The sequence below is a fragment of the Hemitrygon akajei genome, chromosome 32 (genome assembly GCF_048418815.1).
Source record: "Hemitrygon akajei chromosome 32, sHemAka1.3, whole genome shotgun sequence".
Classification (NCBI taxonomy): Eukaryota; Metazoa; Chordata; class Chondrichthyes; order Myliobatiformes; family Dasyatidae; genus Hemitrygon; species Hemitrygon akajei.
In genome coordinates this window covers 2779179-2884182 of record NC_133155.1, presented here as the reverse complement: position 1 = coordinate 2884182, position 105004 = coordinate 2779179, and the positions used below count along the sequence as shown (strand labels likewise).

Here is a 105004-nt window from a genome sequence, read left to right as displayed (position 1 = left end):
TTGAGTGGGTATAGCCACAAGGCAGCGGAAGTTTGAGATCAGGGGTTCCCTTCTCCTAGATGACCTGCCAACCATGGCTAACAAGCTCCATCTGCCAAAAGAGACTGGTTTTAAGGTGCCAGTAACCCATCTTTGCCCCTTCTCCAGGCAGTAGGAACGGTTCTGCCGGGCTTAGTAGCTACGCCACATGCGAAGGCCAGGAGCTGGACTTGGGTATCAGAGGCTATTTGAGGCACATGCCATTGGGAGCATTTAACAGATAGTGGAAGCTTGTCACCACTACCCACCACCAGCTATAACAACCTTAAGGAACCACATGTACATAGAAACACACCATAAAATGCATTGTTTCCGTTAAAAGCAAACACAGCCTTGGATGTGCTCAGGCCAATCTTCAATTCTCGCGATACATACTGGCACCAACATAGCATGTCCATAATGTCCTGTGATAGAAGGTCAAACATTACCCCCACCCCATAGGTGAAGAAGATTCTTCTGAACTCCTTGTTGCTATTTTCAGTGTTTATTGTATGTTTATGCACTCTGGGATTTGAGTTTCCCACAAACAGGAATCTCTTCTCCAAATCCACCATATCAAATCCTAAAGTTGAAACTCCAATGGCCAAAGTCGTGTTTATTGGCATATGCACAGGTAAGTGAATGAAAAACCTACTTTTAGCAGCATGGACATCCCTTTAGAACTGAGGTGAGGAAGAATTTCTTTTGCCAGAGGGTAGTGAACCTACGGAATTTATAACCACAGACAGCTGTTGAGGCCAAGTCACTGAGTATATTTACAGCAGAGGTTGATATGCTCTTGATTAGTAAGGGCATCAAAGATTATGGGGAGAAGGCAGGAGAATGGGGTTGAGAGGGATAATAAATCAGCCACGATGGAATGGTGGAACAGACTCAATGGGCTGAATGGCCTAATTCTGCTCCTATGTGTAATGCTCTTATGATATTATAGCATCATAATCCCACTGCTGCCCATAAGGAGTTTGTCCATTCTCCCCATTCTCGCGTGGGTTTCCTCCAAGTGCTCCAGTTTCCTCTCATAGTCCAAAGTCATACCAGTTGGTAAGTTAATTGTTCTTTGTAAATTGTCCTGTGATTAGGCTAGGGTTAAATTTGCAGTTTGCTGGGCAGCACGGCTTGAAGGGCTGAAAGTGCTTGTTTCGTGTTGTATCACAATAAATAACCAAATAAATAAATAAATAGAGTCCTGATGAAGGGTCTCGACCCAAAAAGTTGACTATACTCTTTTCGATTGATGCTGCCTGGCCTGCTGAGTTCCTCCAGCATGTAGTGTGTGTTGCTTGGATTTCCAGCATCTGCAGATTTTCTCTTGTTTGTAAATGAGGCTTTCACAGAAAAATTATTAAACCATAAATTATACATAATTTTTACAAGAAAGAACACAATTAGAACGATAGAATGTCCATTTCAGTGCAAAGTAATCCTTTCACAATTTTAATTACCTCTATCCAGTAACTATATATTTCTTTTCAAGAAATAAACTCTCCAGGCTGCGCAGTCTATCCTAATCTGGGTTTTCAATCCTGGTGTCATCTGAACACTCAATCCTAACTCTCAACCCTGGTGTCATCTGAACACAACCGCAATTCTTAATGCTGATGTCATCTGAACTTTTAATCTTAACTCTCAATAATGGTGTCATCTGAACACTCAATCGCAACTCTCAATGCTGGTGTCATCCTTACACCTGTTTTGGACTTTGATTCCTTTATATCTTTTTTTTGGAATATGGTGACAAGAAGTGTGGACAGCACTGGAAGAGTGTTTACACCAGGTTTCGTACAAGTTAAAATAAATTCCATGCAATTTAATTTTAACTTTTCAGAAATATACTGTGGTTCTTGATCTTGTTAATTTGCATTAGTGCCTTTAGCAATGTGGTACCTGTTTCAATCCATCCCCTTTGAACAATTCAAGATCAGGAGGACTTCTAATTTCTCCTTCTGAAGACCACAAATCCACACTTGCCAATATTTAAATGAACATACTGTGTGTTAATCTGATGGTCCCACCAGAAGCTGAAGGTAGATAGGTTAAATTAAAGGAGGTTTTGCAAAAGTCTACGACTTCAGGAGACAGCACCACATACAAACTGCACTACTTCACACACAGTCCTTTGACTTGAGCTCTCTCTATTTTGGTAAGAGTACAGTCTACCTTTCTGGTTGCTATGTTATTAAGACGGAAGTGATTGTTTCTCCAATCTTGTTATTTAACCAAAAAAAGATTTTGTAATGTCATTGGGCAAGATGACTCATTTCCTTTGACAGTCATTTCTTAGCATAAAAAGCAATCATATTAATGTGGCATTTTTTGTGTTAGGAGAGGAATAAAAAGAAAGAATTGGACGGACTATTCACAAAGTCAGCTAGAAGAATCCTTGGAAACTTTCCAGTTAATAGAGTTGGCTGTTTTTGGTCAAACAATTAATTCCTCTGCCTCCAAAGATTGTCTGTTTGAACATTATTGCTAAAGTCCTATTTGAAAAGGAATGTTCAAATTCATCGCTCTTTCATTCTGTTTTTCCTTTCTCTCACTCTGTCTTAGAATAGAAGGAATTGGGACAGACAGGGGAAGATCATTTGACCAATTGAGTCCATACTGGCTCTCTCTCTCTCTCTCTCTCTCTCTCTCGATCTATCTATCTCTCTATTTCACTTTCACTCTCTCTCTCTCTCTCTCTCTCTCTCTCTCTCTCTCTCTCTCTCTCTCTCTCTCTCTCTTCTCCATAGTCAACATTTTATTCCAATGTGTAAAGGTGCTTTTCCTTCCTCAATAAACCAACAGTTTGCACACCATAAATCTTCAGTTTATTCCTTGTCAACGACCCTCATTTGCTTGAATGTAGGAAGTCCATGGTTCAGTCTCCCTGTGTTGCTGCCAATGTTGTCACGATGTTCACTGGCAATATCAGAACACAAGTGCAGAGGAATGACAGACTCTGATGTAGCAACGCCAAGGAGAGTTTATTCATAATAATTCCAAAAGAAAGTACGGTAGGTGGCTCAGCTAAGTGACACTTTGAGAAGTAACATTTCAAAACTAGACCCTGCGATTAGCTCTAATCAGGCATCTGCTTAAATATTTCAAATAACACAGAATCCCTATCAAAATAAACTCAACAGTTTAAACAGAAGTCATCAGGAGACAAAGAGCTTGGGAAAACACAAGCAACTCTAGATGATCAGTAACTGTCATTAAACTACAGTTAACCAATTCAGGTGCTTTAAAAATCCAGCGCCCCACACTGGTCCAAAGAGTTAATTACAACTATCAGTTCAAGTGATTTTCGGAATGCCAAACTCTCTCAGTTTTTCTGTCTTAAAGTGAAGAAAAATCATTTTGGAATAGTCCATTGATCACATCTATGTACTAAGGTTAGATTAGAAGGAATGGTGTGTAGCAGGGATTTCCTTATTGACAACAGCATGCATTAATATTAAAGCAGCATTTCTATTTATATAGCAGCTTTAACAACCTCAGGACCTCTCTTTCCCACAAAGCCTTTTACAGAGCATGAGGTAGATTTGAAAAAATCCATAGTGGCAGAGAGGACCACTGCAGCCAATATGCACACAGCAATAAACTGCTGAGCGATCATGGCTGCATAAAACATCCGAATAATGCAGGCTAGGGGATCATTATTGGCCAGGGCATCAGGAAGAAACGACCCTCTGTTCTTTGAAATGGAGCAATGGGCTCTTACATCCATTTGAGAGTACAAACACAACCTCACATTCAAAAGACAGGCACTCATGTGGTGCAGCATTCCATCAGAAGTGGACTAAGAGCAGTTTTATATAACCAGTTTCACTGGAACTGAAATTAAATCAACACCCAGAGACAAGAATGCTGTTTATTGAACTACTGCTGGCACGTGAAACCATGTTAGCAATTCTCTGCTTGCAGGTTGCTATATTTCTCTTCCACAAGCATCATAGAACTGTCATGTTGCAATACAGTACGTTGACTCTACAATAACAACATTCTTGAGCTGGAAAGGGGAAGGACAATTCCTATACCTCTGTACTCCTATGACTCCCAGTGGAACATGAGTCTACAGCTTCTGATGAAGCCAGGTTCAAAGTGACCTACAATACCCTTGACTGAACGTCAACACTCATACAGTGTCTGAGGTAAGCATTTGTCTGATTCAACAATCTTCTTACTTAGCTATCTGTCCACAGACTGAACTCTCATTCACTAATTAGTCACTTCCACATATCATTTTAAATTCCACACATTCTTCCACTGGACTCTGCCAGCTGTTTCACTTTGAGGCTGTGTTCCCACAGCAAAATATTTAAATTGAATATCTTGATATAAATGGTCTTGTGCCAGTGGAACAACTTTGGCTACTGGCTGATTTAATTTGATGTATTGTTGTTTGAATTGATTTGTGTGGCCTCGAACCCCTGTCCTTGTTGGCCCATCAGCAATACTTAAGGAATCAGAATCAGGTTTATTATCACTGATATTTATCTTGAAACTTGTTGCCTTGCAGCAGTGGTACAGTGCAAAGAAATACAAATCAGGATAAATTACAATAGATAGATAGTACAGAGAGGAGTGGTGAGGTAGTGCTTGTGGGTTCATGGACTGTCTGTGGGAAGCTAGTGCAGAAAATGAAGGCAGAAATATTTAAACATCCTTAGCCAATTGAGGTGCCGGAGAAATGGAGGATAGCTAATGCTGTTCCATTGTTCAGGAAAGGCTCTAAGACTAGTGCTGGAAATTATAGGCAGCAAGCCTGACATCAGTAGTGGATAAGTTATTGGAAGATATCCTAAAGCACCAGATACATGAGTACTTGGACTGGCAGGGGATAAAGTGCTGGAGAAGAAGAAATTCAATAGAAGAGGAGAGTGGACCGCAGGAGGAAAGAAAACAGGAGGGACTCCATCGGGAGATAATAAGCAGGTGAGAAGAGCTAAGAGGTCAGAATGGGGAATAGAAGAAGAAGGGAGGGGGGAGGGATTTTTTTTAACTGGAAGGAGAAATCAATATTCATGTTATCAGGTTGGAGACTATCCAGATGGAATATAAGGTTTTGCTCCTCCACTCTGAGGTTGGCCTCATCGTATTACTAGAAGAAGTCAAGGACCTACATGTTGGAACAGGAATGAGAATCAGACTTAAGATGTTGGCCACCAGGAAGTTCTGTTTTTGACAGATGGAGTGGAGGTGCTTGACAAGGCAGTCCCTCAATTTATGATGGGTCTCACCAATGTAGAGGAGGCAACATCAGGAGCACTGGACACAATAGACCACCCCAGCAGATTCACAGGTGAAGTGCTGCCTCACCAGGAAAGACTGGGGGGTGAGGGAGGAGGTGACTGGGCAGATAGACAATAGACAATAGACAATAGGTGCAGAAGTAGACTATTCGGCCCTTCGAGCCTGCACTGCCATTTTGAGATCATGACTGATCATCTACTATCAATACCCGGTTCCTGCCTTGTCCCCATATCCCTTGATTCCCCTATCCATAAGATACCTATCTAGCTCCTTCTTGAAAGCATCCAGAGAATTGGCCTCCACTGCCTTCCGAGGCAGTGCATTCCAGACCCCCACAACTCTCTGGGAGAAGAAGTTTTTCCTTAACTCTGTCCTAAATGACCTTCCCCTTATTCTCAAACCATGCCCTCTGGTACTGGACTCTCCCAGCATCTGGAACATACTTCCTGCCTCTATCTTGTCCAATCCCTTAATAGTCTTATATGTTGCAATCAGATCCGCTCTCAATCTCCTTAATTCCAGCGTGTACAAGCCCAGTCTCTTTAACCTCTCTGCGTAAGACAGTCCTGACTTCCCAGGAATTAACCTTGTGAATCTACGCTGCACTTCCTCTACAGCCAGGATGTCCTTCCTTAACTCTGGAGACTAAAACTGTACATAATACTCCAGGTGTGGTCTCACCAGGGCCCTGTACAAATGCAAGAGGATTTCCTTGCTCTTGTACTCAATTCCCTTTGTAATAAAGGCCAACATTCCATTAGCCTTCTTCACTGCCTGCTGCACTTGCTCATTCACCTTCAGTGAATGATGAACAAGGACTCCGAGATCTCTTTGTATTTCTCCCTTACCTAACTTTACACCGTTCAGATAATAATCTGCCTTCCTGTTCTTACTCCCAAAGTGGATAACCTCACACTTATTCACATTAAACATCATCTGCTAAGCATCTGCCCTTTCACCCAGCCTATCCAAGTCACCCTGAATTCTCCTAACATCCTCATCACATGTCACACTGCCACCCAGCTTAGTATCATCAGCAAACTTGCTGATGTTATTCTCAATGCCTTCATCTAAATCATTGACGTAAATCGTAAACAGCTGTGGTCCCAATACCAAGCCCTGTGGCACCCCGCTAGTCACCACCTGCCATTCCGAGAAACACCCATTCACCATTACCCTTTGCTTTCTAGCTGCCAACCAGTTTTCTATCCATGTCAATGTCTTCCCCCCAATGCCATGAGCTCTGATTTTACCCACCAATCTCCTATGTGGGACCTTATCAAATGCCTTCTGAAAATTGAGGTACACTACATCCACTGGATCTCCCTTGTCTAACTTCCTGGTTACATCCTCGAAAAACTCCAATAGATTAGTCAAGCATGATTTACCCTTGGTAAATCCATGCTGGCTCGGCCCAATCCTATCACTGCTATCTAGATATGCCACTATTTCATCTTTAGTAATAGACTCTAGCATCTTCCCCACTACTAATGTTAGGCTGACAGGTCGATAGTTCTCTGTTTTCTCCCTCCCTCCTTTCTTAAAAAGTGGGATAACATTAGCCATTCTCCAATCCTCAGGAACTGATCCTGAATCTAAGGAACATTGGAAAATGATTACCAATGCATCCACGATTTCCAGGGCCACCTCCTTTAGTACTCTAGGATGCAGACCATCTGGACCTGGGGATTTGTCAGCCTTCAGTCCCATCAGTCTACTCATCACCGTTTCCTTCCTAATGTCAATCTGTTTCATTTCCTCTGTTACCCTATGTCCTTGGCTCATTCATACATCTGGGAGATTGCTTGTGTCTTCCTTAGTGAAGACAGATCTAAAGTACTTATTAAATTCTTCTGCCATTTCTCTGTTTCCCATAACAATTTCACCCAATTCATTCTTCAAGGGCCCAACATTGGTCTTAACTATCTTCTTTCTCTTCACATGCCTATAAAAGATTTTGCTATCCTCCTTTATATTCCTGGCTAGCTTGCATTCGTACCTCATTTTTTTCTCCCTGTATTGCCTTTTTAGTTAAGTTCTGTTGTTCCTTAAAAATTTCCCAATCATCTGTCCTCCTACTCACCTTAGCTCTGTCATACTTACTTTTTTTTAATGCTATGCAATCTCTGACTTCCTTTGTCAACCACTGTGGCCCCTTTCCCCCCTTTGAATCCTTCCTTCTCTGGGGGATGAACTGATTTTGCCCCTTGTGCATTATACCCAAGAATACCTGCCATTGCTGTTCCACTGTCTTTTCTGCTAGGATATCTATCCAGTTAACTTTGGCCAGCTCCTCCCTCATGGCTCCATAGTCTCCTTTGTTCAACTGCAACACTGACACCTCTGAGCTGCCCTTATCCTTCTCAAATTGCAGATAAAAACTTATCATATTATGATCACTACTCCTAATGGCTCCTTTACTGCAAGATCGCTTATCAAATCCTGTTCATTACGTAACACTAAATCCAGAATAGTCTTGTCCCTGGTCAGCTCTCATACATGCTGTTCCAAGAATGCATCCCGTAGGCACTCTACAAACTCCCTATCCTGGGGTCCAGCACCAACCTGATTCTCCCAGTTCACCTGCATGTTGAAATCCCCCATAACTACTGCAACATTTCCTTTGCCACATGCCAATGTTAACTCCCTATTCAACTTGCACCCAATATCCATGCTACTGTTTGGTGGCCTGTAGACAACACCCATTAGGGTCCTTTTGCCCTTACTGTTCCTCAATTCTATCCACACAGACTCCACTTCTCCTGATCCTATGTCCCCCCCTTGCAAAGGGCTGAATCTCATTCCTCACCAACAGGGCCACCCCACCCCCTCTGCCCACATTTCTGTCCCTACGATAGCACGTATACCCTTGTACATTCATTTCCCAGGTCTGATCTCCCTGCACCCATGTCTCCGTTATCCCAACAACATCATAGTTACCCATTCGCACCTGAGCTTCAAGCTCATCCGCCTTATTTCTGACACTTCGTGCATTCAGATATAGAATTTTTAGCCCATTTCTCCTCTCTCTGTTTGAATCTCTGCCTATTGTGCTTAACCCAGCTCCCTGAATTCCCATCGGGCTATACGCCCCTAGAATTTTGTTGTCTTCCCTAAATTTACTTATTCTTTCTGCACATTTAACTCCATGTTCCGTCAGACCATCCCTCTGTACATGTGTCCTCCTTAACACTTGTTCCCCCTCACCTTCCTCTACTACACACTTAATATTCTGGAACTGTGTAGTCCCCACCTGTCCTTTGTTCTTCATCTCGCTATCCTCTCTCACATTCTGGATCCCCGCCCCCTGCAAATTTAGTTTAACCCCCCCCCCCACCCCGAGCAGCACTAGCAAACTTCCCTGCAAGAACGTTAGTACCACTCCAGTTCAGGTGTAAACCGTCCCTTCGGAACAGATCCCACCTTCCCTGGAACAAAGCCCAATTATCTAAAAACCTGAAGCCCTCCCTCCTGCACCATCCTCTCAGCCACGTATTAATCTGTATAATCTTTCTGTTCCTTGCCTCACTCGCACGTGGCACAGGTAGCAATCCTGAGATTGTTACCCTAGAAGTCCTGCTCTTCAGCTTTGCACCTAACTCCCTGAACTCCCTACGCAGGACCCCCTCATCGTACCCACGTCATTGGTCCCTACATGGACCACAACATCTGGATTCTTGCCCTCCCTCTCGAGAATAACCTGCACCCGATCTGAGGTGTCTCGGACCCCGGCACCAGGGAAGCAACATACCATCCGAGACTCCCGATCTTCCCCACAAAATCTCCTATCCGCCCCCCTGACTATAGAATCCCCTATCACTACCGCTCTCTTCTCTTCCCTCCTCCCCTTCCTCGTCGAGGGTCCAACCTCAGTGCACTTGAGTACTCAGATGTAGCACTTCAGCTGCTTGCAGGGATAAGTGCTGAGAGGGAGATAAATGGGAAGGGTCAAATAGACAAAGGAATCATGGAAGGAGTAATCCCTGTGAAAATTGGGAAAGAGCGGGAGGTAAAGATACTTCAGGTGATAGGATTCTCTTTAGAGATGATGGAAGTTACAGAGCATGATGTGTTGGTTGCGGAGGCTGATGGGTTGATATGTAAGGACAAGAGGAACTCTATCACTGTTAAGACAGTGGGAAGATGGCATGAGCACGGATGTTTGGAAAATGAAGGAGATGCGTGAGGGCAGAGTCAATGGTGGAGGAAGGGAAACCCCTCTATTTGAAGAAGGAGGACATCTCTGATATCCTGGGAACAGATGTAGTGGAGATGAAGGAACCAAGAAAAGGGAACAGCATTTTAACAAGAGAGAAGGTGGGAAGAGGTATAGTCAAGATAACCGTGGGAGTTGGTACGTTTATTAAAGATGTCAGTTGACAGTTTGTCTCCAGAGATGGAGACAGAGAGATCCAGAAAGGGAGGGAGGTGTCAGAAATGGACCAAATGAATTTAAGAGTGGGGTAGAAATTAAAGGCAAAGTTAATGAAATTGACGAGCTTAGCATGGGTACATGAAGCAGCACCAATAGAGTTGTCAATGTAGCAGAGGAAGAGTTGGGCAACATTAACAGGGAAGGCTTGGAACATGGACTGTTCTATGTAGCCAGTGAAAAGGCAGAGAGATGGGGCTGATGAGGGGGCCCATTGCCACCCTTCAAGTCTGGAGAATGTTGGAGGAGCTGAAGGAAGAATTGTTTAGGGTGAGGACTAGTTCTGCCAGATGGAGGAAGTTGATGGCGGAGGGGAACAGGTTTAATTTTATTGAGAAAGAAGCAGAGAGCTTTACTGGTTTCTTGATGAGGGATGGAAGTGTATAAGGCTTGGACATCAATGGAGAAAATGAGGCAGTCCCGGCTGGGGGAGCCAGCATGCAGCAGTACTTGACAAGTATCTACATATACATGGACTCTGGTAAGGCCTTTGACAAGGCTCTGCATGGGTGATTGGTCAAGAAGATTCAGTCGCTTAGCATTCAGGATGAATTAGTAAACTGGATTTGACATTGGCTTTGTGGGATAAGACAGAGAGTGGTAGTAGACGGTTGCCTCTCTGACTGGTGGCCTGCGATTAGTGCTGTGTCACAGCGATTGATGCTGGGTCCATTGTTGTTTGTCATCTATATTCACAATTTGGATCAGCAAGTTTGAGGATGACACCAAGATTGGGAGTGTAGTGGAAAGTTGGGAAGTCTATCAAAACTTGCAGTGTGAACAGGAACAACTGGAAAGGTGCAAATGGAATTTAATGCAGACACGTGTCAGGAGGCATTTTGGGAGGACAGACCAGGGTAGGACTTACATAGTGAATGGTAGGGCACTGAGGTGTTTGGTAGAACAAATTGATCTGGGAATACAGGTACATAATTCCTTGAAAGTGGTGTTACTGGTAGATCCAGCTATGAAGAGAGCTTAGGCACATTGGCCTTCATAAACCAAAGTATTGAGAAGAGGAGTTGGGATGCTATTTTGAAGTTGCATAAGATTTTGGTGAGGCCAAATTTGTGTGAAGTTCTGGTCACCTACCTACAGGAAAGTTATCAGTAAGACTGAAAGAGTACAGAGAAAATATACAAGGATATTGCTGAGACTTGAGTTATAGGGTAAAGTTGAAAAGGTTAGGACTTTATTCCCCGGAGCGTAGGAAAATGAGAGGCGATATCATAAAGATACATAATGTTATCACGTTATGAGGTGATAGATAGGGTTAATGCAAGTAACTTTTCCTCTGAGTTTGGGTACCAGAGGGTAAAAAGTGAGATATTTAATCAGAATATTACAGGAAACCTCTTCACTCAGAGGGTAGTGCGAGTGTGGAACAAGCTGCTAGTGGGATTTGAAACTTCTCTTTCCACTGTTGAAAAATTCTTTGGTCTTGCTGACATTGATGGTGAGGTTGTTGTGACACCATTCAACCAGACAAATTAGTCTCACTCCTATATGCCTCTACATCTCCATCTGAGATCTTACCAATAACAGTTGTGTTATCATATGTAAACATCAAAAATAATTGTCAGTCTTGACACCCACAGCCTTAACAGTTCATCATCAACCAGTACATTTAGTGGGAGGTGCAATTACAACAGGCACCAATCTCCTATAAGCAAATGAATGGTCACTTCTTCAAGCACCTCTGTTCCCTCCTCCAAAATGGACCTTCCCCGTGGCTGAACATTTAAATTTTTATCCCCATTTCCATTCTGACAGATCTGTCTACGGCCTTCTCTTGTGTCAAGATGAAGCCACTTTCAGGGTGGAGGAGCAACACGTTATATTCTCCCTGCGTAGCCTCCAACCTGATGCATGAATATTGATTTCTTCTTCTGGTATAAAATATTCCACCCCCTCCCCACTTCCTCTATTCCCCGCTCTGGTCTCTCACCTTTTCTCATCTGCCTATCACCTCCTCCTTCCCTTTCTCCTATGGTCCACTCTCCTCTCCTATCAGATTCTCTCTTCTCCAGCCCTTAACCTTTCCCACCCATCTGTCTTTACCTATTGCCTTCCATTTAGCCTCCTTCCCCTCACCCCCACCTTTTTATTCTGGCATCTTCCCCCTTCCTTTCCCATCCTGAAGAAGAATCTCGGCCGCAAACATCGACAGTTTGTTCAGTTTCTTAGACGGGGCTTGGCCTGCTGAGTTCCTCCAGCATTTTGTGGTGGTGTAAATTAATGTGGAAGTTGTGATGATAAAAAATGAATTAAGTACATGTAGAATAAATCTAATTTGATACTATTAAATAACTTCAATTCTATCAAAAAACAGAAAACTTTTAATTGTTCGAGAAAACGCTCCGGATTTCTGTAATGAAAATAAGTTTTCAAACACTGTTCTGAGCCTGTGGCTTTAAGAAGCCGGCTTCAGCGCTGCGATTGGTTGCTGTCGCATGTAGATTACACGTAACTCTGAGAATATCCCACCAATCAGCGCCCGGCATTTCCAGCAGATGGCGGGAAATATGAATTTCGCGGCACAAGCTTTGGCGCCAGAGGCTGACTCTCAGAGTCTGTGAATCAGGCTGTATTCAGGAGCTGCTATAGTTTCTGCAGCCATTTTTCCCCTCTGATGCAGAGGGGATCTCTTCACAATCCATTGCATCCTGCAGCAACTAAAGCAATACCAGGTGCGGGATATCCGGCAGTTTATTCCCGAGATTCTGCTGATCATTTATATGTTTTTATTTGTTGTCTTTGCATTTTATTTCGCAGACAAATCCCCGTTTGAAATCAATAATTTTTTTGCCCCTTTCCTCTCCCTCTCTCTCGCTGCAAACAAAAGGGGGGAGTGGGGGGAAAGATTGCTGCCTTGCAAAACATGCCAAAGGGAGTTTCCCCAGCCCCGGGCAGGGGTATCATTGGGGTGGTCTCCAGCTCCCAGAAAAAAGTTTTTAATATGGAAAATGGAGGCACGGGATTATGTAGTCCCCAAATCCCCAATATTACCACCAGCTATTTAACCCAGAATGCAGGAGCATTATACTCTGATCACAGTGGGGATTGTTTGTACACGACCCCTCACGGACCTGAACTTAGAACAATAAGGAGTATCACAGGACGGTTGCCGGTAAGTGCAATTTATAATTTATTAATTAACTTCAAATAAGCGTGCATTTGTGGTTATGTATCTTGGTCAGACCCTGCAAAGCCCTGGTCATTGTACATTATCGTTTAGGAAATTAACTCCCTTTTATAACAGAATGCAATATTTGGAGGTGAATTTTGTGTTTGTGTTGAGCTGGTGTCGGTGAAACCAGGTTTCGCTTTTGGAGGCTGTTCGCTGCAAATGCATTAACGTGTAAAATCTAGCTTATGAATAATGAAAATTTTTTAATTGAAACATATTATAATTTTCTTATAGATCATCAGACTGTCACAGTGTTAAATTTGATGGGGTTGTCCTGGGTATTAATCTTGGTCCAGAGGACTTTGTAAATATTTGTATCTTAACCGTGCGGGTCAAAGTTTAATCGGGGGACTTTGCATCGGGCTTTCTGTTTAAATCGCTGAAATTAAGGTTTGTGAATGTGAAACTGGCCCCTGTCACTTTGGCACTTTTGTAGCACAAAAACCTTCGGCCTCATCAAGTAATTTTAACGGGGGGGGGGGGGGGAGGGAGGAGGATTTCTTTTTCTAAAAAAAAGTCATCAACTTCCTATAATAGACTGAAGGAAGTATCCAGTGCAGATGTGGAAGGCAAAACTTGATGTGACATATTTCAATAGACAAAGGATGAAGCTGGCTTTTCTTTCACAGTTTGGTTTTAATTGTTAAAAGCACCTGCCGTGATGGAAATGAACTAAAGTTGTTTAATATTTAAAACCCTTTATTGAGGATGCTGTGGACCCCTAGACCAACCTATCCCCATCCATTTTACGCCACTGATGTATTCACTCTATCTTCCTAAACCCATTATCCCTACTGAGTTATAGGTCACCAGAATCACCTGTCCTGGGCCAGTCTTTCATGTTGTCCTTGGAGTGGCCCATCTTTTTCTTCTGGAGTTGAGGTCTTTGGAACTTCCGTTGCCATTTCTGTTGCTCAGGGCTTTTATGGGATGGGCTTGCAAGTCCCATGCCTAACCCTTCTTTCACAGCCGGGCTAGGGACCATCCGTGGTGGAGCTGTCGCCCCTCTGCTGTTTTTAAAATCAATCCATTTGCAGCCAGAAAGTACTTTAATATTGAGCTTTGGGACGGAGAGGGAGATTGTTTGGGAACGTGACCTGGCGAGCTGTATGCGGACAGTGTCGGAGCAGGTTCGAGGGTGGGTACTCTTTGGTGACGACTTGCCACCTGACACTCCAAAACTTTCCACCGTCTGATGCACAAGTTGATGGTGTGATGGTGGACCCTGGCTTAGATAAGTGTAGTTTCATAACCCAACTACCTCAAACTTCAAAAGTTCAATCTAAATTTATTATCAAAGTAGATATTTGTCACCATATACAACCCTGAAATTTGTTTTCTAGCAGCCATTCATTGTAAATACAGGGGCACAATAGAATCAATGAAAGGCCGCGCACAATAAAATGGACAAACAACCAATGTGCAAAAGACAACAAACTGCAAATACAAAATGAGAAAAATGAAACAAAATAATAACAAATAATTATTGAGAACATGAGATGAAAAATCCATAGGTTATGGGAACAGCTCAGTGTTGGGGTGTGAGTGAAGTTTCCCCCTCTGGTTCAAGAGCCTATTGGTTGAGCAGTAATATCTGTTCCTGAACCTGGTGGTGAGAGACCTGACGTTCCAGTAACTTCTTCCTCATGGCAGTAGCAACAAAAGAGTATGTCCTGGGTAAATGGGGGGGGGGGAGAGAAGGGGGCTCAGTGTAAATTTGATCAATGGAGGGGAGGGCTTTACCCGTGATTGACTGGGCTGTATCTACTACTTTTTATCAGCTTTCCCATTCAAATACCTTGCTATCTATTGGGGTAAATGGTTGGCTGAAGTATTCAGTCCACCTACCGCTGCTGAACTTTGCTGTGGTGTGTGCCATCTGAGGATATTTCTTTGACTCAATCTCCTAAACTTGTCTGCCAAAGAGAGTGTCATGAGCCGATTGAAGTCCCATGTCAACCTGACCTGGAAGACATGTCATTCCAGATCATAATCCTGCAACTAGTTCAAAGTCGATGTTATTATCAAAGTCCATATATGTCACCATGTACAACCCTGAGATTCATTTTCCAGTGGGCAGACTCCGCGAATCTATAGAATTGTGACAGGGCAACCAGAGTGCAGAAGACAACAAACTGCAAACATAAATAAATAGTAAAACATAACAAGAACATTAGATAAAAAGTCCTTAAAATGAGATCATTGGTGGTGGAAACATCTCCATGGATGGGCAAGTGAGTGTAGTTATCCCTTTTTATTCAAGAGCCTGAGGTTGAGGGGTTGAAAATGTTCTGAACCCGGTGGTATGAGTCCTGAGGCTCTTGCACCTTTTACCTGATGGCAGCAGCAAAGAGAGAGCACGGCCAGGATGGTGAGATCTCTGATCATGGATGCTACTTTCCTACGACAGTGTTTCATGTAGATGTGCTCAGTGGTTGTGAGGGCTTTACCTGTGATGCACTGGGCCAAATCAACTACCTTTTGAAGGACTTTCTGTTCAAAAGCATTGGTGTTTCCGTACGAGGCTGTGGTGCAGCCAGTTAATACACTTTCGATAGAAGTTTGTCAAAGTTTTAGATATGCCAGATCTCTGCAGACTCCTAAGGAAGTAGAGGTGCTGCCATTCTTTCTTTGCAATTATATTTCTGCAATGTGTTTAGGACAGATCCTCTGAAGTAGTAACTCCCAGAAACTTAGTTGCTGACCCTTTCCAGCTCTGATCATCCGATGAGGACTGGCTCATGGACCTCTGGTTTCCCTCTCCTGAAGTCTACAATCAGTTCTTTGGTCTTGCTGACATTGAGTGAAAGGTTGTTATGACGCCACTCAGCCAAATTTTCAATTGCAATCCTGTACGCCGATTCATCACCACCTTTGATTCGACCCACAGCAGTGGTGTCATCAGGAAACTTGACAATGGTATTGGAGCTCTGTTAGCCACATGGGTGTAAAGCGAGTAGAGCAAGGGGCTAAGCAAACAATCCTGTGGTGCACCTATACTGATGGAAATTGTAAAAGAGATGATGTTGTTGCCAATCCAAACTGACTGGGATGAAGAAAGTCAAAAACCAATTACACCAGGAAATGTTGAGACCTGGTCTTGGAGTTTACTGATTAGTTTTGAGGGGATAGTGGTGTTATTTAGTTAATGCTACTAAAAAATGTTCCTTCAATGTATGGCAGCAAGGATGAAGAAGGCTGGTCAAAGCAAACTTCTTGAGAGCATTGAGAGCCACTTTTACTTTGAGAGGACATTCAGTCATCAAGTTTTGTTTCAGACCTCTAGATTCATGACATTCAGATTGATCTATTTGGAAAACATGCTTTGAAAATCAAAATTTCAGGAGGGAATGAAATACCTGGTCAAAAGGGTCAGGTATTTTATCTTAGAGAATTACGACTATAGCTCAGTTTTTAATACCATCATTCCCACAATCCTCATTGAGAAGTTATAGAACTTGGGCCTCTGTACTTCCTTCTGCAATTGGATCCTTAACTTCCTAACCAATCTGTGGATTGGTGATAACATTTCCTCCTTGATGACGATCAACACTGGTGCACCTCAGAGGTGTGTGCTTAGGCCACTGCTCTACTCTCTATATACACATGACTGTGTGGCTAGGCATAGCTCAAATACTATCTGTACATTTGCTAATGACACAACCATTGTTGGTAGAATCTCAGATGGTAATGAGAAGACGTACAGGAGTGAGACATGCCAACCAGTGGAGTGGTGTTGCGGCAACAACCTGGCACTCAACGTCAGTAAGACGAAAGAGCTGATTGTGAACTTCAGGAAGGGTAAGATGAAGGAAGACATAGCAATCCTCATAGAGGGATCAGAAGTGGAGAGAGTGAGCAGTTTCAAGTTCCTGGGCGTCAAGATCTGAGGATCAAACCTGGTCCCAACATATTGATGCATTTATAAGGAAGGCAAGACAGCGCTATACTTCATTAGTAATTTGAAGAGATTTGGTATGTCAACAAATACACTCAAAAACTTCTATAGATGTACTGTGGAGAGCATTCTGGCAGGCTGCATCACTGTCTGGTATGGGGAGGGGCAGGGCAACTGTACAGGACTGAAAGAAGCTGAAGAAGGTTGTAAATTTAGTTGGCTCCATCTTGGGTACTAGCCTACAAAGTACCCAGGACATCTTCAAGGAACGGTGTCTCAGAAAGGCAGTGTCCATTATTAAGGAGCTCCAGCACCCAGGAAATGCCCTTTTACTGTTACCATTAGATAGGAGGTACAGAAGACTGAAGGCACACACTCAGCTTCAGGAACAGCTTCTTTCCTTCTGCTATCCAATTCCTAAATGGACATTGAATCCTTGGACACAACCTCACTTTTTAAATATATATTAGTTCTGTTTTTTGCACGATTTTTAATCTATTCAATATATGCATATTGTAATTGACTTATTTTTTTATATTATGTATTGCATTGAACTGCTGCTGCTAAGTTAACAAATTTCATGACACATGCTGGTGATAATAAACCTGATTCTGATTCTATGCTAGGTTGTGTCACACAAGGGAGACTTCTGTGCTGTTTCTTTTTTAAGTGTTCCAGTGGTGTTTCAGTAATGAAATGCAACAACCAATAGCAGAGAGGAGAATTGGAGGTGAGCTGGTGGGCTTGCCTATTAGAAAAGAGACGTCAGTTTTGGGACTGAGTATCTCTTGATGTTTTCCTCTTTATTTTTCCATCATTTCACAGAATATCATCTAGTTTTATATGGAATCCTATATTCCACCAATTCGGCCATGGAAACGATTAGAGTGCTGTTCATTTGTCAAACAGCTGATCTCGGGTCTCCATTTATTTGTGATTTATAACAATCTCCTAAATGTTACTTTCAGCTAACGGCATATTTCCACAGCCTGGTTTGGAAAGGAATCCATTTTAACTGAATCACAGTAAACACTGAGCGATTGTTCACTTGTTTCGAGATGCAACTTAAAATGCTTACTTCTTTGGATGGAAAAATAGCCCAGTCTTTGCTTTTCTTGCCATTCCCCAATCCACTTCCCAGCTGTATGTGTAGATGTGTATTGTTATCTCTTAAAATGTTGAGATCGCTTGCTTGTAGTCTCCTGAATCCATTGGGAGAGCAAACAGCACGAGTGAACAACAAGGTGTGGGGCACTCCATATTGAAATCATAGCTGGAAGATGTTTGCAATTGAGAGCGCAGTGGTTAGTGCAACACTATTACGGCTCAGGGCGTCAGAGTTCATTCCTGGGATCCTCTAGCAATTCTCTGTAGGTCCTCCCAATGTAATGCATGGCTGTTCTCCAGGTGCTCTGGTTTCCTCCCACAGTCCAAAGACCTACCAGTTAGTAGGTGAATTGGTATTTGTAAATTTGTCCTGTGATTGGGTTAGGGTTAAATTGGGGTTGTCGGGGGTTGCTGGGCAGCAAGGTCTGGAATAGCCTATTCCATACTGTATCTGTAAAATAAGAGTAAAAGGGGGCCCAGTACTGGGGCAGGGAGTGGAAATGCAGAGTCTGTCTCCGTGCACTAGTCCCATGAAGCTCCAATAGCTAAACCCTTAGTGCTGCTGTTGCTGGTTGAATGACAATTTTGTTTTTTTTATATAAAAGGCTTTTTAAGCTGACCTCTCCTTTGTGTTGATTCTCCTGTTCCCATGGTATGACATAGTTTTCTGCTTTGATAATTTGATGTTGAGACCAATATGAACTCTAACTCTCCAACGTGACAGTGCTATTATGGCAATGCAAAACCGCAGCTTTCAGCAGAATAAATCCTCACGGACAAGTGTTGCCATTGAGAAGTCACGAATTTCTATAGGTCCCCATAACATTTCTCCAATCTATCTGAAGTGCCGTGATGCCAATGTGCAAGCCGTTTCAGGGACAATGATTATAGAAAACTTTTGTAGCTTTGTGAACCTTCACAGAAAAGAAAGTTTTTCTTTCTTCTAATTTGGAATTTAAGAACTATCTAAATAAGGGATTATTAGAGAAGTGAATGATAAGCAAAGTAGGTAGGCAGGTGTTAAAGTGATGGTGAGGTATTAGTGCAAATTCCATGTGGGATGTGGACTCTGAAGCTACAGCAATTAGAGATTTAAAAAAAAGTGTTTTCTAAAATCATTAGGGAAGATGGGGGGGGGGCGATTATTTTGAGGTGATAATAGGATACAGTAAGGTAGATGGAGTGAGATTCTTTTCCCTGTGGTTCTTGTCCAGAAGGTTCTACTGTAGTGCATTTACATAGGTGGATCTAGAATCCTGGCCTAGACGCACGTTGAGGTATGTTGGGATATTTCTGCATCAAGCCAGAAGGCAAGCTGGTGGAATGTGCAGGCTATAGCTTTCTGGCATTTGGTGCGGTCTTCCTCGATGGTGGAGATCACAAGTTGAAGAGTTTTATCAAGAAAGCTTTACTGCAGGGGTTCCAACCTTCTTTGTGCTATGGAGCCTTACCATTAACCGAGAGGTATGTGGAGCCCTGTCTTGTTGCCTTGTTTTTTTGTGCACTACAAATGCTGGCCATGGTGTGTTTGTGATATGGGGGTAAATCGATCAATGTGATAGAAACATTTCCAATCAAGTAGCTAGTTTTTCTTTCTAGATGATTTTAAGTCTTGGGTGTTGGATCTGCACCCAGCCAAACATGTGGAGAGTATTTCTACACAGCCTCGTTTGTGATGAAAAGGCTTTATTGAGCCTCTTGCTACCATCTCCCCACAGCCCCTGACCTACTTTTGCAGTCACACTAACAATTTTGACCTGATGTTCAGGTCAAATGTCCCTTAAGATGATACAAGGCAGGCAATGAGGTTTGATGACGCTAGTGAGATTGAATGGTTTAGTGAGTGGGCTGGTAGAAATGCAGTGTAAACTCGTTCATCAGCCCAAACCATTGAATTTGCACAAGTTGCTTCATTCTCTCAGCAGTTGCATCAACAATAATTTCTGCTCTGACTTTATGAAGGTTATTGCTGAGGTAAGGGAACGAGTTAGGACCTTGCTCTTCATTGACAAGCAAACATAGTGATGTTTTGGAGTTGAAATGATTGAACTATGGCCACTACTACCTTCCCTGTGCAATGTACAATGCTGTCCGTGGAGAGTTGCTGTCTTTGACTGTGGAGATTCTCTGGAAAGGGGCAAAGCCCATGTGGTCCTCCTTGAGACTGGCTAGCATATTGGCCTCTGGTCAGCATTAATATTGGGTGCTTGTGGTTTCTGCTTTTGTCATCTATCACAGATCTTGATTGGACATTGAGTTTCGAGTTTTGATCCGATCAGTTATGATGTTTTGCTCTGTGGTGTTTAGGATGCATGGAGATCTGTGTGTGAGAGGTCTGCCATGTTGCAGTAATTCTGTAATACGTTGCTGAGGAATATGAAGAAGATTCAAAAGTGTGTATATATATTATATATATAATATATTACTATAATTAATAATATATAATAATTATATATTATTATATTATATATAATATAAGTATGTATTTATTATACCCCAGATAAATACTTTGTGGAGATTTTGTGATATATATGATATATATGTACAATGTCTGAAATACATCTTATGGAAATGTTTGTTTGATGAACTTCAATAAAAAAATAAATTACAAAAAAAAGTATATTTATTATCAAAGTGTGTATGCAGTATACAATCCTGAGATTTGTTTTCCGGCAAACAGCCACGAAACAGAGAAACACGATGGAATCTGTTCAAAGAAAACATCAAACACCCAAAAAAGAAACAAATTGTGCAAAATGGCAAAAGAAGCAAGGCAATAATACACAATGTTAAACATCAAACTGCAGAGTCCTTCAAACAGTCTCAGAATGATCAGTACAGCTTAGCATTGTGTTGTTCGTTGACTGCAGGCTGTGGAGTCAGTCTGCCCCGATCAGAATCGCTCAAGATGGCGATTAAGATGGGAGTACCCAGAATGGTGAACTGCAAAATCCTCTGAAAACGAGTCCAATCCATAAACTGCGCCGATCACACCTTGCCCAGTACCCAAGATTCCTACACCTTCCTCTGGCAGCAGCGAGCGAGACGGTGAGGGAGAATGGTCACATGCAGGCAGACGGCGCTGAACACCCGTTCATCCTGCTCTTGTCTTTGATCGGAGCAAATCATGGGTTTGTGCTCCGCCATTAGTCTGCACATTCAGTTCTCAACCACGCCAAATTGGAGACAGATCACTCAGTCGGACCAAAAACACACAAAATGTAAATTACAGGCTGCAGTCATACACAGACAAGGAAGGGGTAGAAGTATATTTAAAAGAAGAAGAAAATTTCATGAACTGTTTGCAGGACGTTGCCATTAGTCGTGTTGGTCACTGGTGCAACAGACTGTTATAGCGAGGGTGGGGTCCATGATGTGGACAGATTGAGAGATCAAGAGTTCTTTGTCATTCAAATCAGCAGTTTTTCCATGTGTTTGATATTTACCTGATACAGAGCCAATCTTTGTCATTCAGAACTTGACCAGCTTGCTTTGCTATGAGACTGCCAAGCTATGCTTGGTGATGCCCATTGACGTCTCACATCCAGAGTGCGTTGTGCTTCTTTGCTTTTTGCTTGTTTTTGTCTAGGTCTTGGTTGCTACTAATTCACCAACTGAGGAAAAGGAGGACACAAGCACATTACCCTTGCTTAATGGTATTGGTCCAGTTCATAGAGAATGTTGGGAACCACTGTGTCAGATGAATGGGAGAATTCATTGCACCTGTTTGATGTAAGATCACAAGAGTTTGAGGGCTGGGTTCTGTTCTGATGTCCTGCATCAATGTACTGCAATCATGCAGATTTTGTTGACAACTGAGCTGATTGTGCTTTTGACTTGTTATTAGGTCATCAGATTGATTTCTATTTGGGCATTGAGTTTTAATACAACCGTCAGAGATGTGCATATGAGTGACTTTTCACTCTCCAAAGGACATCAGTAAACCAGATGGATTCTAGCAACGTTCTTGATTGCTTCATGATCATATTCTGACTCTGGATTCTTAGTTTGGACTTATTTACTTAACTGGATTTAAATTCCTGGGGTAGAATTTCATTTCATGCCTCTAAAATATTAGATTAGGCTTCTGGATCACTTCCATGGAAATATAACCATGTTCCAGATATAGGTCTTCCACAGCTAACCATCTAATGAGGTAACAATTAAATGTACACTATGGCGCAAGTTTGTCTGTGAAACTGATTCTGAGTCAGCATTTAGGCTGAGCTTAAAGAACAAAAATGTGTTTTTCAAATGTGTTAATTATCTACAGACTGCTTGGTGATTGGGCGTGTAGCACTGTGAAACCACAACAGATGTGGCCTGACTAGTTGACACTTCACTTCCCCGATGTCAGTGTAACGGCTGTAGCCTTGTAAAGAGTATGAGGGTAGTATCGAGGGGTACGGCACTGAGGCTTGGTTGAGTGGGACTGAGGATAAATGTGGGTGGATGAGAGCTGTCAAGTCTAGGGGCTGTCCTGACTGAAGTGGTGAGTCACATGATATCAAGAGGATGCACTAGCTAGTTATTTGCTGGGGGTTACATATTACATAGAATTCTGTCTAATACTATCGCACAGAAACAGATTGCTTGGCTCAGCTGCTTCCGGCCAGTTTTTTTTTGTTCCGCATGAACCTCCCCGCACCCCGCTTCATCAGTATGCAGTTTTGTCAGGCTTTTCCACTTGCATTAGAAAAAGGTAACAGAGGGTTGAGAGGTGTTGAGTCATTGTCAATAGATCTAAGGAACTGCAAGAGTAAAAAGACCCTGATGAGAGTTGAATACAGACCACCCTCCCCAAACAGTAGTAAGGGTGTGGCCTACAAATTACAACGGAAGATGGACAATGCATGCCAGAAGGGCAATGTTACATTAGTCATGGGGGACCTCACTATGCAAGTAGATTGGGAAAATCAGGTTGTTGCTCGACAACAGGAGGGGAATTATTAGAATGCAATGAGATGGCATTTTGGAGCAGCTTGTAATGGAGCCCACTAGAGAATCATCTATTCTGGACTGGGTGTTGTGCAATGAACCTGAATTGATGAGAGGGCTTAAAGTAAAAGAGACCTTGGGGGCGTGATCATAATATGATCAAATTCACAAGAATCCAAAGAGCAAATGGAGCAAAACATAGTGGGAGGTCAGCTGATTGGGAAGCTTTTAAAATCCAACAAAGTCATAAAAAGTCAATCAGAAGGCTGGCCAATTAATAAGAGAATACCAGAAGTTTCTTCATAGTGTAAAGAGAGGCAGAGTGGATATTGGACCACTGGAAAATGATGCTGGAGAGGCAGTAATAGGGGACAATGAAATGGTGGATGAACTGCACCAATCTTCATGGTGGAAGATACCAGCAGTCTGGTGGAAATTCTAGGTGTCGGGGGCATGAAGTGTGTGAAGTTACCACAACTAGAGAGAAGGTTCTTGAGGAGCTGGAAGGTTTGAAGGCAGTCAAGTCACCTGGACCAGATGGTGTACACCCCAGAGTTCTGAAGGAGGTGGCTGAAGAGATCATGGAGGCATTAGTAATAATCTTTAAAGAATCACTAGATTCTGGAATGGTTCCAGAAGACTGGAAAATTGCAAATGTCACTGAACTCTTCAAGAAGGGAAAGAGACAGAAGGAAGTAAACTCTGGGCCAGTTAGGCTGATCTCAGTGGTTGGGAAGTTGTTGAAGTCAATTATTAAGGATGAGGTCTCAGGGTACTTGGAAGCCTATGATAAAATAGGCCATAGATAGTCAGCGTGGCTTCCTCAAGGGAAAATCTTGCCTGACAAATCTGTTTGAATTCTTTGAAGAAATAACAAGTAGGATAGACCTAAAGGACAATCGGTTGATGTTGTATACTTGGATTTTCAGGATGCCTTTGAACAAGGTCAGATTGTTCTCCATGACAGATCTGTAGAAATGTGGTAGAATCTTACCACAAATGTGGTGATGTACACAATCTGCTCAAGCTCCCAGTGAAATGTAGCCAACGGTGTGCCCTCTTAGTTGCACCACTATGTTGGTCCCAGAATAGATTTTCAGAAATGTTGAGACCCAGGAACTCTCGGGTTGTAAACAAGGGATCACCTCCTCCATCTTCCTGTAATCTGACAACCACATCTTAATTGGAGGGTGGAATGCAAGGGAGTGTGAATGGATAGGGAGTTGCCTTGAATGTGACCAATACATCACCCTTCTCTCTGTGTTGATTCAATGGTTGTAAGTATTTTTGAAACAATGCTTGTACTAGAGATCATTGAGTAATTTGAATTCGCCTTTATCTTATCAGGTATGAAGTTAAGCTCTTAAGTTCAAAGCTCGAAGAGATCCCAGTGTAGACAATCCTATCAGCTATTTTCACTATGTTGAGTTTGTAGTAGGGTAGAGAATCAGGTTTAATATCACCAGCATATGTTGTGAAATTTGAATTTGCAGAGGCAGCATGTTTTCACACATAATAGAGAAAAATAAACTGTATATTATAATCATTAATAATTTAAGATTATTATTATTTTCTGAGCTTAAGCTGGCAAAACCTGAGGTTCAGGCATAGCCAAGCGTATGCATTTGTCAATTGCCAGGAACTTTCAGACTATTCTAGAGCTGTTCAGTATTGTGGCTTTCTGGAGATTTACCTAGATATTACTGTGTAGGTTTAATTGTTAATGCTACTGTGTAGTGACTTTGGGATGATACCAGCTGTAGATACTCTTATCGGGACAATGTGTACTATGTTCATGTTCTATAGTCTTTCAACTTCCTCTTTTAATTCAGCACATTTCTGGTTAGATCAGAGAAGGGGAGATTTAATATTCCATGTGATCTGTCAGGACTAAATCTTCAATGTAATTTGAGGGCTTAGTTTAATCTTTCACGTGTACAAATGTTTGTACATTAAAACACAGATCAAATCAGTGAGGAGCAGCCCGTAAGTGTTGAACAGCTTCCAGTGCCAATGTGGCATTCCCACAACTTGCTACCCCTAAGCCTAACCATGACTATGGGAGGAAACCAGAGCATCAGGAGGATGTAGTCACGAGGAGAACATACAAGCTCCTTACAGACTGCGAAGGGAACAGAATCCTGAGTGATGGTTGCTGGCACTGTGAAGCAATTACATTAACTGCTTCTCTTGTTTCTCCTACTTGAGCAGGAAAAGTACATGACTTTGAGGATAAAATTCTCATAGGCTACAATTGTTTTCTTTTGGCAGAGAAATTGGTCATTAGAAACTAATGATTTATGTCACTTGGTAGCAGGATTATAGGAATGTTGAGAAAACAATTTCATGCAACTCGTGCTGGACTCACTGCCTGAAGTAATGATGAAACACCGCAACCAGATTTCTGAATTGTTGAAGTGGTTCCCAATATTGTTTCAACACTGGGAGTTGCCGAGCAATGTGGGAAATTGTCAAGATTATATTCCACTTCCTCTCTTTCTCTTTTCCTATTCCCCATTCTGGTCTCTATCGCTTGTCTCCCTATCACCTCCTGCTGGTGCCCCCTCTCCCTCCTTCCCTTTCTCCTATGGTCCATTCTCCTCTCCTATCAGATTCCTTCTCTTTTCCCACCCACCTGTCTTCACCTATTACCCAGCTAGCCTCCTTCCCCTCCCCCACCATTTTATTCTGGCATCTTCCCCTTTTCTTCTAGCCCTGAAGAAGAGTCTCAGCCTGAAATGTTGACATTTGATTCACTTTCGTAGATGCTGTTTGACCAGCTGAGTTCCTCCAGCGTGTGTGTGTTGAGCAGATGATACTTCCCCACTGAAGGCTAGTTTGGGTTTTGGGTCAAGACAAGTTGCTTCCGGATCCTGTCACAGTTTTGAGCCAAGTATGAATCAAGGAATTTATTCCAGAGATGATTGTCAGGACAGCATTTGACATTGGTATGGCATCAGGGAGACCTTGTAAACTGAAGTCAGGTAGTTGGAACTGTACTTAACACAAAGGGCGATGGTTGTGATTGCTGGTGGGTACTGTCCTCGGCCCAGGCATCTTCAGCTGCTTCATTGGTGGCCTTGCTTTCATTATCTGGTCCAGAGTGGGGATGTTCGCTGATGACTGTACCATGCTCCATTCCATTTGCAACTCCAAGATTGACAATGAATAGCACACATGACTTGTGGCGAGGGCTGCATACCGTCGCTGACTTCAAAGCCAAACGTTGTGGTGCCGCCAACATCGCGGCCTCTCTTCCAGATGAGCTCAATCGCTTTTACTCTCGGTTCGATGTCACTGACTCTGAGCCTCCGAGGAAAGCCACTGCTACAGCCTGCAACCCGGTCATCTCTGAGGCTGAGGTACGCAGATGTTTCCAACGAGTGGACAGTCGCAAGGCTGTGGGACCGGACGGTGTCCCAGGGCGAGTACTCAGGATGTGTGCAGCACAACTGGTGGGTGTGTTTACAGACATTTTTAATCCCTCCCCCTCCCAGTGTAGAGTGCCCTCCTGCTTCAAATTATCCATTGTCCCTGCACCAAAAAAGACCAAGGTAACATGCCTGAACAACTGGCATCCTGTTGCACTCACCTCAATAATAAGCAAATGCTTTGAGAGGTTGGTCGAGGACTTAATTCTGCAACATGCTACCACGCAAACTGGAATCCCTATGATTCGCCTACCAACATAAGCAATCAACAGACAACGCAATAGCCACTGTTCTACAACTGTCCTTACACATCTGGAGAAGAAGGATGCTTATCTTGGACTACGGTTCAGCATTCAACACCATAATTCCATCCAGGCTCGACAGGAAGCTCAGAGACCTCGGCCTTGACCCTGCCTTGTACAGCTGGATCCTGGACCTCCTGTCACGATTGCCAGCAGGTGGTAAGAGTGGGCTCCAACCCTCTGACTCTCAACATAGGAGCACCATCCAGGGCACAGAGCTCTCCGGATTAGAACCCCCCCCCCCCTTCACAGATGCCCGATAGGTGCAGTGTGTACCACCTACAAAATACTCTGCATTTGCTTGGATTTGGATTTAAAACTAGTGACCCAGGACTTCCATGTGAGATCAGTCAAATTCAATTGGACCTCTCTTATGATGTGTCTTGGTACCACATTAGATGGTCCACATTTTGGTAAAGGTGAGATATTAAAGTGGCAGTATCCATCAAGGGAACGTCTTCTATTTTGTAGATACCCAGAGGTGCTGAAAACTGTCTACTCACCACAACTTCCAGAGCAAGACAGAATAGGAATCTGGTTTACTATCACTTGTATATGTTGTGAAATGTTTTTCTCCATTTCATATCTTGCCCATTCATTTTGTGGGATCACTAAAAGATCCTGTGATACCATTTTCATTAAAAGCAGGGCATCTTTCTGGGAGCCAATTGTAATTCCGCAACCAAAATCTTAAAGAATCGCTCTGGTCATTACAAAGCTGCTTCCTGGGATCTTGTTGTTCACTGATTTTGGCGTAGCATTTCTTCTATTGTAAATAACTTTGAAAGTGTGTGGCTCGAGTGGTTAGATTAGGTTCTCTGATGTTGGCAATCCTCTTGCAAACGTTTCATCACCATACGAGGAGACACAATTACAAGTGAACAATTAAATCGAATTGTAATTTTGTCACTATTGCTAATTATCTTCTTCCAACAAAGGTGTTTGAACCTTCTGAGGTGTCTGATCAATTACAATGTGCTTCCAATGTAAATTCTTTATCTCAAAGGAACCATTTGTCAACCCAAAGTGTTGAAGTTAGCAATGTCATTGTAACTATTGAAATTGTATTGAATCACCTACTGTTAACATGAAGTATAAAACCCTTTTGGGTTTATGAACCTCTACCAAGAGCGTCACCAGAATGATGCCTGCTTGTCTACCACCACCCCAGTGGCCCTTCCTCCTTCCCGTTCTCACACAGTCCACTCTCCTCTCCTATCAGAAACCTCCTTCTCCTGCCCTTTACCTTTTCTACCCACCAGGCTTCACCTACCACCTTCTAGCTTGTCCTTCTTTCTCTCTTCTCCCACCCCCCATTTTTATTCAGACTTCTTCCCCCTTCCCAGTCCTGATGAAGGTCTCGGCCTAAAATGTCAACCGTTCATTCATTCGGACAACATTCGGAAGATGTTGTCCGACTTGCTGAGTTCCTCTAGCATTTTGTGAATGTTTGGATTCAGTAAGTTCTCTCAAATGTCAGTGTGATAATTGGTTTATTATTGTTACATGTACCCAGATACAGAGAAAAACTTCGTTTTGCATGCCATCTATTCAGAAAATTTCAAACACAAATATATTGAGGGCAAAGCAATTACGGAATACAGAATATAGTGTGGGGACAGAAAGTACTGTGCATGTAGGTGAAAATCTGTCCTGGTGACATTCAGCTGGGAATAATGTTGGTCAGGAATCTTGGGGGGGTGGGGGTGGGTGGATGCTCTCCTCTTTGAAATATTCTGAAGGTTTCGGTTTTGTGCACTTTTGGAGTCTCATTTGGTGCCACCAACAGAATAGCATTTCTGTTCTGAAAGGTCTGGAGTGTCAACTTGGACTCCAGTCCTCTTCGCCATGGTTGTTGAACCCAGAGCCGCCTTCCTTGGGTGTGATAACTACCATCTGAGGCTCCACTGATGCTGTTAATTTATATTGGATCTATTTTTCACCATAATATGTTTTAACGGTTGTTGGGCTAAGCTGCTAACTGGCTCTCCAGGGGCCCTGGCATCTTTTGAGTTAATTAGGAAACTGCAAGCTATTGGTTGTTTCAAGGAAAGAGCAAACGTGTGGATGGTGGGGAAGGGGGTGTGGTGGTGTTGGTGATATAGAGTGCGGTGTTGGTGGTGGGGAAGTTGAACAGCAGGTTTGGCTACTTGAAAGAGGCTGCTTTGGTTACATAAAGCAAACTTCAGATCTGAGGAAGATCTGTACAACTAGAACTAAACATCATGGGTGACAGGTGAAATGTTTAAGGCGAACTTGAGGGTGAGCTTCTTCACTCAGAAGGTGATGAGAATGTGGAGCGAGCTGCCGACAGAAGTAGTGGATTTGAGTTCTATTTCATCACGAGAAATTTGGATAGGTACATGGATGGGAGATGCATAGAGGGCTATGGTCCAGGTGGAGGTCAATGGGACTAGGCAGATTAATAGCTCAGCACAAACTAGATGGGCTGAAGGGCTTGCTTCTGTGCTGTAGTGTTCTATACCTTGCACATTCTCGTATTTCTGTCGCATCAGAGAAGGAGGCAGTGGCAGGGTTAACGTGTCAATGCGGTGTACATGATTCTGTAGTGTTGACTTTGTCAGTGTCACTTCAGAATGGGGGAATGATGCATTTCTTTTGAGTTGAATTGCAAAATGTCTTCTGGACAGGAAGGGGTAGACATTGCTCAGTTGCTGTCTGCAGTAAATTTGTTCCTTTTGTGACGAAGCCATTGTCACTGCAAACTGTGTGTTGGGTGCCAGAATGGACATCTTGCACTGTTATGGTTCATTCAGCTGGGCTTTTTCAATGTGATTGAACGTGGAGATTAGTGTCCTTTGGACAGTTGATGGGTGTTATTTGCCACATGTCCAATGAAATGTGGTGTTTGTGATGTGCTGGGGGCAGACTGTAAGTGTCGCTGTGCTTCTGGCACTAACACAGCATGGCCACAACTCACTTCCCCTAACGCATACAGAATGCTGGTGGAGTTTGGCAGGTCAGGAAGCATCTGTGGAAAGGAATAAACAGTTGATGCTTCAGGCCAAGACCTTTCATTAGTTCTCATTGGAGCACCTGGAGGAAACCCACGTGGTCATGGGGAGAACGTACAAACTCCTTTCAGGAAGTGGTGAGAATCGAACCCTAAACTGATGATCTGACACTGTAAACCAATTGCACTACCGTGCTCCCCCATGTTTGTAGTTGCTTGTTTCCCTCAGGATAATTGTTTTTATTTTATACTGGTCGTTAGAATGAAGGAAACCCCATGCTCCAGTTCTGCCAATGGCTCATGTTGGTTTGCCCATTTTCTTGACTGATGCCTGTAACAACTTGATTTCCCTTTGATGCAAATCTGTCCCACCATTCTTTTAAGGACAGAATTCCAAAAATTTGCAGCCTCCTGAGATGAATTCCTGGTCATTCCCTCTTACTTTGTGATCACTGATAGAGCCAGGGAGCACCGGTTTAGAATCAGTTCCTGTCATCAGGCAGGAGGTACCATAGCATTGGGACAAGAACTGTCAGGATAGGAAACAGCTCCTTTGCCGAGACCATAAAACTACTGAACTTCCTACCTCCATGTGTGAACCTCATCATTACTGTCTCATGTCTGAAGAGCTACTAATGTTATACTGTTTACTTTTAACTTGTATGTCACCTTGTTATTTGTTAATCTATTTGTAGTAATGTTATTTTGTGTGTGAGGTGTATGTAGTATGTTGTTCGCGTGGTCTGGAGGAATGTTGTTTGGTATACGTGTGTATAGGTGAATGACAATAAACTGAACATGAATATTTATTCCATGTTTGAGAAACCTTTTCTCATCATCCATCCTACCAAGCCTCATTAGAATCTTTCCATGTGAGTCCACCTGCCAGATTTTACCAATGCCAGTGAATCTTAATCTAATCTGCTCAGTCCAAAAATCCATTCTAAACTTTTACCAAACTGGCTGCAATGAAAGTTTACAACTTTTTGATAAGGGTGTAAAATATTCCAGGTGTGGCCTTGCTAACAACCTGCATGGTTGTTGTGAAATTTCCCTACTTTTTGCAGACCACCACTCCTTTAGTGATTGCCAACATTTGGTTTGTCAGGCTAATTGGTGTACCTGCACGGTGTCTCTTTGCATCTTGTGTATGATGGTGCCTAGCATAGCAGCACTCTGAAATCTCTATGAATGTGGGCTTCACAAACCCCTCGGATAATAGTAGGAGTCCACGGCATAAAACATGTTGAGAACCCACAATCGTGCCTTTTCAGTATTTCCCAATCACTTCACATCTCTCCATCTTATTCTTAATGTTATTCATTTATTTATTTGCCCTATTGCTTAGCCCATCCCTATCCCCTTTGTATCTCTTCTCAACTAACTTTTCCGTATCTGTGAATCACTGACAGATTTAGTTGCAAGCTCTTCATCCCCTTCACTCAGCACCCGCTGGGTACTACCTGCCAATCAGAATGGGGCTGCATTATCCTGATTCTGTTTACTTTACCGATCATCTGTCCATCCTGATTATTATCTTTTGGAACTGGATAAATCTGCGGTTTATTTATCTGTCAATTCCAAAGGCCATTATGTTTCCCTTCATTGTAGACTGATATCAATGAATGGTTGAAGGTGCTGTCCACTCAACTGTCAATCATAAAAGCTTGAGACATAGGTGCAGATTAGGCCATTCGGCCCATCAAATCTACCCACTGTTATATCACGGCTGATCTGTTTTCCTTCTCAACCCCATTCTTTTGCATTGTAACCCATGACACCCTTACTAATCAAGATTATTGACCTCTGCATTAAATATTTATTTATCTATTTAACAATACAGCATGGTGTAGCCCCTTTAGGTCCTTCAGCAACCCCTGACAACCCCAATTTAACCCTAACCTAATCATGGGGCAATGTACATTGTCCAATGTGGAAGGAAACCAGAGAAACCCCATTCAGTGATGGGGAGGATGGGACAGAGACACCTTACAGAATGGCACTAGAATTAAGCTCCAAACTCCAGGACACCTCAAGCAATAGTGTAACATTGCACTAACCACTACACTACCATGGTGCCCAATACAGCATTCCACAGCAGTCTGTGGCAAAGAACTAGATTTACCACCCTCTGACTACAGACATTCCTCCTCATCTCTGTTCTAAAGGGGTGTCCTTGTATTCTGAGGCTGTGCCCGCTGGTCCTAGACTCACCCACTATAGGAAATGTCCAGTTCTTTCAATATTCGACACGTTTCAGTGATATCACCCCTCCTTCCAAACTCCAGGGAGTACAGGCCCAGAGCCATCAAATGCTCCTCATACATTAACCCTTTCATTCTTGGCATCATTCTCCTGACCTCCACTGGACCCTCTCCAATGCAGGCAACCCTTTCTTATATAAGGGGTTCAAAACTGCTCATAATACTCCATATGCGGTCTGGCCAACGTGGCCTTGTGAAGCACACAGTAGGCTGTCTCAAGCCAGCCCTGATGGTGCAAAGCTTTTGAATCCAATAATTGACTTACTGGTTTCACCAAGCCCTGCCACACATGCAACTAATTACACAAATACTATTCTTAAATACCTAGATATTTAATCAGGAATATTTGTAGGGCTATGATGAAAGAGCAATGTTATTGAGCGTCGTTGGAGATGTGTCTCAAAGAACCAGCGTAAACCTGACTAAATTCACAAGTTCACCCTCATACCAGTTTTATGGACTTGCGTGGATTTAGACAACCCTTGCCCCACTTCTGCTTAAATATGTTTCGTCTGCAGACAAGTCTGAAAATGAATTGCAGAAACATACAAGGTCTAGCTGGCTGAAAGCATGGAGGTGTGTGTCGATTTTTCTTTTTATTTTACTTAAGAATTAAGTGTGGAGTAGGCCGTTCCAACCTATTTGAGCCACACCCTTGGCCTAATCACAGGACAATTTACAACAAGCAATTAACCAGTATGTCTTTGGACTGCGGGAAACTGGAGCGCCCAGTAGAAACCCATTTATTCCACGGGGAAGGCGTGCAAACTCTCTACGGAGATTGAACTCTAAACTCTGAAGTCCCAAACTGTAATAATGTCATGCTAACTGCTACACGGACACCCAAAGTATGGAACACTGCATGCGTATCATCCTCGCACGGGGGCATTATGAATCTTCTCTGTATCATTACTGTTTTAGTGTATGTGTTGCTGGGGCCTGCTCAGTGAACAACTGAACAAGAGCCTTCTGTCTCGTCATCTTATCCCTTGGCCACAGCTCCATGGAATGCTGTGGAATTTCTGACTCCTGGTAATAAGGGAGTGAGGTTGGCGTCTACCGGCTGAAATCTTCCAGTTTTGGACCCTGTTTGAGTTGACTGAAGGGCAGCGGGAAAACTAGCTTGCTTTCCTTAGACTGAGTGGTGCAGTCTCTTGACTAATTTGGCCACTGAAGCACCTTCTGAAATGCCAGTGGAGGAGCTGGCTTGGGCACAGCAGAATCCCACAGTTAGCAGCGCAGGTGTTAATTAAAGGGTAAATATGTTGTACGGAGGATCATTTTGTTCTCCTAGATGAATGCCGCCGAGCCTCCTATATTCAGCTGAAGAGCAGCACCCCTGGTAGGGCAATGTTGGGATGTTAGTGTAGAATAGGTGTTCCCAACCCGGGGTCCATGGACCCTCGGTTAATGATAGGGATCTATGACATAGAAAAGGCTGGGAACCTCGGGCCTAGAGCGAGTGCGCGGCTCTCTGGTGCGAGGTACCAAACTCAGAAGCCTGCGGACCCGGGAGAGCACGCAGCCCTCTGTGCCACCTCCAGTTCCAAGCTCCTGTTTCCCCTTCTCTGCCCGCCTCTGGTCATCCAGTTTGAGTGAGTGTCAGCAGTTGACCTGGTCCGATTTGACTTCAGCAGCTGGTGTTGCTCAGATGACATTCTCCTCACCCCACTGTATCTGCAAGGAATGAAAACCCCTCCTTCACAGTGTGAGCAGCCTGCATTTGCTGGAATAAGCGGCAGCTGTTTCCAAACACTGAGGTCTGTAGTGAGGGCCTGGTGCACTGCTAGCCTTGTGATTTTTGAAGCCTGCAGTGAGAGGCCTGTTTTTGGGATTGCTGGAACTCAGCCAGGCTAACAAATAGACTCCGTGTCTTGCTCTCTTTGAGCTAATCAGTTCATTACCTGCTTTGTTAAAATGTTTTCCCGTTGTTTTTTTTTCTCTATTCTCTTTCTGAAGGATTCACTCCCCACTAAATGCCTGCCTCAAAATCTAGGCCTGCACTTGGAAAATGAAGTAGCATCACACTGCCTTTCGGAAGATACTTTCACTCAAGACCAGGACTATTTTTATGGGTAGGCACTGACAAAGCAGCAGACATGAGGAATTCTATACCACTGAGAGCTGTAGAGGGAAAGGTGACTGAATATGTTTAAAGAAACGTATTCTTAGATACAAAAGACATGAAGTGTTATGGGGAAAATGCCAAGTCACAAGATCAGCCCTGAACTTGTTGACTGGAGGACAGGAAGGGCTGGTTTGAGAGGTGATCGCGTAATGCTGCAACAGCACCAATAAATCAGGTTCAACTCCCCCTCCGTCTATAAGGAGCCTGGATGTTCTCCTTCTGATCTGGATTTCTTCTAGGTGCTCCAGAGGGTTAAATGACCTACCTTTAATGTGCCTTTTCTGTTGCTTAGTGCATGTTTAGAGTAGGCAAGTTCTGCCAGTGATTATACTTGATGAGATTATTGAAGTTATTTATCTTTTATATTGAGATACAGTACAATAACAGTCCCCTCTAGCCCAATGAACCCATGCCATCCCTTTACACCCATTGACCAATGAACCTACTAGCCTGTAGGGCTTTGGGATGTAGGAGGGATCTGGAGCACTCAGGAGGTCACAGGGAGAACCAGATGAGGCAGAGTTTAACCCACTCATTGACGCTGAAATAGCGTTACGCTGACAACCTCTCAAACCAGCTATTCCTGTCTGCCATCTCAGGTCAGTAATCAAAGTTCTGCTGAAGGGTCTCAGCCCAGAACATGGACTGTACTCTTTTCCAAAGATTCTGCCTGGCCTGCTGAGTTCCTTCAGCATTTTATGTGTGTGCCTATGTTTCCAGCATCTGCAGACTTTCTCTGGTTTAATCAAAGTTCAAAGTACATTTAGTATCACAGTATGTATACTATATACAACCTTGAGAGTCGTCTCCTTACAGGCAGCCACAAAAGAAAAGAAACTTCTAAAGAACGTGTTCAGCACAGCGTTGTGAGCTGAAGGGCCTGTATTGTGCTGTAGGTTTTCTATCTTTCTAGAACTGTTTTTTTTAAAAAAAGATCATCAAACATTCAATGCGCAGAGAGGGGGGGAAAAACAAACCATGTGAACGATAAAAGTAAGCGAATAGTTTCAGAACTGCAGTGTTCAACCCCTCTGCCGTTGCTTCTGCCCATGTGTGTTTAGATGGTTGTTAGTCACTCTGTATCTGAGCAGTGGGATCTCTAGGATACGCAAGAATGGGGGTGTCCCTGTCTGCCATCCTTGTCCACACTGCACCAATCGCTGCCACTGGGCTACAAACGTGCAGGAGCAGTGTGTGGTTAAGTGCCTTGCTCAAGGACACACACGCTGCCTCGGCTGAGGCTCGAACTAACGACCTCCAGATTGCCAGCCCAAAGCCTTAACCACTTGGCCACTAATCAGTTGTGAACTGATTTATGAGAGGGAGAGAAAGGAGAGAACTATTTAGGATATTGATATTTCAGATGCTACCTCAATGTACTGGCAAGTTATCCTTTATATAGGGGTCGCATTTTCCCCATAGCCGTCTCTTCCTCCCCCACCCCCCCCAATATCAATCGTCCTCATGCTGGAAATGTCCAGTCACCTTGCTCAACTTGGTCTTCAGCATTAAAAAGCATGTCAAGTTTGAATCAAAATGGATTTATTATCATTGTATGTATATGTCATCATGTTCAACCCTGCGATTCATTTCCCTGCGGGGATTCACAGTAAATACAAGACACAATATAACCAATGAAAGACTGCGCCCAGCAGGATGGACAAACAACCAATGAGCAAAAGGCAACAACTACAAATCCAAAAGAGAAAAAAATAACAAAAAATAAATATTGAGAACATAAGCAGAGAGACAACATCTGCCGGAAGTAAATTCCTTGTATGTGCATAGGTACTTGGCGATTAAATTCTGATAAGAAGAGGCCTTGAAAATGAGTCCATAGGTTGTGGGAACAGTTCATTGTCGGGGTGAATGAAGTTATCCCCTCTGGTTCAATAGGGGTAAAAACTGTTCCTGAACCTGTCCTGAGGCTCCTGAACCTCCTTGATGGCTGCAGCAAAGCGCGTGTGGCCTGGATGGTGAGTGTTGGGTAAGTCTGTGACTGTCTGACTGATGCCAGGTTTCGCTTTCCATCAGCATGGATTGAAAATCCATCTGAGTCTGGTGTTCTGCCTCTGAACCCAACTCCGGCATTGGGCCTGACTCGCCTCAAGTAGTCTTGGCTTCGAGACTCTCCTGATCTGCGTGGCTAAGCACGATGTCATCCTCATGCCCCCGCAGCCCTTCTCTAATTCGCTGAGAGATTTATTTTTCCCCTTCCTTGTTCAAAACCACCTTTGGCTTGATCTGTGTAGTGATATCCCAGCAGAGTTTCAATGAGGTATTAAACAAGACTGCTTGCCTACCCTCTTGTATCTTTAACCCCCCCCCCCACCCTAACTTCAAAGAATAAGGATGATTATTGTTCATTTATCCCTTCAATATCATTAAAACCGGGTATCTGGTTGCCATCTCAGAGAGGATACTGGCAAGTTCTGTCTGCAAACTGCCTGGCAGGCAAAATGGCCGCCATGATTCCGATGAAAGAATTTGATTAGTTTTTGCATTCTTTCGATTTCTTGTAAGGGATCTGGAATGTGCTGCAGAAAAGTAAGAATGTTGTAATGCAATTTAGAACATGTGTAGCTCGGGTGGTTGATGGTTGAGTTTTTCTCCGATCTTGACAACTTACTTGCAAACATTTCGACACCAATTCTCTAGTACTGCTTTAGGAAGTTGCTCCATAGCTAGATATATTTTCGGGTCAGCTGATATTAACCTGTCCCACCACAACTGTAGCGCAACGAAGAAGAGTGACTGACGGGTTTTTGAATGCTCAGCAACACTTGCCCTGTCCAGCTCGGCATCAGTTCCAGACACATTCCAGGCAGCAGGGTACACTGCAGCCACCGTAAGGGCTCGGTGGGCAAGGACAGCGGTATAGGGTTTTGGGGGGGGGGGGGGGGGGGAAGGGGAGAGAACTACCCTTCAGTTATTGTAGTAATCTATCACCCCAGAGGGTCACAGTGCTATTGATGTGTTGGAATGTCACAGAACAGTGCTGACAACTTGTAAAGAATGAAATGCTATTGTGTGGTTTATTCTTGTAAATACTGAGGATTCCGTTTAATTGGGACACATCGGGACCCGTGCGTTTTGGCTCAACTAAGCAGCTGTCCCAATTAGCAGAAGTTTCATGGAAACAGTTTAAAAAGGCATATAAAAGAAATCTAAACTGCTGTTTAACTGAGTACAAATTATGTACTTAAGTGAAATACAGAACAAATCAGAACACTGCCAATACTACTAAAGTACCATAAAACTGTGTATTCATTCCAAATAGTTATCAGCAGAGCAATTCACCCAGTGTATGCAATGAACAGTATCAGTTCAGGGAACGGACCGCCTTCCTGGGGTTCCCAACCTTGGCTCAACACACCCCTTTCTTATGGTATTGGACCACAGCCCCGCTATAGATGATTGCATCCTCCATATCTTCATTTTCATTGTAACATTCAAGATGATTTTAGATACCTTCAAATTCTTCATAAGTTGTTGAAATAGTGAAATTGTTTTGTTTTCAGTCGGGGCTGTTTCTGGTATCTCCAAGACTTGATGCTTGAATCTGCGCTGAATTTAAAAAAAACACAGTTGGGAATTGATATACTGCTGATTTTTCGCCAACTATCAGTAACAAAAATCACTGCTTTTTGAGCGCAAACCCAAACAACTGATGTTATTTAAAAACTGTTTGCTCGAAGTGTCTGCACAAGAGCGCGCCACTGACGCTAGTTAGAATCTGTTTAGCACCAGTCTCCTGCCTAATTAAGTAGATAGTGTCCCAAATAAACAAAGGGAATGCTGGCTATTTTCTCGATTACTTTTTGTTCTTTAAGAGTTGACCCAAATAAACGGCTGCCCCGGTTAACTAATGGCCCAATTAACTGGAATTCACTGCATTTTTTAAATTATGGATAGAGTTTATTTTGTTTTAAAGAAAAAATTGCTTCCAAGCTGCCCATCTCCACTAGTGTGGCCTCATTGAACAGAAACGAAAGGGTTAAAGCTGTCGTTAGAGGGGTTGAGTAGCAGATTGTTAGCGGGACAGTCTGTTTTAATCTGAGGGTTTTACAAATACAATGGAGTTGAATGTTTTTCATTGTAGGTCTTTGTGGTGGCCGTTTGTGACCGTGGTCTGTCTGTTCATATGAAGCCTGTCACTTGCTCAGTTATAACTTGGCACAGATTACATTTTACATAATCCTACTGTAGGAGTAACGTGTTGGGGTGATTCAGTTCATGCAAAGTACAAGCTCAGAGGACATTTATATCAAACTATATAGACCAGATACAACCTTGAGATTCATCGTTTAACAAGCAGCCACAAAACGAAAAAAAACAAAATAATCTGAGGGAAAAAATCCACACCACATAGACCCAGTGTGCAAAATAAAGAACAAATTGTGCAAAGAATGAAAATTAAATAACACACAGAACATGAACTGCAAAATCCCAAAATGTGAGTTTACATCCGGTCCAGGAGTCCGATGGCTGCAGGCCACAGCCGCAGAGTCAGTTCAGTGCTGAGGTGAATAAAGCTTCCCAGAGTAGTGAGCTGAACACCGCTTTGTCCTCTGTCTCGATGCCTTGATCTTTTAGTCTGCCTCGGTGCTTGAATTGGCTAAAACATCTGGTTGTTTTCTGCTCTCGGGCCTGGTCCCCGCCACTTAGATCCAACTCAAAAGTTTCAATGTGGACCCATGCCCGCTCCAGCAATGGTCGATGTACCTGCATTCTCGAGAGATCAGTCGGCCGGATCCTTCCAGATACCACAAAAACCCCGGATGGTTCGGATGGTTCAGAACAACAACTCCCAAAGGGAAATTACAGGCTGCAGATTGCAGTGATCGTAGTCCAGGGGGGAAAAACATTTCATAGAATAGTTAGTAGTTTTGTTTCTGCTCACAAGATGTCGCCATGTCTCAGCATCTTGAAGTGAGTTTGAGCTATTTATTCAGTTCTCCTATTCCCAGCCCTGTGGAATGTACTCCATTCTGGGGACAAGTTGGGTTTGGCAGCTGTTTAATTTTCTCCAAAAGGGAATTAAACTGCTGTTTTGGCCTAACTGCTTATGCGAGCATTTTTGCCTCAGTTTCTCTTTATCTTGCTCGTTCAGCACGTCCTCCTTTCCCTCGTGCGGTTATCCTTTTCCCATGAATAAGTGTATCTGTGCAGTTTGTTGTGTGGAGCCACTCGTCTTTTCTGTATCTGCTTTACATTCTGTGTGGCCCCTTTATTTTGGTAACTAGTCATACGAGTTTGTAATTCGGGGACTGGTGGAGGTTACTTACAGTATATCTTTTGTCGACCGCTGTGTTCATGCTTAATATAATTTTGCTTGCACTTCGGTACGCTTAAGTGTTATCGCTTGGAGAATGTATGTTTCCTAATTGCTAATAAAGTATTAGATTTTTGGAGCAATTATTAGACGGGTGCATCATGCAAGTATAGCAACTGTAGCGGTCATAGCCTAGCGGCAATAGTTCTGTTTTGATTTAGTTTTGTTGCTACATGTCTCTCTCATTACACCCACAAAGATGGGGGCAGCACAGGAGCAGAATGGTTAGCATAATGCTTGACAATGCCAGCAATTGTGGGGGGGGGGGGTGGGGTTTAATTTGCAATGCTGTCGGTGAGGAGTTTGCACGTTCTCCTTGTGGATTCTTCGGGTGCTGCGGTCCAAAAGTGTCCTGCAAGTTGTGGGCATGCTACGTTTGCACTGAAAGCACGGTGACACTTGTGGGCTGCCCCAGCGCACATCAGATTGCGTTGGTCATTGACGCGAAACAACGCATCTCGCTGTGACAGATGAAGCTAATCTTTAATCAAAAATGCGTCTGAGGTAAGGAATGGCGCTCACCTTCTAATGGAGGGAGTGTGGCAGCTGACTTGTGCACAGTGTGATCCCATAAGCAGCAAGAGACTCGATTGCCAGGCGATAATGAGAGGTCACACTGGCCAATTAACCTACTAACCTGTATGTCTTTGGAATTGGAGAGGAAACCCCACATGGTCACAGGGCAAGTATACAAACCCCTTACGTGACCCCGGATTGCTGGCACGTAATCGCTTTGGGCTAGCCAGTGTGCTATTGTGCCACATATCAGCATCCAGGGGATCCATTTCTAGTCCTCTAGGATTCCATCACCCTGACATGTGGTTTCCTCAAGTGGGGTCCGGGGCACTCTGGTCAACTGTTGGAGGAATAACCCATGGAGAAGTGAAGGCAAGTCAGCCACAGGTGACACTGCTGGAAGCCAATGGGATTCTGCTATAATTTCAGCTTTTTGTCGTTCAACCGTACGCGTATATATACCATCAAACAAAACATCGTTCCTCTGGACCAAGGTGCACAACACAGTGTGTGTAACTCTCACACACAATGCAAAAAGTAATATTACTATAAATTAACAAATAATGAGGTGCATTTATGATACAAGTTAAAGTAAACAGTATAACACTACTGGCACTGATATGTGACGAGACCTGGGTGGCTGCAGGCAGTTCACCAGTCTCGCTGCCTGGGAGAAGAAGCTTTTTCTTGGTGCAGTCTTGTCCTAATGCTACGTTACCTTCTGCCTGGTGGTAGAGGGTCAAAGGGATTGCTGGACGAATGGGAGGGACGATGCTAAGGGCCCTGCATATGCAGTGCTCCTGGTAAATATCTCTGGGTGGAAGCAAGCCCCTGGTAATCCCCTCAGCGGTCCTCACCATCCTTTAAGGGTCACGACAGCCATTTTAGGGAATTGATTATGAATAAATTGTGCAATGTCAGTAACCAGTAAGTTTTGAGATTGCAGTCAAGGAGTTTTGCATATCCTGTCCTAGGGTAAGAGGAGGCAAGCCCTTAGTTTCAACTGCAGTGTAACCAAGATAACCCTGATAGTGTGTTTAGTAGGCGGAACTTTCTCAGTGAGACAGAAGTCTGTGGATTCGGGCTCTACAACAGAGACTTCGGCCTATCTCAGGCTGAGCCCTGGGCCAACAACACCAGCCCTAATGAAAGGTCAGAGAGCTGAAACCAGTTCTCTTTCCCCCCCGCCCCCCCCCCCCCCCCCCCCAAAGACACTGCCTGAGTTGACCCTTTTCACAAGTTTTTTTTGGATTTATCCACAATTTTTATTGCGCAGCAACTACAGGACAATTTAATGTTGGATTTCTGTGGAATTCTGGAGTTCTTCACTTGAGAGATTGCTGATTGGCGGGGATAGAGTGAAGCAGCTTGTTTTGCATTCCGTTCCTGCAGATCATTTCAGCACGTTAATACATCGAGGTAGTAACCATGCAGAATATATTGCGCCAAAGACAGATAGTGAGGTGCAAGACCGTGACGAGGTAGGCTGTAAGGTCAAGAGACACTTAGAAAGTGATTGTCTTTTGATGCCCTAACTTCCAGAGCTGAAAGGTGAATCCACAAAAAAATGGAACATCCGTCATTGAGGACCCTCACCACCCAGGACATGCCCTTCTGTCATTGGTACCATCAGGAAGGAGTTACAGCAGCCTGAACCTTATAATGTGTGTGTATTTGTGTGTCTGTCTCTAGTTTGTGTACTGGTGCCACAAAACAAATTTCTAATAAACTTGATTCTGAATGGTCATTGAACCCGTGAACACTACCTCACTACTTTTTTTTTTGCAAAAATGACAAGTTTCACAACATATGCTGGTGATATTAAACCTGATTTTTGACTCTGCTCAAATGGCCACTCTTGGGATTAAGGGTTGGTGACAGGGGGAGAGGGTGATATGTGTTTGAGAAATGGTTGGTGTTTTGTGTCATAATCTTTCCAGCTGCCACAGTTTGTGTGGTGGCCTCCTTTCAAATTTAACAGATCCCAGCCTCTGTTCATGGCTCATTTTGACTGTTGGAATGTCTTGGGTAGGAATGAGTTAACGGGTGGAGGGCGCAGGAAAGGATGATGGGCTTTCAGTGGGTCCTAGTGCCTGCTTTGTTTGTGCCTTTGCCTTTGTCTAGTCCAGTATTGGCATCATTTACGCAGCATTTTGACCAAGGTGCCCAGCTTCATCTTCATCGTGCCATGTCATATGATGTGGGCGATCATGGTCTTTCCATGACCATGACTGTTCTTGGCAAATTTTTCTACAGAAGTAGCTTGCCGTTGCTGGGCAGTGTCTTCACAAGACTTGCCCGAGGGTGACCCGCAGACTAGCGGAGGGAAGGAGCTTTCCTTTGGCAGAGACGAATCTCTAGCCCACCACGCGCAAGGTACCAATAAATATAATTGTACCTGCCTCTTAACACTCTGGCAGCTCGTTTTGTAGAACCACCACCCTCTGTGTGGAACACTTGTCCCTCGAGTACAATTACAGCATTTATTGAATATTTAGATAGGAACGTGGGTAGGAAAGGTTTAAAGAGATGTAGGCCAATCAGGCAGACAGTAGTAGCTCAGGTGTGCCCCTTGGTCAGCACAGGCAAGCTGGGCTGAAGGGCTTGTTTCATGCTGTATAACTGTTGGACAGTGGAGACCCACACGGTCACAGGTGTTGTGATGGAGGGGTGGAGGCTGCCTGCAAGCGGCAGCAAAGCAGCACAGTCACAACCCTCCAACCCTGACCACACGCCTTTGGACCGTGGGAGGAAACCCTCATGGTCACGGGGAGAGCTGACGGACGGCGGCGGGAGTTGAAACCTGCTGGCTGGCGCTGTAAAGCTTTACGCTAACCGTGATGCCACCATGCTGCATGGTAGAGTTGGTAAATTGCCCGTAGTGTACAGTTCCGGCCGATAGAGCTTGTCAGCCTGGGAAGGCAGTCCATCTTAGAGAGGGAAAACTGATTTCAAACCTCCACTGCCCACTCACGGGAAAGGCTTCGGGAGTAAACCCTGAGGACAAATCCGGAGCTGGAGTCCCTAAGGCAGTCAGACGTTGCCTTCAACCTCGTTCTCGCAACTCCTGCGATGACACCGGTGCCAAGCTGTGTCGGCCTTTGCCCTTCCCTTGGACAACGTCGGTGTCGTGGAGAGGGAGACTTGCTGCATGGGCGACAGCCGGTCTTCCATTCCAACCTTGCCCAGGCCTGTGCTCTGGAGAAGCCTTTCCAGGCGCAGATCCATGGTCTCACGAGACTAACGGATGCCATACCGGTGAGTATGACTGACTCTGGAGAGTGTTTCCACTCAGCCATAGCTGGCACTGGCAATGCATTAACCTCGCAGCCCTGCTTGTGGTTCGACAGCTTGTTGGAATTAAGTCTTGTGGTTTTCTCCTCTCCAGTCTGAATGAAGCAATGCTGCTTTGAAAAGCTGGGGAGAAATTGGAGTTTATTTGTAACTTGCAAAAGATATTCACAGCAGCACAGAAAGAATCTCTACATCATGCTTCGTGAGAAACATGGGCAGATGATGCGTCTTGTCACAGAGTTTCTTTGAAAGAGTGCTAGGTCGATTTGGAGAATGGGGTTGGAATTTGGGACCTTGCCTGCTTTGAGTGGGGTTGCCCCGCTCAAGGCCCTGCAGTAATGTGGTGCTATCACAGTTTGGGGCTTTGAAGTTTAGAGTTCAATCCTGGCATTTTCTGCAAGGAGTCTCTCTACATCCTCTGTGGAAGGCGTGGATTTTCTTCGGGTGCTCCGGTTCCCTCCCATGATCTAAAGATGCACCGGATAGGTTAATTGCTCATTGTAAATTGTCCAGTGATTAGGTTAGGGTTAAACTGGGGGCTGGTGGCCTGCACAGCTAAAGGGCTGGAAGGGACTGCTCCACTCTGTCTCGATATGAATGAATAAATTGGTGCAGTGAAGGTTTGGGGAGCATTCAAAAGGAGAGGGGGAGAAAAGCAGAGTTCTGAAAGGGCCTGAAGATGAGGATGAAATTTTAAAATTTGAGCTAGTGTAGGTTGACGGGTTTGGCACTTAATTGGTGCTCAGGGCAGCTGTTGAAATTTTGGATAACCATGGGTTTAGAAAGGACAGAATGAGAAGTAGAGGTAGCAGTCGGTTAAGTTAGGTCTGGACAGTATCGTGGGTCAATGGCCTGTACTGTTCTGTGTTCCGGGTCTGGACAGTATCGTGTGTGAATGACCTGTACTGTTCTGTGTTCCGGGTCTGGACAGTATCGTGGGTGAATGACCTGTACTGTTCTGTGTTCCGGGTCTGGACAGTGTCGTGTGTCAATGGTCTGTACTGTTCTGTGTTCCGGGTCTGGACAGTATCGTGGGTCAATGGCCTGTACTGTTCTGTGTTCCGGGTCTGGACAGTATCGTGGGTCAATGGCCTGTACTGTTCTGTGTTCCGGGTCTGGACAGTATCGTGGGTGAATGGCCTGTACTGTTCTGTGTTCCGGGTCTGGACAGTATCGTGGGTCAATGGCCTGTACTGTTCTGTGTTCCGGGTCTGGACAGTGTCGTGGGTCAATGGCCTGTACTGTTCTGTGTTCTGGGTCTGGACAGTATCGTGTGTGAATGGCCTGTACTGTTCTGTGTTCCGGGTCTGGACAGTGTCGTGGGTCAATGGCCTGTACTGTTCTGTGTTCCGGGTCTGGACAGTATCGTGGGTCAATGGCCTGTACTGTTCTGTGTTCCGGGTCTGGACAGTATCGTGGGTGAATGGCCTGTACTGTTCTGTGTTCCGGGTCTGGACAGTATCGTGGGTCAATGGCCTGTACTGTTCTGTGTTCCGGGTCTGGACAGTGTCGTGGGTCAATGGCCTGTACTGTTCTGTGTTCTGGGTCTGGACAGTATCGTGTGTGAATGGCCTGTACTGTTCTGTGTTCCGGGTCTGGACAGTGTCGTGGGTCAATGGCCTGTACTGTTCTGTGTTCCGGGTCTGGACAGTATCGTGGGTCAATGGCCTGTACTGTTCTGTGTTCCGGGTCTGGACAGTATCGTGGGTCAATGGCCTGTACTGTTCTGTGTTCTGGGTCTGGACAGTGTCGTGGGTCAATGGCCTGTACTGTTCTGTGTTCCGGGTCTGGACAGTATCGTGGGTCAATGGCCTGTACTGTTCTGTGTTCCGGGTCTGGACAGTGTCGTGGGTCAATGGCCTGTACTGTTCTGTGTTCCGGGTCTGGACAGTATCGTGGGTCAATGGCCTGTACTGTTCTGTGTTCTGGGTCTGGACAGTGTCGTGGGTCAATGGCCTGTACTGTTCTGTGTTCCGGGTCTGGACAGTATCGTGGGTCAATGGCCTGTACTGTTCTGTGTTCCGGGTCTGGACAGTATCGTGTGTGAATGGCCTGTACTGTTCTGTGTTCCGGGTCTGGACAGTATCGTGGGTGAATGGCCTGTACTGTTCTGTGTTCCGGGTCTGGAGAACTGAGGGTATTGACCTAGTGTGGTAGGAGGGGTGTATACCTGTATATTATGAATATTTATATTTTTTATTTTTGGAGCTACAGCACAGTAACAGGCCCTTCCAGCCCAACGTGCCCCCACTGCCTAGTCACACCCATGTGACCAATTAATCCACCAACCCGTACGTGTGGGAGGAGACGGGAGCAGCTGACAGGCATTGTATCGGGGTCATTGCCGACTCCAAATACGGTCTTCTAGTTTTGGGCAGGGTCATCTCTGGAGGGTTTTCTGGTCCTGGACGATGAGAAGACGGTGGTTGAGAAACCTTTGGTTATCTAGCAATTCCTTGAAAAGGCCATCAATTACGATGGCATCTGAGGGCGTGATGGAAGAGGAGAAAGGAGTGACTGGCAGGTAGATATCCTGGGATTTACAATCTCCACAGGCTTTATTATATTTTATTGAGGGGTTTCCTACCTGGGGTCCATGCACCCCTTGTTAATGGTGGGGGGTCCATGACACAAAAGGTTGGAAACCCTTCTTGCAGCCTAATCATGTGATGATTTACAATGACCAATTGACATACTAACTTTGGCCCCACGTGGTCACAGTTTAAACATACAGACGGTGCAGGAATTAAACTCTAATGTCCCGAGCTGTAATAGCATTATGCTAACTGCTATGCCCTGTCTTTCACATCAGAACGTGGATCGGGTGGCGGAGGATCGATTCTATACTCTGAGGAGTGTGCGTGGAGTGAGGATTATTTGGCCATCTGTTAATTTCTCACACACCGGCAGCTGAGGGGAAATCTCCACTGTGTAGTTAACCGTCTCCACACCAAGACTCTACAGGTGTCTGGTGTTTCTGTCAGTCTCCTGGTTCGAGAAGCATTGTCCGGGGTAAATTCCCCTGCTCGGGGCAGTTCAGAGTTCAATCCTGGCGCCCTCCGTAAGGAGTTAGTATGTCCCGCCCTGTGGAATGCGTGGGTTTTCTCTGGGACCTGCGGTTTCCTCTCACTGTCCAAAGACGTACCGGTTAGAAAGTTAATTGGTCATTATAAGTTGTCCCGAGGTGAGACTGGGGTTAGATGGGGTTGTCGAGGGTTGCTGGACAGTGCAGATTAAAAGGGCCAGAAGGGCCTATTCCTCGCTGTATCTCTAAATAAAATACTGTTGGTTACCGTCCCCTCTCCCATCTGGGTGTCAGACACCACTCCGGAGTAACCAGCCACTTTCTGCTTTTTAAATTTAAAACATTAAAAATACTGGTGTTGAAAATCTGGTAACAATTTGTTGGCGTTTCAGATGTGCGAGGAATGCCATTTACTGCAGAGACGAACCTGTGCAGTTGCTGTTGTGGTGATTGGGAAGGCCTGGCCTCGGAGTTTGTGGAAACTCCAGACCTCCTCCACCGGCTGCCTCCAAAGTTCAGTCTTGTGTGAGTGTGTGGTTCACCCCCATGCCCTCGGGGGTTTGCATCTGTGTGGGAACTTCGTGAAGTTGGCGGAGCGCGGGGAGCGAAGAGGAGAGGGAGGGAGTATTGTGACAGGGGAAGTAAGGGGAAGGAGGGGGCATTCAGTCAGGGTAGTAAAGAGGCCATTGGGGTGGAGGGGGAGGCAAGGGGATTGGAGTAGTGGTGTGGGAGGGGAGGCTTTGGAGTGGGGGAGGGTGGGGACAAGTGCATTGAGGCAGAGGGATGAGGGAAGGAAGAGGACATTGGGGTAGGAGGAGAGGGTAGTTGATGAGGTTTAAGAGTTGGGAAGGGGGTGGGGGGGGGGAGAGAACAGTCAAACTCGCCAGGAAAAAAAATCACCCTTGGGTAAATGTTTGGAAGCTCTGCTGCCCCTGGAAAGGTTCCCATCTGTTGAGGAACTGGTTCCTCAGCTTCGCTGCCCACAGCCCCACCCTCTGTGTGAGGCAGGCAGCTGTCAGGCGATTGCCATGAACAGGTGGGGCCCTGTCACGTTGCAGCATTGCTTTGGCACTGCTCCAAGCCCCAAAGAACAGCCCTGTCGCTGCCCTGTTTAAACTAAAGGCCCAAGCTCTTCCTTGTGTGGTAGGTATCTGCCGTTGCCGGTTGTAACTTCTGGTGAGCTAAGGGCAGGAACCCACCACAGCTGGGATCACAGAGGTGCAAGGCACAAGTGAGTCTACAACAATCACCTACATTTATATAGCCCCTCCCAGTGCAGTAAAATGTGCCAAGTGAATTCACAGCAGTTTCTTTAGTGGTGAGTGGAGTGAGGGGCAGAGATATTGGTGAAGGTGACCTGTGTTGTAGAGATGGCTGTTCACGGGTGTGTTACCGGGAAAGAGGGTTTGGGGCTTGAGCAGTGGGTGGACCTCGAGGTGAAAATGGGGTTGTAGGGTTAGAAGATGGCAGAGGGTGAGGCCGTGGAAGGTTTGCACACAGGACTCTGCAGATGCAACACAAAAAATGCTGGAGAAACTCCAAAGGTGTCTGAGTTCCCCTCATCTATTGAGGGAATAAACAGTCCGCATATTGGGTCAAGACTCTTCATCAGGCCTGTCCTGGTGAAGGTCTTGGCCTGAAGCATCAACTGTTTCCTGGTGACACAAAATAAAGTATTTCATCTTTATGTCAGTGATGATAAGCCTTATTCAAACGTGGCAAACACATTAGGAGCAAGTCCTGAGATGTATTTTGTAGAATGAAGCGCATTTGAGTTATGGTTATTGAGCACATAATCTCCCACAAATAGTACAATAATCATTGAGGACACGAGGAAAATTTGCCTAGTCTTTAAAATGGTGGCATTGATAGTTGTGTTTAACCTGGTTTAACTTCTCTCTGAAAGACATCATCGCCATCAGTCATCCAGTGTTCCCTTGGTTGGGCTATTGTGCATCTGGGAAGCTGTATAGTTAGTGGGGTGTCAGAAACCAAGCAGGGTGGCAGGCAGAGGATGGTGTGGCCTGAAGCAGCTTGGGTGAGTGAGGCCTGCAGCCATTGTTGCTTTGACAGTCTATCGCCACCGGATGGCAGCAGGGGGAACCGCGACTGGAGAATGGTTCAAAGTAAAATTATTCAACATACGTATGTCACTGAGATTCATTTTCCTGTGGGCATTTGCAATAAATACAAGGAACACAATGGCATCAATGAAATACTCAACAGCACAGATAAACTACCAGTGCAGAAGACAAACTAAATAAAAAAAGAAATAATAAATAAATATCAAGAACATGAGATGAAGTCCTTGAAGTGAATGGGGACAGTTCAGTGTTGGGGTGAGTGAAGTTCTCCCCACTGGTTCAAGAGCCTAATGGTTGAGGGGTAATAACTGTTGCTGAACCTGGTGGTGTGAGTCCTGAGGCTCCTGTTCCTCCATCCTGAAGGCAGTAGTGAGAAGAGTACGTGACCTCAGTGGTGGGGGATTCCTGATGGTGGAAGCGTCAAGTCATAGACAGGCCCTTGCGCCCAACTTCGTGTTGTCCAGTCCACCCACGATACCCCATAGCTCTGTAATGCGTCCTATCCATGTTCACGGCTAGATGATGTTTAAATATTGCTAATGCGCCCACTTCAATTGCTATTTCTGGACAAAGACGTACTGGGTAGGTTAAGTGGTGGTTGTAACTTGTTCCACGATTAGGCTAGTGTCAGATTGGGGGTTTTCTGGGGTGGTGTGTCTCGACGGACTGGAAAGGCCTGCTTACCACTGTATCTCCAAATAAATGAAAAAATAAAGTTACTCTAAACACGCACCACTCGTGCATGAAATTGTCTCTGACGTCCCTTTTAAACTCTCAACTCTGATCGTAAACTTAGGCCTTCCAGTTTTCAGCACTATCTTCAGGGAAAAACCTGAGGCTTTCACCCCTTGAGATCTTTTGCACGGTACCTCGATCAGGTCTCAGTCTTGTGCGTTCTCAGAAGTAAAGTCCTAGTCTGTGTAATCTCTCCTTGTAACTCAGGGCTTCAAGTCCAGATGACTTCCTTGTAAAGCTTTTCTGTGTGCTTTCTATTTTAGTAACATTTCTCCTATAACAGAGGTCAAAACTATACAATACAATACACGGACATGCTGAATCTCCATAACTTACTCAGAGGCTGGAGTATGTGCTGGGCCTAGTACAGGTTATCCACGTGTTAGTGTCCAGCAATTTAAAGCCACAGTACCTCTGGTGATCAGCTTCTTATTTAATTTTTATTTATAGATACAGTCTAGAATAGGCCCTTCCAGACCATCAACCCCAATTTAGACCATAGGATATAGAGGCAGAAGTAGGCAAATGGCCCATTGAGTCTGCTCCACCATTTCATTGTGCTTGATCCATTTCCCTCTCAGCCCCTATATCCCTTAAAATCTACTATCTTTTGCCTTAAATATACCCAATGACTTGGCCTCCACAGCCACCTGTGGATTTCACAGATTCACCACCCTAAAGATATTCCAAACCTAACTTAATCATAAGACAATTTGCAATGGCTAATTAATGTACCCAGTATATCTTTAGAAACCGGAGGACCATGCATTCCATGGGGAAGATCAACAGAGACTTTTTGGCGAGGACATTGGGATTGAACTCTGAACTTCACCCTCAGCTGTATTAGCGTCATGCTAATCACTACTGAGGTGCCCGAGTGTGATGTAAAGAGAAATTAAAAATCTTGTCACACGTACATTGAAACCTATGGTGAAATGTGTCATTTGCCTCAGATTAAATTGGCAAAGATTGTCTCTGGCATGCTTCTGGAGCTGACAAAGCACGTCCACAATCACTAACCCTAATGGAGCGGCTTTGGACTGGGAGGAAACGCTTGCAGTCACGGGGAGAACGTATAACCTCCTCACAGACAGCGGTGGGAATCTGGCTGTGTAACAGCGTTATGCTGACTGCTGCGCTGCTGTGCCACCCTGACATCAACATGGTGTATGTTTGCCCTCCTCCTTCCGAAAGTCAGCAGCTTCTGGGCAAGGGAAGTGTAGGTCTCCTGTACCCTGACAGGGAAGCTCCCTCAGTGGGAACTCCACTGCGACCAGGAGATCTTCAAGAATGCAGATAAGCCTCCTGGGAGGAACACGGTGACTTCATCCAAATCCCTGGTCTGCAAGGGTTTAGGTTTGCCAGGGGAAAGCGATCTTCTTGATGGGGATGCTGGCAAATAGAGGAAGGGGCAGGTATAACTCTGAACCTCTTGCCTCCTGCCCTGACTGGTTCCTACCCCATAGGGTAGGGACTGGCGGCTCCCGGTATCGACCTCTGCAACTCTCAGAACCGTGGTAGAAGGAAGGCCATCGGTGGGATGGGGAGGGAGCATACCTCTGTGGGAGAGTCCCACGCCACAGAAACGGTCCACAGCATGGAAATGGTCTACTGAGTCTTTGGTACTGTGCAGTGTCAGATAAGAGTTCAGAAATCTCCAGAGTGGGTATGAACCCCTGGGATTGGGATCTGCTGCCAATGGAGCCCACTTTCTGCGGACTGTAATTAAATCCTGGTTATGCCCATTCGCCATTTGAATCTGTCCCTGATTTTTCCTCATCCAGGACACCGGACCACTCACCTGTTAATTTAACCATCTTTCCTACCAGCAGACTGTGTTAGTCCCTCTCCTCCTGTTTAAAGTTCCAACTGTATACAACCTTGCAAGAAGTTTTGAGTTCCTCTAGTTTACAAAGGATAAGTAATTCTCTGTAGTAATAACTTGTTGACATAAGGCCACTGGGTTTAATGTGCCTCAAACCTACATGCTCGGTATATTGACATGCCAGTGATCACCAAGTAGAGTTCGATTCCTGCCGCGGCCTGTAACGAGTTTGTACGATCTCCCTGTGGCTGACCGCATGGGTTTCCTCTGGGTGCTCTAGTTTCCTCTCACAGTCCAAAGGTTTATTGTTAGGATTAGAGAGCTGCAGGCATGCTGTGTTGGAATGATTCAATTTGGTAACTGAGAATGTATACAGTAGACAACCTGAAATTCGTACTCTTCACCGATATCCACGAAACAAGAAAGACCAGGACCCCAAAGGACCCCCTTTCTGCCCCCCCCACACACAAGCAGCAGCCGAAGCATTGACCCCACCCCCCCATCACTTGGCGCCAGAAGTGTGACTACATTTGCAGGCTGTGCCAGAGCAATCCTTGGATTCTCAGTTGTTCATGCGAGATGATGCTGCATTTCGCTGTATGTTTCAGTGTATGTGTGATAAATCAAGCTAATCTAATTTTCTGATCTAAATAGCACAGTCTGTTTTCCCTTGTGTCAGTGATGAAGTGGCCACTGCCCCTATCTTCTGATGGGGACAAAATGGCTTCCAGTGAGGCTTGCTGGAGCCTCGTGCAGGGCTTCACACTTCTTCGACTCCATGTTGAGGGGGCCTGAGAGTACCCCGTGAAGCCATTTGTTACAACAACTGATGTCCTGCTCTTAAACTGTGCCTGGATATTAAGGTTCTGGAGCTGCTCGGTGCCTCTGAAAAGTCGTTGTGACACTATTCAATGTGAACGTAATTCATGAGGACACAGATGAGAGTTATTGTGTAGCTGGGAAGCTGGACAGTGGGGCTTCAGAAAGCTAACACGGTGAGACTGGCTGGGCACCACGGTAGTGAGTGGTTGGCGCAGTGCTGTTACAGTTTGGGGGCGATTTGGAGTTCAGAGTTCAATTCTGGCGCCGTTCTGTACAGAATCTTTACGTCCTCCCCATGGAATGTGTTTGTTTTCTCTGTGTGCTTTGGTTTCCTCCCTCAGCCCAAAGAGAAACCGGTTATTGGTCATTGTCAATTCAAAGTACATTTATTATCTAAGTATGTATGCAGTATACAACCCTGCGATTTGCCTTCCCACAGACAGGCATGAACCAAAGAAAACCATGGAACCCATTCAAAGAAAATCATTAAACCCCCAACCTCCTGAAAAATGAATCTCGCAAATGGCAAAAAGATGAGTGTGATGCACAGAATATAAAGCACAAAATTGAAAGAGTGCAGGAATATTCAGCTCAGCTCAGTCCATTATGTGCAGGCCATCCTGATTGAAATGATGTTGCATGATTAGGTTAGAATTAATTGGGTTGTGGGGTTGCTGGGGTGGGGTGGTCCAAAGGGCCAGAAAGACCTACTCTGTGGTTGTGGGGTGCTGGGGCAGTGTGGCCTGAAGGAAAGGACTACTGCATGCTGTGTTGGTAAATAAAACAAATGGTGTGGGCTGAGCCAGTTTAGGAGCGCGCCATTGCTGCCCTGGCACTCCATCGCCACCATATGGCAGTAACAGAAACTGTGATTGGAGAACAAGAGCCAAGAATTGGAGACACAAAATTCTGTCGAGTTTGTGGTATGCGTGCATACCGGCAAACAAAACAATGCCTGACCGGGTCACGGTGCACAGTGCTGTTCATATAACACAGTTTACTGGTGGTAATATTACTTTAATAAATAATGTGCATTTATGACTCAAGTTTAAAAAGTAAACAGTATAACACTGCTGGCACTTATGTGATGAGACCTGCATGGTGGCAGGGAGTGTTATGGCCTGGGGGTAGAAGCTATTTCCCATCCAAATGAGACAGTGCCCCCTACCTGGCGGTAGGGGATTAAAGTGAATGTTGGACAATTGAGTGGGATCATTGACAATGCTAAGGGTCTTGTGTCCACAACACTCCTAATAAATCTGGATGCTGGAAGACTTGAGTCATCATCATTATGTGCCGTGTCATTATGACATCATCACTATGTGCTGTGCCGTATAACATGGGTGATCTTGGTCTATGGCCATGATTGCCTTCTGGGCAGTTCCTTTACAAGACTCCAGCCAGTATCAATACTGCCTGGTGTCAGTGGTCACATAACCAGGACTTGTGATATGCATCAGCTGCTCATATGACCATCCACTACCTGCTCCCATGGCTTCATGTGACCCTAATCGGAGGGGGGGGGGGCTTCGTAGACACTACACCTTGCCCAAGGGTGACCTGCAGGCTAGTGGAGGGAAGGAGTGCCTTACACCTCCTTTGGTAGAGACGTATCTCCTCCCTCACTGTCACCTGTATAATTGTGAGTAGCACATGCAAAATGCTTGAGGAACTCAGCAAGTCAGGCAGTCTTTATGGGATGGTCGTGATGAAGGGTCTTGCTCAGAAATGTTGACCATTTGTCCCCTCTAGATGCTGCCTGACTTGTTGAGTTCTTCCAGCATTTTGTGTGGGTCACTAAGCAAAATGTGCAGTGGTGTAAAGCCCAAGTACCACGCCATAGAAACAGGCCATTCGGCCCATCAAGCACTCGGTTGGCCTGGTCTTTATTCTCCCGGCATTCTCTTCACTCATTCGGACAGACACGCGTGCGCACAGGGGCACGAGACAGACAGACAGACACACGCACACCCCTTATGGTGGCCAATTAGGGTCCATTATTAAAGACCCCCTATCACTCTTCTCATTGTAACCGTCAGGAAGGAGGCACACACTCAGTGATTCAGGAACAGCTTCTTCCCCTCTGCCATCCGATTCCTAAATGGCCATTGAACCCATGAACAACATCTCACTCTTTTATTATTTTATTTGTTTTGCACTTCTAATTTAACTATTTAATATACATACTGCCACTGATTTTTTTTTCTTTCTACATTACCATGTATTGCATTGTACTCCTGCTGCTAAGTCAACAAATTCCACAACACATTCCAGTCATGAAATTCAAGTGTGTCACCTTAGTATGACTCGACTTGCCCCGCACAACGCTGTGCTGGTTCTCCCTGATTAATACTCAAATCCTGTCCCTAAGAATTCTTTCTGAGTAACTTCCCCACCACTGATGCCAGACTCACCAGTTCTATCCTTTCCAGGATTATCTCTAGTTCCCTTCTCGAATAATGGAATAACTTTAGGTACCCGCCAGTCCTCTGGGACCTTGCCTGTGGCTAGAGAGGATACAAAGATATTGGTCAAGGCCTCGGTAATCTTATCAGGACTGAAAATGAAGGGGTCAAACCCAGTATGGGGTGGTGGAAACATCAATGCCCTTGAATGGAAGATTCTACAAAGCCCTCCCCACCAGTAAGCACATCCACATGAAGCACTGTCGTAGGAAAACACCACTGCTGCCATCAGGAAGAAGGTACAGGAGCCTCAGAACTCACACCACCAGCTTCAGGAATAGATATTACTCAACCATCAGGCTCTTGAACTAGAGGGGATAATTTCACTCACCCCATCACTGAACTGTTACCACAACCTATGGACTCACTCTGAAGGATTCTTCATAGAGTCATGCAAACAGGCTCTTTGGCCCATCTAGTCTTTGCTGACCCATTAATCTACCTAGTCCCATCCACCTACACCCGGACCATCGCCCTCCATACCCCTCCCATCCTTGTACCGTGCAAATTTCTCAACTGTTGGAACTAAACCCACATCTACTGTTTGCGTTGGCAGCTCATTCCACGTGCTCACCACCCTCTGAATGAAGATTCCCCATAGGTTCCCCTTAAATATTTCACATTTCAACTTTCACCCTTAACCCATAACCTCTGGTTATAGTCCCACCCAACTGCTGGAGAAAGCCTGCTTGCATTTACCCTATTTATACCCCTCATAATTTTGCATACCTCTATCAAATCTCCCCTCAATCTTCTATGTTCCAAGGAATAAAGTCCTAACCTGTTCCATCTTTCCCGATAACTCAGGACCTCCAGTCCTGGCAAAATCCTCGTAAATTTTCTCTGCACTCTTTCAATCCTATTGATAGCTTTCCTGTAGGGAGGTGATCAATCACATGTTCCCAATTTGCATTTGTGCATTCTGTTGATGATTGTTATTAATTCTATTGTGTTTCTTGTACTTGCAGTGAATGTTCACAAGAAAGTGAATCTCGGGATTGTATATGGTGACACATATGTACTTTGATAACAAATTTACTTTGAACTTTTCTACCCGCTTCCCTGCCTGACCTGTTGAGATCCTGTTGTGTGTGTCGCTCTCACTACAGTTGTCTGCTGCCCAGGGTCATTCCTGTTGCTGCCCAAGTCGTACTAAAGCAGTGATCTGCACCCTCCTCGTCAGAAGTGGATCTTGATTACAGGGCTGCCGAGGCCCCGGTCAGTGGGGTGGGACGGGATGGTGTCGGTGGCTGATGGTCTCCGAGCATGCTCTGGTAGCCGCGCCTGTGTTATCAAGGAGGCTGAGGTCTGGAAACTGCACCAGTGGCTTGAGGTTTCTCCTGAGAAGGCCGACGCTCCTCATGATGAGTGATTGCAGTAAATGGTTTCCCTTTGTGATTGTTGTGGTTTTAAACCCTTCTGAGGGTGTAGCAGAGTCTCTTGAGCCTGTGGTTTGTGAGGCTACGTGCTGGGGTTGGGGGTGGGGGCTCGCTGCACAGTTTACTGCGACAGCCAGGTCCTGCTGAGCTCCAGCTCAGCATTTGAATTAACCCTGTGTTCGGGAATGTCCTGTAAAGGGGATGTTAGTCCTCCCACAGAGCCACCCTTGCCCTCTCCATCCACCCAAGAATCTCCTCCTTCAACCCCACCCCCCCCCAGTCCTGATGAAGGGTCTCGGCCTGAAACATTGGCTGTTTGCCTCCACGGAGGCTGCCCGACACACTGGGCTACCCCAGCATTTTGGTGTGTGTTGTTCAAGAAACCCAGAATCTGCAGAATCTCTTGTGTCTGAGACTCTAAATCAGGTGTTGCCAGCCTCTGTTTATATACCACAGACCTCCATTATCTGAGGGGTGTGTGGGTCCCAGGAAGGAAACCCCTGCCTCGGCCTGAAACATCCGCTGTCCGTTTCCTTGTAGCGATATTAACTGATCAGTCATTCTTCCTTCTGCTTCTCAAAGTTCCTTTCGGTTCCTCATAGAGACACCTACTTACACGGACTGTGTGTAAGGTGGGGTAGCAGTAAGCACCACGCCATTGCAGTGTAGGGGTCGAAGTTCAATTCCAACGTCACCCATAAGGAGTTTACATCCCTCCTGTGGAATGCCTGGGTTTTCTCCGCTTGCTCTGGTCTAACAGGCCCTACCAGCTGCCTCACGCGGCAACCCACTGACCTAATCATGGGGCAATTTACAATGGCCAATTAACCCACCGGGTACGTGTGGACTGTGGGAGGAATCCGGAGGAGCTGGGGAAAATCCACATGTTCCATGGGAAGGACGTATAAAATCCTCACGGAGGTTGCTGGGATTGAACCCTGAACTCCTATGCCCCGAGCTGTAATAGTGTCGCGCTAACCGCTACGGTACACTTAATTGCTTTGGAACATTATTGTTAATAAGTTCCTTGCTGTTAAAGGAGTAATGTGTACACAGATCACTCGACAGGCCACAGACATCTGTGATCCTTTCCATAACTTGCACATACACCAGACTGCTTTATGGCCTGTGACATGCTTGCACTGTCGGGAACTTAACTGCCAACTTAGCACGTGGCGCAATCTGGCAAATGGTAACCTGATCACGATTGGATTGGATGATTGCATTGCAATCTTTCTGACTTGGAAATGCCAGAAACAGCCGGAGTGAAAATGAAACAATTTCACCACTTCAACAAGTTGTGGACGATGAAAACTTCAAAGGTATCAACAATCATCTTGAATGTTATAATGAAGACTTGGGGGATGTAATCGTCAAGAGCATTTCTGTCTGTGTCTGCGCTGATTTTGTTCATGTACAGTCAATCAAAAGATCACGGCAGTGCTCACTGGATGAATTCGTCTGTCGATAACTATTAGGAACTGATGCAGTTTTGTAGTACTGTAGTAGTATTGGTAGTGTTCTAATTCTGTATTGCATGTGATTTGTTACTCAGTTGAACAGTAGTTTTATCTTTTTTTATACCTTTTTGACTATTTCCATGAAACTTTGGCTAATTGAGGCAAACTGTACAGGTCCGATGTGCCCCAGCTAACCGGAATGAACTGTATCGGATCACCTATCCACACTTTGCTGTATTGTCTGCTCACTCCCAACAACATCTGCCCCCCTCCTACACAGGAAGAGCAGTTTTCATTAGTCAGTTCACCTACAGGCCAGTGCGTCTTTGTAGGAACCAGAGCAGCGGGGAAGTTTGTGCAGTTACTGGGAGAAAGGCACAGAGCTCAGGTTGGAAGCTGGGTCAGTGGGATTGTAAGGTAGTGGGATTAGCTACGTCACTGTACTCCGTCTCTACCCACCCAATATCCAATTCTACATCTTGACAGTTGTCCTACTGGTGGTAACAGCCCTGGGCAGAGAAGTCCGGCGGATTTGTGTGTGTGTTCCTGCCTTTGACATTGAGTATAGATCCTTTTGCTGCCTCGTCCTTCCTCCCATATCTGAATAGTCCAAGGTACTTGGGGTTCAGGAAGAATAAGCATTCCTGAGAGTGGGATTGGCTTGGTCTACAGGGGGAGTAGGGTGAACTCCTCCCTTTGGGATGAACGTGGAATTTTTAAGGCCTGAGTACTTTTACCAATTCACGTTCTCTTAATTTGAAGACTGTTACTGTTTTACCTTGGTCTACTTCAGTGCACTGTGTAATGATTTTGATCAGTATGAACAGCTTTTCACTGTATCTTGGTATCTGGCAATAATAAACTAATTTCTAACCAATTTTCATTTATTTCAATTCTCAGGCAAAACGGAAATTGGACCTTGAAGGCAGTGGGCACCATAATTTACTGGAATTTCGAACTCCCAAAGGAAAGGGCAAAATGCCGGCCAGGGTTCCCAGTCCAAAAAGTAAGAATTGGTTATTGCGTGGACCGAAGACAGTGATAAACAATCACCTCAAAATCATTCCGGAGATTTTCCTACAGTCTCTTTCTAGCACGTTCTGTGAAGCTTGGTCAATCCAGACCTTACTTATGGTGGAGTTGTTATGGAATTCAGCCCGTACCTGAATGGAAGAATCTGACTGAAGACTAAGATTATCTTTATTTGTCACGCGTACAGTGCAATGAGCCGTTTGCCTTGGGCATCCTGCTTGTATAGCCGTGGGTCTGTGGCCGACATAGCTTGCCCTCAACTCACCCGCCATAACGATACATGAGTTGAGAGTTAGGGGGCAAAAGTTTAGGGGTAACAGGAGGGGGAATTTCTTTACTCAGAGTGGTAGCTGTGTGGAACGAGCTTCCAGTAGAAGTGGTAGAGGTAGCTTTGATATTGTCATTTGAAGTAAAATTGGATAGGTATATGAAATGGAAAGGAATGGAGGGTTGTGGGCTGAGTGCAGGTGGGTGGAACTAGGTGAGAGTAAGCGTTCGGCACGGACTAGAAGGGCCGAAATGGCCTGTTTCTGTACTGTAATTGTTATATGGTTACATCACTGGAACGTAACCAGAAGGCATAAGAGCAGAATTGGGCAACTCAGCCCATCAAGTCTCCCAGCTCAAGTCAGGTTCAATACCCTGCTCTTCCTCAAAGCCCTGCGTGCTATTGTCTTGACAGTTTCTGTGCCGTTCCCTGTCTGGTGTTTCGGGGATGTACAGTTGACCATAGGATTTCAGCTAGAGGAAATAGCCATAGTGTTTCCAGTTTTGCAATGGGTGTCGGAGACTTGGAAGGTGGGTGGGTGTCACTTTGGAGTAAGTAGGGAATTTTTAAGGCGCTGACCACTGGGATTGTGGGTGCCTCACCAGACTGAGGGGATTATGAACCCGAGAGCAAAAGCAAGTTCCACCAGGGTAATGTGTGACTAGCATGGGAAAGGGTTGGCACTGTACCTTGTGAGTCCCACCCACAACAGTCCGTACTTTTGATGATGACTAGAAATAGCCCAGGATCTGCACCCCCCCCCCCCCCCATCAGTCTGGGCCAAAGACATCCAGGTGCTTAAAGGGCCCTTGTAGGCTGAAGCCAGTCAAACTGCACCAGCAAAAACTGTGACAAGCTGTGAACTCCTGGATAACATTCCAGTTGGGCAGCCCGCAAGTGTTACCACAGTCCTGGTGCTGACGCAGCTTACCCACAACTCACTAACCCACGCCATTCGGCCCATCGCGTCCTGTCCGCCATTTCATCATGGCTGATTTATTATCCCTCTCACCCCCATTCTCACACTGTCTGCCTGTAAACTTTGTCACCCTTACTTATCAAGAACCTATCAACCTCCTCTAAATGCACCTGGTGAATTGGCTCCATAGCCGCTTGTGGCAATGAATTCCACAGATGTGGGAGGACACTGGAGCACCTGGAGAAAACCCACGCCGTCCCAGAAAGAACGTACAAACTCTTTAAGAATTGAACCCGGATTCGTGATCACTGATGCTGTAAAGCGATGCGCTAACCGCTACTCCACTGTACTGGTAGTACTGTAAACTCACATTTGACCAGTAGCCCACGGCTGTGCAGTAGAGAGCATCCTAACAGGCTGTGTAACTGCGTGGTACAAAAACTGTGCTGCAGCGGACAGGAGTGTTCCACAACAGGTGGTTAAAGCTGCCCAACTCATCAGCAGTTCTAGCTTTATACAGAGAGGTACCTGACAAGGCCGGAGACACCGTGGACAATCCCACACACCCTGCACACCAACCGTTTGTCCACTCCCATCAGGGAGGAGGCTACACGGCATCCACATCAGGACCACCAGACTGTTCAAAAACAGTGACTTTGTCCACGCAGTAAGGCCACCTCCATCACTAACCCACCCCACCACTACTTTATCATTTCCTGATGTACAGACACTCCTGGGCCCAGTGTCACTTTATGGACATACAATCAATTTATGTATGTGAGCTATCTCCTGTATTTATAGTTATTGTTAATTTTTATTACTGTGTGCTTTGTTCATTGTGTTTTTTGTAGTGCATCAGGTCCATGGTAACAGTTATTTCTTTCTCCTTTACACTTGTTTACGGGAATGGCATCAAACAGTCTTGAATCTTGACGAGTCCTGGCTCCCCTTTGTTATTGCAGTGTGTCAGGATTTCTTTGGCTATTCTTTTTCTCTTTCGAAGCCAGGACCCATCTGTTATTTTCTCCTCCTTTCGCAGCCCCCAAGTCTCCCGGAGAGAAGACGAGGTACGACACTTCGCTTGGGCTCTTGACCAAGAAGTTTGTCCACCTGCTGAGTGAGTCTCCTGATGGCGTCCTGGATCTAAATCGAGCGGCAGAAGTCCTCGAGGTTCAAAAGAGACGGATTTATGACATCACCAATGTTTTGGAAGGCATTCAGCTTATCAGGAAGAAGTCCAAAAACAACATCCAGTGGATGTAAGTGGAGACTCTGCCCTCCCAGCGGTAAAGCTTTCTGAATAGCTCCCGGCTTTGGGTCAAATTGGCCTTGGGGTATTGAGTTTACAACCTAAGTGGCAGAATCTGTATCAGGTTTAATATCACTGGCCATGTTGTGAAATCTGTTTTGTGGCAGCAGTACATTGTAATGCGTAATAATAAAACTATAATTTACAGTAATAAATACTGTATATAACCATATAACAATCACAGCACGGAAACAGGCCATTCCGGCCCTCCTAGTCCGTGCCGAACTCTTAATCTCACCTAGTCCCACCTACCCGCACTCAGCCCATAACCCTCCACTCCTTTCCTGTCCATATACCTATCCAATTTTACCTTAAATGACACAACTGAACTGGCCTCTACTACTTCTACAGGAAGCTCATTCCACACAGCTATCACTCTCTGAGTAAAGAAATACCCCCTCGTGTTTCCCTTAAACTTTTGCCCCCAAACTCTCAAATCATGTCCTCTCGTTTGAATCTCCCCTACTCTCAATGGAAACAGCCTATTCACGTCAACTCTATCTATCCCCCTCAACATTTTAAATACCTCGATCAAATCCCCCCTCAACCTTCTTCGCTCCAATGAATAGAGACCTAACTTGTTCAACCTTTCTCTGTAACTTGTGCTGAAACCCAGGTAACATCCTAGTAAATCGTCTCTGCACTCTCTCTAATTTATTGATATCTTTCCTATAATTCGGTGACCAGAACTGTACACAATATTCCAAATTTGGCCTTACCAATGCCTTGTACAATTTTAACATTACATCCCAACTTCTGTACTCAATGCTCTGATTTATAAAGGTCAGCGTTCCAAAAGCCTTCTTCACCACCCTATCTACACGAGACTCCACCTTACGAGACTCCACCTTCAGGGAACTATGCACTGTTATTCCTAGATCTCTCTGTTCCACTGCATTCCTCAATGCCCTACCATTTACCCTGTATGTTCTATTTGGATTATTCCTGCCAAAATGTAGAACCTCACACTTCTCAGCATTAAACTCCATCTGCCAACATTCAGCCCATTCTTCTAACCGGCATAAATCTCCCTGCAAGCCTTGAAAACCCACCTCATTATCCACAACACCTCCTACCTTAGTATCATCAGCATACTTACTAATCCAATTTACCACCCCATCATCCAGATCATTTATGTATATTACAAACAACATTGGGCCCAAAACAGATCCCTGAGGCACCCTGCTAGTCACCGGCCTCCATCCCGATAAACAATTATCCACCACTACTCTCTGGCATCTCCCATCTCCCATCTCTCCCATATGTAAAATAAATTAGTGCAAGAAGAGAGGGAAACATGCTGAGGTGGTGTACATGGGTTCAATGTCCATTCAGAAATCTGGTGGCGGAGGGGAAGGAAGCTGTTCCTGAATTGTTGAGTGTGTGTCTTCAGACTCCTGTACCTCCTGATGGTAGGAAAGAGAAGAGGGCATGCCCTGGGTGATGGGGGTCTTTAGTGATGGATGCTGCTTTTTTGAGGTATCACTCCGTGAAGATGTCCTGGATGCTGGGGAGGCTTGTGCCCGTGATGGAGCTGACTGAGTTCACAACTTTCTGTAGCTTTTTCTGATCCTGTGCAGGGCCCCTCCATACCATTTGGATTGTTGGGTCTGGATGGTTGTGATCCTGGAGTCACGTCCCTTCAGCTCTTGTGTTCAAGCCCTTGTTATTCATCCCCAGCACGAGCAAACTCACAACCCTTAACCAGCCACAAAGCAGATGGATTTCTAGACTGCTGGGAGCTGTTTACCCTCTCTTTTAAAGGCAATTAGTAAATAAAGAGATAAAAGTATTCATTTTTCTCATGATGTTCCTTGAAAGAAAATCCTACAATTTAATCACTGGAGCTTGTTGTCCATCATTGGGTTGACAGTCCTGATCTTTGCACAGGGTTGGGGGTAGTGTTAGAGGGGGAATGGGTGTGGGAGGGGGTGTTGGGTTAAAGTTTCTTATACCAGTTGCCAGTAAAAGAGTGAAAATTTGTGGTGTTGGGAGGGCGGTGGTTCAGTTGTCTCAGATAGAAACATAGAAAACCTACAGCATGATACAGGCTCTTTGGCCCACAAAGCTGTGCCGAACATATCCTTACCTTAGAAATTACCTAGGGTTACCCATAGCCCTCTATTTTTCTGAGCTCCATGTACCTATCCAGGGGTCCCTTAAAAGACCCTATCATATCCGCCTCCACCACCATTGCCGGCAGCCCATTGCTCATATTCACCACTCTCTGAGTAAAAAAACTTACCCCTGACATCTCCTCTGTACCTACTCCATAGCCTTAAACCTGTGCCCTCTTGTGATAGCCATTTCAGCCCTGGGGGAAAAGCCTCTGACTACCCACATGATCAATGCCTCTCATCATCTTATACACCTCTATCAGGTCACCTCTCATCCTCCGTTGCTCCAAGGAAAAAAGGCCGAGTTCACTCAACCTATTCTCATACGGCATGCTCCCCAATCCAGGCAACATTCTTATAAACAACACACACAAAATGCTGGTGGAACACAGCAGGCCAGGCAGTATTTTGTGTGTGTTGTTTGAATTTCCAGCATCTGCAGATTTCCTCGTGTTTGAACATTCTTATAAACCTCCTCTGCACCCTTTCTATAGTTTCCACAACCTTCCTGTAGTGAGGCGACCAGAACTGAGCACAGTACTCCAAGTGGGGTCTGACCAGGGTCCTATATAGCTGCAACATTACCTCTCGTAGGCACCTCGGAATGCTGTGGGACCTTGTAGTCCCAGCAATGAGGAGAGATATGGAAGGAGGAGGGCTGAAGGAAGGGAATGTCAGGGAGGATGTGGCCTTGCCTCTCCTTACAGACAGTTAAACACCTCATCACCTGATCATGGTCAAATAGCCTTTTCTATAATTTATTTTGCAAACTTCGTAGCCTTAATAAAATTTTTATTAAATTTAAATTTAAAACTTTATAAAATTTATATATATTTTATTTTTAAAATGCTTCCAATTTTCTTAAGTCTATAGAAAATTGGAAATGTTTTAAAAATAGTGAGTTTCTTCCAACTTTAGGTAATCTGCCCCCCCCCCCCCCCCACTGTCTGCATTTCTCTATTCCTGCACATTCCCAACTTTCTTTCTCCTCCCCTACCCAGTCATCTGCCCAACACCCACACACTCCTCCCACTGCGCCATCTCTCTCCGCTCTTCCCCTCTGCTCACCTCTCCTCCACCTTCCACCCCATCAGTTGCTGCCCTTGGTCATCTCGCGTCCCTTGTTGTTGTTCCCAGACTTCCCTCGTTCACCTGTCAATCAGCTGGGTCCACCTATCACTCGCCTGCCCTACACAGGCCACCCCTCTTCTCCCTTTTGGTGGTGACGAAAGGTCTCGACCTGAGCCATTTCCCTCCACGGCTGCTGAGTTCCTCCAGCAGACAGTTTGTCACCTCACGTTCCAGCACCTGCCCTCCCGGTTCTCAGATTCACTGCTGTGGTAGTTCTTTAATTCCTCGTGGTTCCCGGCCTGCAAGGGAGGGTTTGGAGCCCGGAACTGGTATCCCCCATATTCCCTCACGCCCTGTGGTTCATCTTGGGTTTATGAGTGTAATTCTGGACTTCCTGGACGTCCAGTGTTGGAGAGTGAGGAAGGGACAGGGTCTCTCGTTGATCATTTGTATATCTTTCCCCTCGCTGGCAGGGGCCGCAGCCTGTTTGAGGACACATCGGTCGTGGAGAAGCAGCAGTGCCTCCGGCAGGACCTGTCTGACCTCGTGTGGAAGGAGAGGTCCCTCGATGACCTGATCCAGAGCTGCAGCACACAGCTGAAGATGCTGACAGATGATGAAGAGAATCAACGATATCCTTGCATGTGCATGTTTGAGAGATACCACATGCTCCTTATCTGTGTGTCTGCCCTCTCCCCTTTCCTCACTCCACCATTTCCCACCGTCTCTCAGACATCGTTACCCACGTCCTGTTGTTTGTCACCTCCCGCATCCTTGTGTCACATCTGCTCTCCCAAGCTTATCCCAAAGGCAGCAGGTATCTGGCTTGCTGTCACATTGTGATGTGAGGCGAGGTCTGAGGCCATTCTTCTCACCTTGTCTCTTGGCTTTGGTACAAGTGCTTCGGGAAGTTCTGAGGCTGGGAATGGTTCGAAGTAAGCCAAAGAGTGTGGTTCTGGTCACCACCCTTTGGGGAGGTGATGCCGGACACTGAATGGGTGTGGGGGACATTCATCAGGGTGTTACCTGGGAGGGAGCTCCTCTTATGTGAAAGAAGACTGGATACTCGAGGTATGGTTCTGATGGAATACAGAATTATGAGGGGTATGGATAGGGTAGACAGTGAAAAACTTAGCAGAGGCATCTATAACCAGAAGCCACAAATAAGACTTAGGAACAGAATTAGGTTATTTGGCTCATCGACTGCTCTGCCATTCAACTCCTTTCTCCTGACTTCTCTCTAACCTTTGATGCCCTGACTAATCAAGAACCCACCAACCTCTATTCTAAATAGGCCCAATAACTTGGCCTCGACCATCATTTGTGGTAATGAAATCCACAGATTCTCCATCCTCTGGCTGAAGAAATTCCTTCTCTTCTCTTTTCTAAATGGACATCCCTCTATTCTGAGGCTGTGTCCTCTGGTCCTAGACTCTCCCACGATAGGAAACATCTCAGTGAGATCTACCCTCATCCTTCTAAACTCCAGTGAGTGCAGTCCCAGGGCTATCAGACACTCCTCGCGTGTTAACCCTTTCATTCCCGGGATAAACGTCCTCTGAGCCCTGTCCAAAGCCAACACATCCTTTCTCAGATCAGGAGCCCAAAACTGCTCACTTATTTGGTCTGACCAATGTATTGTGAAGACAGGAGATTTATGGTTGATCTGGGAAGAATTATTTTGAGCAGGGTGGCTGAAATCGGTCACTGTGGAGGTGAATACTCACTCAATACTGAGATAAGCATGAGGCTTAGGAGGTCCAGGGTTAAGTCCTATGAATTGGGAGCAGAATGTGTACGTGATGGCTGTCATTAACCGAAAGACCGGATTGTGTGACTCTGACTTTGGGAAAGCTGGGAGCCTGCCTCATGCCTTTGTTCCATGCTGGGACCTTGATCACTGAGAGACCGTCCAGGGAGGGTGTGATAATGGTGCGAGTGGCGGTCATACCTACCTGAGCAGTGGGTAATTACAGGCTGATGGTGGGAGGAGCTTTCGATTGCTGGCGGTGGTTCTGTTTAGAATCTGTCCCTTTTTCTGCCTTAACCCTGCACACGCTGGCGTACGTGACGTACCACGACATTCGCTCCATCGGCAGTTTCCAGGACCAGACAGTGATTGCAGTGAAGGCTCCGCCGGAGACGAGACTGGAGGTGCCCAATGTCCGTGAGGTATGGTAAGGCTGCCAGTGGTGGGGATGGGGGCCTGGTACAGGCTTCAGTAGTGCTGGTGGAGATGGGGGCCTGGTACAGGCTTCAGTGGTGCTGGTGGAGATGAGGGCCTGGTACAGGCTTCAGTAGTGCTGGTGGAGATGGGGGCCTGGTACAGGCTTCAGTGGTGCTGGTGGAGATGGGGGCCTTATACAGGCTGCCAGTGGTGGAGATGGGGGCCTGGTACAGGCTTCAGTAGTGCTGGTGGAGATGGGGGCCTGGTACAGGCTTCAGTAGTGCTGGTGGAGATGGGGGCCTGGTACAGGCTTCAGTAGTGCTGGTGGAGATGGGGGCCTGGTACAGGCTTCAGTAGTGCTGGTGGCGATGGGGGCCTGGTACAGGCTTCAGTGGTGCTGGTGGAGATGGGGGCCTCTCTTGGAATTTGTTAACCACAATAATGTTATGGGTGAGCATGTAGATGGCATGATTCAAAGTAAAATTATTAAAAAGTATATGTATGTCGCTGTTTATTTCCCTGAGATTCATTTTTGTGCAGGCATTCACAGTGGAAATACAATAGAATCGATGAAAAACTACACACAGAGACTGACAAATAGCCAATGTGCAAAAGAAGACCATTTGTACAAATACATAATAGGTTTGTAGATGAGACCCAGAGCTGGTGGTGCAGTGGACAGTGAAGTTTGTTTATTTTATTGAGATACAGTGTGGAACGGGCCATTCTGACCTTTCGAGTCACGTCGCCCAACCCCCTGATTTAACCCTAGACTAATTATTCTCCGGCTGGCGTCTCTGGAGCGAAGGTTCCCGAGTTCGAATCCAGTCGGGCCGCTCCCAGACAAGCTTTCCATCTGTGCCGGGTTGAGTGTCGAGTTCGTAACTCGACCTCGTAAGAAAAAAACACACTGCGCTGTGAGAAGGACGTGGGGCATCACTCACAGAATCTTTCCTCCAAGACAATCACTTGAAAAAATAAGTGGTCACTGAGGCTCTGGCGGAGTATGGCACACACACACGCAAAAACAACTCTCAGCAGATGGACTGAGTATTGCTCAGATCCAAGGAGACCCCAGCGTGCTTGCAAGCCAGGACTTGTCAAACGTCGATGACTCTCCGATTCTTCGGGAAGAAGTGGAAGCAGCCATAAGATTGCTGAAGAATGGGAAAGCTGCAGGAATGGACAACATCCCGGCCGAGCTGGTGGAGAGATGGTGACAGACATCCTCAGTCTGGGCAACAGCCAACGCGCTGGACAAAATCACTCATCACTTTTCCCAAGAAGGCAACTTACAGCGGTGCCAGGATTATAGAACCGTAAGTCTTATCAGCCATGAAAGCAAGTGTCGAAAGTCATCTTGAACAGCCTGAAACCACGGGTAGAAGAAATGATCACCACAGAGCCGGCTGGATTCAGAAGTGGAAGAAGTACAACAGAACAGATAATTCAGCCTCCGAGTACTGCGTGAGAAATAGAGCCAACATACAGGACATCCTCCACGTGTTCATAGGCTTCAAAAGGCATTCGATAGGGTGTGGCGTGATGCATTCTGGGCCACAATGAAGAGATGGCACCTGGGCCAGAAGCTGATCCAAACCATCATGCAACTCCACGCTCCTACAGTACCGATGTAGCGATCATCGGGGTACAGTGCCCCGTGACCGACGGTTTCAGGATCCATAACCATAATCACAGGATGTCGTACAATGACCAATTAACCTACTAACTGATAGGACTTTGGACTGTGGAAGGAAACCCACGAGGTCATGGGGAGAACTCCTTACGAACAGCGGTTACAACATGATCGATATCAGTTGGGAATGGAAGATGCATAGATAGTAGCTGAAATTGGCCATAGTCTCATGAAATTCTGGGATGGACTTGAGGCCAAATGGACTGTTATTGTCCCTAATTGTTTAGAGATACAGTGCAGTGACAGACCCTGTGATGCCCAATTAAACCCATGTGGTGATTTAACCTACCAACCGATGCATCTTTGGACTGTGGGTGGAAACCTGAGCACCCGGAGGAAACTCACGCGGTTACCTGGAGAATGGACAAAACGCCCTTACAGACAGTGGTGGAATTTCACCAGCATTGTCATAGCATTAAACCAACCGTTATGCTGCTGTGCCCTTCCAGTTCTTCCAAAATGGACAGGATCATTTGATTCTGGATGCAAATTCTTCCAACACAAGCAAGCAAGATGAGAGAAGGCAGATTGGATGATGGTTGTAACGAACGTGATGGGCCAAAGGGCCAGTTTCTGGCTGTATGATTCTATGACAGGGTGTTATGAAAGGTACAGGAGCAGAAGGATCTGGGGGTACATATTCACAGATTTTTGAACAAGGCAGTTAAACAGCCATTATCACATTTCTGATTTTATTGGCTGAGGCACTGAAGATCATGAGGGAGTTGTATGAATGATCAGATCGGCAATGGCTGCTACACCCCTGTTTATTATTCATTTAGAGACACAGCATGGAACAGGCCTTTTCAGACCAACCTCGGATTAACCTTGAGCTAATTTACAATGATTAATGAACCCACGTCCTTGGCCCATGGGTGGGAAACCGGAGCACCCAGAGAAAACCCACACGTTCCACAGGGTGCAGAGGACGCGGGGATTGAACTCTGAACTGTAGTCATGTGCTGACTGCAGCGTCCCACATCCTGGTCGTGACACGTTGGAAACTTTGGTAACACGAGAGGGGACACTGAGTGATTTGAGACTGTGGCCAATTGCCAAAGACAGAGAATTTTGGTTGTTATGAGACTGACAATGCTGGAGTAGTTTCTTTGCGGAGGGGGGAGATGTCTGGGTTACTTATCATGGTTATAACCATATGCAAACACTAAACAATGTTTTAAAAAAAAAGGAAAAATTATTGCCCTGTGGAAGAAGTCAGATCTCCAAGGTTTGAGTGAAGTTGAGAAATATAGCTTGCCCAAAAGCACTGATGTACTGAAACGGTACTTGAAAAAGTGATGGAACTGTCACACTTTTAACAAGTACCTGGATTAACACAATTGTGTGGTGTCTGGCAGAAAAATCTGGTGGGATGTGCCGTTGGTCGCTTCAATGCACACAGGCCAAATGTAATCTAATCTATTAGGCGCTGCAGTGCCATCTTGTGGCTGCAGATGGAATTGCAATGTTAATGCTGACTGATTTATAAACCCTAATTTATTGATAAACAGGCCCTTCTGGCCCTTTGAGCCGAGCTGCCCACCAACCCCCGATTTAATCCCTTCCTAATCATAGGACAATTTACAATGACCAATTAACCTACCAACCAGTACATCAATGAACTGTGGGCGGAAACCCACGGGGTCACGGAGAGAATGTACAATCGCCTTACAGGCATGGGTGGGGATGTCATAACCAGGGTTATTTTTATAAGTGTGCATACCCAGAGTGTACATGCCGTGAGCATTATCCTTCTGCAGCAACAGCACCGCACATCACAAATATAAACTGCAGAAATTAACGTGCACAACAAAAAATGGAAATTCACATTTGTGTACGTTGAGGGAAATCTAATCTGTAACCATCAACACAAGAGATTCTACAGATGCTGCAAATCTTGAGCTTTGCGCACATGCACACGCACGAACACACACACAGTGCTGGAGGAACTCAGCAGGTCAGGCAGCATCCATGGAGAGGAATGAATAGTTGACGTTTCAGGCTGAGACCCTTCCTCAGGACTGGAAAGGAAGGGGGCAGAAGCCAATGGCTTCTTGGTGGAAATGTCAATGCTGTTTTTTCCTCTGTAGATGCTGCCACATCTGCATCCTTCCTTTCCAGTGATGAAGGTTCAGGACGGAGAGCATCGACTGTTTATTCTCCCCTATAAGTCTTCCCTGATTTGCTGAAATCCTCCAGCGTTTTGTCTGTGTTGCTCATAACTATAAGACCATAAGATATAGGAGCAGAATAAGGCCATTTGGCCCATTGAGTCTGCTCTGCCTTTTCATCCTGGCTGATCTATTTTCCTCTCAGCCCCAATCTCCTGCCTTCTCCCCATATCCCTTCAAACCCTGACCAATTAAGAATCTATCAACCTCTGCCTTAAATCTGCCCAATGACCTGGCCTCCACAGCCACCCACGGCAACAAATTCTACAGATTCACCTTCTCAAGAAATTCCTCCTAGTCTCCATGCTAAATCCTCTGGTCTTAGACTCCCCCACCATTGGAAATGCATATCCATATCTTTTAATCTTCTCTATATTGATTGTTTTAAATAGTTTCATATCCCTATTCCCTCCTGCATCTTGACCTAATGTCCCTCTGAGATCCCCGGCTCCTGCGGCTCTGCCCCGTGCACGCTTCACTGTCTTATTGTTCTTAGCAGCCGCACCTTCAGTGGTTTGGTGGATATTGTTATGTTCTGTGTCTTGTTCTTCCTGAGGCTGCGGGCTCTGACCAACTCCCTGTGCTGCTCCAACAGGAGAACCTCCAGATTTACCTCAAGAGCACCAATGGGCCGATCGAGGTGTACCTATGCCCAGAGGAGATGGTGGAGGAAAACAGTCCCGTGAAGCACTCCACCCCCAAGAAGGAGGAGAGCGGGAGTGCGGCTTCCTTGCCAGCGACTAATCCTGGCCCTGCAGCCCCATCCCAGCATGAGCCCGACTGTCCGAAAATCACCTGCCACCGTGAGATCAAAGAAGAAGGTGAGTGGCAAAATTTGGGGAGGAACTGGGGAGGGAGGATGAAGCTCAAACTGGGGATGAATAGAGATTTAGAATGAAAAGTTATTGAGTACAATTAGGCTTTATTTGCAGCACAAGAGAACAGATCTAAAAGGTGAATAAGTTCCCGAAGAACCTTTATAGAACATTGGTTCCAGCGTAGTAGCACACACAAAATGCTGGAAGAACTCAGCAGGTCAGGCAGCATCTATCATCGCCATTATGTGCCGTGTCATATAACGTGGGCGATTGTGGTCCTTCCATGACCATGAACGTTCTTGGCATATTTTTCTACAGAAGTGGTTTGCCGTGGCCTTCTGGGCCGTGTCTTTACAAGACAAGTGAGCCCGGCCATGATCAGTACTCTTCAGAGATTGTCCACCTGGTGTGGGTGGTCACATAACCAGGACCAGCTGCTATTACAACCGTCCACCACACATTCCCATGGCTTCACGTAGCCCTGATTGTGGGGGAGGGCTGGTGTTGGCTAAGCAAGTGCTACACTTTCCCCAAAACGTGACCTGCAGGCGAGTGGAGGGAAGGAGTGCCTTACACCCCCTTTGCTAGAGACATAGGTCCACCCCGCCACGCAGGCAGCATTTATTGAGAAGAATAAATGGTTGACATTTTGAACCCAGATCCTTCATCAGGACTGGAAAGGAAGGGGGCAAAAGCCAGAATAGGGAGGGGCAGGAGTACAAGCTGGCAGGTGATACCAGGCTGCTCGGAGGAGATGCTTTCAGATCTCGGTCAGTCTTGATCTGGTTGAATTCAGTTGAAGATACTGTTTGAACGATGTATTCAGTACCATTACTGGGTTGGAATTGTAGGCCACTCCCCACTTTAGATGCCTTTTTGCAGTCGAACGGCCGATAGGTAATTGCTGTCTGGTGACTGTTTGAGCGCAGTGTTAATGGGATGGCTTCATCGGCACGTCCAGGAGGAAGGTACCATTGGGGAAAGTGGCTTAGTGACGGTGAACAATCAGAGATGTGGTTCTTTTAGGAGTTTGGGAATGAGCAAGAATTCAGGATAGTTTATTTTAAAGTTTAAACAAAGATACAGTGCACTTGAAGCTAAGTGAGAGACTGAGAAGCTAGGCAGAGATTAATGAGATTCAATATGGCGCTTTACAATAATCTACCACCTTTATACTTGAGATAATAGAAATTCCTTAGATAACAGAATTCATTCGGAAGGCTATGCAATTATAACACTTAGTCGGTGAAAAATGAGAAAGGTGATAAGTCATTACTTTACAGCTGTACTGCTTCCTGACTAGGTAATCAATTGCTTTCAGTAGCATTCACTATCTAAAAATGTCATCGTTAACAGGTTGCCTTGGCCTGAATAACATCCAGGAACTCTGCTGTCATTTTGTTCAGGAAGGACAACGCCCGCAGAAGTGAGACAGAACCATTGTGCACTGTCTCCTGTGGTATATCAGTGATCGCATGCAGAGACGCTGCTAATGTCCAGGCAAACTGAGTCTGTTGTAATATATGCAAGTACAGTAGAGGCCCTCTGTTAGTTGGAGTCGGCCATGGATGCCCCAGCTGTCTGTGATGCATAAGCCAGGCGGTAGGGTATAGAGAGCGAGCTCTTGCCCATGTAATTGTCTCCCCTTCTCCACACAGCTGATAAACCCAAAGGAATGACAGACTGATTAAGTTTGGCAGCAGTGGTGTTGCATGAGTTGATAGTCAGTGTAGAACTCAACGAAGGACGGTCTTAGGGACTCCAGCTCCAGCTTTTTCCTCGAGGTACCTGTGCAGTACCACAGGTAGCAGACAGACTGTACTAAGGTTAATGTTTTCAGATAGTGAGGGGTGGGGAGAACAGAGGACACAATCAGATGTGCCATTGGTATTGTGTTGATCAGCTCTGGTTAAACAAAGGTTAAAGGCTTGAAGATTTGACAGTTTAATGGTAGCAGGTTTACCAAGCAGAGCTTGTGGAGGATTGTTTGTACTGAAGCCGAGTTAATTTCTCGTCTCACTCTCGCTCCTCTTCCTGAGTAGTTGCAGATGACCTGAAGCCGGTGCTGCCGATCTCCCTGCTGGACGGTGAAGACGGTGTCCTTGGGCTCCCTCACCACCTCCTCCAACAGACAGAGGATCAGCTTCCCTCCACCTCCTACGGCGACGCTCCTTTCGTCAGCTTCTCGCCGCCCCTGGACCATGGCGACTACCTGTGGAGCCTGGAGGACAGCGAAGGCGTCAGTGACCTCTTCGACTCCTACGACCTTGATGATTTGCTGCCCAACTAGCACAGCCCACGTCCCCGCCTTCTCCGGAGTGGGCACCAGCCCCGCGTCATAAAGGGTGTTTCCTCTTGTAGGGGATGTTAAACAGGATCAGAGTGACTGTAGAGGAAGGTGCTTTCCCTGATAGTTAACTCTTAGTTGCTTAAAGGAACAACCTGCAGACCTGTAGCCAAGGCTGTGGCTGTCTCTTGGGAGACGACATTGATAACTTGACATTTTGATCAGGCGCTGGAGTCCGTGGGGTTCTGTTGTGGTGGGGACATGCTGAGAGAGCTGGTAAACCATCTCTTGGGGTCTGTGTGTGTAACCCTGATACACCTTCAGATCTGGAGCTGTTTAGTAGAGCCTTTCTCACCATCTCATCTTCAGAATCAGGTTTAGTATCACTGGCACTGTGAAATTTGTTGATTTGCAGCAGTGGTACAATGCAATACATAATTTAAAAAAAAGTATAAATTACATTAAGAACAATATTAAAAAAAAACAAATAAGTGGTACAAAAACAAAAGGAAAAAAATACTGAAGTGGTGTTCAGGGTTTCACTGGAATGATCCAGCGGTAGCCACACGTGAAGCCTCGATACCCTGTGAGAGCAGGCCAGCAGGCAGGCTGGGTTGGATTTCTCTTCTACTAACGTTCAGCCCCATCCACACCTGCAGCTACGTTCTTGATCAGATTATCTTGCAGGGCTTTGCGGCCGATTGCTTCCGACATGTCTGCTGTCCTGTCATTGAGAGGGTCACTCTCCCATTCAGTTTTTTGCTCCCTAGAATTGCGGTGCAGTTGGGTGAAGTGTGCCTGGGATCTGCAAGGTTTTTCTTCAAGTGTAGTCGAGAGATTTTGCCACCTGGGTGGCGGGCTTTGTGATCGTCTCCTCTGCTATTCAACCTGAATTTTCGTTTTGGAGTGGCATAATTCATAGACCAGCTCTAACCCCCCATTAGCTGATGCCTGACAAACTATGGTAGATCGGGGGTTCCCAGCCTGGGATCTACAGACTCCTTGATTAATGGTATTGGTCCATGGCATTAAAAAAAAAAGTTTGGGAACCCCTGTACTAGAGCAACACACATAAAATGCTGGAGGAACTCAGCACGTTGGGCAGCCTCTATGGGGAGGAATAAACAGTTGCCATTTTGGCCCGAGACCCTTCATTGTGAGTTTTGATGAAGGGTCTCTGCCCGAACTGTGGACTGTTTATTCCCCTCCATAGATCCTGCCTGATATGCTGAGTCCCTCCAGCATTTTGTGTGTGGTGCTCAAGATTTCCAGAATCTGCAGAATCTCCTGTGTTTATATTAAACCATGGCTAAATTCTGTAAATTGGGGGAATTACTGGTTCAGTGATCGAATCCTCAATTGGAATTATCCATATTTCACTATGGAGACTGTTAAAACAGTCTTTGCATACTATTTAATTTCATTTCATAAGCTCTGGTTGAATTCAGTTGAAGATACTGTTTGAACGATGCATTCAGTACCATTACTGGGTTGGAATTGTAGGCCACTCCCCACTTTTGATGCCTTTTTGCAGTCGAACGGCCGATAGGTAATTGCCGTCTGGTGACTGTTTGAGCGCAGTGTTAATGGGATGGCTTCATCGGCACGTCCAGGAGGAAGGTACCATTGGGGAAAGTGGCTTAGTGATGGTGAGACTTCCTCTACTTTTGCACAGTGTGTTTGTCAGATCTTCCTTCTGTAACGTGTTTATTGAACTGAATTGGATTCAAATGGTGCTTTTTTTTTGTAAAAGAAAATTATTTTAAATATGGGTTTTAAAACTAAGCTAATGTTTAACAAATGTAATCTAGTGAAATCGGTGTTTCTCAGGGAAGGGGTTTGGGTGGATGCTGGTCACTTCCTGTGGAGTAAGGACCACTTCCAAGATTCATCCTCTGTGGTACGTGCTGACTGAGTAATGCAGTGTCACGTGTACGTTGACACTGGAATTTTTGAATTGGTCTTCAATGTGCATATAATGCAATGAGATGCGTTTAGCACATAAAACAGAGGAAGATTCCCACATGTTCTATCGACAATTTAATTGTCTGGGACGTCACACTGGGAGTATCCAAACTGTTGGCAATGATTTTGTATTCTTTAACATTTTCTTTTTGATTTGCTCTTAAAAAAAAATGCTGTTCATCTATTGTAAACTTGTCTGTTGTTAAAGCTGTGGACTTCAAATTGTGTCCCTATCTGGGTACTCTATTGGCTCTTCATTTCTCAAATCGACCCTGGCTACTGGGTGGATCCCAGAAAGGGATCGTTCCTACTGTTGTATCTTAGAATTTTGTAACCCAAGCACTCGTGATTTTAGTATGTAATGAATTTGGAGCAAATTGTTAGTTTTATTGTTCCTGTGGCAAGAATATTGATGCCCTTTGCTCTGTTTGCCTCATGCTTGTGTGTGTGACTAAGGGAAAAGAGGTGTGTGTGTGTTGTGTGTGTGGTAGCATCAGGTTATGGGGCAGGGGAGGGGGATTTCCTCAAACACACTATTTACCTAAATCAAAGTTTGAAAGGTCCTATTTTGAAATTTTGAGCAGCACCTGGCAAATTGCCAAAAATAATAGGTTAGACTGTGTGTATATGTGTATATATATATATATATTTTCTTTAAACTAACAAAATTGTGTACATAGAGGAAATTTTAGTTGAGGCCTTTATATAAATTGTGTATAGGAGTGTGTTGTGTGTGCGTGCGTGTGTTTCTAACAGTAGTGTTTCAGTCAGGATTGCTCTCTGGGAGACCAGCAGAGTTCAGTGCAGGGAGATCGGGAGGTGCTCATACAGAAATGATGTGGAGAATTTGTTTCTGTCAAATTGCCAGGGTCATGGTAAGGAAGAGGGAGGAACTCTGAAGAGCGGATTATTGACCTTGGCTATCTGTGGGCATGCTGCCTCCATGGGTTTCAAAATGGCTTAAACGTGGGTTTCTGAGCTCCCAACCTTGCCACTTGCCAGCCGGTCCCAGTGTGTCGAGGTGCGATGTGACCAAGTGCTGTGGTAGAACAGCTTGTTATCCAACTGCATCCTTCACCCTTGAGGAGGGAGAGTGGTTGGGTGAGGCAGGGGTGTTGAGTGGGCAACCCCAACAATAACTGTGACTCTCAGGAGAGGAGAGGGTGATGGTGGGTGTTGGGTACCTCTGGACCAGCCAGACATCCCAACGATTTTCATGTTGGCAGGGTTATAGGAAAAATAACTGGATGAAGATCTAAGCTGGACAACCTATCCAAGGACAGCACAAACTTGATGTGCTGAACAGCTCTGTGTGCTTGGATTTAGTGATACTATAGGGAATTACCATAGTCTGACAAATGTAGATTGGGGTTACTGGTCTTCAGACATTTTCCTTATCTGATTCGTTAGACTTGCACAAGTGTGGTTGGGCCGCGTGGGAGCTCACCAGTGCCAAGCTGTTTGATTATAGCCAGCTGTTCATTGGTACGTTGTAAATGTGCAGAGTTTCTGCTCGCCACTAGAGGGAGCAGTGGCATCTCCTTCGTTCAACAGGCTAAGACTCGAGGTGTAGAGGGCAAAGAGATTAGATTCAGACATTGATGGATAGATGCTTTCTGTAGTAATGGAGCATATTAATGCCTCTTGTGGATAGAATTGTCTTTATAACATTGTTGATTGTTAGTTCCTCTTCTCTTTTCAAGTCAAGTCATTTTTATTGCCATTTTGACCATAACTGCTGGTACAGTGCATAGTAAAAATGAGACAACGTTTTTCAGGACCATGGTGTTACATGACACAGTACAAAAACTAGACTGAACTACGTAAAAAAAACAACACAGGAAAAAAAAAACTCACAACTACACTAGACTACAGACCTACCCAGGACTGCATAAAGTGCACAAAACAGTGCAGGCGTTACAATAAATAATAAACAGGACAATAGGGCAGTGAGGTGTCAGTCCAGGCACATTTCTGTATCGTCTCCGTCCTCCTGTGCCAACTCTAGTACATTTTCCTGGAGGAATCTTTATTCAAATTTGTTAATTTATCATGTGAAGTGCGTTGCTTGTGTTAACCAACACAAGCTGAGGATGTGCTGGGGGCAGCTCACAAGTGTTGGCACGCATTCCAGCTCCAATATGGCATGCCCACAATGCTCGACAGAATAAAAACAGAACACAGCAACTACAAAACAGGCCCCTTTCCTCCCCCTCCCCTCCCACCCACACATATGGACAGTCCCCCAACTCCAGGACAGACCTCCAGGCTTCGGCATCCAGACTACTGAGCAACATTTAGGCTCTGATTTCCAAACTATCCGATGGCGGTACCACAAACTCCTGACCTGCCCAGGTCTGTCTGGCCCTTGTACTTCCTGCGCATACAACTCATGATCACCAGCCTTTGAGTGTGGAGCAAGAGCCTGGATTGTGGATGTCCTGGTCACCGAGCCAAGTTTCAGGCCTGTGAATGTCACTCCAATCACCTCATCATTGTCTCTCTAACAACAGAGCCATTGGCCGTTCTCTGGCCAATCTTTGAGACGCTTGCCTTCCCACAGCCAATCAAAAACCAAGTAGGTTTGCATTATTTAATCATCCAGACTTGTCAAAAACAAATATAGACACACACCAATTCCTAAAATCAATTAACCCATCATCTGGGAAGCACCATATTCTTTGTAATACCTTGTGACTTTGTTGGCAGCCATATTGTAGGGGTTGGTCCCTATCAGCAAGATGTCCGGGTGTTGCTGGTAATCAGAATTTTTTTTTAGGTGTGAGAGGAAAGTTGTTTTAGAACATAGAACATAGAATAGTACAGCACATTACAGGCCCTTCGGCCTACAATGTTGTGCCAACCCTCAAACCCTGCCTCCCATATAACCCCCCACCTTAAATTCCTTCATATACCAGTCCAGTAGTCTCTTAAACTTCACTAGTGTATCTGCCTCCACCACTGATTCAGGCACTAACCACTCTCTGAGTGAAAAACCTTCCTCTAATATCCCCCTTGAACTTCCCTCCCCTTACCTTAAAGCCATGTCCTCTTGTACTGAGCAGTGGTGCCCTGGGGAAGAGGTGTTTTTTACAGTCATTTTAGCCAAGTGCTCTCTGGCTTTTTGAACCTGTTCGTGTCTCTGTCCTGAATGACGGGATTGAGAACAGAACAGACTAGGAATACGTAGCATGCCATCTGACGAAAGGCCACCAGCCTGAAGTGTTGATCGACAGCCATTCACTGGGTCATTCCATATTTCCAGTTTTATTTGAGGGAGACTGGTTTGCTCTTCTGTCATGTTAAGACCCCAACAGATCATTGCTACACTTGGGCTCTACAGTAGCGTTGTGGTTAGCATGAACCTATTACTACACCTTGGGGGTGGGGGTGTTCCAGAGTTGGGGTCCTCCCTGAGGAGTCGCGTACATCCTCCCTGTGGAATGCGTGGGTTTTCTCCAGGTGCTCCCACAGTCCGAAGACGTACTGAGTAGGTTAACTGGTCATTGTAAATGGTCCAGTGATTAGATTAGGGTTAAATTGGGGTTGTCGTGGGTTGTTGAAACTGTGTGGCATGAACAGCCTACATTGTGCTGTATCGCTAAATTAATTAACTTCTGGATTCGGGTCACCCCAGCTGATAATGGGGTGAATGATGAGGTGGGTACAATGTTAACATTTAATAAATCGGGTGTTTGGCCTGTGACAATGAGGTCTCACAAGGCACAGTAGCAATGGCAGAGAATGGACACAGTCTGACATGGGTAGGTTCATTGCAAAGATTTCCGCTAATGAGAAAGAGCAAATGCATCTTCCGATACATCTCATAGTGATCATGGCAACCAGAACTCAAGTCTCTCCCTCGCCCATCCCACACTATCCAGTTATTTGTCTGTGTAACTTCCCTTCTCCTGACGTCTTCGCAATATGAAACCCAACCACATCTCCTCATCCCTCTTTCTTAAGCATCAACTCTTGTCCCTGAGAATTCCCTGGTAGTTCACCTTTTTGGGTTGAGCTCCATGGGATTTTCTCAGTTTTGCCTGTAGTTACCCTGGCCTTGTGTTTTATCATTAAAAAGCTTCCTTGTCATAATAGCACTGACCAAATAGAGTATTCTTAATTTGACATGGATAGTGAATGAGTGTATATTTCTGTGTTTTGTTTCATTCAATGATGACAAATATTGATACAAGTCCATAACTCCAAATGAATTTACTCACTGAAGTCTGAGTGAATATTGTCTGTGCGTGTGTTTGACGTATCTTAGTTCCCTCCTATATGATTCATTCTTGGATATAATCCAAACATAACCGTCAATCTGATCTGTTGAGATCGCTTTCCGTCTATTGTTCTCTGTTTGAACAGTTGACTAGGCCAAATTTGTCTGTAAAATTATGTTCATGTTATTTTTTGTTTGTGAAATGTTAAATAACTTGTCAGGTTGACCAAAAGAAGCCCAATTTGTGTCTGATGTGTAATATTTGTGCACCAGGTTTCAAGAATAGTGGGAGTTTGTGTAACTTTCGGAGGTTAATTCCAGTTTTACTAGACTTATAGTAACTTGCAGTAATTCCATTAAGGGTGCAGCTGGTTGGACAATGAGTAAGCCTTGTGTGAACCTCCTCCAACTCAGTTTCAGTCTACGGTGTGGCACAGCTTAGAGTAAGATTTTGGCCAGGCCTTTTGGGCCATCTTGTTCAATACTAGCTCTCTAAAAGAATACTGTAATGCACTTCCATGGAGTTAAATATTTTCCAGGAATATATTGGTTTTATCTTTAATTCGTTAAAGGGTACATTTTTGTCAGTGTCGGGTTAAGCACATTCCATGTCTTAATATCAAATTTAAAATTTACTTGTTAAGTATAATCGGTCTATTGCAAAGAACATATGCAAGAAGTACAGAATACGAATATGGACATAGTTTGAAATAAAATTCCATTTGCTTCCATTCCAAAGATGTTACCTCAGAATAATTCAGGTTCCTACACATGGGTCATTTCCCTTGCACTTTTGTTCAATGGTTCTAACTCTGGTCTCGTCAATCTTATTCAGTGATAGAGAGAATGTGGACTCCGTGTGGAGGCCAGAATTGGATTCAAGAGGGCAAAGGTGAAGGGTATTTGCCCCATTTTCAATATTCTGGTGTTTGTAACCATTCTCTGCAGATTTATGCCTAGAAATTAAATTGTATACTGTTGCTGTTTCAGTGTTTGTGATTAAAAATAGATTTTGTTTTTGAATCTCAGTAATGACCAGCTGATGACTGTTTTGTATAACTCTGGGAAACTCAATGCAATGTTTTCTGAACTTTGTGATTTGCATTTTGCTTGTGCAGGGTGATCTCCTTCAGGGCAGCGTGGTGGTACGCTTCACAATACCGGCGACCTGGGTTCAATTCCCACCACTGCCTGTAAGGAGTTTGTATGCTCTCCCCCTAACCGCGTGGGTTTCCTCCGGGTGCTCTGGTTTCCTCCCAAAGATGTACCGGTTAGTAGGTTAATTGGTCATTGTAAATTGTCCCTTGGCTATACCAGGATTAGATTGGAGGTTGCTGGGCACTGGCTCAAAAAATAAACAAATCAACAATTGATAAATAGAAAGACATCACAAGACAGCGTGTTGAAAATCCCGGCATTCCAAGTGTATGGCAGAATGGAATCCTAATCGGGCTCATATCCTGATCAGCAGGCAGGCCGGTCCCAAACTGGCTTCTCAGCACCCTATCACAGACTCCAGCATTTCCCTTTCAGGCTTCAGTCCTGACTCTGCTTTCTCCCAGCAACAGCTCAGGTCACTAGACAACCTTGGAACTGTGCTGAGGTTTGTATTGTCCCTGTGATTACACCTCTGGCCATGGGCCAGAGCATCACTGAGATCCAGCAACTGAAAGCTTTGTCTGACCACTCGGGAGTTTCCAGGCTCTTATCGGACCTGCATAGTGGCACCCAAACAGCTGAAGATTGAAGCATCACTTCTTTGTTTTGTGGAATGCCTAGTGATAATTGTAAATTCCTAGGCAATTCTACATCATAAATTGGGTAGCCTCCAAAATGATGGCATGAATATCGACTTCTCCTTCCGGTAAACAAATTAACTCCGCAACCCCCTTCCTCTATTCCCTACTCTAACCCTTTACCTCTTCTCACCTACCTATCACCTCCCCCGGGTCCCCTCCTCCTTCCCTTTCTCCCATGGTCCATTCTCCTCTCCTATCAGATTCCTTCTTCTCCAGCCCTTGACCTTTCCCATCCACCTGGCTTCACCTGTCACCTTCTCGCTAACCTCTTTCCCCTTCTCCCATGGTCCATTCTCCTCTCCTATCAGATTCCTTCTTCTCCAGCCCTTGACCTTTCCCATCCACCTGGCTTCACCTGTCACCTTCTCGCTAACCTCTTTCCCCTTCTCCCATGGTCCATTCTCCTCTCCTATCAGATTCCTTCTTCTCCAGCCCTTGACCTTTCCCATCCACCTGGCTTCACCTGTCACCTTCTCGCTAACCTCTTTCCCCTTCTCCCATGGTCCATTCTCCTCTCCTATCAGATTCCTTCTTCTCCAGCCCTTGACCTTTCCCATCCACCTGGCTTCACCTGTCACCTTCTCGCTAACCTCCTTCCCCTTCTCCCATGGTCCATTCTCCTCTCCTATCAGATTCCTTCTTCTCCAGCCCTTGACCTTTCCCATCCACCTGGCTTCACCTGTCACCTTCTCGCTAACCTCCTTCCCCTTCCCCCACCTTTTTATTCTAGCATCTTCCCTCTTCCTTGTCAGTCCTGTAGAAGGGTTTCGGCCCAAAATGACAACTGTTTATTCATTGCTACCTGATCTGCTGAGTTCCTCCAGCATTTTGTGTGTTGCTTTGGTTTTCCTGTGTCTGTGGGATTTCTTGTTTACATCGTAAATGAGTTTGCCTGCACGCTTCAGTTTGAGTGGCCAGTTTTCTCTTTGTCCTGTTTTTCCACTTTCCCTCATCTTCTACTCTGCCCCTTTCTGAAACACTCAAAACTTTTGTTTACCTTTTTCTTAAGTTCCGATCTCAAGTCCTGGAAAGGAGAGATTTAACAAAGCTGTTTTCAAAGTCAAAGTACTTAGAGCTCAATTGAAATGTAATTTTTTAAGCTGTCACTGAAGGCCTATCTTAAAAAGATGTAGTGCTGTATTGTCTTTTGTTTGTAAGAATGTGTACAGGAAGCATTGTTTGGTTAGGAAGCTTGAAACTGCTTCTCTATTCAGTGTAAAGATTTGGCCATGGATTGGGAACTGTCCAAAGGCTTAACAAATATTGCACAATATGAAATTGTCCTCTATCAGAATCAGGCCTATTATCACTGACATACATTCAGTGGCCACTCCATTATGGTACAGAGGAGGAACACGGTGAAGTCTTCCGCTGTTGTAGCCCATCTTTTTCAGGGTTCGATGTGTTCAGAGATGCTCTTCTGCACATCTCTGTTAAAATGCATGTTTAACTTAGTTACTGTAGCCTTCTGTCGACCTGACCCAGTCTGACCATTCTCTTCTGACCTCCTTCTTTAACAAGGCGCTTTCGCCCCCAGAACTGCTGCTCACTGGATGTATTTTTTTTGTTTTTTGCACCATTCTCTGTAAATTCTAGAGATGGTTGTGTATGAAAATCGCAGGAGATCAGCAGTTTCTGAGGTACTCAAACCACCCTCTCTGGCGCCAACAATCATGTTCAGAGTCACTTAGATCACATTCCTTCCCCATTCTGATGTTTGATTTGAACCGCAGCTGAACCTCTAGACCATGTCTGCATGCTTCTGTGTATGTGAGTTACTGCCACACGATTGGCCGATTGGATATTTGCATTAATGATAGGTGTACCCAATAAAGTGGCCACTACGTATGATACTTGTGAATTTTGCTCTTTTGTCACGGCAGTAGTACAGTATAATACATAAAATACATTATAAATTACGGGAAATGACTGATCTAGGGTTCTTTATTTTGTAATCCTGAGGATGATTTCCCGTAATTTCCAGTATGTACTGGACCTGCAGAATGATGTTGGGTGATCTGACCTGTAGGAAACCGGCCCAATGTGCGCTCTCTCCCTCTCTCTCCCTCTCTCTCCCTCTCTCTCCCTCTCTCTCCCTCTCTCTCCCTCTCTCTCCCTCTCTCTCCCTCTCTCTCCCTCTCTCTCCCTCTCTCTCCCTCTCTCTCCCTCTCTCTCCCTCTCTCTCCCTCCACTGTTTGCTGAGCCCCATCTATTAGATAGGGTAGAATCTGCAGTGATTTTCTCTGGCCTCTAACCTCCTGATGACTGACTGCTCGCCCTTAATTCCCGATCACACTTTAGTTATTTATGTGCACAGGGAGAACAGTTCAGTTGTCCTTCTCACATTGCCCTGAAGTGTCAGCTCAGAATTGACAATTTTTATACAAGTATTGATCCAGTCGAAATTGTGTACACTCCCTTGGTGCATATCTACATTACATTTACGGGTGTTATAACCAATGAAATGTGTAATATACAATAATAACTTAAATTTAGAAAAATGAACTGTCCACCGGCCAGCGTGTGCCCTACAATCCTGAATTTGCATCACTATCTCGGCTTGGTACTCCTGGTGACCTTGGGTCGCATGTTTGAACAGAGAAGCTGTGAAAATAGGAGATAGGTTCTCAAGGGCCTGGTTCAGATTGGGTGACTACAATGTTTGCACATTGCCTCTGTCAGCTCAGCATCTTAACCCCTCGCCTTGCTGCAACCTCCATGCTGCCTCCCTACTAACCCCTCCGTACATGAGTGAACACACTCACTGAGGTCAGATAACCTGCCGAAGTTGGAGGCTTGGGCTGATGCACAAGGTGTACGAGTGGCTCAGGTACCGGGCGCGAGACTTTGCTGTGCTGTATCTGGAAGCGACTGGAAACTTGAGCTGTACCGCCAGCTTTCGCACCCTCGTATAAATCCCCTGTTCAACGAGAAGAGCCAGATATTGTTCTGAACACTTTAACTCCTGTACTCTTCTTCTGAACACATTGAACCCACACAATAAAAAACTGGGGAAACGAGGAACAGGTTTGAGCAAGCATCAAGTGTTTTGACATACTTTCTGGAAATGAGAAAGGATTCTCTCCCTGTCTCAGGAGGTGCCTGTAAGTGTAAAATTGTACATAGGGAATCTGTATATTTACTCAAGTCTGAGCTGTTGCCCTAGTTCCCACTATTGTATTTAAATGTTAGTTTTTTTTAGCTGAAAGGGGTGTGCTAGGATATTGAATGTGTAAAAGTTGTGTGTGTGTTTTTAAATGCAGAATAAAACAAGTGTGGCACTTGCATTGGTACAAAAAAAAGAAAATAAATGACTTAATTCTCTCGAGTCTTTGAGCTTTTATTTAAGGCAGGAGTCCCCAGCCTGGGGTCCGACCCCTCAGTTAGTGGTAGGGGTCCACGGTTGGACAGCAGTTCGCAGCCTGGGTCCGACCCCTCAGTTAGTGGTAGGGTCCATGGTGGGTAACCTCTGATTGAAGGGGATCAGATTACACAGACTTGTGCTCAATACCATCTCTGTATTTTATCCTACATCTTGCACAGTGGCATTTTTAAAGTCAACTTTCAAAGTAAATTTATTATCAAAGTACACATATGCCACCATATACAACCCTGAGATTCATTTTCTTGCGGGCATTTGCAGTAAATATGAGAAACAACAGAATCAATGATTGACCTCACCCAACAGGACGAACAAACAGCCAGTGTGCAAAAAACAACAAACCACAAACACAAGGATTTTTTAAATAATAAGTATTGAGAACATGAGATGAAGAGTCCTTGAAGGTGAGTTCATGGGTTGTGGGAACAGTTCAGTGTTGTGGTTCAAGAGCCTGATGGTTGAGGGGTAATTACTATTTGAACTTGGTGGTGTGAATCTTGAGGTCCCTGTACCTCCGTGCTGCTGGGACTGAGAAGAGAGCATGGACTGGGAACTGGAGGTCCCTGATAATGGATGGTGCTTTCCTGCGACAGCGTTCCTTGTAGATGTGCTCGATGGCAGGGAGGACTTTACCTGTGATGGAATGGGCCGCATCCACTACCTTCTTACTAACGTTGCCAATGGCCTACATTTCCAGTAGGTGGGGAATTTCCTCAGAGTGTGAACTGAAATGGTTTTCTCTCTTTAAGCTCAGTCTGTCCCCTCCCTCCATTTAAAAAAAAAAGACCTGGTCATTAGCTTTTTGGACTTAGAACACCAGTCGCAGGCCGGCAGCCAACATTTCCTTGATATTCAGTTGGACCTGTTGAAACAATTACAGACTGGGAGGTTCCCTCTTTAATCTGAACTGCAAGGACGACACTGTGTGAGTGATTTATTTAGAGATGCGTCAGAGAGTAAGCCCTCCTGACTCTTTAAGCTGCACCACCCAGCAACCCTTGACAACCCCGATTTAACCCTAGCCTAATCACGGGACCATTTGCAATGACCGATTAACCTACCCAGTACATCTTTGGACAGTTTGGGGGGGGGGTTGGAACCAGAGCACCTGGAGAAAAGCCATGCATTCCATGGGGAGGATATACAAACTCCATACGGAGAATGTCGGGATTGACTCTGACGACCCAAGTTGCACTGACTTGCACAGACTATCTTTCCTTCCTACTGCAGCGGTTGTGCAATATTCGACCTGCTGCCACACTTTGTGTCACCCTTGTCTGTGACTGGGTGAAGACAACTCGCTCTAGCACACAGACTGTGAGAAAGTTCAAGGTGCATTTATTGTCGAAGTAAGTATACGGTATACAACTCGAAGATTTGTCCTCCCGTCGGCAGCAAAGAAACTCCATGGAACCCACTGGGAAAAACCCAACGTGCGAAGAAAAGAACAGATGGTGCAAATAGCAAAAAGCGAGTGAGTAACACACAGAATATCAAGCGATAAAGGAGTATTCAGTTTAGCACTGTCGTTTGTTGACTGCAGGCCATGGAGACAGTCCGTGCCAAGGTGCCCTGATCAAATTGTGCGGAATAGTAAAAAGACGAAGCAGAAACACAGGAAACAAGCCAGTCACCCTAAGCGATTAAGTCAAACACGAACAATAGGATTGACTCATGGTACAGAAACCAGTTTGATTTTGGTTCTAAATTTAGATGGGAGTCAACTAGCAAAATTACCAACAGTCATTGATCTCTTCCCCTCCCTGAAGATTTCCAAATTTCCTTATTCTCTTTCCCAGTTATGACGTGTCTTCAGTCTGAGCAGTTAACTCTGTTTCTCTTTCTACTGATGCAGCCCGGCCTGCTGAACCTTCTTGGCAACTTCTGTTTTTCATTTGATAATGAGTAACATCCTTCCTCATTTTCTCAAACACACCTGCAGCCCTCCCCACCACTGAGCACATTTACATGAAACGCTGTCACATCCATCATCAGGGACCCCCACCATCCAGGCCATGCTCTCTTGCTGCTGCCGTCAGGAACCTCAGGACTCACACCACCAGGTTCAGGAACAGCTATTACTCCTCAACCATCAGGCTCTTGAACCAGAGGGGGAAAAGCTTCATACCCCAACACCAAGCTGTTCTCAAAACCTGTGGAGTCACTCTCATTGACTTTACCCTGTGTTCTCAATATTTAATTACTTATTTATTATTTCTTTTGTATTTGCACAGCTTGTTCTCTCCTGTACTCTAGTTGAACACCCAAGTTGGGCAATCTTTATTATTCAATAGTTTTCTGAATATGCCCACAAGAAACTGAATCTCAGGGTTGTATATGGTGACGTATATGTTCTTCGATGATAAACTTACTTTGAAATTGAGGTAAGGTATAATTCACTGAGAACTGGAAATGAAATACACTTAAGTATAGAGATATATGTCTGCGTTCATATCTCAGCGTTACCACTGTTGCTTGCTCTCTGACATTGCTTTGACTCGCTCTTGGGTAAGACCATTTTATCCAACTGATAGAATTTTTGTGTTTGAAACATTGGAGGAAATAAGATTGGGCCAATCAGCTTGTCAAGCCTGGTCCCCAGTAATGCACACAACATGCTGGAGGAACTCAGCAGGTAAGGCAGCGACGAGGAAAGACATAAAGGCCGAGATCCTTAATCAGGACAGAGTCGAGCCTGTCCCACCAGTGTCTTGTTGAATATGGCAGTTCTGTCGCTTCTATACTACTTACACTTTCTGTAATCGGGGTGAGATGATCTGATCACAAACTAGGATCTGCATTCCAGACATCTGCTACAATTCAACGCCACTCTTGGAGCATCTAGAATTAATTTTAAGGAATGCTTACCCAACATTCCAAAAAGGTGTAATAATAACAGGGTCATCGTGGTGGGAGATTTTAATTTCCCAAATATTGTTTGGCATCTTCCTAGAGTGAGGGAGGTTTAGATGAGGTTTAGCTGAGGTGGAGTTTGTTAAGCTGTGTTCAGAAAGGTTTCTTGACATAATATGTAGGTAAGCCGACAAGAGGAGAGGCTGTACTTGATCTGGTATTGGGAAATGAGCCTGGTCAGGTGTCAGGTCTCTCAGTGGGAGAGTATTTTGGAGATAGTGATCTATCTCCTTTACCATGGCATTGGAGAGGGATAGGAACTGACAAGTTAGGAAAGTAAACATGAGAAAATCTGCAGATGCTGGAAATCCAAGCAACACACACAAAATGCTGGTGTAATGCAGCAGGCCAGGCAGAAGCACTGTCGACGTTTCAGGCCGAGACCCTTCGTCAGGACAAAGTTCTGACAGTTTTACAAAGTTCTAACTTCGTAAGTTAGGAAAGTGTTAGGAAATTGGTGTAAGGGGAAATATGAAGCTATCAGGCAGGAACTTGGAAGTATAAATGGATGTTCTCAGGGAAATGCACTGCAGAAATGGGCAAATGTTCAGGGGATATTTGCGTGATGTTCTACATAGCTATGCTCCAATGAGACACGGAAAGGATGGTAGGGTACAGGAACCGTGGTGTACAAAGGCTGTTGAAGATATAGTCAAGAAAAAAGAAAAACTTACAAAAGGTTCAAAAAAATAGGTAATGATCGAAATCTAGAAGATTATAAAGCTAGCAGGAAGGAGCTTAAGAATTAAATTAGGAGATCCAGAAGAGGCCATGAGAAGGCCTTGGTGAACAGAATTAAGGAAAAATCCAAGGCTTTCTGAAGTATGTGAGGAGCAAGAGGATAAGACATGAGAAAATAGGACCAAAAGTGATGGGGAAAAGTGAGTATGGAATTCTGCTTCAGTATTCACTACGGAAGCGGACCTTGGAGATTGTAGGGATGACTTACAGTGGACTGAAAAGGTTGAGCATATAGACATTAAGAAAGAAGATGTGCTGGAGCTTTTGGAAAGCATCAAGTTGGATAAGTCGTGGGCGACTGGACAAGATATACCGTAGGCTACTGTGGGATGCAAGGAAGGAGATTCCTGATCCTCTGGCAATGATCTTTGCATTATCAACGGGGATGGGAGAGGGTCCAGAGGATTGGAGGGTTGCAGATGTTGTTCCCTTATTCAAGAAAGGGAGTAGAGATAGCCCAGGAAATTATAGACCAGTGAGTCTTACTTCAGTGGTTGGTAATTTAATGAAGATCCTGAGAGGTAGGATTTATGAACATTTGGAGAGGCATAATATGATTAGGAATATTCAACATGGCTTTGTCAAAGGCAGGTTATGCCTTATGAGCCTGACTAAATTTTTTGAGGATGTACTAAACACATTGATGAAGGTAGAGCTATAGATGTAGTGTATATGGATTTCAGCAAGGCATTTAATAAGGTACCCGATGCAAGGCTTATTGAGAAAGTAAGGAGGCATGGGAGCCAAGAGGTTCTAGCTTTGTAGATCCAGAATTGGTTTGCCCACAGAAGGCAAAGAGTGGTTGTAGGTGGGTCATATTCTGCATGGAGGTCAGTGACCAGTGGTGTGCCACAGGGATCTGTTCTGGGACCCCTTCTCTTTGTGATTTTTATAAATGACCTGGATGAGGACCTGGTGGGATGGGTTAGTAGATTTGCTGATTACAAGAAGGTTAGTGGTGTTGTGGGTAGTGTGAAGGGCTATCAGAGGTTAAAGCAAGATATCGATAGAATGTAAAACTGGGCTGAGAAGTGGCAGATGGAGTTCAACCTAGATAAGTAGGTCAAATATAATGGTAGAATATAGTATTAATGGTAAGACTCTTGGCAGTTTGGAGGATCAGAGGGATTTTGGGGTCTGTGTCCATCAGACACTTAAAGCTGCTGTGCAGGTTGACTCTGTGGTTAAGAAAGCATACAGTGCATTGGCCTTCATCAACTGTGGGATTGAAGAGCTGAGAGGTAATGTTACAGCTTTATAGGACCCTGGTCAGACCCCACTTGGTGTGCTGTGCTCAGTTCTGGTCGCCTCACTATAGGAAGGATGTGGAAACTATAGAAATGGTGCAGAGGAGATTTACAAGGATGTTGCCTGGATTGGGGAGCATGCCTTATGAGTGAACTTGGCCTTTTCTCCTTGGAGCGACAGAGGATGAGAGGTAACATGATAGAGGTGTATAAGATGCTGAGAGGCATTGATCGTGTGGATAGTCAGAGGCTTTTTCCCCAGGGCTGAAATGGCTAGCACGGAGAGCACAGTTTTAAGATGCTTGGAATTAGGTACAGAGGAAATGTTAGGGGCAAGTTTTTTATGCAGAAGGTTGTGAATGTGTGGAATGGGATGCCGGCGATGGTGGTGGAGGCGGATACGATAGGGTCTTTTAAGAGACTCCTGGATAGGTACACGGAGCTTAGAAAAATAGAGGGCTATGGGTAACCCTAGGTAATTTCTAAAGTAAGTACATGTTTGACACAGCATCGTGGGCTGAAGGCCTGTATTGTGCTGTAGGTTTTCTATGTTTCTAACATGCTGGAGGAACTCGAGAGGTCCTGATGAAAGGTTTCAACCTGAAATATTCACTCTATATTTCTGTCCATAGATGCTGCTTGACCTGCTGAGTTCCTACAGTGTATGTGTTACATAAATGAGCAGAATTAGGACATTCAACCCATTGAGTCTGCTCCACCAGTCCATCATGGCTGATTTATTGGCCCTCTCAACCCCATTCTCCCGTTTTCTCAATGTAACTTTTGATGCCCTTAATAATCAAGAGCCCATCCGCCTCTGCTTTAAATATACCTGATGACTTGGCCTCCACAGCTGACAGTTGCAATCAATTCCACAGATTCTCCTCCCTCTGGCTAAAGAAACTTCCTTATCTGTGTATTAAAAGGACACCCATCTATTCTGAGGCTGTGCCTTCTGATCCTAGATTCCCCCCACTATAGGAAACATCCTCTCCACATTCACTCTATTCAATAGGTTTCAATGAGATCTCCCTCCCCGCCCCCCCCCCCCATCCCCCATTCTTCAGAACTCTGGTGTGTACAGGCATAGTGCCATCAAACACTCCTCATGTGTTAACCCTTTATTCCCAGTATAACGTGATCCACCTCTGGACCCTCCAATCACAGTGCATGTTTTAGATAAGGGGCTCACAATGCTCCGAGTGCAGTGACCAGTGCCTTTTAAAGCCCCAGCATTACATCTTATATTCTCGTCCTCTTAAAATTAATGCTAATATTGCATTTGCCTTCCTTACCACCGACTCAACCTGCAGTTAAACTTCAGGGAATCCTGCAAGAGGACTCCGAAGTCCCTTTGCAACTCCAATTTCTGAATTTTCTCCCCATTTAGAAAACAATCTGCACCTTTATTCCTTCTACCAAAGCACATGACACTATAGTCCATCTGCCACTTCTTTGCCTACTCTCCCAATGTTTCTAAGTCCTTCTGCAGACAACCTATTCTTCAACACTACCTGCCCCTCCACCTATCTTCATATCATCTAGAAAACCTGGCCACAAATACATCAATTCTGTCATCCAAATGACTGATGTGAGAAAAAGCAGGCCCAAGACCAACCCCTGCTCCCAGAACTCCAGCCACTGCTGTCATCCCTGGTAGTGGCCCTTTCCAATGAACATTGGCCAGTTCCTCTCTCATGCATCTTCAATTCCCTTTATTGCACTGTAATACTGATACATCCGATTTTAGCTTCTCCCTCAAACGGCAAGGTTAGTTTTATCATATGACCACTATCTCCTAAGAGTTCCTTTATCTTAAGCTCCCTCATCAAATCTGGTTTATTGCAGAACATCTAATCCAGAACTGCCTTTTCTCCCATGGGCTCAACCACAAATTGCTCTGGAAAGCCATTTTGTAGGCATTCTAAAATTCCCTCTCTTGGGATCCAACATCAGCATGATTCTCATAATCTACCTGCATATTGAAATTTCCAAGACGTTGCCCTTTTTACATGGCTTTTTCTATCTCCCATTGTAATTTCTGGCATCTGCAGAATTTCTCTTGTTTGTGACTGGACAAGTATTGAGGTAGTGTTCATGGGTTCATTGTTCATTCAGAAATCTGATGATGGAGGTGAAGAAGTTGCCCCTGAAACATTGAGGAACTCAGCAAGTCAGAAACCATCTATGGAAAGGAATATAGAACTGACATTTTGGGCTGAAAATTTTCACCAGGACTGGAAAAGAAAAATTCTAGAAATGAACAAAGGTTTGGACAGTATCTGTGGAAAGAGAAACAGTGTTAATGTATCAGGTTGAACCTCTGTTTTCATCACACTTGAAGTATTAACTCTGCATCCGCTAAGTGTATTCAGATTTTACTCCCTGCAAATTATCGTAGTTTAGCCCTTCTGATCAATCTCTATTGTTCCAACAATGCCAACGGTGTGGTACTGAGGCAAAGAGGTAAAAAGTGAATGCCATTGCCCATTTGAGATCTGAATGAGTTTCCTACAACTATATAAATTCCAACCATTTGCAATGTACCAGATGAAAGTTAGCACAACATTGTCCTTTTTAAATCATTTTTGTTCCCATCCACGAGTTTTTGTTGATTCATATACTTAATCCCCTGACCCCAAAATCTGTCTTCCTCCCCCATTGTTCTGAGCTTCACAACCATCAAGGAAAAGTCATACGACAGTTCCGACCTTGCACTTAACTGCGTGGATTTCCACTTGTTAATTTTTCCAGATCAGACCATTAAAATTCTGTTTCAGAATTCAGACAATTGATACAATTATCTCATCATTCAGATATTTGTGAAATGGTGCATTTTGCAGAAGTAATTGGGAGGTTTCTTAAGGTTGTTATACCGGGGTGGTATTGGGGCTAAGCTCTCAATGGCGCCTCAGATAGCCTCTGATGACCAAGTCCATCTCCTGGCCTTCACACGTGGTTTAGCTACTAAGCCCAGCAGAACCCTTTCTACTGAAAGGAGGAGGGACAAAGGTGGGTTACTTGTGCCTTAAAACCAGTTGCTCTGGGCAGACGTGGCTCATCAGCCGTGGCCGGCAGCTCATCTAGGAGAAGGACAACTCTGATCGCAAACACCCGCTGCCTTGTGGCTCTACCCACTCATGGGGAAGAGACTTGGGTGCAAACCATGGAGAAAAGCCCAGAGCTGGGGTCCCTAAGGCAGTCCTACATTGAATTCCACGCTGACTGACATCTCCTGCGACACTGCTGGTGCCAAACTGTATCAGTCTCTGTCGTTCCTTTGTATTCATCAATTGCATGGAGAGGGGAGCCTGCTGCACGGGCAACAGCTTGCTCTCGATATCGTACTGCCCAGGCTTGCATATCTAGACAGCCAGGTCACAACATCCATGGTCAACCCTGCCCAACAGGAGTCCTTGACCATACCTTTATACATTACATTAAACTCAAATTGACTGGACATTGACAGCATCTCCCCATGGGCCTTCAATTAGGAAGTTATGTGGCACTGGAAAATGAGTACCTGAGAGCTCAGGGAATACTGATTGGCAGATCATTAAAGTAGTTAAGTTGTTAAATGTACATAATATGACATCAAACATGGATTCACAGTGCCTAAAGTAAAAGCGCAGAGATACCATGTAACGGTTAGACTACAGAAACAGTTTTAAAGCATAGAAACAGGCTCTTTGGCCCATTTGTTCCATACTGTGTCTGTTGCCAAACAAGCAGTGGATAGTCTATCCATGTACTTAATCCGTGAAATCCTGGCTGCTGCTCTACAGGAAGAATGTAGAAGCTTGGAGCAAGGTGCAGGGAAGGTTAACTTGAATGCCACCCAGATAAAGAGTGGATTAGCTGTAAGGAAAGGGTGAACATCTTGGATCGTTTTCTTTGGTGGCTGAGGGACAATTTGATAGAAATATATAAAATTATGAGAGCCATGGATGGGATAAGCCATTCTCCCTTCTCCCCAGACTGGAAAGGTCAAATACCAGACAAGGTATATTTAAAGTGACATAAGTTTCTGTACACAAAGTGGCCTGGAGCGTGCAATCAGGGAAGGTGGTAGAAACAGGTAAAATAATAACACTTCAGAGATTTTTAGACAGACAGATAAACAAGCAGGGAATGGAGGAATATGAACTGTATGAAAAAAATGGGTAATGTGTTAGCACAAACATAGTGGGCAGAAGGGCCTGTTCCTGTGCCGTACTGCTCTTTGTTCCAATAACAGATTACACCCGTCATGAGACTGAAAGACGAAGCTGGAGCTCTGTTCTCCAGAAAATACACAATGGAGAATTTTTAAACCATAGAATTGAAGGAGTTGAAGGGTAAGGGCAGCACAGTGATATAGTGGTTAGCACAACGCTTTACAGTACCAGCGACCTGGGTTCAATTCCTGCCACCGCCTGTACATTCTCTCCGTGACTGCGTGGGTTTCCTCCAGGTGCTCCAGGTTCCTCCCACAGTCAGTAGGTTAATTGGTTATTGTAAACTGTCCCGCGATTGGGCTAGTTAAATCAGGGGTTGCTGGGTGGTGTGGTTCAAAGGATGGGAAGGGCCTATTCCACGTTGTAGCTCAATAAATAAAAAATATATTTAAAAAATGTTGGCACTCATAGGGGAATTCAAAGCTCAGTGCATAAATATAACCATTAATACATCCTGTCAACCATACAGCAGTTACTGATAGGTACAGCAGCTGAGGTGGAGGGCAGAGTGGACTGAAGGGAAAGCTCAGTACCTGTGAAGAAAGGAACGGAACGATGTGTCGGTAATGTGATATTGAATGGATGTGGGAAGGGACTTGCGTGGAGTATAAACATTAATCTGGACCCGATGAACCTTGGTCTGTTTCTTCACTATAAACAATCTAAAACTGTGGTTGAGGATCCCAGGGAAATGGCAAGCTCACCGCGCTATAAGCAGTTTGGTCATCCCTGATATTTTTCACGTAGAAATCAATAGCAGAGTTTACAGCCTATTATACTTCAAATCTTTCTGAAAGAACGATCAGACTGACATCTCCACTCTCTTAAATAAATCAGCAAAGGAAAAGCTTTTAAACACCTTAAAGGATTCTGCTGCTGTTTCTGGCAGGAATTGTATGTGTTAGCAATCTGCTGCACTAAACTAATTTTCTCATTACCTCACCTTCCTTTGCTGAATGCTTTGTATTTCTTCCTTTGGTTACTGACTTTGCAACTCTTTACTGTAGTAAACTCCTCAGTTCAATTCAGCTTCCTGCATTCCCATTGTTTGCATTGACTCTCCCTGACACAAATGCTCGATTGCCTCACGCCCCCCACCACCCGTGCAGTGAGCCACATTGAGTCAGAACGCTGAGGGGATCCGCAGAATCTGAATCAGGTTTAATATTGCTGGCAGATGTTGTGAAATCTGTGTTTATGCAGCAGCCGTACGTTGCAATACAATGTAATAAAAGCTATAAATTACAATAAACATATTTCAAAAAAAGTTAAGTTTTAAAAGAAGTTAAATTAAGTAAGTAGTGCAAAAAGAGAGGAAAAAAATCATGAGGTGGTGTACATGGGTTCAATGTCCATTCAGAAATCAGATGGCAGAGGGGAAGAAGCTGTTTCTGAATCACTGAGTGTGTGGCTTCAGGCTTCTGTTCCTCCTCCCTGATGGTAGCAATGAAAAGAGGGCATGTCTTGGATGATGGGGGTTCTTAATGATGAATGTCTTGAGGCATCGCTCCTTGAAGATGTCCTGGATACTTTGGAGACTTGTGCCCATGATGGAGCTGAATAAGTTTACAAGAGAGCAGCTTATCTCGGTCCTGTGCAGAAGCAACCCCCCATCCCAGACAGTGATGCAGCCAGTTAGAATGCTCTCCATGCTAACTTAAACACTACATTGGGCCCAGGACAGCTCCACAGAGATGTTGATACCCAGGAACATGAAATTGCTCACTCTCTCCACTTCTGAAGGAGAACTTCTGCACAGGTGACTGACATCTGCCCTGGTACACAAGCCCAGTTGTCTTTTTGTCAACGGAACCACGTATTTGTAGTGGTTACCTCTTGAGGTTAATGTTTTTTTTCATGCCAGTAGTAATGGCCATTGCTGTTGCCATGTCCTATTCCTGAGAGTGTTTAAGGTGAGCAGGAACTTAGCTACTGTATATCAAACATTGGATTCCGGTTAATTGGGACGCATCAGCCCAGTGCATTTTAACCCAATTAAGTGGATGCCCCAGTTAGCTGAAGTTTCAGGGAAATGGTTAAAAGGTATAAAAAAAGACAAACTTCTGTTTAAGTGAGTAACAATTTATGTATTTAAATGAAACACAGAATAAATTAGAACACTACCAATACTACCACAGTTCTATAAAGCTGCATATTAGTTCCTAATAGTTATTAATAAATGAATTAATCTGCTGTGTCCTTTTGATTGCCACCTAGTGCAGATAATGGACTTCCTTCATACAGGCAATTGCATCTTTCAAATCTTCACTTTCATTGTAACACTTAAGATGATTGTTGATACTTTCGCAGCTCCCAACTTGTTGAAGTAGTGAAATCGTTCCTTTCTCACTCAGACCACTTATGGCATTGCCAAAGCCAGACTGCCCAAAACCACAGTGAGCAAAACAGTTCCGAGCTGCCTTACTGCTTATTTCTGGTCACATATCAGATATAAACAAACTGCTTTTGAACACTAGCTCACACGACTAATCTATTTAAAAACTGATTGGTCTGGGCACGGTGTAGTGTCTAACTAGCCAAAGTGAATGTGACTGACGCTGTTTGGCGACAGCCCCCCAACCAAAGTAAGTAGCATAGTATCCCAAATAAACGAAGAGGATCCTGGCTATTTTGTCGACTAGTTCTTATTCTTTCAGAGTTTTTATCCTATTAGTTTTTATTATTTTATTTTATCCCATGTGCCCCAATTAACCAGAATCTACCATACTGCACTGTGGCATCACTTCATTGCCGCTTTGAATTCTACCAGCTTTGTTATTTAATAAATAACTGAAACAGGCCAACGTTCTTTGCCAGCGTAGAGACATCATCTTAATGTAACTCTAACTCTGTTCTCATGCTCTTTATGTACCTCAGTCTCATGGCCCACTGGCTTTGTAGCCCTCGTCATTGTTAGTGAAACATACAGCAGGAGCTCACCAGCAGCAGTGGTATTACAGTTTCTCAACATATTGGTTTTGGGATAAACATTAGTTTAAAAGGCTTGATAGATCAGGCGGGGGAAGGGAGAAACAGCAAGCACGTTTTCTTTTACTGTTCAGCAGATGTTGACACATGTTGTGTCATATTTACACTGCACACAGCACAGGCCCAGGCAAGGTACCAGAAAAACCAGTTGGGCTGACTGGAAATAGATGCCAGAATGTAATAAACACAGAAGTGTATTAGGAGATTCACACAACTCACTGCAATGCCATGCTCAGTTCTCTATCGTTTCACAAACAACAACCGAAGTTCATTCTCTCACAGCTACTTGGACTATACCTCTTCCCACCCTGTTACTTGTAAAAGCAGCATCCCCTTCTCTCAACTCTTCCATCTGCACCACATCTGCTCTCAGGATTAGGCTTTTCATTCTGAAATGAAGACGATGTCCTCCTTTTTGAAAGGAAGGGTCTTCCCTTCTTCCCCCATCAACAATGCTCTCAACTGCATCTCTTCCATTTCGAGCACGTCTGCTCTTACCCCGTCATCCTGCCATCTTATCAGGGATAGGATTCCTCTTGTCCTCCCTACCACCCCTCCAGCCTCTGCGTCCAGCACATAATTCTCTGAAACTTCCGCCAACGAGATCCCACCACTAAGTACATCTTTCCCTCCACCCCACTTTCTGCTTTCTGCAGGGATCGATCCCTACACAATCCCCTTGGCCATTCGTCCCTCCCCACTGATCTCCCTTCTGGTGCTTGTAAGCAGAATAAGTGCCCCTAAGTCTCCTCCCTCACTACCGTTCAGGGCCCCAAACAATTCTTCCAGGTGAGGTGACACTTCACCTGTGAGTCTGCGGGGGTCGTATACTGTGTCCGGTGCTCCCTGTTGGCATTAGAGAGCTACTTGGTCATACAGACAGGTAAGAGTTGGCACAGAAGGGTTACACAGTTGTACATGTGTGTAAGAGATCAACAGGGAGATGCAATGGCCAGGAAGGTGGTACTGCAACACTCTGTGGAGGACGAGGAGCATGACAAAGCACAGGAGACATCATGGTCACCCACTGCAACCAAGGGAAACCCCAGTTTGTGATGATTGTTCGTAGCACTGGATCCGGACTTCTGAGGTTGAGAGAGTGGAACTGCCTCAGTGCAAAGGCTTTTCCTCTATAAAAACTCTCCTGCACGAGTTTCCTGTCTTTGTTGGACACACTGAACAGCCACCAAGGATACAATTCAACAGAAAGCGCGTGCTAATAAAAACAGCCCTACACAGTGGAAAAAAATCTCAAATATTTCTACGTTAGGAACTTTGCTTCTCTATAATATTTGCATATTTTCCAGTGCCCACATGACCTCCTAATTAAATCTGCTAAAAAGCACCATCTTGCATTTAACTGAATTGAATATTGTTTAAAACTGCAAAACTCCTAGACAACCCTTGTTTCATTAAAGTTCAGCCCAAGGCAGGCTTCCATTACAAACATTCCCAGCACCAGGTGCAAAGTTACTTTTAATGTCACTTTACACCTTTGACTTTTAATGGACTAATCTGGAAAAGCTAATAAGTGGAGTTCCTGATGAAAGGGTCTGGGCCTGAAACACCGGCTTTATTCATTTCCGTAGATGCTGCCTGACCTGCCGAGTTCCTCCAGCATTTTGTGTGTGTGTTAAGTAGGATTCCATGTGGGGAAGTGCAAGGTCAGAACAAACATTGCTGTGTGTGAGAAATGGCTAAACAAATTGGCTATTGTGCTTTTTGTATTGCAGTAATAGCTACACTTCAAAATTAATAAATGTAACGTAAAAAATTTATGAAAGCTGCTTTTTTAAAATTTAGAGATACAGCGTGATAAAAGTCCTTTCAATCCCAATGAGCCCAATTACTCCTAAAGTTACAAGAAAAAGTTTGTGAACTCTTTGCAATTACCTGATTTTCCTCATTAATTACTCTTAAAATGTGGTCTGATCTTCATCTAAGTCACAATAATAGACAAAAACAATTTGCCTAAACTAATAACACACAAACAATTGTACTTTTCATGTCTCTATTGAACACATTGTTTAATCATTCAGAGTCCAGACTGGAAAAAGCGTGTGAACCCTTGTGTTTAATAATGGTAGAACCTCCCTTAGCAGCAATAACCTCCACCTGTAGTTGCTAATCAGACTTGCACAACGACGAGGAGGAATTTTAGACCGTTCCTCCATACAGAACTGTTTCAGTTCATCAATATTTTTGGGAAACCTTGCATTGAACAGCCCTCTTCAGGTCATGCCACAGTATTTCAATTGGGTTAAGGTTTGGTTTCTGACTTGGCCATTCCAAAACACAAATTGTCTTCTTTTTAAACCATTCTGTTGTGTTTCGGATCATTGTCTTGCTGCATCATCCAACTTCTATTAAGCTTCAGGCAACAGACCACTTCCCTGAAATTCTCCTGTAAAATGTCTTGATGCAATTTTGAATTCATCGTTCCCTCGGTGACTGCAAGCTGTCCAGGGCCCGAGGAAGTAAGGCAGCCCCAAACCATGATGCTCCTTCCACCACGCTTCACAGTTGGGATGAGGTTTTGGTGTTGGTGTGCAGTGCCCTTTCTCCTCCAATCATAGCAGTATGCATTTCTGCCAAAACTTCAACTTCTGTCTCATCATTATCCCAGAGGCTTGTGGAACATCCAGGTGGTCTTTTGCAAGTTAAGATGGGCATCAGTGTTTTGTTTTGAAGACCAGTGATTCCTCTGTGGTGTCCTTCTTGTTCAGTGTTAGTGGATGCATGAACAGAGACTATAATAAGTTCTAGAGATTTCTGCAGGTCCTTTGCTTTTACCCTTGGGATCTTTTTCACCTCCTTCAGCATTCATTGGTTAGAACACCTGACTCCAAATAGCTTTTGAAGAATGCATTATCCCAGGGGTTCACACACTTTTTTTAACCTAGACTGTGAATGATTAAGCAATGTGTTCAATAAAGACATGAAAAGTACAGTTGTTTGTGTGCGATTAATTTAGGCAGATTGTGTTTGTCTATTATTGTGATTTAGATGAAGGTAAGATTATGAGTAATTAATGCAGAAAAATCAGGTAATTGCAAAGGGTTCACAAACTTTTTCTTGCAACTGAATGTGACCAGTTAACCAACTAACCCATATATCTTGGAAAGTGGGAGGAAACACACATGGTCTCGTAGGGAACGTCCATGCCACCTTACAAGCAGTGATGGAATTGAATATGGATCACTGGCACTGTAATAGTGTCACACTATGCCAGCGTGCCTCCTCAAACTCCAAATATTTTGCAACCTCCAAAATAGTTGCAAGGGCAAATAAGTTCATTGATTCATTTCAAGCTGGACGTAACCAGGTGGCAATCCAGGCAGTTTGGGAGTTTTAGTGCAGTGTCATGTTTAATGAATTCAACTCGCCTGATGTCTCAATAACATGACTCACAGCTTTAACTCTGACTCTGATTTATAACGATCTCCACAGAGTTCACTGACAATGGCAAAACTTCTGATTTTAAGTTTCTATCCTTGTGTTCATCCAGAAAGTGTCTTTTATATTGTGCCTTTTACAATCTCAAAAATGCTTTCCAATAAATTACATGTCAAATGCTGATGTGGTTATAACAAAGGAGACCCAGCAGCTTTAGTGGTAGAGGCAGGTTCGATATTGTCATTAAAAAAAAAATTGGATAGGTATATGGACAGGAAAGGAATGGAGGGTTATGGGCTGAGTTCAGGTCGGTGGGACTAGGTGAGAGTAAGCGTTCAGCACGGACTAGAAGGGCCGAGATGGCCTGTTTCCGTGCTTTAATTGTTATATGGTTATATCTATATGAAAAATGCCTGATGTTAATAGTCAGGTCATCTCTTAGTTATGTTGCTTGAGGGCTGGCCAGGTAATTGAGAAAAAGTATCCTAATTTTCTTCAGAAAAATGCCATGAGATCTTTTACATGAACTTGAAAACCTTGGCTTTGTTTGAGATTCACCTTAGACAGAGCCGGGAAATTCAAAGTTCAAAGTAAATTTATTATAAAAATATGTATACATTATACACCCTTGAGATTCGTCTCCTTATAGGCAGCCACAAAACAAAGAAACCCAAAAGAACCCATTTCAGAGATGACCATCAAACACCCAAGTGAAAGAAAAACAAATCGTGCAAAGGATAAGCGTAAGCAAATAGCATTCAGAGCAAAAGTGAGTTGTCAGACACGAAGCCCAGTGCAGACGGAGCAGGCCACTGCCTCACCCTCAGTTCAGTTCAGATCTATAAAACTTTGCTTTGGCCACACTCGGAGTTTTTTTTCAGTTTTGATCACCTCACTACAGGAAGGATGTGAAAGCTTTAGAGAGGGTGCCCCAGCGATTTGCCAGGATGCTGCCTGGATTAGCGAAATGCCCTATGTGGAAAGGGTGAACAAGCTGGAGCTTTTCCCTTGGGAGCAAAGGACGATGAGAGGTGACTTGATAGAGGTGTATAAGATGATCAGAGGCACAGATAAAGTGGACAGCAAGAACCTTTTTCCCAGAGCAGCAATAGCTAATACAAGAGGGCACAGTTTTATGGTAATTAAAGGAAAGTATAGGGGGATGTCAGAGATATTTTTTTTACAGAGTCAGTGGCACGTGCATTGAACTGTCAATGGTGATAGAAGCAGATACTTTAGGGACGTTTAAGAGATGGGTACATAGATGAAAGAACAACAGAGTGCTATGTGGGAAGGAAGGGTTTCAGCTATTGGAGAAGGTTGACACATCGTGGGCTGAAGGGCCTGTACTGTAATGTCCCGTTCTAAGTTCTACAAGATAACAAAGGATCTATTTGTTTGACATTTACCTGAAAGGTAGTCCAGTAGAAGAATGAATGTGTTGGTTGACCAGTGTGAGATTGGTGTGGATGCAGGCATAGTTGGCGGAGGTCTTGAGATGAAATCTCCAGGAAGTTGTCCAACCAGAGTCGGCAGCTCTACCTGGTATCTGGATCCCAGTCTAACCCTTTAGAAAATTGGGGAAAAAGTTGAATAAAAACAGAAACAGACATGATTTGGTCCATTTGAGCAATCAGAACACCAACTCCTTGACACCAGTTGTGTGAACCTCAATGGCTCTTATCTAGCACAGTGCTTAAAGTGAAGGGAAGGGTGTAGCTGTTGAATTACTCTGTTAGAGAACAGCTGACAATGAGTTCACCACCAAAGCAAATTGACTAAGATCTGGGCAGCTGGGACTGACATTTGAAAAAAAGCAGCTTCTAGAGGGAGCAAAGTTTACCCATTCTCAATACCAACTTTCCAGCGTTAATACCCAGTTTACTAAAGGAGAGAACAGTGCGTGTCGAACAAAAGCTTGCATTTGTGCATTGGTTTTAACATTACAATCTGCCTCAGGACATATGAAAAGTATTATGGAGGGGCCTCAGGATTGCAAAACATCTGCCAAGGGCTCCATCATAGGCACTGGCCTCCCCGCATCAAGGACAGCTTCAAAAGGCGATGCCCCAGAAAGGCAGCATCTGTTATTAAGGAACCTCACCACCTAGGACATGCCCTCTTCTCATTACTACCATCAGAGTGGAGGTACAGGACAGCACACACAGCATTGTAGGAACAGCTTCTTACCCTCCGCCATCAGATTTCTGAATGGACATTGAACCATGAACATGGCCTCACAACCTCTGCTCTTTTTTAACTACTTATTTCCATTTTTATATATCCTTTGTTTTATAATTATAGCATATGTAATGTATCGCACTGTTTGGCTGACACAAAACAACACATTTCACAAGATATGTCAGTGATCACAAACCTGGTTCTGATTCTGATCGTGGTGTGACTGCAACTGATGAGGAAGGCAGACCAGAATCTAAGCGAAAGCAGTTGGTTTTAAAGGAAAAAGAGATACTGAGACAGCAAGATTTAGGATAAGAATTCTGGAGCTTGGAACTTAGGTAGCTGAGGGAATTATTGATGGATCAATGAAAACTGATATACAGTACCAGACTACAGCGTTGGAAGGGTGTCTGAATTTCATGCCATATATACTGAATGGCCACTTTATTAGATACACCTGCACACCTGCTCGTTAATGCTAATATCTAATCAGCCAAACATGCGGCAGCAACTCCATGCATAAAAGCATGCAGACATGGTCAAGAGGTTCTGTTGTTCAGACCAAACATCAGGATGGTGAAGAAATGTGACCTAAGTGACTTTGATCATGGAATAATTGTTTGAGTCTATCAGAAACTGCCGATTTCCTGGGATTTTTACGCACACCGATGGTGTGTGGGATAAACAAAAATATGCATCCAGTGAGCAGCAGTTCTGTGGGTGAAAACATCGTGTTATTGAGAGAGGTCAAAGGAGAATGGCCAGACTGGTTCAAGCAGACAGGAAGGCGACAGTAACTCAAATGACGATGAGTTACAACTGTGGTGTGCAGAAGGGCATCCCTGAACACACAACACATCGAACATTGAAGTGGATGGACTTCAGCCGCAGAAAGTCATGAATGTGTACTCAGTGGGCAGGAAGTAACTAATAAAGTGGCCACTAAGTATAGAGCTGGAGATAAGGGGCCGAAAATAAAAATGAGAATCATGACCAGTTTGTTGACACAAATTCTATACATTAAACTACAAAACATTTCATGTTTCATACTTACTGGGCTCAGAGTGTCATCATCGTCTGTATGTGCTGTGTTGCACGATGTAGACGATCATGGTCTTCAATCTGTCTTTAATCTGAGTTCTAATAAGCTCTTCAAAACTTTTACCTGTCCATCCCTTGATGTAAATCATGAATGTCATGTGCTGTCGACCACAACTTATTTTTCCATCAGTTTTTCCCGTCACTGCAAGATGTTTGAGCTTCTCTTTCCCTAGAATATGTCCCGGAAGTTCCAACTATCATTTCCTAATTGATGATATCAGCTCTCTTCTTTTCCTAGCATTTTGCAACACTTCCTTATTTGTTACTCTGTCTCTCTACAATATTTTCATCATCCTTCTCAAAAAGTATATTTGGTCTGCTATTTTGAAGCAAGCAATAACATGTTTGCTCATTCTATCATCTTCATTAAAGCTTGGGTTGACCATCCCACTTGCCATCTTGAGGACAGTCTTGTCAACGTAGAGTTACAGTATAGAGAAGTCAGGCCATCAGACCCATCATCTAATATTTCCGTCACATTTAGAGAAAGGCATGTGAGCTTATAGGGCATGAAGGGGTTTGGATCCTGATCCATGACATGGGTTATTATTAATTGGGAATTTCAAAATTCAAATTAAAACTTATTATCAAAGTATGTATATGTTACCATATATTACCTAGAGATTCGTTTTCTTGCAGAAAAATAAATATAATAACACCTGTGAAAAGCTATACATAACCAAAGACAGACAAACAACTCATATGCAAAAGAAGACAAATTCTGCAGATGAAGACATGAGTTGTAAAGAGTCCTTGAAGGTGAGTCAGCAGGTTGTACAATCAGTTCAGGGTTATGGTGAGTGAAGTTATCCACACCAGAATTAGGAGCCTGATGGTTGTGGGGTAATAACTGTTCCTGAACCTGGTGGTGTGGGACCTGAGGCTCATTGTGGTGAGTGAAGTTATCCACACTGGTTCAGGAGCCTGATGGTTGTGGGGCAATAACAGTTTCTGAACCTGGTGGTGTGGGACATAAGGCTCCAGTGCCAATGCTGTATTTCATTTTGCTGATGACACCGCTGTTGTGGGCTGTATCAGAGCTGGTGACAAGTGAGTGACAATCAAAGCTGGTGACAATCTCCCTCCTATATGGAGGGAGATTGAAAATCTGGTCGAGTGGTGCCACAACAACCTCTCACTCAATGTCAGCAAAACCAAAGAACTGATCATCAAAGTTCAAAGTTCAAAGTAAAATTTATTTTCAGAGTAATACATGTCACCACATACAACCCTGAGAATCTTTTTTTCTGCAGGCGTACTTAACAAATCCTTAGTGCAGTATCTATAAACAGGATCTGTAAACTGTAAACATCAGGAACTGTAAACAAACTGTGCAAACGCAGACAATAAATAAATAGCAATAAATAACGAGCATGAAATAACAAGATAAAAGAGCCCTTGAATGAGTGTAGTTATCCCTTTTGTTCAAGAGCCTGATGGTTGAAGGGTAGTAACTGTTCCTGGACCCGGTGGTGCGAGTCCTGAGGCTCCTGTGCCTTCTACCTGACAGCAGCAGTGAGAAAAGAGCATGGCCTGGGTGGTGAGGATCTTTTGATGACAGCAACATTTCATGTAGATGTGCTTAATGGTGGGGAGGAGGGAGGTTTACTCACGATGTACTGGGCCACATCCACTATCTTTTGTAGGAGTTTCCACTTGAGGGCATTGGTGTTCCCATACCAGGCCGTAATGCAGTCAGTCAGCACACTTTCCACCACACATCTATAGAAGTTCACCAAGGTTTCTGATGACGTGCTGAATCTCCACAGACTCCTGAGGAAGTAGAGGTGCTGTCATGCTTTATTTGCAATTATATTTATATGATGGGTCCAGTACAGGTCCTCTGAGATAGTGACACCCAGGAATTTAAATTTATTGACCCTCCCTACCTCTGATCCTCCGATGATTACTGGTACGTGGACATCTGGTTTCCCTCTCCTGAAGCCTACTATCAGTTTTTTTGGTCTTATCGATGTAACACGCTGTAATGTTTCACTGCTAAGGTAATGGTTTCTCTGTAGCAGCAATGTTTGGGTTATGGCTGGAGATAACGGGTCATGTTAGCCAATGAGTGGGATGTTGTTCTTTCTGGTGTGTCTGGGGGCAGGGATTTCGC

At 44.7% G+C, this 105004-nt stretch overlaps 1 protein-coding gene across 3 annotated transcripts; it reads left to right on the top strand.

Moving 5' to 3' along the window:
* Positions 1-4036: 4036 nt before the first annotated feature.
* On the top strand, positions 4037-81000 carry e2f2 (E2F transcription factor 2). Of its 3 annotated transcripts, none has more exons than XM_073034559.1 (7): positions 4037-4175; positions 57782-57887; positions 60140-60359; positions 64071-64229; positions 65655-65769; positions 70227-70452; positions 72492-81000. In XM_073034559.1, exons 2-7 carry the CDS (start codon positions 57860-57862, stop codon positions 72737-72739), a joined length of 996 nt encoding a protein of 331 aa, XP_072890660.1. In that variant the 5' UTR covers positions 4037-4175; positions 57782-57859; the 3' UTR covers positions 72740-81000. The 3 variants fall into 3 exon arrangements, with proteins under 3 accessions (XP_072890660.1, XP_072890658.1, XP_072890659.1); XM_073034557.1 differs by lacking the exon at positions 4037-4175 and adding an exon at positions 12322-12839; XM_073034558.1 differs by lacking the exon at positions 4037-4175 and adding an exon at positions 45470-45610.
* Positions 81001-105004: the final 24004 nt, after the last annotated feature.

Bases quoted from the DNA above. Each gene is read 5' to 3' on its own strand.
- e2f2 (XM_073034557.1), top strand. From the start codon at position 12,591: ATGCCAAAGGGAGTTTCCCCAGCCCCGGGCAGGGGTATCATTGGGGTG. The intron at 12,840-57,781 runs GTAAGTGCAATT...TTCAATTCTCAG, and splicing joins GTATCACAGGACGGTTGCCG to GCAAAACGGAAATTGGACCT. The intron at 60,360-64,070 runs GTAAGTGGAGAC...CCTCGCTGGCAG, and splicing joins AAAAACAACATCCAGTGGAT to GGGCCGCAGCCTGTTTGAGG.